The sequence below is a fragment of the Natator depressus genome, chromosome 4, assembly GCF_965152275.1.
Source record: "Natator depressus isolate rNatDep1 chromosome 4, rNatDep2.hap1, whole genome shotgun sequence".
Classification (NCBI taxonomy): domain Eukaryota; kingdom Metazoa; phylum Chordata; order Testudines; family Cheloniidae; genus Natator; species Natator depressus.
Window position 1 is genome coordinate 32406673 of NC_134237.1, and position 128129 is coordinate 32534801.

The 128129-nt window shown below is 43.0% G+C and overlaps 3 protein-coding genes and 1 long non-coding RNA gene across 4 annotated transcripts; 3 read left to right on the top strand and 1 right to left on the bottom strand.

The window, feature by feature from the left end:
* Window positions 1-56155: 56155 nt before the first annotated feature.
* LOC141986334 (uncharacterized) lies at window positions 56156-101749 on the bottom strand. Its single transcript, XR_012639252.1, has 3 exons — window positions 101300-101749; window positions 100455-100589; window positions 56156-56229 (listed from the first exon to the last, which is right to left on the bottom strand). It is a non-coding gene; the product is annotated as an uncharacterized LOC141986334 (long non-coding RNA).
* On the top strand, window positions 73360-79661 carry LOC141986049 (uncharacterized). Its single transcript, XM_074950216.1, has 3 exons — window positions 73360-73504; window positions 78310-78561; window positions 79141-79661. The coding sequence occupies exons 1-3, from the start codon at window positions 73360-73362 to the stop codon at window positions 79659-79661; spliced, it is 918 nt and encodes a 305-aa protein (XP_074806317.1).
* On the top strand, window positions 87403-93271 carry RPL34 (ribosomal protein L34). Its single transcript, XM_074950730.1, has 5 exons — window positions 87403-87461; window positions 88430-88503; window positions 88588-88687; window positions 90591-90694; window positions 93144-93271. Exons 2-5 carry the CDS (start codon window positions 88439-88441, stop codon window positions 93226-93228), a joined length of 354 nt encoding a protein of 117 aa, XP_074806831.1. The 5' UTR covers window positions 87403-87461; window positions 88430-88438; the 3' UTR covers window positions 93229-93271.
* A 292-nt stretch (window positions 101750-102041) lies between the features above and the next one.
* On the top strand, window positions 102042-114186 carry OSTC (oligosaccharyltransferase complex non-catalytic subunit). Its single transcript, XM_074949992.1, has 4 exons — window positions 102042-102292; window positions 106673-106766; window positions 109245-109442; window positions 113530-114186. The coding sequence occupies exons 1-4, from the start codon at window positions 102154-102156 to the stop codon at window positions 113546-113548; spliced, it is 450 nt and encodes a 149-aa protein (XP_074806093.1). The 5' UTR covers window positions 102042-102153; the 3' UTR covers window positions 113549-114186.
* The last annotated feature ends 13943 nt before the right edge of the window (window positions 114187-128129 follow it).

Consider the following 128129-nt stretch of genomic DNA (forward strand, 5'->3'; position numbering starts at 1 on the left):
GACATAAGCAGTGAGCAGCCAGTAACCTGCTGCTGAGCTTAAAAGCAGGTCTGCTGGCTCCCTTCATCAAATCAGGCAGGTCAGCCAATCAGGCAGTCCAACTGTAATCCAGCTAAGCTCATTAACTAGCCTGGAGCCCAGGCTGGCTAGTTCTCAGACTCAGCTCAAACAGCTCACTCCTGACATCACAAACTACACACACAGCTAGTCTATCCTGAAACATCTATTATTAGCGATAGCCCATTCCCCCTCCCCACCCTGCCTGTCTGTTTTTCCCTTTCCTGTCACATCTTGTGCTGTAGACTGTAAACTCTTTGGAGACTGGGACTATCATTTACTGTGTGTTTGTACAGCACCTAGCACAATGGGACCCTTCCCTGGCTGAGGCCTGTTGGTGCTACCACAGCGTAAATGTTGAATAATAATTAATTTAAACTGGGGGTCCACAGCACTACATCATTTTGTCAAGACAGTAAGTATGACTTTTTTTTGTTTCCTGGGTTACGGCTGAATGGGTTCTTTGGCACATCGTCTGATTTCACAAACAGTTGTACTTGTCTGAGTTCAGAAGAAAAACAAAAAGAACAGGAGTACTTGTAGCATCTTAGAGACTAACAAATGTATTAGAGCATAAGCTTTCGTGGGCTATAACCCACTTCATCGGATGCATAGAATGGAACATATAGTAAGAATATATATATATTTATATATACACATGCACACACATACAGAGAAGGTGGAAGTTGCCATACAAACTATAAGAGGATAATTAATTAAAATGAGCTGTTATCAGCAGGAGAAAAAAACTTTTGTAGTGATAGTCAAGATGGCCCATTTAGACAGTTGACAAGAAGGTGTGAGGATATTTAACTTAGGGAAATAGATTCAATATGTGTAATGACCCAGCCACTCCAAGTCTCTGTTCAAACCCAAGTTAATGGTATCTAGTTTGTATATTAATTCAAGCTCAGCAGTTTCTCGTTGGAGTCTGTTTTTGAAGCTTTTCTGTTGCAGAATTGCCACCCTTAAGTCTTTTACTGAGTGGCTAGAGAGGTTGAAGTGTTCTCCTACCGGTTTTTGAATGTTATGATTCCTGATGTCAGATTTGTGTCCATTTATTCTTTTGCGTAGAGACTGGCTGGTTTGGTCAATGTCGTGATTGGCCGAACCTACGGATGCGGCAGGTAAACAAACCGGTCAAGCGTGCCAGGGGCTTTCTCTGAACAAGCGGCGGACCGGCTTTGAGAATCACTGGTGTAGAGGGCTTCTATATCCATAGTGGCCAGGATGGTGTTTTCTGGAAGATCACTGATGGATTGTAGTTTCCTCAGGAAGTCAGTGGTGTCTTGAAGATAGCTGGGAGTGCTGGTAGCGTAGGGCCTGAGGAGAGAGTCCACATAGCCAGACAATCCTGCTGTTAGGGTGCCAATGCCTGAGATGATGGGGCATCCAGGATTTCCAGGTTTATGGATCGTGGGTAAGAAAAACAGTTCACACTGTTACTGGAAATACCGGTTAATTTTTTTCTTCATTTTTGTCTATCTGTGTGGCTGTTTGTTCTGGATGAAAGCAGATGCCCCAGTGTGAAGGGGTGGCCATTTAGAAATAAACATTAACCAAAGGTTAGCACCCAGAGGTATCTGAACTGCCACATTTAGTTTCCACTCCAAGTAGAGGGGAATAAACGCCTAACAAGGATCAATCCTAGGGCTAGCTGAGCTGCACTTAGTGCAGGACCTGATTGTGTGGGGGTGATGCAGGGGGCAAAAGTGGGCTGTATGCCACCTTTATTTCTCCCGTTCCTGACCTTGGGGCTCAGTAGTGGCTTTTCTAACTAATGCCCACTGCACCAGTCCCCCAGGGGCCATTGTAACAGCCAGGGCTAGCTGGAATGAAGCAGTATTTTAACTTTGCCCGCAACATGCCTCAAGCTAGAAACTGTCTAGGTGAGTGGCATAGAGCTAGTTATGCTGATATAGGCCAATTATTATTCTTATTTTATTATTTGTATTGCCATGGCCCTAGTCATGGACAAGGACTTCATTGTGCTAGATGTTGTATAAACACAGAACAAAAAGATGGTTCCTGTCCTAAAAAGCTAACAATCTCAGTGTAAGACAAGATGCAACAGATGGATACAGACCAACTAACCAGGGAGTACAAGGCAACAATGAGACTGTATTGGTCAGCATGTTAGGCAGTGGTCTCAGCACATAGAATCATAGAATCATAGAATATCAGGGTTGGAAGGGACCCCAGAAGGTCATCTAGTCCAACCCCCTGCTCGAAGCAGGACCAATTCCCAGTTAAATCATCCCAGCCAGGGCTTTGTCAAGCCTGACCTTAAAAACCTCTAAGGAAGGAGATTCTACCACCTCCCTAGGTAACGCATTCCAGTGTTTCACCACCCTCTTAGTGAAAAAGTTTTTCCTAATATCCAATCTAAACCTCCCCCATTGCAACTTGAGACCATTACTCCTCGTTCTGTCATCTGCTACCATTGAGAACAGTCTAGAGCCATCCTCTTTGGAACCCCCTTTCAGGTAGTTGAAAGCAGCTATCAAATCCCCCCTCATTCTTCTCTTCTGCAGACTAAACAATCCCAGCTCCCTCAGCCTCTCCTCATAAGTCATGTGCTCTAGACCCCTAATCATTTTTGTTGCCCTTCGCTGGACTCTCTCCAATTTATCCACATCCTTCTTGTAGTGTGGGGCCCAAAACTGGACACAGTACTCCAGATGAGGCCTCACCAGTGTCGAATAGAGGGGAACGATCACGTCCCTCGATCTGCTCGCTATGCCCCTACTTATACATCCCAAAATGCCATTGGCCTTCTTGGCAACAAGGGCACACTGCTGACTCATATCCAGCTTCTCGTCCACTGTCACCCCTAGGTCCTTTTCCGCAGAACTGCTGCCTAGCCATTCGGTCCCTAGTCTGTAGCGGTGCATTGGATTCTTCCTTCCTAAGTGTAGGACCCTGCACTTATCCTTATTGAACCTCATCAGATTTCTTTTGGCCCAATCCTCCAATTTGTCTAGGTCCTTCTGTATCCTATCCCTCCCCTCCAGCGTATCTACCACTCCTCCCAGTTTAGTATCATCCGCAAATTTGCTGAGAGTGCAATCCACACCATCCTCCAGATCATTTATGAAGATATTGAACAAAACCGGCCCCAGGACTGACCCCTGGGGCACTCCACTTGACACCGGCTGCCAACTAGACATGGAGCCATTGATCACTACCCGTTGAGCCCGACAATCTAGCCAGCTTTCTACCCACCTTATAGTGCATTCATCCAGCCCTTACTTCCTTAACTTGCTGACAAGAATACTGTGGGAGACCATGTCAAAAGCTTTGCTAAAGTCAAGAAACAATACATCCACTGCTTTCCCTTCATCCACAGAACCAGTAATCTCATCATAAAAGGCGATCAGATTAGTCAGGCATGACCTTCCCTTGGTGAATCCATGCTGACTGTTCCTGATCACTTTCCTCTCATGTAAGTGCTTCAGGATTGATTCTTTGAGGACCTGCTCCATGATTTTTCCAGGGACTGAGGTGAGGCTGACTGGCCTGTAGTTCCCAGGATCCTCCTTCTTCCCTTTTTTAAAGAGTGGCACTACATTAGCCTTTTTCCAGTCATCCGGGACTTCCCCCGTTCGCCACGAGTTTTCAAAGATAATGGCCAAGGGCTCTGCAATCACAGCCGCCAATTCCTTCAGCACTCTCGGATGCAACTCGTCCGGCCCCATGGACTTGTGCACGCCCAGCTTTTCTAAATAGTCCCTAACCACCTCTATCTCCACAGAGGGCTGGCCATCTCTTCCCCATTTTGTGGTGCCCAGCGCAGCAGCAGACTAAACGCTGTCATGTTTTTTGTAGGCATCATGGAAAAGTAGAGTTTTGAGAAGGATTTTGAAGGAGGATAGTGAGTTTGTTTTTCAGATGTTTATGGGGAGTGTGTGAGGCAGCATGGGAAAGAATGTGCTTGTTTGGAAATTTAACAAGTGGACGATGGAGGCTTCCATCATGGGCTGACTGGAGACGGAACTGACATTTCTACAGTGAATGAAAGATGATAGGTAAGGTGGAAGGGCCACGAAAGGCCTTGAAAGTGAAGACAAGTGGTTTATGTTGGATGAAAGACTGCATGTATTAAAGCCAGAGAGAAGGTTGTTGCAGTAATCAAAACACAAGATAAGAGCTTGGATGAGAGTTTTAGCATTGTGCCTGGGTAAGAAAGGCCATATCTTAGAGATGTTATGCAGAAAGAATATGCAAGACTTAGACAGAGCCCAGATGTGAGGACCTTGAAAGAGTCTGAGTCGAAGATGATGCGCAGGTTATGGGCATGAGTGACTGACTGGCAATATGGTGGTGTTGCCCACAGCACTTGAGAAAGGTGGTAACGAGGAGGATATGAGGTGAGGAGAATATTAGTAGCTCTGTTTTAGCCATGTTAAGTTTGAGCTGACAACTAACCATCCATGAGGAGATATCTGAGAGAGAGGCTGATATATTAGTTTGGACAGAAGAAGACAGGTTTGACGTGTAGAGGTGTATTTGTGAATCATCCTCATGAAGATGGTAGTTGAATTTCTGTTTGTGAATGAGATTACCCAGAGATAAATGTTAGAGGGAGAAGAGAAGGGGAACAAAAGCTGAGCCCTGTGGAACTGCTACAGAAAGTTGGAGTGAAACTTTCTTTGCACTAGGGGAACCCTTATCACATGGGCGACTCCTCCATTTGGGGAGGCTGTGTGCACCCAGACCATGGGCCTGCCCTGAGGCCTTCCCCTTCTCAGCTCCTCCCCCGAAAGATCCACCCGGGTTCCAACCCTGGCCCCATTCAGCTCCTTCTCTGAGGTCCCATCCCCGCCCACTCTTGTGCCTCTTTGCCTGCTTCGTTGGCCCCACCCGCTGGTCAACCAACCAGCTGGCTGGCCACTCACCCCTTGCGCGCACCTCTTCACCCTCTCTTGCGACGCCCCCATGTGGGCAAAGCGGGGATGGGAAGAGGTGGAGCCTTGGGGGAAGAGGATGAGCGGGACCTTGGGGTGGAGTGCAGGTGGGGTCACAGCCAGGGCACCCACTCTTTCAGCAACGGTGCACTCCAAAGGCAGCTGGCTGGCAGTCGGGGGAGGCTTAACCTCCCGTGGCCTCTTGTACCTTCCGCCTATACCTTATCAGACTGTTTAAGTCAGATTTCACTGCCACAAACCTGCTCACAAACCCTGTGAGAATGGAAATTGTTTTGTATAGAGATAGGTAAACTGAGGCAGATTGAGATTAAAGTGATTTGTCCAAGGTCCCTCTTAAAGTCAGTCACAACCTTCTCCAAATGCTAGAAAGCACTCTCTGATGTGCTGTTTGCATTGTGACACACAATGGAGGATTGCCTGCTGGCTCTGTTGGATGATGTCATTACTCCCCTATCTGAGGCAGGCCCAAAGGCCTGTTAGGGGATTTGAGGAGCTGCGTTTCTGCCTGTGACCAGCAAAATAAACAAAATCAGCTCTCTGCCTGTTGCAGATTTGCAAAGGTAAAAACTGTACGTGACTCTTCTATGATCCATAAAAGCAGAAAGGCTGCTATTTGAGCTCTCATCTAGCAACGCAAATCATATTGCCAGTTTGTTTGCCATCCTCCACCCAAATGAGTCACGTGGGAATGAGTCAGGATTAAACCAGGTGCTGACATTTATCTATTCTTGGTATCTTTTTATATACAAATACACACCAAAGGAGAGACTGCCTCAGTAACACTGGCAAAAGAACTAGCTTTGAAAATATTTGACAGGCCATTTCAAAGACATGTTGTTGGCAATATTGCTAAGGACATGTGTTTTCTGAGAACTTGATGCCGTCTGCTACACCCAGCACAGATGTGGATCTCTGGTAGGATATTCTCATAAACAATGGGCTGCGGGGTATGTCCTCTCCCAGGTGCAATTCTAAATTCCTCTCATGATGAAACATAGTGTTCACACATGCTTGGAACATCCCAGTGTGCGAAAAATAAGAAGCTAGCCAATACCTGAAAATGGCAGCAAAAAGTTAATTTGCCATCTACAGCACTAGTGCAAATATAGTGTGCTACAGACTTCCTGGAAATAACCCTAAAACCCACAACCACTAGAAAATTCTGAGTTTCGGCTAAATCTCCTTCCCAGGCTTACCCTGTGTGTGTGCATGTTCTGCACATTGTTCAGTGACAAGCATATTGTCTTGCAGTACCCAGGCAAAATGGCATGCATTAGGGCAGGAGTGGGCAAACTACAGCCCGTGGGCTGGATCGGGCCCGCCAGCCATTTTAAGCCAGCCCTCGAACACCTGCTGGGGAGCAGGGTTTGGGGCTTGCCCCGCTCCGGCACTCCTGCTGGGGAGCAGGGTCGGGGGCCACTCCATGCGGCTCCCAGAAGCAGCGGCATGGCCCTGCTCCGGCTCCTATGTGTAGGGGCAGCCCGGGGGCTCCGTAAGCTGCCCCCACCCCAAACGCCACCCCCCGCAGCTCAGGACCGGGACTTGATATGTATATTTTGGGACTATCCCGCCCAATTAGGAATGGGTCTCATCCTACCTCAAATAAATCATCTCTTGTATAGGTGATTTAGCAGCCTCAGAAATGGGGCAAACTCCAGCATGCTCAGTGTAATCCCTTCCCACTCTCCTTTTGGTAAAGTACATCAGTGCATTTTATATATTCTTTCCTATGTTTTCCACAGGAGGAACTGTTTTAACTCTGTTCCCTTGCTCATTTATTTGCAGCCTGTGCGTCCCTGCAGACCTGAATGCCTTCTCTGCATAGAAGACTGGAGTATGAATCTGAGAGAGAATTTTTGCCCACAAAATTGAAAAGGCTGTATTATTCCCTCCTTAGTGAGGTAAGCCATTGTTAATGCCTGAGGAAGCTTTCCATGCTAAATTCAGTTGTATGACTGTGAAGCAAATGTTTGCAACAGGACAAATTTCTTTAGCTTTCATCCGTCCGAGTGTGAGAGCAGTCAACAGGCTGCCCATATTTAATTATATTATCCTCCGCCTGCAATGGTCCCACAGGCCTCTGGAGACAATCCAGGGCCATGTTTATCTTGTTTATCTTTACTTGTAATTTTTTATGATTGATTGAAGTGTAAGGAAATCATAATGTTTAAACAGAAATGTTTTGGCTTTGGAAGTATCTGGGAAAACTGGGTCACTCTGGTTTGGCTGCAGGGGAAGGAATGGGTGAAAAGTATTCCTAAAACATGAAGGACCTAGTTCTCCTCTCACCTACTCCGGTTTTACATTGGTGTAACACCAGTGGAACTTGTCCTGGGTGTCACTGGTGTGAGAGGAGAATCGCACTGGTTTCTGTACTGCAAGAATGGAACTGGATGACTCAGGAGATTGGTAAATGGGGAAGGAGTCTTTCATTTTTAAATTACTGCCTTGAATTCAGCTCCAGTCATTAGTGATCAAAAGCCATTGCTTCTCTTGGCATTTTAGTAGTCCATGTGAAACGAGTTTGTTGGTCTTGCTCCAATACCTAATACTCAGGGGTCTACTTGACAAATGGCACAAATATGCATCCTTGGTGGCAGTCTTAGTAGAGAGGCTGAGGATTGGTCATGGAGACTGCGCTATCCTCTCTCTCCTATAGGTGGTCTCCAAAGGTGAAGGAATACTGATACAGGGTAGGTAGCCATGTATAACCTCTGATTAATGACAGCATTATGCCATGGCAGAATTTGCATACAATCAAAAATTGTGGAGCAGGTCCCTAGGTTACCTACTTAAGTCATGTACCTATTATTCTAATCAACCCAGTTCCTTTTCAGATGGTATAAATAGTAAGGTGTGGTTTTTGTTTGTTTGTTTGTTTTGTTTTTTAAATCTTCCTCATTATTTGATTCTTTGGGTAAAATTTTCCAGTATGGGGTCAGCGGGTGTGCCAGAAAAAATTGTTTCCTTTTTGCATGTGCAAATCCAGAAATTACTTCCCTAACTGCACATTTGTGTGCACAGCTCTCCAAAGTGCATGCACCAAAGAAGTGTTTTATATGGGTGCACCAATCTTTCTGCAAGTACATCCAGCGTGCCCACCTTTGAAAATGTGCCCCTGTTATATCTCACTGGATATGCTAACTGTACATCTATTCCTCTCAGAGGTTGTGTTGTCAAAGGGTTTGTGTGGTTTATTGGTGTCAACAAATTGAGAAAGGGTCATGGAAAAGAGGACTTCAATTATGGACACATATTTGTGCATATGGAGTTGTAGTTAGGGAGAAAACAGCTACAGGAAAGGTGGCCAAAAAGAGGGATTCTAAATTTTGAGGAGGAATTTCCCCTAATCTTGTTCTTAACTTTGTAAAATGAAAGTCTGCAGTGATTCTAAAATAAAGTTTTTCATGTTATACATCATTCTCTTTATGAGTAGCCTGGAGCAGAGAAATCAGCAGGAATCCCTTTCTAGCTTTCTCAGGTTACCTAAATATCATGATACACAATAAGGAAATTATCTTGTATTAAATATAAAAGGGATTTTTAGGAGTTGGAATTTGAGACAATTATAATATAAAAATTTTTATTGCCTACTTGTGAGTAAGAATTCCATACTTATTGCTTCCTGGGTGGAGGATTTTTTTGCATTATTTAATATTTCTATTACTGTAACACCAAGAGACCCCCAAGTCATAATCAGGGCCCTTTGTACTAGTGCTGTGCAAACACATAGGGAGACATAATCCCTGCCTCAAAAGGCATAGATGATATATGCCTCTCAGATTTTGTTTTTTACTCATCTTTGTTGTACACTGTGGATAAATTCACCCATGTGCTGTAGGCCAACATAAGGACTATGAATCATTTGACTCCCACTTTAGCCCTCAAAAGAAGGCTCAAGAAGAATTTAAATAGTGCATTGTCCATGGATTGACCCTCTGTAGAAGGGAGAATTTCACCCCTTGAGATTAAGCATATGCTCGATTTTCAGCAAGTGCTTCAGTCCCTTTGACTTCAATGGGACTTTGACGTCAATAGGATTGAAACATGTTTGAAGCACTGAAAAAGGTTGTGGTGGGTTCCCCGGGGTGCCACCTGGAACTGGGGTATCACTGAGCCCTGTGACTGACCAGCCTGGGCTCCCTTTCACACTGTGCTGCTATGACAAGCTCTAGACTGTTCCTGGTCTTACACTTCCACCAGCATTTACAGAGGCAGGGGGACACCCAGCTGCAGTTACATGCAGGCTTTGACCAGCCACTGCATGAACCAACAATAGAAAGGCTACAGCCAAGATTACCCGCAGCTTCCCAGCCGAGGACCCCAGAGCTATACTGTCCTGCCCTGCTCAAAACCCCCACCGGTATGAATTTATTACTTGGTTCGCCTCTCCCTCAATGTGGAGAGGAATATGTACACTTGTGGTACCCAAGCTGAGATTTTTCCCTTGACACTTTACTTAAAGGCACACCGGTTTACGTTAAAATGAAAAACAAGTTTATTAACTACAAAAAGATAGACTTTAAGTGATAGCAAACAGATCAAAGCAGATTACATAGAAAATAAACAACCACAAACTAAGCCTAAGATACTTGAAAGATATGATATGAGTTAGCAAATTCTTACTCTGGCTGATGACACAAGTAGGCTTTCAGATTCTTAAGGGACCAGCTGCACTTGCTTTGCAGCTTGGGATCCACACCCCTGTTCCCAGTCCTTTTCTTTCGGAGCTTCTCTCAGGTGTTGAGTTGTGGGGGAATGAAGAACAACAGATAAGGTCAATCCCTGCCTTATATAACCTTAGCATATGGCGGGAACCCTTTGTGCCAAAAACAGTTCCCAGCCCAGTTTGTGGAAAAATACAGGTACCCAACATGGAGTCCAGAGTCATGTGGTCTGGTCACATGCCCGTACAGAGTCATAGCAGCCATTACTTGGAGGCCGTCTGGAGTGTTCTCAGGAAGGCTCCCAGATGGGGGATAAGCTTTTCCTAAGGCCTATTGTTTTTCCTAATGGCCCATTACCCTGACTAGGCCCTTCACAACTAGCTATGTAGACTGGAAGCATCTTGCCTAGTGGGTGTCACCCGGGTGTGGCTACATGTGAAGTACAGATACATAGTCAATATTCACAACTTCAGATACAAAAATGATACATGCATACAAATAGGATAATCATATTCAGCAAATTATAACTTTTCCAATGACACCTTACATGACCCATCTTGTACAAAATGCCTCATAGTTATGCCATAATCATATCATAATAATATCACCATGAAGAATATGGGGTGCAGTGTCACACAGGTTACCTAGAGAGGCTGTTGAATCCCCATCATTGGAGGCTTTTAAGAATACATTAGACAAACACTTGTCTGGGATGATCTAGATATACTTGGTCCTGCCTCAGAATAGGGACTAGACTAGATGACCTCTCAAGGTCCTTTCCAGCTCTACATTTCTATGATTCTACGTGTTTGTGTGTGTGTTTTTTTCTGAATATTGATTTTAAACAGTAAACTTAACAGCAAATTACAGTAACAGTGTTTCATGTTTTTCATTTAGAAACAACCCAAACCTATACAGCTTGCACAGCTTGTACGTCCTTACTCTGGAGTGATTGGACTTGCAGAGTTTAAAGAGCTAGTGAGATTGTGGAGCTTACAAACTCCGGCCCTGCTCCTTTGATAAGCCCTGCTCAGACAGAAGGGTGGCCCCACATGGCGCTCATTGCAGGAATGAGACCTCTGATGACCCCACCAGCAGAGCTCGTAGACACCTTGAACTGCTTTTCTGTATCAAAAGCTTTATCTACTACAGAGCACAAAGAGTTCAAGACAGAAACTGTTCCTGTATTAAAACTTTCTACAGAGAAGGCTTTTTCCAAATATATATGTATCATAAACCTGAAATAAGTTAGAAAAGTCAGGACATTCAGAATAAAGGTTCGCACAGCAGTCCTTCACATATGTACTACAAAGGGCCTTTCAGTGTATGATCAATAAGTGACTAAGCAGATCAGTTACCACGCTTGGAATTGTTTCTTTAAGGTCCCAATTATTATTTGTTGTTGTTACTTTATATATCATGTATTGAGTGCTCTTGGTATGCTTGGAGCTACCAGAAAGGAAGATGTGGACTCTGCTTAACAACTTACATTATAAAGTGGACAGGCAATGGTGTAAAACCACAATATAGCAATGTCCATTTCAAAGCAGTAATTTTTTTCTTTTAAATTATCTTAAACCTAGGCTAGAACATAGTTTGCAAACTTGGTTCAAACATGGTTTTGTCCTGGTTTATACAGCCAAACTGTGCTTTGAACTGCTTTAATAAAACTGTTTGAGCTCTAGTATAAATGAGATCTAAAACTAGTGCCATTAATATAACCTTACTGTCATCCCCATTCTAGATGCAGTATTGCTAACTCGTCTAACTTTTATCACAAGTCTCACAATAGTTGATGTTTAACTTAAAGACCCAGCTTAGGGACCCAAGCAATTACGCAAGAATCTCAGCTTTCATTTGTAAAAAAGTACATTTCTAGCCCAAATGGTTGCAGAAAAAATCTTGAAAATGTGACCCAAGTGCAAAGTAAACACTCAAAAAACAGAAGGCAAATAAAAAGAACCCAGTGTTTATTATTTTTTAAAAATCTCATGCTTTCTAAGCCAATCTCCTGACACTGGGGGACATGATTCATGATTTTTGAAAATTAGGTGTAGGTAATTATGGAGACAAGGGCTAAAATTTTCAGAAGTTCTTAATGACATTTTAAAACGGTTCCTAAATGCCTACCTCACTTCTGAAAATGGAACTTAGGCTCCTAAGTCACATAGGCACATCTGAAAATGTTACCTGATGACTAAATTTTCCATAATGAAAATATTGTTTGTTTTTTCTTGTTTGTATTCTATTTCCCCTAGAATATTTGATTTTCAGCAAGGGCCTGGGTTTCACCTAGTTCTCCAGGTGGGGATGATGAAGACAAACATTGGTCAAGTAACTAATTCCAACTTAAACTGAATTGGCCTCTCAGCTAGGATTTTAGAATCTGAGGCCAGGTCTACACTACTGCGGTAAATTGATCTAAGCTACGCTGCTTCAGTTACATGAATAATGTAACTGAAGTTGACGTACCTAGACCCGCTTACCACGGTGTCTACACCACGCTGTGTTGACAGGAGACGCTCTCCTGCCGACTTACCTTATGCTTCTCAGGGACGTGGAGTACAGAAATTGATGGGAGAGCACTCTGCCATCAACTTAGCTTGTCTTCACCAGACCTGCTAAATTGATGCCACTGCATTGATTGCAGCATCGCCGATTTAGCTCTGTAGTGAAGACGTACTCTGAGATCCTTCTGGTTTTTAACCCTTTTGCTGTAACCACTGCTCTACAAGATTCTGAATAGGCTAGGTATAAAATCCATACAGAGGATTGATTGCGCATCCATATTTTTTTTCTTTTTACTGATTTTGAAGTTGTAGAGGAAAAACATATAACTGCAAGGAAAGTTTTTGTATGGGTGTGTGGACAATTATTATGTGTTCTTCTACACATGATACCAGTTAAATGGAAATTATGTCAGCAACAGTGTTCACCTCTAAGGAATATAGTACCAATGGTACTTTTCCGTTTGAAAAAGAAAATCTATGGTCATCCTGAAAGAACTGGAAGAAAAGTGTACATTTAGATCTTTTTCTTTTGTACTGAAGAATGCATAGTGAATTTAAACAGAACCTGGCATAAGCAGAAGAAAACTAAAGATATTGAATTATAAGATTTTTTTAAGGCCAAAAAAAGCCGGTAAAAGGAAAGAAAAAGAAAACTATGCAGCTATAAATGCTTGAAGGCTCAAAGAAGCAGACACTGCAGAAATGAGTGGTAGAAAAGACTTACTGAATGGGGAATCTAGTCTAATACATCCCCCATGCCAGTGCAGGATTTTCCCCTACAGTGTATTTTTATAGGGCTAGGTTCTGCCTCATCCACACACACGTGCATGCTGGGAGTGTGGAAAAGAGTAAGGAGCTTCCTCCTTGCTCGGGCTGTGGAAGAGATGTGCAGTGAATGGAATTGTTCAGTAGTCAGCACTTTTACAATCTGACTGGTGCTCAAATATGGATTTAGGAGCCTAAGTTTAGGCCCCTGTTTTTGAAAACTTTGACCTAAAAGTACAGTAACCATGAACAAAAATTAAGTGCCTAAAAAAAGCTTTAGGAAAATTTATCTGTGTCAGTTTTTTGAATATTATTGTGGGTGCTATGGTTTGTTACAAAATGATGTGACAGCAAGAATTGTTTGGCATCTGAGAGCCGGAGGGTGCGCCAGTCCCAAATATCCACAAAGTCGCAGTTGAATCTTTTGTCCCTGCCGTTAGGCAGCCTCCAATTTCATAGTGTGTGAATAAAGAACTGTACAGCAAATGATAGAAGGGATGGGATTTTGGGGGGCGGCGGTGGGGGGAATGACACAAATTGCAATTTGATCAGTTAGCAGACTTTCTCACACACAGCCATACAAGATATTTTTAAAGGAAGACTTTGCATGGAAGTCCTCATCGGTTTAGTTTAATGGTTTTATTCAATATCTAGTGCTGTTTGTGTACTTTTACAGTGTTACTTTTATCTTCCCAGAGAACAGAATAATAAACCCTTACAATTATTATTGGTGCTGAGCATCATGCTTGATTAAATCTGAGCAGACAGCTCTGCCCATAGTGATCTCTTCCTATCTCCCCCCCCCACACCCCGTGCAACATTAAATCAATAAAGCCACAAGAAATAACTCAAATTACTTAAGTAAGACGGTACTTTCCATTTTAGTTTACCTCAGGCAATTTAAACAGGCCCCCTTGAAACAGTGACAAGAAGAGTTATAGGAGCTTAGGCGCACCAGACACCAATTACAATTTGAGAAGTAAATGCCATAATTAACAAGACATTTACTTTAATCTAAATCAACTCAAATATGTGGCTGGATAAAGGAAAAAAAGGTAAAGGTAAAATCCATAATTATAATAAATCGGTGCACTGGGGAAATACGTACCTTTGAGGGATCTTCTTTTATTCTGCAATTAACTTTCAAGGGTTTCAATCAAGCCCCCCCACCACCACCACATTCACTGCCTCTCTCCCTTATAGCCCACAATCACTCTGACCAACTCCTCCAGTTTTGTGTGTGCATGCTAAGTGAATTGGGAGTAAGGCTATGTGAATAACTGAATATTTGGTTTAGGTGAAGGTCTGAAAATTTAAAAAAAAGTTTTGGATCAGCCTGAAACTGAAATGTTTCAAAATTTTTGGCAGACTAAAATGTTGGGGGGAAAAATTAATTTTGGGTCAACAAAAACAGTTTGGTCGACCTGAAAGTAAACATTTTGTTTTGATTTTGTGGTTTTTAAAATGTTTTCTTAAATAAAATGGAGGGAAATTCTGAAACAAAATCTTCTTCCAAAGTGAAATGTCAAAACTTTTCATATCAGAAATGCCAGAACGAATGGGTTTGACATTTCTGAATTTTTTTTCCTTTTTCTTTTTTCTGACTGAAACACTTTACCATAATTGACCCAAATTTGTAAATTGTTTTGGTTGACCCAAATTTGCATTTTCTGGGGGTGGGGGGGAAGGGTTTCCACAACAAATTTCACCCAGCTCTTGTTAAGAGTGCAAGGGGGCCAACATGGAGGTTATCACACCCAGATTTTCACACACAAGCGCTCAGCATTGGCAATTTTACCATTGACTTCAACTGGAACAGAATTAGACCATCCTAAGTGCTTGTGAAAATCTCAGCCCAGATTTTTCTAGTATGGAAGTTCTCAAACTGGAGGGGTGGGCCCCCTTGGGGAATGTGGAATGTATTCTGGGGAGGTGTGAGAAGCTGGGGCCGGGGAAGTACTGTGCACATTTTACCTACAGCAATGAATAACTAGGAAAGCTAATTCCTCCAGACGTATCAGGTCCTCAGATGGCGCTGTGGATTTCATGGATTTCTGTTAAGCCTGCATAATATTATACAAAGTCACTGCCATCTGTACATTAATCTGTTTGCTACGACGCAGTGCACATTTAATTGTAAGCATCGAACACAAGTGCAGTTTTGCTTTTGCTCTTATTACAATGGATTGTTGGCTCAGTTTGAATCAATGTCTTACCATTTTTAATATTTAGTCAGAGTTGCATGTTGATTTTTTTTATCAGTATATGTACTTGTATGTGGGGGGGGGCATAAACTACTACAGACACAAAGAAGGGGGGCGTGATCGAATACATTTTAGAACCACTGCTCTAGTATAACTGGACCTTCAAAGAGGCACCATTTCTTTCAGCTACATAAAGAGCATATATTTGTATGCTTTGCTTTACATTACAATCAAGTGAATAAAGACATGTGCCTTCTACTTTTGCTTGAATATGTTTAAATAACTGCCTAATACATTTATTCTGTGGAGAGAGCCCTATTTATATAAACCTCTGCTTAGACCATATTTTTGCCATCTGCGATAGTCTTTTAGAATATGTGTTGATGATGAACCATCTTGAATTCCCTGATGCTCTTGTTAACAAAGATAAGTGAGAAAAATCAATTTTTTGTTTTTTTAAAAAAAGAGAGACAGCACTATCCTCTTTTAATTTACAAAGGCATTTGCCAGAATCAGACAAGTATGAAAAGGTAAAGAGAAGGGACTGTTAAAAATGGAGCTTTATGAGTATAAGATGAATGTGTCAAGGTTAAAGCAGTCCGTTAATCCCAGGGTTGGAAAGAAAAACTGCAGTTAATAAAGTCTGTCCATGCAGTTTTATTCACTTCCATGCACTTCACTGAAGGAAGAAGAGCAGTCTGGAGACCAATTACAAAGCACTTGTCTGATTTGTTTAATCCCTTATTTCCTTTTTTGATCCAAATAACAATCTCCCCTCCTCCTTCTCCCCCCCCTCCCCCCGCGCAGAATAAAAATACCAAACTTGTGTACAACATATTGGGTTTGGGTACAGACCCGTTTCAGACCCATAATGTCGTATAACATTAAAAAGCCTTCTCACTCTTTGACTCTCGTATCTTGTGGAACACACGTGAGTCAGGCTTTTCAAAATCTCAGCACCCACAGCTGTGGATGAACTTTCAAAAAAGCTCAACATCTGTAGCTTTTTTGAAAGTCCAGTCTCTTGTTTTGGTGGGTTAATCTGGGAGCAGAAATCCTTAGAAAATCTGGCCATCAGAGCCAGATTTAGAGCCCTCAGGCACACAGGGCAGTTCCCATTGAATTCAGTGTCATTGAAGCCAACGCGACATGCATGCATGTAGCTGAGGGCAGAACTGAGCATATAATATACTTCTAATAATTCAGAGCAAATGTAGATAGCATACTGAGGTGGGGTGGTTTTTAAATTTCATAAGCCAAATTCCACGCATGGCTACTGACACACAACTTCAATTGTGGGCAATGGGAGTTCTGTGTGAGTAGCTGAGGGCAGAATTGGACCCTTTAACTGTTACAAATCAGGTCCTAAGGAGTTAATCATCTGCTTGGGTGAAGACAAAAGGCATCCAGGTTCCTCAGGTAAAGAAATATCAGAAAGGAAAGCGTTCATTATTACAGGTTTCAACGTAGAAAATAGAGTCAACTGTGAGATGATGGACAAACCAGTAATATAGTGCCTGAGGATTCAGCAGAGATTGTGCTATATTGTTTGAAGGCTTTGGACAATATTGCCCAAACAAAGAAACTCTTTTAATCCAAGGGCAATAGTTTACTGCTATGGCCCTCAAACCCAGTCAATATTTATTTTATTAACCTGGTGGATGGTTTTAGTTTAGAGTCTGTTTGTGGTTTGTTTGAAGCAGTTTGTACTTGGAATTTCTGTGAGATGTAAACAACACTGAGAGTCACAGCAACAGTGGACTATTGTGTTGAACTATTGCTTTTTATACAGAGACTGCTGATCACTTGGTTTGGTTTTGAGGGCATCAGCATATGCTGCTTTTCCTGACACAACCTCAAGCATTCAAAAATCAAAAAGATTAATAAATATTTATAAACAGGTGTTGGACAAAATATTTTCCTCACAAGTGCTTGCTGGCTTTGCAGTGCATTTTTTTTCCTTTGCTAATATTGTCGGACATACAGAAATATGTGAACAATATCATTATTAGCAAACTTCAATTATGTGCAATGCAGCTGCACTTAAAATTTTGTTAAGCCATGTGATAATACAGCATTTCTTGACATATGCAGATTTTCTTTATTGTAAATGAAGCTGTTAGGAATCTGTTTTCATTGTTTGGAACATTAGCGTTTTGTCTCTTTATGTTTTGGATTATTCAGAATCATCATAGTTGTTTCTTTACGAAAGATGTTTATTTACAAAATTAGCTCCATGTGCTTAACTACATTCAGCATATATTTGCAACTATAAGGAGCTGGTGTCTCTTTAAGAAGCTATCTTGCCCCTGGAGGCAAGCCTGGGAGATCCTGTATGGGAATTTTCATGGGCTTGAACACCCACCTACTGGGAAGCCTGACAGACCATGTGACTGCTTCTTCACGGACTTAAAATGTATCCTTTCTCTCCGGTCAGGATGGAAAAGGAAAAATGTCTTGAGCCACGTGACTTACATCCCTACGAGTGGTAATATTCACCAAGGAAAGGATATATTAAGAGTAGCCAATTTTTGAGACATCAAGGTACAATGAGCAAGACATCAGGATATACTGGTACTGTCCTGATTTGAAGGGACTTTTTTGGTGTACTGGTCCATTTTATTGAAACAATTATTTTGTCTTTTTCATTAAAATCTTGGGACATCTGCAGTGTAGCCAACCTCAAGCATTCAAAAATTGTGAACCAGGCCTCAGTGTAATCATGAGATTGGCATTAAAATAATGCAATTTTAAAAATAATAAACTTTGAGCTGCCTTCTGGTATTTGAGCCTTTCGGATGCACATTCTCAAGTTTCCTTTGCAACCATGAGGGCTAGAAACATCTTTTTAACTGAAAGCCTCAAATCTCACAAAATAACTAGAGTCCAGGAGCAGGGACTTTAAAAAAACCCCATCAAATACCATGAGACTTGTGATTAAAATTGCAGTTGGCAACACTGTATCTGGTCAGTCTGGTCTTTTCCATTAGTGCTGCAGTGTGAGCTTCATACAATGTCACTGTTCTCCCCCTGCCCCAACTGCTTCTGAGCTGATCAGCAAGAGAATGAAAGCCACCTCCACTCTTGGCAACCGTGGAAAGATGCAAAGAGGAGAGCTGAAGCAGCAGTGGGTTCTCAGCTTATCAGGAAGGAGATCTTCAGGCCTATGGCCAGCAAAGTGGTGGTGGTGGGAGAAAAACAGAAAGGGGAGTATGAGAGAGTTGGTGGGGAGGAATTGGGTTGGAGAAGAGAACAGGAGATGTGAAAGCATAGTAGGTAGAGTCTTGATGCTAAGTGAGGACCAGAGACCAGGATGGGATATTGCCCTGAAAGATATAATAAGGGGAGAAGAGTTCTGGAGGGGAAAAGAGGGAGACAGAGAAAAAGAGGAAACAAAAAACTAGAAATAGCAGGATGATGACAAAAGACACAGACAGAAGGAGTGAAACAAGAAGTAAAAGTTGCTTGGTGTTGGAGGGTAGAAAGAAGGCTATAGCTGTGGAAAAGCAATAAAGAATAAGACAGGAGGGGGAACAAGGTAAAAGTTTACACCATGTGTGAGGGAGAGACTGGAGAAAATACCAGTGCCACAGTTGGATAAACATACTAAATAGCAGGTGACAGGGGAGGGGAGTAGACCGGGATGAGAGAAAATATGAAAACATTTTGAGTAGACCGGGATGAGCGATAATTTTGAAAACATGGTTACCTTATTGTACATCAAGGTCACAGGTCAGATCTAAGGGTAATTCTCTCTCCAAGGGCATGTCTTTCATCTCTTTGTAATAATCTAGTAGGAGTCTGCATTGAACCTTTCATATATTCTGAATCCCCACACTGTACATGTGGCATCTCCTTGGAGTTTGCTGTCAGTATCCTTTGGATATGGATTACAGTCTACAAGAGGTGCATGGGGAGTATGTACCACATGTGATGGACATTGAATAACCCACATGATCTGTGCTGACAAGGGTGCACCAAGGATCAACTGTTTAAGTAGGGTCTATACCACTTGGCATCATGAAAAGTGTTGTGATGGATACCACCCTGTTGAGGCCTTTACTAGTTTTAACTTTCTTTCCAGCAAGCAGTGCTAAGCACCACTGCCCGGAACTGTGGTGTCCACAAAGTTTCCATGTACAGCCATGATGTGAATGGCAACACCCAAATGTTTGCAGTTCTTAAGCTGTCAGAGTGAGTTTAGAGGTTAAATATTGTCTGGGGGCCCAATTCAATAGCAAATGTTTGCAGAATAATGCTTCACTGTTTCAAAGGCGCTTCAGCTGTGATGCAGAAAGCTCCCATGTGGTTTCTTTTTTGCTCCTACTCCATATAGATACTAATTGTGAACAACATAGATCTGCCAAACTGTGATGTGCCTCTTCAGTAGTTATAGGATCTCAGCATTTAGGTAGTACCGTGCTAGATGTGTTAAAAATGCTGTCTGTCCTCCCTGTAGTACCCATGCACCTCACAGTCATACATGGATTTTATCCTCACAACACCTTTGTGAAGCGGGAAAGTATTAACTTCCATTTTACAGAAAGGAACCTGAGGCACATGATAGATTAAATGACTTGCCTATAGTCAGACTCCCTGTGTGAGAGAAATGAGCTCAGGTCTCTTGAATCCCAATCCAGTGTCCTGTCTGCTAGACCATCTTCTGATCCCATGCTGCATTAAGAGTAGATAAGAACAATGGGTCAAATTCATCCCTTTTTTAACAGTTGTGACCATTGGTATGGTGAAGTTACAACAGGGATGAATTTGGCTCTGGGACTTTATACATATCCTCTTATATTTCTTCTTTATCCTCCAGCTTCTTATTCTGCTTTCCTCTGCTCCCCAGAGTTTAGTTCTCTTGCACAGTTCTATTTGCTTGACTGATGCACTGCTACAGATTTTCTCAGAGAAGCACCCTGCATAAGACAGCTGTGATTCAAATTGCCCAAGTGAACCAACTCTAACAGCTATAAGCAATATGTAACAGGCTGAGCCACTCTTTCCTACAATGTTTGCTGTGGTCACTGGAGTGGTAAACCATACCAGGCATGATCTTTCCCTCTGGCACATAGATTGGCCAGCAGACTGGGCTGAGCTAATCGCTGCGGTCAGTCATGGGTCATACAGTGTCTGCTCACAGAGGAAACACCACAATGGACTGTAACATTAAGCCCTGGCACTGGCTATGTGATTATACAGTGTGCCATTCTGGACAATGCACTAGAGCAGTTTTGTTATTCATTACCAACTCCTCTGAGAACTGTCTTTTTTCCCCATCTTGCTTCTGGTGATTGTTTTAAAAATCATTAATTACAGTAAAAATTTGCTTTATTTCTCAACAGTCTCGACAATGAGGCATTTTGGATGACATATTCCCATTTCACAAACAATACACACACACACCTCTCCTCCCCCTCACAGATACTGACCCCCCTCATCTTACATGTACTACACCTCACACTCACTCCATCTCTTGTCGACTACATACAGCCACTCTCTGTTCTCTTCTCAGACTCCCACACACATTCTCTCTCACACACCCCTTCTCTTTCACAATCACCCCACAGAGTCTCCCTCCCACATGCCTCTTTTTCTGACCCGCAAAAACACACCCAGCACCAAGTTCCTTTCTTCCTGGATGGAATTGTAAGAGGACTTTAATTCTGACTGTCCTTGCATTCATACATGGAAGCACTTTTCCAATGGGTTTGAACTAAGAGTCAAGAAATGACATGAGTCAGTTGGGGAAAATAGTAATAATATGTTTTAAAAAACACGCAAGATATTTTCTTCTGGACATAGTTATTTCAGTAATTTTATATCATCTAATTATCTAGCATTTATAAAATATATAAGGCAGGCTGTTGTCTCCCACTGTGGATCACCCAGGGTGTTCTCCTGTGAACATATCAGGATTGCCCATTCATCAGGTTTCTCCCAAGCTAATGGACAGGAAAGGCTGACTTTAGTTCTGATGTCTCTGTTTTTTATTTTTATTTATTTATTTATTTTGCTTAGAACTGAAATGAGGGGATAGAGTATTTTTTTTAAAGTGATTTAAACAGGATACATTTCATGCTGCCAAGAGGACTCTGACAGAATTAAACATAAAGATCTTAATTGAAGAGGATAGTTGATTTCATATCTTGACATGGGCTTAATTATTTTATTTATTTTTACAAGGGACTATTTGCGTGTGTGTGAGAGAGAGAGAGAGCGAGACAGAGACTTCTCACTCTTACACTGACACGCTTTTTTTGCATCTATAAATATTCAGGTTAGTACATGCCCAGCACTGACTTTTGGGTGCTGGTGATCCTGAGCTGTCCATTGTGTTGTTAAAGGGCAAGTCCAATGCCTGCTTTAAATTAAAAAAAACCAACATGTAATCCCTGTGTTTCAAAAGCTAGTTTGTTATTGAGAAGATGGACAAAAAGCTCGCCAGCTTATATTTCATGCTATGAGGCTGTTCCCTCCTTAGTGTCAGACGAAAGGATGAGTCCACTAATGATGTTTACCCACCTTGGCCTTAAGTAGGAAAGGGATTCTGTTATCATTAGACATTCCAGAAGAAACACCTTTAGAACATCAGCCAAACTGGGAAAATGGGAGGAGGTGGAAAGGGAGGGAGGAAAATTGGTATAATTCCTATTCTACTGCCTCACCATCTGCTTACTATCTACGTTAGGGCTCTCTAATTATTCAGCACCATCTAGTGGTAGATGCTAATATAGCAACTCTAAACTCCGGCTATAGCCAAACAAGACCATTTGAAAATTGGTTAGTATCTGGCGTACACACACTGACTCTGTCCCTCCCTGTATATATTATTCACAATTTCCAATTGGTGAGGGAGTGCTGTCCCAATCGGTGAGGTTAGAGTAGGGAAACTAGGTTTCATGACGCTTGGATCCTATTCTGCCACCAGCACCAATTTATTGTGTGACCTTGGGCAAGTCACTTAACCTCTCTTCACTTCAGTTTAGCCATTTGTACAATGGATACAGTGATACTTCCCTGCTTCCTAAAGGTATTGTGAACCTTAAATAACCTCTGCAAAGTACTTTGAGGTCCTTTGATGGAAGGTGCAATATAATATATTATTGCAAAGTCACACCTTGCACAGGCTGTGCCTGCCAGTGGTGGGGAGTAGAATAGGGACACTTCCTTAACTCTACTGACATCCACTGGAGTAGGTGAGATTTTTGGAGGAACAGCTGGCATGTATTTTAGAACCAACAGGGGAGCTGAAATTCTGTGAAGATAACAGGTCAGATCCTCTGGTGCAGTGCAGCTGCTAAACATCACACCTGCTGACTGCTCTGAGTTATGCTGGAGGACTGTCCTTGCATAGAGTGGGCTAAGACTTAAGGGAGCACAAATGTCATCCCTCTGCTGTGCTGTGTGCTCCTTAGCCATAGCTGAGGATTGGGGCCTATGTGTCTATTTGGGATTAAAAATTAATTTAAGAAAGAATTTTTTGGGGAAGAAGTCTCCCCAGTGGCACTGAAATGAAATAGTCTTTGGTAATCATGGTGCAGGGGTGCTGTACAGTTACTGACCCATCACTAGAGGTGTACAAAATGTTCACAATGACATTTGAAATGCTCAGGGGTGAGTGCTTTTGATCTCAAAGAAAATAATTAAAATATCTATTTTTAAGTGATTGATTAGGGTCCTTTTGGCGTGTAATGATAGGAATGGCCTTTCCCTTGCACCCTATGACCAGCAGTCCACAATAGAGTACTGAATTTCAAAGTTCTATCTCAATGGGAGCATGTCAATGGATCATGTCAGTCAGTCAGTAATTTGCGGGAGCTCCCTGTTAATTTGGTAATAACTGTATCCTGGGTTAAATAAACTTGGAGGCCCTCAGGATATAATTCCTGCTTTGTAGAAAGGAACCCCCCCCAAGAAGTCACATAAATAATATTGCTATTTCTCTACCACACATCTCCTAAAGAACAAAACATCTGTGTAAGATTTTTTTTAAAAAAAGGTTGCAGTGAATTTAAGTCTTTAGTTTGTGTTGATAGCACTGGAAACTGAAGTTTGCTGTTTAGCCACAGAACATGAGCAGTATCAATGAAAGCTTCCCCATCATATCCCACAAAATGTGCCTTAACTCTGAGCTAGTGGAAGGAATGTTGCTTTTCATGGTACTTTCAATTCTTGACCTATTCTGATGAGCTGCCAACACGGGTACCTGTCAGTGCCATATGCAATCTGATGTGAACATCTGGGAACTGGCATGAGACCCTAAGTTCATTTCTCATAGACTGTCGAAGAGCCATCACATGATAACGGTGTTTGATCATTAGTATTACCTAAACTGTATTAGATCTGTACAAGGCACACTGATATATGCCCTGATTCAACAAGGTACTGCAGCACGAAATCATGCTCATTGTGAAGTTCCCTCACCCATCCATCTTGTTTTAGACCATGCCAAACATAAAAAAATTCCATAATCTATAAAATGTCACCAATCCCCAGAAGCAGTTCGGAGGATTGTACAGTATCCACAGATAACATCTTTCTTAATGTGGTGGTTTATGTTCTGTCACTTATTTGGCACTGATGGTGGCATTTCAGTGGTGGGGGCTATGGTTTGGGGAGCTTGTTTTGAGGAGAGAGTATTTCATTGCATTAAGAGTATAGATTTATAGATTCCAAGACCAGAAGGGGCCATTGGAACCAGCTTGGCTTAATGGTGAAATCCTAGCGGATCTTAAACATAAAAAAGAAGCTTACAAGAAGTGGAAGGTTGGACATATGACCAGGGAAGAGTATAAAAATATTGCTCGGGCATGTAGGAAAGATATAAGGAGGGCCAAATCGCACCTGGAGCTGCAGCTAGCAAGAGATGTCAAGAGTAACAAGAAGGGTTTCTTCAGGTATGTTGGCAACAAGAAGAAAGCCAAGGAAAGTGTGGGCCCCTTACTGAATGAGGGAGGCAACCTAGTGACAGAGGATGTGGAAAAAGCTAATGTACTCAATGCTTTTTTTGCCTCTGTTTTCACTAACAAGGTCAGCTCCCAGACTGCTGCGCTGGGCATCACAGAATGGGGAAGAGATGGCCAGCCCTCTGTGGAGATAGAGGTGGTTAGGGACTATTTAGAAAAGCTGGACGTGCACAAGTCCATGGGGCCGGACGAGTTACATCCGAGAGTGCTGAAGGAATTGGCGGCTGTGATTGCAGAGCCCTTGGCCATTATCTTTGAAAACTCGTGGCGAACGGGGGAAGTCCCGGATGACTGGAAAAAGGCTAATGTAGTGCCAATCTTTAAAAAAGGGAAGAAGGAGGATCCTGGGAACTACAGGCCGGTCAGCCTCACCTCAGTCCCTGGAAAAATCATGGAGCAGGTCCTCAAAGAATCAATCCTGAAGCACTTACATGAGAGGAAAGTGATCAGGAACAGTCAGCATGGATTCACCAAGGGAAGGTCATGCCTGACTAATCTAATCGCCTTTTATGATGAGATTACTGGTTCTGTGGATGAAGGGAAAGCAGTGGATGTATTGTTTCTTGACTTTAGCAAAGCTTTTGACACGGTCTCCCACAGTATTCTTGTCAGCAAGTTAAAGAAGTATGGGCTGGATGAATGCACTATAAGGTGGGTAGAAAGCTGGCTAGATTGTCGGGCTCAACGGGTAGTGATCAATGGCTCCATGTCTAGTTGGCAGCCGGTGTCAAGTGGAGTGCCCCAGGGGTCGGTCCTGGGGCCGGTTTTGTTCAATATCTTCATAAATGATCTGGAGGATGGTGTGGATTGCACTCTCAGCAAATTTGCAGATGATACTAAACTGGGAGGAGTGGTAGATACGCTGGAGGGGAGGGATAGGATACAGAAGGACCTAGACAAATTGGAGGATTGGGCCAAAAGAAATCTGATGAGGTTCAATAAGGATAAGTGCAGGGTCCTGCACTTAGGATGGAAGAATCCAATGCACCGCTACAGACTAGGGACCGAATGGCTAGGCAGCAGTTCTGCGGAAAAGGACCTAGGGGTGACAGTGGACGAGAAGCTGGATATGAGTCAACAGTGTGCCCTTGTTGCCAAGAAGGCCAATGGCATTTTGGGATGTATAAGTAGGGGCATAGCCAGCAGATCGAGGGATGTGATCGTTCCCCTCTATTCGACACTGGTGAGGCCTCATCTGGAGTACTGTGTCCAGTTTTGGGCCCCACACTACAAGAAGGATGTGGATAAATTGGAGAGAGTCCAGCGAAGGGCAACAAAAATGATTAGGGGTCTAGAGCACATGACTTATGAGGAGAGGCTGAGGGAGCTGGGATTGTTTAGTCTGCAGAAGAGAAGAATGAGGGGGGATTTGATAGCTGCTTTCAACTACCTGAAAGGGGGTTCCAAAGAGGATGGCTCTAGACTGTTCTCAATGGTAGCAGATGACAGAACGAGGAGTAATGGTCTCAAGTTGCAATGGGGGAGGTTTAGATTGGATATTAGGAAAAACTTTTTCACTAAGAGGGTGGTGAAACACTGGAATGCGTTACCTAGGGAGGTGGTAGAATCTCCTTCCTTAGAGGTTTTTAAGGTCAGGCTTGACAAAGCCCTGGCTGGGATGATTTAACTGGGAATTGGTCCTGCTTCGAGCAGGGGGTTGGACTAGATGACCTTCTGGGGTCCCTTCCAACCCTGATATTCTATGATTCTATGATTCTATGATTGTGATCCTCTTGACTGACCTGTGTAGCACAGGCCACAGAACTTCCCCCAAAATATTCTTAGAACAGATCTTTTAGAAAAACTTCCAATGTTGGTTTAAAAATTGTCTATGATGGAGAATCCACCATGATTCTTGGCAAATTGTTCCGATGATTAATTACCTTCAGTGTCAAAAATTTACGCCTTATTTCCAGTCTGAACATGTTTAGCTTCAGCTTCCAGCCACTGAGCTCTGTTATACCTTCCTCTGCTAGACTGAAAAGGCCATTATTAAATATTTGATCCCCATGTAAATATTTAGATGGTATTCAAATCACCCCTTAACCTTCTCTTTGTTAAGCAAAATAGATTGGGCTCTTTGAGGCTATCACTATAAGGTGCGTTTTCTCATCGTTTAATCATTCTCACAGCACTTCTCTGAATCCTCTCTATCCTTCTTCAATTGTGGGCACCAGAACTGGACATTAAATTCCAGCAGTGGTCCACCAATGCCAAATACAGAGGAAAAGTAACTTCTCTACTACCACTCGAGTTTATGCATGCCAGGATCACATTAGCTTTTTTGACCACAGCATGACATTGGGAGTCAGCTGATTATCCACCTCAACCCCCAAATGTTTTTCAGTCACTCCTTCCCAGGATAGAGTCCCCCATTCTGTAAGTATGCCCTACATTCTTTGTTTCTGTTTGTATACATTTATATATAGCCACATTAATAAGCATATTATTTGCTTGTGCCCAGTTTACCAGGTGATCCAGATTGCTCTGTATCAGTGACCTGTCTTCTTCATTATCTACAACCCCCCCCAATTTTTGTGTCATCTGAAAACTTTATCTCTGATGATTTTAAGTTTTCTTCCAGGGCATTGATTAAAAATGTTAAATAGCATAGGCCGAGGACCAATCCCTGCTGGACTCCATTGGAAACACACCCACGTGATGACGATTTCCTGTTTACAATTCTATTTTGAGGCCTATCAGATAGCCAGTTTTTAATATGTTTAATGTGTGAAATTAACCTCAAATTAAAAAGGAGGGGACTAGGTAGAAAGTTCTCCATGAGGGACTTCTCAGTCTGAAATTCTATTTCCCCCAGTCTGAAATAGTCCTGATTTGTTGGTCTTCAGGGCATGCTGCAGGTGCACCTATTTACGTGAGCTGCTGTGGAGGGTGGGTTTTGATGAGGTTCAAATCTGTGGGAAGGGAGGGGAGTTTTGTGTTCTGTTGGCTATTTAAGTTTATTTTTGAATCTTTGTAATTTATGGTAGGGACACCTACAACCTTGGATAAATGCTGCTAGTTATTTTTATAAAAATCTCCCCTTGAGCAAGACCTTTTACCTTTCCAGGCTATTATTAATTGATTTATACTTTCATAAGGTGTTTTATGTTTCAAAGGTTTCATTGTATTTTCCTTATCTTTCAGAGAAAAGGAAATCAATTCCTTAAACAAGTTGATTCTTTCAACAGCTTTTCTTTTAAGTGAGTCTCAGTGTAAATAAGCCAAAGAGTATCTGAACTGGATACAGCCTAGTTGCCAACATTTCCAGATATATTCTGTGGGTAGCTCAGCTCTCTAGATTAGCCAGGGGTGTTTGTGCATCCAGCTGAGTTATAGGTTATTTCTAATATGTCTGTCCTGTTTATCAGGGCCTCAGAAGGTTTGAGATTCAAATAAGCTTCCAGGAGTTTGGATGTTTATCCCAATCTATGAAAGCCCCATGAGCCTTCATCATCAAGTAAATCCTCTGCCCTGGAGTTGTCTTCTTGTGGAGAGGTGCAGTGACCTGCTGCCCTCTTTACAGGGGTGAAAATAAGTCGAGTGACTTACCGGTATTCTGGGACCAGCTCTGGGCCCCAGAAGGGGTGGGGCCTAGGGCGGAAGGGGCGGGGTTGAGGGGGTCAGAGCCAGCCCCAGCCCACCCTGTAAGGTAAGTGCCCCCCCCCTCCCCCGGGGTAGCAGCAGCAGCAGCCCAGGGCTCCGGGGGCTATGTAAAGGGCCCAGGGCTCCCCTCTTCTACAGCCTTGGCCCTTTAAATAGCCGCCGGAGCCCTGGAGTAGCGGCTGTGGGGTTTCAGTGGCTATTTAAAGGGCCCGGGCGGTAGAAGCAGGGGAGCCCCAGGCCCTTTAAATAGCTGCTGGAGCCCTGCAGCTGCTACCCCAGGGCTCCAGCAGCGGGGCTCTGGAGGCAATTTAAGGGGCCTAGGGCTCCAGCCACTGCTGGGAGCCCCAGGCCCTTTAAATTGCTCCCTGGGGAAGCTGGGCTGCCCCAGTACAGTGCACCGGCTCTTGCCAGTACGCCGTACCGGGGCGTACCGGCTTACTTTCACCTCTGCCTCTTTGCCTCACATCTTTCATCATCAGGGGAGAATGGCAGGTCTGAGTCTGGTGTCTTCAGGGAACATCTCCTTTCCTCTCCCTTAGCAGAGAATAGGGGCATGGGGTTCTCTCGTCTTTCCATCAAGAGCCTAATCCAAACCCCACTGAAATCAGTGGGAAACCTTCCACTGGCTGCAATGGGCATTGGACCAGGTCCCAAGCAGGTGTAGCCTCAGGGCTTCTCACCTCTGTTTATCTGATGGGGGTTTGGAAGTGGTTAAGGCTTTTCCTTTATTTCTAATTTCCATGTGGCCCACTTCCTGTCCCTGGGGTCTCCTTACTGAGGAACACACGCATCATATGAATGATAATGGCTGTAGGTCACAGGTTGAGAGAGCAAATAGGGTTAGGCCCTCTTAGTCATGCTGTGCACCCACAATTATTTTTAAAATACATCTGTGTGGGAATGAGGGAAGGGGCCAGAAGTTTCAGTAGACCAGTGATTAAGTATCCAAATGAGCCTCTCTCTTCCACTCATTTGATGACCACTACAAACTGGAGAGCATTTAAAATTCTTTCCTGGTTGTCTGACAATCAGTGTGCTGGGAAATACTCTGCCTCCAGATCTGACATCGACTGCATTTTGGGGACCAGCAATTGTTAGGGCTAATATTGCCTTCTTTGGGCCTCCCCTCAGTCTGGAGGAGGTTCAATGTGTAATGATGGATCTAAGTATTTTTAGAACATGATGATTTAGTACAGTCTTTTTCAGTCATTGGGCTCTCAGACAAGTTTATATCAGTTTACTACCTCTACACTCTAGGCTCCTTTTCATCTCTGTGCTCACTATAATTATTAATATCTGTAGCGTTTGTGCACATAGATATAAAGACCAAAATATTCAACAGATGTCAAAGGTAATTATGATATACTCATATGCATGTCCCCATTTGCACGGAAGTAGGGCTTCATAAATGTTTTGGTTGTAGTCCAATCCCAATTTACTTCACCAGCCTCAGGTACTTGCAGAACCACTTATCTCTAATCCTAGTATCTCAGTACAGGGATTTCCCATGTTACTTTCACAATGCCAGAAGCACTTGTCAAATGGAAGTAGAACCTAAGAGAGCCACATGGAACAGCACCACCTGGGGTCGCTTGTCTCTGCCTGTGAGCAACTCTTGCTTCACCTTTACAAGAAAATCCAGAGAGAGCAAAATTGTTAGAGTACTAGCAGTAGATTCAATACTGATTGTGAGCTGTTTCGTACCCAAAGCCCTGATGACAGATCCTCAGCTGGCGTAAACTGCCATATCCCCATTGCAGTCAATGACGCTATGACGATTTACACCAGCTGAGGATCTGCCCTAGGGATTTTGTGTGTGGACCTGCAAAATCAGTCTGAAGTTCTCCTCTAATTTTCAAAGCCAATCTAATTTATATAACACTCCAAATTTCAAATCGCCCGTTAACATAACATAAATTAGAGGAATGCTAGTATCTCTATCACTTTATTTGTTTTCCCTTTAGGAGATATCATTTTTAGCCTAATGATGGCTATGTGCTGTAGTTTCTTTTCCTTAAAGCCAATATTATACAAATCTATCAATAGAGAATAGAACTCTCTAAGTTGGACATCTCCAGATTGTTGGGAACTCTAAGATCCCCTTCCCACACCCAATGAATCAGTGGAATTTGTGTGTGTGTGTGTGTGTGTGTGTTTCCAAGAGCATGGATTTTGACACACAGTATTTCTTCTGATTAACTTCTGCATAACACAAGGCTAATTCTATGGCTGTCCGATTAAATGTAATGTTTTCTTTCCAGTGTATATGGTGTTTTATTTAGGGATAGGATATAAATTGGCAGTAGAATTCCTACCATGCGTTGTTCACACAGATTGTACTATGTTGGCCCATGATTTTTTCCAGCTCCTTGTCCCCTTCTTAAGTGTGTTTTCTTCAACACGCATCACTGATTTCTTTTCTTACTCCCTCTAAACACATTTGGGCTGTCCTTTACATAACCTGGCCATGGCCTACAAGTTCATTCAGAGAGGGTCTTTACTCCTTCATTCTGAGTCACCATTGACCCATAGTCAGAGCAACCATCCTTACTCATCCAGAGTCAACCAGTGGTCAGAAGTAGAGCTGGCTGGAACGTTTATGACTAAGTGAAATTTCATAAAAATCTGCAGTTGTGACAAAGACAAAACATTTCACAGAGATATCTGTTTCAACAAAGCTTTTGTCTGGAAGGTTTTTCAAGTTTTAGGACTCCCTGGTCACTTCTAAAGAGAGAGAGAAAGAGACCAGATTGAAAACTCAGGTTTTTTATTTGAAAACAGCCATTCTGACTAAATTCTGTTTCACAAAAATGTTTGAAAAGTTTTGTTTTTTTTCCAAGGTGGAAGAAAAACAAATTTTGAAATCTTGAAAGTTATCATAAAACAGAAGTGTTGTCTCTGCAGAGCTCTCTAGTAAGAAGCTACATCATGCTGTTATCAACTCGATTCCTGTCTGGCCCCACAGCTGTATCAGTTTGCACAGCAAACTCAACTAAACACCTAATTGTCCACCAAATGTCTTCCTTCCTTCAGAGCACCATTCATGGCACTCACCGTGCTGTCTTTTGCAGCTTCCTCAAAGGTGACCTCACACCAGTGTATAAATTGAGGGTGCTAATAAAGAAGGAGGCAAACTATACATCCTCAACTTTTCACCCTCCTACCCTAAGAGGCTTGGAGCATTTGGTCTTCAACACTTCTAGCTTACGTGGCCCTGGAAGCTGAAATCGATTGCTTGTGAGTCTGGGCATCCAGTACTCCTGTTCTTTTTGCAGATACAGACTAACACGGCTGTTACTCTGAAACCTGTCATTTGGCAGTGCTTCCCTTTGCTTGCCAAGACATTGGCTGACAGACAGTGTGGTTCTTGGTAATTATTACACAGTTCAAGTCTACTCTGAGACTACACTCACTTAGAAGGTGAAACAATAAGACCCCAGGAGAGCATCACCATGAATGTCTCTCTGCTGGCAGTATACAGAAATTATTTACATATAGAGACAGACCTCTATATTTCCTGGAAGTTGCAGGCATGGACAGGATTATTTATGCCCAGCATTTTGAAGCCATTGTCTAATTAATTTTAAGAAATCACCAACATGTTAGCATGTGTTAATGAAAATGCAAATGCATAGGTTACCTGGCGCTCAAAAGGGCAAGTAACTTAAACTTAAAAATATAAACATACACTCTCACAGAAATACATTACAGGTGTACTTTGTTATACTTTTGCAGTCAAAATCAATTTTAATTTACATTTACATTACCTTTAATTTAATATTCTGCCCCATTGTATAAGGACAGACTCTTTCTATTGATGATCATTATTAGAATATGATAGTTTCTATTTTTTTCTGCTGAATATATGAAAGAAGTACACAAACTTCCTCTTGAATTTCACAGGCGTGAGAATACTGAATCCTAAAGGGAAACAGACTACTTGAAAACCACATTTCTGTCCAAAAATGTTGTACCTACTGTAGTTGTAAGTAACCCCTAAAATGATTGTAATTGAAGGAAATTAGCGGGGAAAATGTTTTTCAATTTGTTTATTCTGTGCATTTTGCAGCACTTTGTGTTTAGTCAGTTTCACTCATCCTTTGGAGAGTTATTTTCTCACTCACTGAAAAGTCTCTTATAAACATCAACAGGAGAGCAGAGCAATCTTTATCTTATATAATATAATACGAAAATGGTGGCGCTTTTGCTCTGACTCATTTTTAAACAAATGCAGATGGTTTCATGCTATCCGAAGGCCCATTTTTCCTTTCTCTAAAATGCCTTTCTTTACACAGCTGCTACATGACTTTTTTTTTTTCTCCTGAAGTGACAAATGTGACCAAAAGGTTTTCAAGGCTCAGTAAATCCAGCAAGTCTGCTTTCAAGTGTTGGTGGACCTTCAACAGCATGTGTGTGTGGGGGAAAGGACATGTTGTTATCTTCCACAACACATACACAGCCAGTGTGGGTCTTGAAGTATGTAATGTAAAATTTAACACCTGCTTTCACCACACTGGGGACCTGTACAAGTCTTTCTCAATTCGCTTACACTTTGGTAGTATGTGGGAATTACTAATGCATTAAGCAATCAACCTTATTCTTAGAAGTGTGTGTCTCTCTCTAGCACACCCTCCCTGCCTGCCCCAAAGGCAGCTCCTTTATCTGTCTACAAGACCTGGTCAGAAAATGGTATGTATTTTCCATGTATAATTTCAAAAGAAATGAAAAAGTATAGTTTTTTTCCTAAATTTTTGTGGAAATTTTCCAGGTTTAATTTAGAAAAACATTTAAGTCTTCAAAAAAAAAAGAAAAGAAAAGAAAAGTTTTCCATTTTTGAATGAAAAAAATGGAAAATTTTGATCAAAATAAAATCTTGTGGGTGTCCTGGTAGACGAAAGTCTTTCTAACCCTTCTGCAAGGTTTAGGGTCTCCCTTGCCCAGAAAATGCTGCCCATCCTGCTTGACCAGGAAGACTAGCCTGAATCAGTTTAAAGCTAGCCTTTTTATATCAAAAGCTCTTTCTTTGTCTGGTGGGGTCAGGAAAAACCCCAGTTTGAACCAGGACACGCAAGCCTCCCCAGGGGATGGTACCTCTCTGGGGGCGTTTATAACCTATGCAATTCACCTCCATCACCCTGAGCTGTGGCAACCCTCTCCCTCCCCTCCCACTCCAAGTTACATACCACCCCTGGCCCACAATGAGACATAACCATTCATTAACTTAATGCACGAGGTTTCCCCAAAGACCCTGCATGCGGTTGCAATATCGATCACCTATCCCCATGATGAACTGGTTGTGGCTAGGGTGCTTGACCAGCATCCTAGTAGAACCCACAGGTTTATTCCCTGGGTGGCATGGCAGCCAATACCTTCCCTCATTTCAAATGACAGCAGTTTGTGTCATAAACATTCTTCCCCATAGCCTGGGTTCTGCGGCATAACCTCAGTTTGACCACCCCTGTCTGTTTTCCCCCACACTGAATCAAGGTGACTTCCCCACCTAGCGCAGGGTCCTTTACATTCTTACAGATTATGATACAGTCAGACTGGAGTAGGGTCAAGCAAACTTCCAGCTCTGCCTCCAGCCTATCAATCTCTCCTGCATAAGGTTCTTGCCATCACTGCTGGACTATGTGGACTATATGTGGTACTATATGTGGGACTATAAGTCCCCTGCATGCTCTGTAGGTGGAAAAGGGAGCTCCCCTCTCTGGAGGGGGTACCCCATCCTGCCTCAGGTCATCTGAGCGCAGCATGGCTCACCATCTCCAACTTCTTCAGCTCAATAGCTGCTCAGATGCTGTTTCTTCAGGGGTTCCTAATTTCTGCTGTACTTTTTTATTCTGTATCAAACAGTATCGCTTTCACTGCTGTTGCCACTTATGGTAATTCACCACTGTCATATAGATCACACACACACACACACACACACACAGCCACCGTAGTAGCATCAAGAGATGTATCAAATTCAACCCTTACTTAAATCCATTGGCTTTCATTGAGTCACACCATGGAAGAATTTGCCCATTAGGTTTTGCAAATTATATCTGCATCATTGTTAATCTAATAAATGACAAAAATTTGATTCAGTGCAAATATCAGTTAAATCAATGGGAGCTTTGGCTGGATTTCATTGGGAATTTTGCTCTGTGTTAGAACTTCAGGATTAGGAACAATTAAAAATTAGTAAAATCTATTTTTCTTTGTTTCCTATTCAAAAATTCTGCACTGTGATCTTGGAAAGTTAGGTCTAGAACAATTAATAAATTACCCAATAAGGATATCCATCTTCCAGCACCTCTGAAATATTGTTATATGTTGCAATAAACACCCCAAGAATAAAGGGCATGAGCCGCTGCTGCTACTGATCACAATGATAAAAAGGAAACCGGGCAGCAAATTCTCTCTTTGCTATCTTGAGTCGGCGGCTTCAAAATACTTCAATTAGTGGTTAACATAACTTCCCCCCATCTCTGTCCCTTTGACTGAGATCAAAAGACCATAGCACTGTGCCATTTGTATGCCTCTATTTGTGGGAGCAAAGCCCAGCACTTCATCCTCAACTTCGGTACTGAGCTATATGAGGCAGTCAGTCTCAGCAGATGAAAGTAGTGGTTTGGAGAAATTTTCCTATGCATCAGCTTAATGGTTTCTGAGCTGAAGTCTTGTCCTCTGCCCTGCCTCCTGGCTGAAACAGCTTTTGCTAGTCTACTACAGTGTCAAGAACCAAGAGCACAATCCATGTCTTCCGGCACAGCATGTGCAATACCTGCTACCTCCTTGTGCCAGACCCACAGGAAACATGTAATTCTCTACCAAACAAAATGCAGAACACTAGGACATTTAGGGCTAGATTCAGTCCTGCACTGTACTAGTTCACTGGAGAAGTGTAGGGGGTATAGGAAGAAGCCTCTTTCTCACTCTCATAATCCAAAGCAACAACATAGCAGGATCTATTCCGACTGCACAAAAGGTCCCTAGAAGAAAAGCTCACTATCACAGCCCAAAAGTGTTGTCTCAACCCCCAGCTGTTATGCTGTGGTCAGCAGCACATACAAGCTGGGACACCACTCCTCCTTATCAGAGCAGTATTAAAGGGTGTGCCACCAGATCCATCTTGTGGAATCCCATCCTGACCAGCAGGGAATTACTGGAATGGAGGATGCCTCTATCAAAGTCCCTGGTTAGGGCAAGATTTAGCCCTTAAAAAGAAAACGTTGATCGTATATGCACATTTACTTTGTGGATTACTTACTCTTGTTCCCATCAAAGTCTCAGCAGCAACCTTATTAACATGCACAGCTTTCTTTTTACCTGGCACAAGAAGTACAAGGCCCCCTAGGAACTATAGCCTAGACAAACCTACTATAAGGTGGGTGCACAACTGGTTAGAAAACCATTCCCAGAGAGTGGTTAACAATGGTTCATAGTCGAGCTGGAAGGGCATATCGAGTGGGGTGCCGTAGGGATCTGTGCTGCATCCAGTTCTATTCAATATCATCATAAATGATGTAGATAATGGCAAAGAGAGTACACTTCCGAAGTTTGCAGACAATACCAAGCTGGGAAGGGTTGCAAGCGCTTTGGAAGACAGAATTAGAATTCAAAATGATCTTGACAAACTGGAGAAATTATCTGAAATAAATAGGACAAAATTCAATAAGGACAATGTGAAGTACCACACTTTGGAAGGAATAATCAATTGCACACATACAAAATAGGAAATAACTGCCTAGGAAGGAGTTCTGCAGAAAAAGATCTGGGGGCTATAGTAGATCACAAACTAAATATGAGTCAAGAATGTAATACTGTTGTCAAAAAAAGTGAACATTGTTCTGGGATGTATTAGCAGGAGCGTTGTAACCAAGGCATGAGGTGTAATTCTTCCATTCTGCTCAGCACTGATAAGCCTCAGCTGAAGTACTGTGTCCAGTTCAGAGCACTACACTTTAGGAAAGATGTAGACAAACTGGAAAAAGTCCAGTGGAGAGCAACAAAGGTGTGTAAAGGTCTAGAAAACATACAGGGAAAGACTGAAAAAACTGCATTTGTTTAGTGTGGAGAAGACAAGACTTCAAGGACGTAAAAGGTTGTTATAAAGAAGAGGGTGAAAAATTGTTCTCCTTATGCACTGAGGAAGAGACAATAAATAATGAGCTTAAATTGCAGCAAGGAAGATTTAGATTAGACATAGGAAGTTTTTCCTTAACTGTCAGGGTGGTTAAGCACTGGAACAAATTACCTAGGGACGTTGTAGAATCTCCATCATTGGAGGTTTTTAAGAGCAGGTTAGACAAATCCTTTTCAGGGGTGGTTTAAGTAAAACTTAGTCCTGGATCAGTGCAGGATTCTCGACTACATAATCTATTGATGTCCCTTCCAGTCCTACATTTCTATGATTCTTGTTATAAATATGTCTACTAAGCTAAAGTCTGAACTGGTTCCACAGCTTTTCCTGTTGTAACACACCTTTCTGCAGCACAAGAAAAGCATAAGTACAATATAAGGTGCCGTAACTGACCCTCTTGGTGCATAACTTTTCCCCACTCGGTCACATGCTGGAGTTATGCTTCGGTTTGTGCTAGGAAACATTCTCCAGTGGGATTCTCCAAATTCTTGCTTAACTCAGCAGGAATGGGAGTGAGCTGGTTCCATTTGAAGAGAACATACAAAACTGGCTGCTGTTGCATTTTCCTACCACTGTTCTGTAAGCTCTTAAAAGTGGAGCATATTCAGTAAGTAAGAAAACTGCCCTAGGGGTTCTTGTATTTAGAGAAAAAAAAATATATTCTGAGATATGGTATCTGGTATTCGTTTTCTGCCTCAGACAGTTGTTTGAGGCAAGAACTCACAGAGCCAAGCCAACACAAAATAATTGACTTCTTGCTAAGGAGCTAAATCCAGTGTTATTTTGCAGCACTTCACATATAGAACCAGATTGTCCCCTTTGGAATAGAGGTGCACAGAGTGAAAACATACTTCAAAGACTGCTCCCATATACGGAAACTTGAAATGCCATTAAATCCTCATGAATGTTCAATATTATCAGCAATCAGTGGGTTTAGTTTCTTTGAGGCTTGATGGAAAGGATATAAAGAAGAGACTGTTTTTACCCATGGGATTATAAACGCCCCTTACTTCTGACTCCCAGAGATCCATGAACAAGCAGACTGTCCATAACTACAGCAAGCAGCTCAAGTGAGAGGTTTGTGCAGTGCAAATGGCAGGTATCAGATGGTCAGCAGATGGTATCAGCAAGAGTCTGCATCCAGTTGGTATGAGAGTAGATGAGTGGGGACTGGGAATGAAGTTATTTATGCTGGGAGTGAAAATAAGCAATAAGAATAGAAGTCAATCAGCCGGATTCAAGAAGATGTAGGTGTGCTTTACCGAAGTTGCAAATCTTTTTGGACTGCTTTCTACTATATGCCTGTACAATGCCTAGCACAATAGAGCCCTAACCTGGTTAGGGCTTCAAGGTGCTACTGTAATACAAATTATAACAAATGGTTACTTCAGTCAGATACAAATGTGCACACAGAAACTTCTGTTTGTGTCCCATGACTAATCATTATTCTTATATATTTGTATAGTGCTGTAGATGTACATGACTCTGTGTAGTCGGTTCATTATACTGAACAAATAGCAGTGTCCATGGTCAGGAGAGTTTACATTCTAAAAGTATGAGTTAGTACAATACAGGACAATACAAAAATGGAACAAACCAGATAGGAATATGGAGAGAGGTGTTGTGTTGCAGCTGGAAGGGGTGAGACACAGTAGATCCTCCACTGGCGAAGGATTCACTGAGGACCCTGTGTCTGTGGTACAAATTAGAACTGCCCAGAAGTAGCTCTAAGTTATGTGAGGAGTAGAAGTCTGGATCCATCCACACTACTGTGCCAAGCCGTACTTCAGAGGAGAATATAACTAAGCCCAGTGAGGATGATCAGCATTGCCAACCCCAAACATTCAAATATCATGAGTCAGGCCCCCGAAAAATCAAAAGGTTTTTTAAATGTTGGATTCTTTCTTGATTTTTGAGCCTTCGAGGTACACTTGGGTCACTGTTTCAAGCTTTTCTCTTGAGGGCTAGAAAGTTAGTTTTTTCTAATACAACCTGAGATTCTCATATAATCACCCAATATCACGAGATTGGCGATAAAATCTCAGGAGTTGGCAATCCTGGGTGATTCTCTTCCCACTTACATGAGTTTTACATAGGTTTAGCCCTGCTGACTTCAATAGAGTTATTTCCAATTTGCCTCAGTGTGAGGCAGAGGAGAATCAAATCCTTTACTGTTGAGGAATAGAGCAGGAAGACAGTAGAGACATTAAAGCTTTGGTTGTTTTTGTCATGTTGGTAGTGAAATGTGCTTGTAGTTCCCTAATTGACATTGGAAACAAAATCATCTGCAAAAACTATTTGGAGGGGGGTTATGAAGCTAAAAGAAAGAGCAGGGAAAGGGAAGATAAGAGCAGGGGATGGGTTTTGTAACTATACTCCATAAAACCCTATAGTCATTTAATCATTCTGATATGTCCATTGAAGTAAAACATCACGAGTGCAGGCCACAGACCACAACTTTAGTCTGTGTGATCATTGTGCACCCATGTGCTTCCTTTAAGCAGCTGTTACACAGGTGATTCTGATCTAATTGAAGTCAATGGCAAACATCAGGTCCTAAGTCTCCAATATGACATCTAATGTATTTTATTACTAGCATCTTAAGGGGTCAGTCACAGTTGTACCGTGGTGCACATGGAATTGCATTAGACCAGGGGCGGGCAAACTACGGCCACATCCAGCCCTTCAGACATTTTAATCCGGCCCTCGACCTCCTGCCGGAGAGCAGGGTCCTGGGCTTGCCCCGCTCCATGTGTGCCATGGCTCCGCATGGCTCCCAGAAGCAGAGGCATGTCCCCCCTCCAGCTCCTATGCGTAGGGGCAGCCAGGGGGTTCCACACGGTGCCCCTACCCCAAGTGCCACCCCCGCAGATCCTATTGGCTGGGAACTGTGGCCAATGGGAGCTGCAGGGGCGGTGCCTGTGGATGGGGCAGTGCGCAGAGCCACCTGGCCACCCCTCCACATAGGAGCCGGAGGGGCGACATGCCGCTGCTTCTGTGAGCTGCTTGAGGTAAGTGCCTCCTGGAGCCTGCACCCCTGACCCTCTCCTGCACCCCAACCCCCTGCCCTAGCCCTGATCCCCCTCCTGCCCTCTGAGACCCTCGGTCCCAGCCCAGAGCACCCTTCTGCACCCCCAGCCCCTCATCCTCAGCCCCACCCCAGAGCCCACACCCCCAGCCCCAATCCTGAGCCCCCTCCCACACCCTGAACTCCTCATTTCTGGCCCCACCCCAAGCCCTCACCCTCTCCCACACCCCAACCCCCAATTTTGTGAGCATTCATGGCCCGCCATACAATTTCCATACCCAGATGTGGCCCTTGGGCCAAAAAGTTTGCCGACCCCTGCATTAGACACAGCCACCTAGGGCTGCTTTACAGTATGGTCTCCTAATGTTTCTTTCCCCAAGCACAGTGGAGAGTAGTGTATAAACATACTGTACATGCTCTGCCTTTAGTCAAACCACAATTTTTATTAACTACCTTCATATTTTTCTGCCTCTTCTGTTCAGCGTGCACTGCTAGCATGCTCATTGATCTGAAGGCAGACACACAGGCACAGCATCACATTGCTTCTGTTTTGATGGACCTTTTCAGTTTTTCCTTGACACGCACTGCAGTTTTTTTGGTCTGGGGTGAGGGTGGGGTTTTATTTATTTATTTATTTATTTATTGTACTCTGCACAACAGAGCACAGAACAATTAAGCCTTTGATGTCAAATGTGCACCAGAAGAGACACTTAGGTCCCTCTTCTTGGGCCAGATCCTTTACCAGTGTAAACTCAGGTAGCTCCATTGACCTCCATGAAACTGTGCTGATTTTCATCAGCTGATGATCTGGCCCATCGTGGTTAGTCTCTTTTGCTTGATGTTACCATCCTGAACTAAAAAATAACAACCAAAATGAGGGAGAGAGGGAGAAATATTTTCCCACTGGAAGAATCTAAAATTAAATTAAAGTCACATGGCAAGATTTCAGTAACTTATGTTACTCAGAATTAATTTCTTCAAACAGACCCAACCCACTATAAGCTTTGGAAACAGAACATCTAGCGTCTCCGTGTTCTGGGCCACTGGAATTTACTCTCGTTCTAGTCAGGGTTTTAAACGGTCTTCTTCCTTCTCCCCCTTTCTCCTCCCTGCTGCAGATGTCACACCCAGGCTTCACTACCACAAAAGCTGGTTGCAATTTTTCAAATTTTGAAATTTCAAGAAAATTTGAAAAATAAATGGGAAAATTTTGGACAAAATGTTCGCAAATACTTCCCTCTCCCCCCCCCCCTTTTTTTTGATCTGGTCAACATTTTTTGAATTTTGAAATGTCAAATTTCAGAACATTTCAAATTTTGAAGTATCAAATTTCAGAAAAATGGGGCTGAGGGGAGAGAAATAATTTATTTCCCCCATTTATTCAACAAGCAAATGTTCAGACCTAGTTTCAGGGACTGAATTGCTTTTCAGTTCAATAAGATCTTTGCTGCTTAATTTTTTAGGTTTTTAATGTTTCTTACAAAATGTTGGCATTATTCTGAGCTCTCCAAAATGATGGACTGACTTGACCACAATCTAACACACCCAGGAATGTAACTGAGATGAAAGCTGATGAAGGGCACTCAGAGCAGTGTGTGTCTGTAACTGAAAACCTCTCTTCCTCTAGGACACTTAACTCACCACTCCCTCACAAAACAGTTTTTTGCTTATATAAAATAAAAATAACATGAACCTTGGTAGTTTCAGGACTCACATTGTCTCCAGCTGTAAAATCCAACCAAATGAACAAAGAGACCATTTTATTTCCTGCAGCTTCTGTATTTAAAATGGAGGGCTACTGTACAATAACCAAAAGAAAAAGAGTACTTGTGGCACCTTAGGGAATGCATCCGATGAAGTGAGCTGTAGCTCACGAAAGCTTATGCCCAAATAAATTTGTTAGTCTCTAAGGTGCCACAAGTCCTCCTTTTCTTTTTGCGGATACAGACTAACACGGCTGCTACTCTGAAACCTGGACAATAACAGTTAGCTCTTTGATCTCAGGGACACACCTTCATAAAGTAAACAGAGGTAAATAGAAAGCACAAGGGTGGAGATCTCAGTCTGATTTCTTTCTCAAGAGTTTAGTTGAGTCACACGATTGTAAAGCAGAGACATCCATTCTCACTATTCTAAATCTTAAAATCAAAGGAGAGTGAGAAATGCCCAAATAGTTTATTTTTCACTGGTGATGAACTCAAAACCTATAGGACAAAATCTGTCTTCCTATACACAGTTGTAAGTAATAGGAGTTGCAGGTTTGTGTCCAACAGCAGAATTTGGTTCCCAAAATGGAAATACAGCCCCGCAAATAGAGTAACCAGTAAATAAATAGCTGAAAGAATCTACTGTGTCCCTTTCTGCTTATTATATCCTCAGTGGTGCAAGAAAGCCGGTATGGTGAGGAACGCCGTAGCATGAAGACATTTATTGCGGTACACCGTACTGGAAAGAGACATTTTCAAGAATGAACTGAAGAGCCCTGGGCAGATACAAATTTATACCGGCGGATGCAGCCGTCCATGGATAGAAATGAGGATCTGCTGAACCGCAGGGCCCTCCCAGGAAACACAGCAGCGAAAGGAGCCGAACGTGGGGCCGCTGCTCCCAGGAGCCAGCGCCCCGCGCCGGCAGCTCGTCCGGCGCGGCTGTACAGTGCAGCTGCATGGAAGGGCTGGGGCGGTACAGCTGTGCCGAAGGAGCGGCCGGCGTGGGGTGCTGGCTCCGCGGAGCGGCAGCCCCTCGCTCTGCTCCTTTCGCCACTGCGGTTCCCAGGAGAGCCCTGCGGTTCAGCATTTCTATCCGCGGATATCCGCATCCGTGGGTCTCAATTTGTCTCCGCGCAGGGGTCTAGTTGTGGGACATTTTTTGTGCAGGGAGTCAGGGGGTAGGTACCGTACCAATAAGAGTTAAAATCTACTTGCAGCTCTGTATATTCTGTCTCGTCTCCTTCTTTTTGTCAGGGTATTTTAGATCTTAAATATCTTCATTTATCCGGCAAACTTAAAAAGGAGTTTGATATATAAGTTGGTGCTAAGACGAGGGGTGAGCTTCAGTGCTGCACCTATAAGAAATGCAGCCCAGAACTCACAGCGCCCCGGGGGGAGGAGAGGCTTTAAGCCAGATGTGACTGGGTGGGTTCTGAACTGAGCAGGGAGTTTCTAAGAGGAGAGGAAGGGGGGCTTTTCAGCCTAGCAGTGGTAAGTGTCAGTTATGAAGAGGAAGAGCTGTGCCCTGGAGGGGTGTGTGTGTGTCTGTTCTGAGACCAGGGGTGCCAGGCAGGGAGATGTCTCAGTTGAGGTGATCATTCTAAGCTGTGAAGAGGCTAAGTTGGAAAAGGAGGGGACCTCAGTCTGGAGGGATAGGTGTGCATGTTGGCAAGTGCTGGGAGTTAGGTTGGGAGTAGCTGAGAACGCTCGAGGTAGGGTCTGAGTGAGAAGGGGGATGTTTGGGTTGGCAGGTTGAGTCCAAAGTGGAATTGGAATCACATGGGAATGAGGGTGTGGGCAAATTGGTGGTGAGTTTGTGTGTGGGAGGTTAACAGAGAGACTGGAGGGGGAGAAGTTGAGAGGAGAGAACAGTGAAGGGATCACAGAGGGATGAATACTGTTCTCTCCCATGTTGCCCTTTACTGTGAAGTGTACCAGGTTTTCATTCTGAAAGGGAAAGAGGGGAGGGAGACCCTTTTTCTTCCCATCTCCCTCTAAAATACTTCCTTGTAACCGCCGCCCCTCCTCTCCCCGGCTAATATCCTTGTAGGTGTGAGGGTGACTTGTGACCCACAACCCCACCAATTCTTCTGAGCCTCAACTGCCACTGCTCCTCTCTGTTTCATAAATACTGTTTGTCTTGAAGTGTTTTCATAGAGTCAAAATACAAAAAGAAAATATCCCAGACTTCATTTTATAATGACAAACTTACTGAAGCTCTAAAATCTACAGACAATAGTTAATCATCACACTCTGAAAGAGATGAAGTCAATGAGGCTTTTGCTTGAGTAAGGGCCTCAGGAGACCTCAAGAATATTCTTCTCCATTCACTGCGTCTCTCTTTCTGAGTTTCTGAGCAGTGTTCTCATCTGATCTGGACGTAGTGTGAAACAAATGATAACGGAGCATTCTGCATTTGGTAGAGTATGTTTGTGTGGTAATCTTTAGTGGTTAATGGGAATGTGACACAGGTGTCACTTTAAACACTGCACAGATGCCCTCCATTACATTATTGTAACTGTAAATTTTTTTAAAGAAACTCAAATAGAAATAAAGAGACAAACATGTCACATCATGAAATTTTTACACTGGTGAATTTTGTGGGTTGGGGTGTTTTCAGAATGTTTTCAGGGTGTTTCCAGCCCTCAAGTGATCTGTCCCAATAACATAGATAACAGCTAGTGGGTGACTCGCCTGTCATGCAGTAATGAGTAGCAACTCTGTCACCTTCTGTTGTTGTACCCTGAGGCATGTTGGAATTCAGCTTCCTTGATAAAGAGATAAAAGAACAGAACAGAAAACTCAGGTAAAAGAAGAACGCTTATTAAACTGAATCTACCTCCTGGCCTCATCTTTCTCAGCTGCTTTTCAAAGTATTATTAATGGGAACAGATTGCTTTGATTAGTGAGCAAGTACTCACATGAGTAGTCCTATTGACTTGGATGGAACTACTCATGTCAGTAACTCCTCAGGGTTGTGAGTAAACAGCTCACAATTGGGCCCTTAAAAATTAGTCTGTCGTTAGTATATTTTTATGCCCAGAAATGGACAACTTGTATAATATTGATTGAATAATATAGACAAAATTCTGAGGTCCTCACTCTGTTTTTACTTGACTTTTACTCAGGTCAAGGGAAACTTGCCAGAATAAGGGCTGAGTAAGACCTCAGGTTTTGGCACTGTAAGAATATGTTCATTTTTCTAATGCCTTCCATCCGAGAATCTCAATGTTCATTAATAACATTAAGCCTCGGAGCACCCCTGTGAAGTAGGAAGATATTACTGACCGCATTTTACAGACAGAGAAACTCAGGCAGAGAGAGTTTACAAACAACTTTTCAAAGGAGGCCTCTAATTTATGGGGGGCCTCTAATTCTGGATACCCATCTTGAGACACCTAATATGTCTCAGCTGGGTATTCAGAAATGGAGGTAAGCAGAATTAGTGGAGAATTCTGAAAAGGTTGGCCACAGGGCCTGATTGCAAGGGGTGCTAGGCACGCACAATTCCCAATGGTTTGAGCCAGAGCTGTGGATTCCTAAAGCCAGATGGAATGCTGTTGTGAGGATTTGCCCAGAGAGCACTGGAAACAGTAGGCAGAGCAGTAGGGTTATAACGTAAGGGTGAGAGGATAGTGAACACATTTCTTAATAATAACAATAACCACATGAGAGTACTTCATGCTACCTCAGTAATAAGTGTATTATGGGCTATTAATCTCAGAGGTTTGATGGCCTCTTAAAAAGGAAGCCCCCTCAATTTATCACTGAAATAACCTTAATACATAATCTTAATAAACAATTTAATTAAAAAAAATGTTCTGACTGCAAAGTTGTGTGCCAGATTTCACTCTGGGATGCAGTTTATAATAGCTTTAAACCTCCGCAAATAGGGCTTTGTAGTGGAAGTGCTGACAGGTCCTTTGTTACATCCTTGACAAGTCATCACAATTCAGTGGGTATAGAAAACGATGATGCACTTTTGCATGACTGCTTGTGGGATCAGCCTTGAAATCCTTACTCAGGTTGTGTAGACACTCTGGAACAAATAATCTCTGACCTCGCATATCAGCTTCCTTAGAACGACTCTTAAGGGGAATTTTCATACAGAAAACTTGAGAAAAGAGACAAATTATATGAAAGGAAATGTTCTTGGCCAGTACTTTTCTGTGACTGGAGAGATTTGGGGCCTGACTGTGACCAGAATCTGTATGCATGGATGCCCAAGAGGGAGGGCTCAGAGAACTTCCACTCCTTACACAACATGGAATAGCAACCCTTGCACTACCTTGAGCACAAGGACTGTTTGAGTCTAACACAGAGGTGGGCAAACTACGGCCCACAGACCCGTTCTGCCCTGCCCTTGAGCTCCTGGCCGGGGAGGCTAGCCCCCAGCCTGTCCCCTGCTGTCCCCCCCTGCCCCGCAGCCTCAGCTTGCCATGCCGTCAGCGCTCTGAGCTCCTGCCGGGCAGCGTGGCAGCATGGCTGGCTCCAGCCGAGCGGTGCTGCTGCCAGACATGCTGCTCTGAGCAGCATGGTAAGAGGGCAGGGAGTGGGGGGTTAGATAAGGGGCAGGGAGTCCTGGGGGGCAGTCAGGGGACAGGGAGCAGGGGGTGGTTGGATGGGGCGGAGGTTCTGGGGTGGGTGGGGGCGGTTGGGGATGGGGAACAGTGGGGGTTGGATATGCCTGGGAGTCCAGGGGGGCCTGTCAGGGGCCGGGGGTGTGGATAGGGGTCAGGGCAGTCAGGGGACAGGGAGTGTGGGGGGGGCAATTAGGGGTGGGGAGTCCCGGGAGGGGGTGGTTAGGGGACAAGGAGCAGGGGGGGTTGGATGGGTCGGTGGTTCTGAGGGGGGCAGTTGGGGGCGGGAAGTGGGAGGGGGAGGTTAGGGGGCGGGGGCCAGGCTGTTTGGGGAGGCACAGCCTTCCCTACCCGGTCCTCCAAACAGTTTTGGAACCTCAATATGGCCCTCAGGCCAAAAAGTTTGCCCATCCCTGGTCTAACACAACTGTCAGCACTAATCTCCCAGAAGGGGGAAGAAGATGTTGGGAAAGAACCTGTTACCATGTGGTGATCAGACAGAGGAAGAAGACCTAGTGCTAGGGATATTCCCAGAGCAGGCCCACAGAGAGTGTACTACTTTTCACTTACTAGGATTAGCTAGGCCAGTGGTTCGGGTATACAGAGGTCTTCCAGGGGGGTACAACTCATCTAGATATTTGCCTAGTTTTACAATAGGCTACATAATAAGTACTAGCAAAGCCAGTACAAACTAAAATTTCCTACAATGAATTGTTTATACTGCTCTATATACTATACCTTGAAATGTAAGTATAATATTTATATTCCACATGATTTATTTTATAATCATATGGTAAAAATGAGAAAGTAAGCAATTTTTCAGTAATATTGTGCGGTGGCACTTTTCTATTTTTATGTCTGATTGTGTAAGCAAGTAGTTTCTAAGTGAGGTGTACCTTGGGGGTACGCAACACAATTTAGACTCCTGAAAGGGGTACAGTAGTCTGGAAAGGTTGAAAACCACTGAGCGAGGTGGTTACTGGTCATTGCATTTAGACAGTGGCTGATCCTACTGTGACACACACATCTGAAGACTGAAGGAGGGGTCTCCACAAATTAGCCTCCCTTTTGGATAGGGGCTCCATGCGTCTCAAACTGTGTCTTTGACATTGTAGGTTGCACGTACCGGCAAGTATCAAATGTTTAAATTCATTTTCCTTTCTTTGTATCTTTCATACAACATATTGGGCCAAATTGTGCTCACAGTTACACCAGTGTAAATCCAGAATAGCTTCACTGAGATAGACATGGTTGCTCTGGTTTGCAGTAGTGTGACTGAGAGCAAAATTTAACTCATAATGCACAGAGTTTTCATTTCATTTTTAGTATCTAGGTCTCACCATGAAATCTGATATTTTCACTTTGACAAACTCATCAAATGTATCAACTTTTGCCCTACGATGAACGCAGGACTCTCCTCACAGCAGAGTGACCGGCAGAAGGAAACTAACCAGACAGTCTGAATGATGACTGAGAGGGAATGAAATAAGCCTTCTCTGGGACAATGTTTTTTCCTGCTTCTGGAAGTTCCTCCTGTTTTCACATTGACTTCTGCATCCGGTACTCTACCAGGATCCTCTTTCACATCAAAGCCTCTCTCCCCAGGCTGCACATGCAGGGGCACAACCTTAATTTCCATGGGAAAGAATCTTATCCCAAAGGAAAGGGAAAGAAATGTTTGGTTTAGCTACATTTAACATTCCCCCTTCTGCATAAGGCTTTTTCTCTGTTATTACACTCTCTCTGGTCCCTTGAGGGTAACAGCACATTCTTTACAGCATTCAGGCCCGGCTCTCCGTTGAGGTGTTTGAAAGAGGCTATGAGGAATTTTTCTCCCATTCAGTTTCAATAATGCAAACACCTAGCAGAAAGCATGCTAAAGTCACTGGGCCAAATTCATTCTTGCTGGTGATCTTACACCCAGGATGAGTTTGGCCCATTTTTCAATCATTCAAAGGAACTCTGCAGCAGACAAAATGGAACTCGGTCCTCTCTCCCTGTGTCCGAAGCAGCCCAGAAAGAGCCAGTGGGTGGGAGATACCGTTGTTGTGACTTAGCCAAGTGACTGCAGACACTGGGGTCAATAAGTTCAAGTGAAGTACTGCAGTCAAGGAAGGTCCTGGGCAATAGGCTATAATCTGAGATGAGCTATGGTTGAGATTATGTTTCCTTGGGCAACTCACAGGACCTCAATCAGCCCACAGAAAGGCAAGAAATCTTTGGAAACTAGAGTCTGCATCCTGCTTGAGCTTTTCTGAGTAAATTACAAACAAAAATCACAAGTTTATTCATAGATTTCAAGGCCAGAAGTGACTATTTTGATCATCTAGTTCAGTGGTTCTCAAACTTTTGTACTGGTGACCCCTTTCACACAGCAAGCCTCTGAGTGCGACCCCCCCCATATAAATTAAAAACACTTTTTTATATATTTAACACCATTATAAATTCTGGATGCAAAGCGGGGTTTGGGGTGCAGACTGACAGCTCACAACCTCCCATATAATAACCTCGTGACCCCCTGAGGGGTCCCGACCCCCAGTTTGAGAACCCCTGATTTAGTTTGACCTCCTGTATAACACAGGCCATAAAACTCCCCACCACCACCAAAAAAAAATTCCTAGAGCATATTTTTTAGAAAAACATCCAATCTTGATTTTAAAAATGTCAGCAATGGAGAATCCACCATGACCAGTGTTCCCTCTAATTTTTGACAGGCCATGTGTGCAAAAAATTTCTTCTGTGCAAATTTTTGACAGGCCGTGTGCGCAAAAAATTGCTTCTGTGCAAATTGTTGTGCTTCTGTGCAAATTTTTGTGTGTGCGGTATTTCGCCGTGTGCGTGGGGTTTAGGATCTGTGTGCGCGTGCCCATGCGCACAGCTTAGAGGGAACAGTGACCATGACTCTTGGTAAATTGTTCCAATGGTTAAATTACTCTCACCATTAAAGATTTACGCCTTATTTCCAGTCTGAATTTGTCTAGCGCCGACTTCCAGCTATTGGATTGTTTTTTACCTTTCTCTGTTAAATTGAAGAGATGATTATTAAATACTTGTGCTCCGTGTAAGTACTTATAGACTGTAATTGTCACCCCTTAACTTTCTTTTTGTTAAGCTAAATAGACTCGGAGATGGTTCCCCATTTTCATTTCATTTTGAGACCTATCAGTTAGCCAGTCTTTAATCCATTTAATGTGTGCCACATTAATTTGATATAATTCTAATTTTTAATCAAAATATCATATGGTACCAAGTCAAATGCCTTACAGAAGTCTAAGTATATTACATCAACACTGTTACCTTTATCAGCTAAACTTGTAATCTCATTAAAAAATAAAAAAAAGATATCAGGTTAGTTTGACAGAACATAAACCCATTCTGATTTGCATTAATTATGTTACCCGCCTTTAATTCTTTATTAATCAAGTCCCATATCAGCTGCTCCATTATTTTGCCCAGGATCGATGTCAGGCTGACAGGCCTATAATCACCCAGGTCATCATTATTAATAGCAGAGGAGACCACTTCTGATTCAGATATCATAAAATCATAGAAATGTAGGTCTGGAAAGGTCCTCAAGAAGTCATCTGTTCCAGCCCCCTACACTGAGGTAGGATCAAGTATACTTAGACCATCCCTGACAGGTATTTGTCTAACTTGTTCTTAAAAGCCTCCAGTGACAGAGATTCCAAGACCCTCACTTGGAAGCCTATTTCAAAACTTAACTGTCCTTTACACTTAGAAAGTTTTTCCTAACATCTAATCTCAATCCCCCTTTGCCACAGACTGAGCCCATTACTTCTTGTCCTACTTTCAGTAGACATGGAGAACAATTGATCACCATCTTTTTATAACAGTCCTTAACATATTTGAAGACCGTTATCAGGTACTTCCTCCGTCTTTTATCAAGTCTAAACATGCCAAATTTTTCTAACCTTTCCTCATAGGTCAGGTTTTCTAAACTTTTTATAATTTTTGTTTCCTCTGCACCTTTCTCCAATTTCTCCACATCTTTCTTAAAGTTTGGTGCCCAGAACTGGACACAGTACTCCAGTTGAGGCCTTACCAGTGCCAAGTAGAGTGGGACAATTACCTCTCGTCTCATATACGACATCCTGTTAATATATCCTAGAATATTAGTCTTTTTTGCAAGTGCATCTCATTGTTGTTTCATATTCAGTTTGTGAGCCACTCTGCCCCCCAGATCCTCTTCAGCAGTACTACCACTTAGCCAGTTATTCCCCGTTTTGTAGTTGTGCATTTGATTTTTTCCTTCCTAAGTGTAGTACTTTGCACTTGTCTTTACTGAATTTCATCCTGTTGATTTCAGCTCAAGTCTCCAATTTGTCAAGGTTGTTTTGAATTCTACGGTTGTATGAATCTGGCTTTTGCAAAACTACGGGCAGGATGGGGTTTTCACAAACACTCACTGTCTGCTCTCACTGAAGTCAATAATAAAACTCCCATTTACTTTAATAGAAGCAGAGTAATGCCAAGACTGAGTGCTTTTGAAAATCCTATGAGCAGTGTGTTCTTGTCCTAACATGACCAGTCCACTCACCCCAGATGTCAATACAACATAGTTGGTCTGTTTGCCCAATCCTTAACTGCTTTTTGGTCCCCGGGCTTTTTTAATTCTGCATCTGCTGCCTTCCGTTTCCTTCTACCCCAGACTCTTTGATTCTATCTGGCTGTGTACGTGGGCTGGGTAAGTCTTTTTGATTATTGTTAAGGTTCTGTATTTTGGCTTTGATTGCAGTGTTTTGAGATGCATGCTCAGGTCCCATTGAAAACTTCATTAGGAATTCTGTCTGAGAAAAGGCCACAGCATCAGGCCATAAATAGTTAAATAAACAAATAAATAACAGGAAGTAAGAAAAGTTTAAAATTTGGTGCCTCAGTGATCTGACTGGAACATATATGTAAGCATTTTGTAAAGGGGACACCGCAATTAGTGAAGAGCAATTATGGGAAGCCACTTCCTTTGTGCCATTTGTCTTTGTCATTTTTTTTTCAAGAAGTACCACTGCAAAGTAAACTGACATTGTTAGGGACAGAGTGCCCAGCAGAGTTGAGTATGAGGGATATGAAAGATGCCCTTTGAGCAACCCTGTTCCTGAGGCTGTGCTGTTGTGCCAGTTCCTTGCCACAGTTTCCAATAGCCCCAAGGAACAGTTCTGAAAGCCAGGGGAAGAGGAGCTCTGGGAAGCCCCAGCCATGCCCTACTCTTATTCAGCCACATCCCATAGGTTTGAGCCATGAAGGGGGTGGCGTAAGAAATGTACAGTGGCTACATCCCCTGGAGATGCCTTTATCTACAGGAGATCCTCTGGGGTCTGGATCCACCAGAATTAGGGTGGCTTTTTGTGCCAATGGAGTGGTGCAATGTGGCTGAAGCTCCTGTTTAGGATGGTCTGCAGCTGAAAACTGCTTAAGGTAAGTGCAGCCATGTGAGTCGTTTACACATGGTTCTAAATGAGGGGATTTTGAGAGAGAAAGTGGCTGGGTAAATCAGTTGTCAGGATCCTACCCATCCAGTAGAGGTCACCAGGGTCCCATTTTAATGATGGAAAAAAATAAAATCTTTTCTGCAGAACACCTCTGCATAGAGTTGACTTTGAAGGAAATCATTTTGGGAATAGCACCCGTTTGACACAGCACAGAAAGTAGAATTGATGTTTCCTGTTTAGTACAAGCTTATGTTTCTTTTTGTAAAGTTCAGTCTCTTAGTTTTTCTCAACATGATCGATGCAAGAAAATCCTTTCCACAGGAGCTATCGTTTCAGACTTCCTCTTCCTGGACTTGGAAGAACCCACTGCAGCTTATACCATTGGTATTTTAGAAAGCCCAATTTGCAATCCAGTCTTTCCAACAAACATAGCCACATGAGCTATGTGATAGGGTGACCATGGTATCATGCATTGGACCGAATATTCTGTGCCCTGACTGCCACCTTCAGGATGCAGTGAAATCAAGTTAGCCTTGTGCCAATGTAGCAGACTCTTCAATTCATCTCAACAGCTGGTGTCATGGTTTGTTTTGCTGTTCTGCTTACAAAATGATAGCTGCTAGGATTTCAGAGATGGACTGAGGTTTTCACTGATAAACTTTGATGTAGGCAAGATGCCCATTGGTGCAGCCAGTTGATGGGTAAAGGTGAAAAGCTGGAAGTGCAGATAAAAACAGGAGCAGATTGAAAAAGCTGCTTAGACACTAGGATGTCCAGATGTTCCGATTTTATAGGGACAGTCCTGATTTTTGGGTGTTTTTCTTATATAGGCTCCTATTACCTCCTACCCCCTGTCCCGATTTTTCACCCTTGCTATCTGGTCACCCTATTAGACACCTAGCAAATTGCAAGAGTTAAACAGTCAAATGATACAGCAGATGAACAGGGAATGTTTGGAAAATTGATTTCCATATTGCTGTTATCTTGGAAAAAAATTTCATGGAGCCCTCATTAATTTATAATTAGTTATTAATGATTATCTCGACTGACTAGATGGGACAAAAGTTAACAGGTATGAGGTTGTACCTGTATATGTAAAACCTTGACGCACACTCGGGCCCTGATCCAAAGCCCACTGATGTCAATAGAAATTCTCTCATTGACTTCAGTGAGCCTTGGCTCAAGGCCCTCAAATCAGGCCCTCCCCGAATAATGCGCAGCCAGATTGTGGGTTGCAGTGTGCAGGTGAAAGTCCTCCTCAACTGGTCATTCTTTTATATTCTGGAATAACTGCAACCCATGGCTAATTTTCAAGGGTGGCCCAAATAAAGGCCAACTCATAAGTCTAGTCTAGGAGCCACTGAAGGAGTGGATTGCTGTAGCAGGGTCAACAGCCAGAAGAGAAAGGTTGCCAGCTGCACAATATGTCAAGAAGCCACTGCTTTGAATTTGGCCCAGGCTGGTAGTACCTGAAAGTCATTACCGTCTGAAGGCTGCTTGGTGGTCCATGTGAAATACATTTCGGTTCTTAGTTGACAGGTGTCCGTGTAATAAAGCTGCTAGTAGTATCACAGCTGCTGGCACTCGTTAGCCCCCTTGTTGGCAGTCTCAGAAGAGAGGCCAAGAGTCAAATGGGCCTGGAGACCTCTTCTGCATAGAGAATGCTAATCCAGATCAGAACTGAGAGGACTATGGGGAAGGTGGTACTGCCTAGTGGTCTGTGTCTAAATAGAGAATGCAAGTTTCTGCTGCTGTCAGTTCATTACCTTTCACCAGTATTTTAATTTTAAAAGAATTCGAGATACATTTAAAAAAAAAATTTGAATTAAAGAAAAAGTGAATTCTGCCAAACCATGAGCTCCCACTCAAAAATAACTTCCCAGGAGCTAATATTATCAACCTGCTTAGGGAATAATCCATTATCAGATAAAGCCAGAACTGAACAAGCAAGATTCTCCTTTATTATGAAATCCCCCTTTATCTTGACTTCCTCCCCAGCTCCAAATGCTCATTGACATGCCCCCTGATTTTAGCCCCCTTTGCACCTCTATGTTTTTCCACCAGCATGTCAACCTGCTCTAAGGGTATTTTCCTTCTCGGAGCTAAAGTCTGCAATGTGACTAGAAGAAGGCAAACAGAAATGGCTTCAATCACTCACAGTGCTTAAAAATTCATAATCATTTCTATAGCTAAAGGCAGAAAAGCTAATTATTTACTGTCCCAACCAGCCTCATCACCTCCCAGGAGAATGTGCTACTGAGAAGCTGTGCTGATACATCTGCAGGAGGGAACACTCATAGCTGGAACCCAAGTGTATCGGGCAGCGTCACTGGTGGGGATGTTTTCAGCTTTGAACAGAAGTGCTGTAGCAGGTTAACTGTAAAGTTGATGAGCTCAGCCACTAGGGAGAGGGGAGAAGGCAGCGCCTCGCATTGCTCTCTAGTGAGCCTTCTGGCCATTTTGGAAGTGGCATAAACTGTAGGGATGGATTATTAAAACTAAAGGGGGTATTAAACCACAACTTATGGGGGGTGGGAAGTAGACAGGCTGCTCTGGTGCAGAAGCTCCAGAGGAATTCCCTGATTCCCCTCATCCAGCCCCACAAACAAATTCTTTCCCCACCCTCTTCCCAGACAGACTCATGCTCTTTGTCTCTTGCCCCACAAACAATATTCTGAACTTGTCCATATCAGTGAAGATAAACATGAACATTCACAGAGGTAGCTTATACTGGTGGGTACATTTCTATCCTTGGGAAAGTCCTGTGCATTTGTTTTCACTGAGAGAATTTGGTGCTGCATCCAAAAAAGACTGATAGGAACTAATAATTAAATAAACTATTACAGAGATATAGTGTACCTGTCACTGAGAGTGACTGCAGGCAGGGAATAATGGCAGGACTCTTCCCTTGGAAATGAATGTGACTAGCGACTTTCTCCCGAAAGGAAGGCCTTTATTCCCCTGGTCCTCTGCCTCCTTCCTCCTTGGACAGCACACAAACATACACAAGGCACAACTTAAAAGTGCGTCGGTAACATGAGTGATGCAGGAGGAGGATGATATTTGAGTGGTGGCAGCATGTCACACATATGGCCAGCATTGCAGATTCCTTGTTTTTCAAGATGAAAGGGTCATTTTCAAAGTGTGTTAAAAGAGAATTGGTGCTGAAGGCAATGAACAGAATCGGTTGAGTTGTGAGTACTTTTTCATCCTGTACTGCCCTCTATTGATGATGACTTCAACTGCAGGGAAAAATCTGAGTTGCCCTTATCCACTATGATTAATAAGAATAATTTTATACTGCTATTTTCTACATTCAGCTATCTCACAATTTAACCCCTACCCTGCCTCCAAATCACAAACTGCAGTTGTTGTCAGAGATTTTCAGTTCAAAAAATATTTTTGACTTGTTAAGCTTAAAAGTATCAATGTCGATCTGATTAGACCCCTACTGTGTGCAAGTTCAGTAAGTGAAGGCAGAGTTTTGACGAAGAGAGGAGGAAAGTTCATATTTTTTTCAAACTGGTTTTCATATCCCTAGCTTGTTTCTTATTTGCCTATTGCTATTTCTAAATCATCCTGTTTCTGATGCAGCTAGAGTTTGGCAGGTTTCCCTGTGTATAGGTACATTATTTCTGCCTCGTTTACTAAACTGTTTCATTTTGGGGATGAGTCGGACTAGATTTTCATTCAGATCATACAAGCTATTCTGCATGAATGGAGAACAGGGAAGTGGCAAAAGCACCACATATGAAATTCCTGAGTTTGCTGGAATGATAGGTTTACATTCTGGCAATCTCAGGCCTTCTACCTTAAGGAGAAAAGTTGAGTTCCAGGCAGCTTATTAGGGGGTGATCTTTTCGAGTTAAAAGACAAGAGTCTGCTCCATGTGGACGTTAAAGGTCCTGTGGCACTTCAGAAAAGCAGGTGTTTGTCCTTTGCCAAAAAATTCGTCTCTCTCACTGTTGTTCCTTGCCGCAGAGTGTCTTTGTGATTGCTATATGTGCATAATTTCCAAACTGCTTTGGGATAAAAGCTACTAAATGAGTCAAATTGTGGCTGCTCCAGCACAGGCAAGTGCAGAGGATGCAGGCTGCTCTTGTCTCATAGTGCACCCATAGCAAGAGGAGAACAAAGTTAAGCTGCAGACCTTGGCAGATGCCAGTCAGGGCAGCTGAGTCAGGTTGCTAGCAGTGCTAGCAGCTCCAGAAAGAGTGGCACCTGCATGTGATGCATCTATTACCCATTCTCCTGAACACCAGCAGAACTGCACTACACCTTTTTGACAGATGTAGAAAGGCCAGCTGCCCAGCATGCTCCCCTATTAGGGATGTAAACTATTAACTGGCTAACATTAGTCTTACCTGTTAACCCGTCTTAACTGTTACCCCCCGGGCTGGTCGGCCCACCGACCCCAGCAGCCTCGGGCTGGCCAGCTCGCCAGCCCTAAAAGCCTCAGGTTGGCCGGCTGGCCAATCCCAGCTATGCTGGCCAGCCGGCCAAACCCGACCCCAGCCCCGGGCCAGCTGGAGCAGCCCCAGCCCCTCTCCCTTTAATTGGTTAAATACGTAAATGATTAAAATGATATCGTTTAAACGGTTAACTTTTTAAATGCTATTTTACATCCCTATCACCTTTGGAGGAACTGCTAGTTGGACAGTGCCCCTTCTTCCCTTCCGCACCCTGGCTCAGCCTCTGTGGAGGCATAGCTGAGCCCTGCAGATGTAAGATCTTGTTGCTGAAGATAATGTCTGAATAGATTTCACACATTTCGCATTTTTCTGAAAAATAAATCCCTCCATGATACCCCTGGGCTGCATCCTGGTGAGGTGATGCCAATGACATTTTTCAGTCACACAAGATTCTGTCATGGAGCCACCGTCATTAGACAAGAAGCCCAGAAACAGAAGACTTTACAGATTACAGGTGTGGGAATCTAAGGTGAAAAGTGAATGGAAAGGTTGCTCACCCTGGAACTCACAGTCCTATTTCAAGACTACTTCTGAAACCTCCAGAGGCCAGTGCAGAGAATAAAAGGGTTTGCTATGCTACTAAACTATACAATATGTGACATGCAGATAAGAAAGGCTTTGGACAGCTCATAATTGTGCTGGTTCTGGGGAGGCTTCTATTTGGGACCCCTATTATGACAGCTTCCTACATATGTTTAGGATCACAGCTTGAGTCTCAGCCACCTTAACATGAACACATCAAAAGCACATCCAGCCACTGGATGAGGGATGGTACTCACAGGACAAATCTACCCTAGTGTTCAGTCACTAGGCTCCAAGCAGTCAGGCACAAGCAATCAGGTAAAAAGACTGAATGAACTGTTTCTGAACTAGCAAAGTGGTTTGCAAAGCTGGGATCCATCATGATCCCCATGACAAATGGACTGACTGACCTCTTAGAAAAAAATTATAATTGGAAAAGCAAAGGAGTAAATTCATCCCTAGCATAAGCAGGTTCCATTCCATTGATTTCAATGCAGCAGAGGTTGCATCCCAGTTCACCAGATGGTGATCCAGAGCAGTTTACTAACAGTGTGTCTCCGGAACCAGAGGGGATTTTTATATTGGTCCCAAATAAAATCTCTTCACTGGCATGAAATGGGAGAAATTGGTTGAAGATCTGTCAAAAAAAAAAAAAAGGAAGAAGAAGAAATAGTAAGTTTAAAATTATGGTGAGAATGATCCATGCAGAATGATTACCACTATCATTAAAATATGCAACTCATTAATTTTAATTTAATGTAAATGTGTGTCTTTATGGACAAGAGGGCTGCAGCTGAATCCTATGTAACATTTCCCCATTGCTGTGGGGACTTTCCCGTCCTGTAGTTGGAGTCCCATCCTCTGTCTCTGTAATGCTGAAAGCCTCTAAAACAATGAAAGTAACTGAGATTGAATAGCAAACAACAAAAAGTTCAGAGTTGATCAGTGATGATGAGAGAACTCCAGCTGGGTTCTCTGGGGAGCAATAATCAAGAATTAAAGTCTTGATTTTTTTTAAGCTAACAAATGAAGCTTCTTTATTCTACTTAAATGGGATAAAAAAGGCCTATTAAATAGAGCTAACACTAGTACTAATCTTCAAGCCACATCCCTGCTGGCCCCTGAGAGAAAAAAAAGAGATTCTAAAAGGGTTTAACAAAACTCACATAAAAAGGGAAGAGCAGACGATAACTCATACAACTTTGAAAAGCTCAACATCAGAAATGGAAAGGAAGAGACAACCTGGTGCAGTGCAGCTTTCCTACCCTGTCCCCCAAATCCTTCAGAGTTCACACTCCGCAGAGAGCCTTGCAGGGTGTGGAAGGGGTCGTCCCTGCCTTTTACTTCCAGGGATTTGATCTCCTGTGCACCCTGCTTCGTTGGGGTTGTGTGTGTTTCTGGCAGGAGTGATCTGAGCAGTGGGGTGGAAAGGGGTGGTGTGCCCATTCCTGGGCAGGCCTGAATATTGGCTCACTTTACTGTCACATTGGCAGCATCTTCTGTATGCTCGTTTCCACCTAAATATTGCATAGGGCCTGATTTCGGCCCATAGTGTAAGTAGACCACCATCTACAATCTGTATGCTCTTCTGTGTTTCTGAGCTACTCAGTCAGGGGTGAGAAAGGAGGAGGAGCATGAGTGAAGTTATCTAAAAGATCCACCACTCTAGGGATCGTCCCAACCTTCTCCTGTGTGGATGCCAAGTAAATAATATATGTGTAGCTCTATGGTAGGGAGGGGATTATTATTAAAATGAAAATTGAGGGTAAAATGTCTTCATTAATCTAGAACAGTGGTTCTCAACCAGGGGTCTGGGGCCTCCTGGGGGGCCACGAGCAGGTTTCATGGTGGCTGCCAAGCAGGGACAGTGTTAGACTCACTGGGGCCCAGGGCAGAAAGCCTAACCCCTGCCATGCAGGGCTGAAGCCCGGAGCCCTGAGCCCCACCACCCAGGGCTGAGGCAGAAGCCTGAGCAACTTAGCTTCACAGGGGCCCCTGTGGCGTGGGGCCCCAGGCAATTGCCCGGCTTGCTACCCCCTAACAACGGCCCTGGCTTTTATATGGAGAAAACAGTTGTTGTGGCACAGGTGGACTGTGGCGTTTTTATAGCATGTTGGGGGGTCCTCAGAAAGAAAAAGATTGAGAACCCCTGATCTAGAACACTGAAATAATGACGAACTTGCTCCCGGGGCCATGTTGTGCAGTAGTTGTGCCATATTCTTATGCTATCCCTCCCGCTGGTGTATTGAGCCAAGCAGGAATCTAGCCCGCAGCTCAGGATGAGGAGTTTGGTTTTTTTTCCCCCTCTTCATTGTTTTTTTATTTTCATGCACCTCTGCATTTCCACCCAGGATCGGAAAGTGCTGACGTACCATGAGAGAGGCTGTTACCATAGCCTATCCATAAACAGGAAACAGTGGAAATTTTCCAAAGCACTCTGGATTCTCCACAGCCTTGCACCCTTGTGTAGACATTTGCACCTTGCACAATAGGTGTAAAATGTTACCATTCTGTTTTGGGAGCATTTTACACCCACTTTGCACTGGTGTGAGAGACTACACAAGGTGCAAAGCAGTGAATCTCAGCCAAGAAGTTTAAACCATCTGGATAAGCTTCAGACAAGTCTCTGAACCTTAGGGCTTGTCTACACTAGTGAGCTTACAGCGACACAGCTGTACTGATGCAGCTGAACCGCTGTAAGTTTGCTTGTGTAGCCTCTCTGTGCCGACAGAAGAGAGCTCTCCTGTTGACATAATAAAACCACCTCTATGAGCGGCGGTAGCTATGTCAGCGGGAGAAGCTCTCTCACCGACATAGTGCTGTCCACGCCGGCGCTTCTGTCAGTGTAACTTATGTCACTCATACTCCCGACTGACATAACTTGTACCAATAAAAGTGGTAGTGTAGATAAGCCCTTAGAATCTTCTAAGTTTCACCTTTTGCTACCAAAGCTGCTATTATTACAGAATAATGACATACAATCATCAAAGAAACCCTCCCCTAACTAAAGCCAGTAGGAGTTTTGATGCTGATTTCAGTAACAACAGAATCAGGACCTTTGTCTGTGGGTATCAGAGTATCCTTTTCAAAGACTCAAATCCAGTTCTTAATTTGTAGTGAAAGAGGTGTCGGGGCGCGAGCAATTAGGTGTCAGGGCTCAAGCAATTTTTTTACTTTCCTAACTGACGCAGCAAGCCCAGAGGTGCCAGGGCTCTGAACTGCCAAACCTAGAGGTGGCAGGGCTCAGCTCTGGCAAGCCCTGGCACAAATTAAGCACAGCCCAAACCTGATTTATATGATTAGAGATTGCACTCAACTAACATCACTGTATATTTTAAAAGAAAATTCCTCTTAATAGCCTGATTTTAAAGTTTTTTACAACATATTTATTATCTCATGCAGTGATGTTTTGTAACTTGGATTTTTTGGCTAACGAGTAGCTCATCTAATGAAAATAATGATTTTTTCATGCTGTACTACATGGTAATTTAAAGCATTTCAATTAAACAAACTGTCTCATTAGTGTGCCTTGATAAAACAGTTGAATTTTCTTTGATATGGTCAAAAATATCTATCATGCTTTTGGGATGCAATCAAACTCTCCAATAAACTTGTTGCTAAAGACGGCTGCCTTGTACCATATACTTTCAGAGCAGTCAAATGACCTAGTTTAGAAGTGTTTGAAGCTATTTTATAATGTGGAATAAGAACAAATTAACCTTGTTTAACAAGTAGTTTTCAATTTGTGTTTCAACATTCCTCTAAGCTCTATCATCTCAGAGGCAGGTTATATAATATATATTTAATAACACTGGAAAGCACCCCTTACATGATGTACAAGGCCCTTGGTGTGTGGCACTTCCATTGCCCTCAAAATGTATCTTATGCCACAGGGTTGGTTATTTGATTATTCTGTTGCTCTTTGTGTGTATTTAGGTGAGCAAGTCTAGGCACCATTCTTTTCCCCTTTGATTTGTTTGGCCATTTCTTCCAGGTTACAAAGGACTTATTTGAATTAATAAAAATGGCAAAGGAAATGTAGAAATGCTTGTAGCAGAAATAACTTTGTGTATCTGTAGCCAAGGTCAGTTGCACCTTCCTTGCAGTGGACTGCTATGATTGAGGCCAAATGTTTCTTTGTGTGTGAGGCCAGATCCTTCGCTGGTATAAATCAGTATAGCTCTGTTGAAGGCGATGAAACGATGATTATTTACACCAGCTGAGGATGTGGTTTTCATTCACCGTGCTGTCATTTCCCCCTAACAATGTGTTTCGCGTGCAAAACCCCAACACAGTGCCAGGCTGTGTTAAAGTGGTGACATGCAGGAAGATGCTATAGTATAGCCTTTTACTTTTGGAGTCTTTGGTTCAAATATAGTGTACATCACAGGGGGAAATGAATTGTGTGATCTCATGTTAGTGATAGGATATTTTATCCATGTCACAGCTTGATAGGTTTTAACTGCTGAAGAGAGATAATGGAGGGGTACAAGAGAACCATGGTTTGTGGTATCTTGCAAGTCAGAAGGGAGACATGCTGGCAGGACTCGAATGAGAAGTTTGCACAGACAAATAGACAATCTGCAATGTCTGCTATAATTAGTCTTTTCAGAAAACAGAACAAACAAACCCAAAGCTGAAAAGCCAATTCAAAGGGATCTGAATTTACATGTGTATTTATGATACTGGTAGATCAGGAGCCAGCTCATGTCAAGGTCCCCATGTCACAACTAAACACTGACAAATACATAGCTGGAATCAGTCTGGCTCACCTGTGTTACTAGGTTTCAGAGTAACAGCCGTGTTAGTCTGTATTCGCAAAAAGAAAAGGAGGACTTGTGGCACCTTAGAGACTAACCAATTTATTTGAGCATAAGCATAAGCTGTGTTACTAGTACCGTTAAAATAGGTATTAGGATTGTAAGAATGCATTTGGTGTTTAGACGTTATTGAATGCTTGTGAGTTGTTGCGTGCGTTAATCTCACTTATAATATCTGTATTCCACATTGTAAGATTATATTTAAGCATTTGTAGAGTAAGCCTCTGTGACTGTGTAACTCACCAGACATGAGAGAGACATTAACTAGTGTGAAATGCTGGTCTCCAACAGAAGGTGTTATGTCCTGTCGGACAAGGAAGGCTCATTGACACCAGATGGACTATTATTGAACATTACAGAGGACAAAAGACTTGGTTGTTTACACACACACCCAGGAAGATTAGTCATGCAAGTGAAAGGCTTTGTCTACACTAGGAACTGAACAAAACTTTTGTCATTCAGAGGTGTTAAAAAACACACACCCCCCAAAAGACAAAAGTTTTGTGGATGAAAAGCGCCTGTGGGAACAGCGCTTTGTCAGCAGGAGTGCTCTCCGCTCCCACAAAGCTACCTCTGCAGGTTGGGGCATCAGCGGGGACGATACGTTGCATTCCTGTGCTGTGATTGGCCTCTGAAAATGTACAGAACACACAACCAATTCGGGGTTTATGCCCTGGTTTTTAATAGTCTGCTCTTGAGCCATGGCAGGACAACTTGACAGGGTTAAAACTCGATCACTCCCTGCACTTTCAGCAAACAGACCAAAAAAAAAAAAAAAAGGCTGAGAAATCACAGGGACCTGGAGTGCCCTGCCCCTCCTCCCCCCTCCCCCCCAATATCTGAGCATGGAAGGCAGCATCCACACAGGGATCCCCTCCCTCTCACACAACGGGATGCTTGGTGGGGGGGAGACAATAAGTATCTTTAACACCATTTTACAGCTGGGGAAACTGAGGCACGGGGAGTGACATGACTTACCCAAGGTGACCCAGCAGGCTGGTTAGCCAAGCCAAGCATAGAATTCAGGTCTCCTGAGTCCTAGTCTAGCATGCTACCTGATAGGCCACCTAGCCTCCCCTAGAAGGTGGGAAAGGAAGGATGGCCCAGTGGTTAGGGCACTAACCTGGGCTCAACTGATCCACATTCAGTCCTCTGCTCCACCTTGGGCAAGTCACTTAGCCCCTCTGTGCCTCCGTTCCCCATCTGAAAATTGGAATAATAGCCATGCTCTACCTCACAGGAATGTTGTGAAGGGCTCAGGTACTACAGTGGTGGCTACCATATAGGTAGTCAGACACCTCCATGTCCCTTTCTCATTCTGTGGACCCCAGAGAGACCTCTCTATGGATCCAATATCTATGCTGGAGGAGGGGATGGAGACTAGGGTTTGATAAGATGCTGTAGAGAACTTGGGTGAACACTGAATTTTACTCCGGTATCTTTTCTTTTACAGACGTGTGTAACTGACTTAGGAGCCTAAGTCCCATTTTCAAAAGTGACTTAGGCACAGGAGCCTCTCATTGAAAGTCAGTAGGACTCACATTCCTCCCTTCTTGGAATCATTTTTGAAAACAGGACTTAGGTTCTTTTGGTCACTGTTAAATAAACACCATGTGTTTTTTAAAATCCTTGTCAGACTAATAACACCGTTGTTATTACATATGATGGAATGTTACAAGTCAAATAGTGTTTACTTTCTGCACTTGACTCCCCTTCAACAGTAGAACTAGACTGGACAATATCACTTTCTGTTTCTAATGGTTTTTGCTTGATGGTTCTCATGTACTAGCAGAATGATCATATATTTGGGTTCGAGTATTGCAAGGAAATATTTACATACAACACACAAGCCTCTCATTTACCCACCCCTGCTTTTTAAGAAGGCCTAAATTCTAAGCCTAAAATAAGCAGACAGTGTCCCTTTAATCAAAATTTAATGCTTGTTTTCTATCTCCTCCAAAGCACTTACAAATCTAAAGCCTTTGGAAAGAAACAAATCATTAGTGCTGCTGTTTTCTTCTGGTTTCCAGCGTGTGGGAAGTTTGACCCTGAGGTATCATGTTAATTTGTTTATTGTTTTGTTATACACAGAGCCCTTTTTGGAGCCATCTGTCACAGTATTGCTCGTTTTGTTGTTTAATGGGGGCCGTCTTGTGGGGAAAGTACAGAAAGAGCTAAAATCTGCTTGAGCACAAGATAAGGCCAAAACATTTCTTCAGCAGGGTACAAAAAGCATCTGCTTGCATCCTCCAGTTACAGAATAGAGAGGTCCACAGAAAAACACTTCCAAGCATGGCAGAAATATTCTGTACTGTTGTGTAAAGTCTTGTCACTGGTATGTCGGATGAAGCAGAAGTTGGCCATTAGGCCAGCGTTTTCAGAAAACGCTTAGTTCCCATTTAGACACCTAAAAAAGTGGCCACATTGAGTGCTGAGCTCTTCTGGAAATCTTTGGCTCTGAGGTTGAGAACTGAGCACAAGAAAATCTGGCCCTTTGTGTGTCCACATACATCTCGGAGTCCTGTACAAGGAGCAGCTCACCAAGGAGAAGCCTAACTGAGACAACCAGTTTGTCACAAACTCATGAAAAGGTAAAATCTCCAGGGGGTTTCTCTCCACAGAGTGAGGTATAATGTTGTAGAAATATTTTGTGTGTTCTGTGCCATATATGTAGCCAGCTGATCATAGGCATAGATGTCTAAGGCTGCCTTAGCGTATTGATCCAGGTTTTCTGTTACAGTGTGAGGTTTTGTGTTGCTAGCAAGCAGTGTGACTTGCTGTATTTTTCTTTACAAAGCAGAAAGGGAGAACCTTTTGAATTAGCCATTACCACCATGCAATCTGCTTAGTGCAGCTGGAGGCTGATGGGCACTGTATTGTATAGCATCATTTCCTTGTTGCACGCACAACATCTAATTTTTTTACAACAAATTTCCATGTGTGTTGCACATTGCATGGGTATAGATAGCCCTTAATTGTTTTATTTTCGGGTTGTAACACTATCTAGCTAGCTAGATTAAGTATTTATACCACATTCATTGCCCCATTCTTGACAGCTCCAAACTTTAGTAATTTTTAGTCCCTAGAGAAAAGTAATGTTCTGGAGTATGCTGTCTAAAGTCTTTCTGTTCTTCTCTTATCTATCAATGAGTAATGCCTTCCTTGGGGCTGCGCAGGTTTGTAACTACCCCACAGTGTGAGCATGGAGGTCAAATTCAGCCCTAAATGAATGTGCAACACACTGATGTAGGGAGGGCAGACAGCTGTTCTTCAAGTTTTGGATCACATAGTAGCGTGATATTCTTTGGTTCCCAGTGTGCCTGTGATGATGTTGCTGTCCTTTTCAGCATTTCCACCTTGGTACATATTAGAAACCAAACCTGAGGTTTATTTCGGTTGTATTGTGATCTAGAGGTACAAAGGCAGTTTTCTCTACATTAAGCAAAAAATCCTTACTTTGAAGAAAGAGGCATTATGGACCAACAACTAGGCCACTCAGCTGTGACTCCAGAGATCTGAGTTCCATTTCTGGGTCTTCTACTGACCTGCCCTGTGACCCTGGGCAAGTCACTTAGTCCCACATTTTTGAAGGTATTTAAGCATTGTTCTGCAGACTAAGTGCCTAAACCACTTTTAAAAATGAGCTTTGGGTTCCTAAATCACATAGGCTTTGCAGTGCTGAGCAGAGCAACACCAAAATACCTTTAAAAATCTGGGCCTTAATCTCTCTGTGCCTCTGTTTCCCCTCTCAGCCTTAATCTGTTTTGCCAATTTAGCTTGTAAGTTCTTTGGAGCAGGGACTGTTTCTTACTATGTGCTTATATAATGCCTCACATAGTGGGATCTGATCCCAGCTGAGACCTCCAGGCAGCACAAATAATATACAGTATTATTATTATTCAGGGAAATGACAGGTTGGCCTATTTGCCACTTTTGGTATTATCATTATTTTATTATTTATTTGGTGCACCTAGAGGCCCCACTATGCTAAACACTGTGCAAACACCTAGCAAGAGGTAGTTCATTCCCCACAGAGCATACTGTCTTAACAGACAAGACCAACAAAAGGTGGGTGAAAGGAAATATTATTATCCCCACGCTACAAATAGGGAACCCTGAGGCACAGATAGATTTAAGGACTTCCCCAAGGTCACACTGGGAGTCTGCCGTAGATTTGAGAATTAAATGTTGATCTTCAGAGTCTCAGTCCATAGATCATCCTTCAGTACAAGACAGCTAATTCTGCGTCGTTTTAACATTTACTTAGCTAAAAGCAAATGAAACAAAATGATCCTCTCACCCTCTTTTCCTCTTTAAAAAAAAGATGTGGTAATGGGGGAGGGGCAGTCTGTTTCATATTTTTAATTCAGTAATGTACATGATTAATGGGGTGATGCATTCTTCTCTCTTCAGATGATAATAAAAAGTGATCAAAATGGATTTTTGTTATCCTCTGGGCATTAAGAGCTTAAATGCAAAATGCATGACTTATTATATCTAGCCAACACTTAGGGGTAAATATTCAGCACGGGGAATTAGTTGTTGTTAATTGGAGTTGTGAGCTGAATTCCCAGGGCACTGTACCCCTTTGTTTTAATATTGAAATAGGGAGAAGCCAGCACTGTGATCTAGGAAAGCATGTGTATTATGCTCTGTAAGCTGCAGTGCATGCTAAAAATCTTCATCATCTAAATGCTTAATTGCAATTGTTTGAGACATACATTTAAGGGAGAACTTGCTAAATGCACCCTGGGAGGTGTTTAGGGTTTTTTTTTAATGGATTATGAACATCTCCTCCATACACTATTTTAAAAATTTGGGGCCAAATCCCTAGCTAGTATAATTACGCATAGCTCTATTGATTTCAACGGTGCTAGCTGATTTATACAGGCTGAAGATATGGCCCCACTGTTTTTCATCCATTGTCTAAATGGATAAAACATTGCATAGAAAATGCAGGGGGCTCAATTCTGGTCTCAATGACCCATGTGCAACCCAAACTGAATTCACTGGGGTTGCATGAGAACTGAACTTGGCCTTTATCTTTTCCTAATAGTAGTTCCAATTAGAAGGTTTCACTGCAACCAAAATGAGCAGTTTTGTAATGGGTCTGCTTTACAGTGGCATATTTGAGGTTGTTACAGAATCTACATCCTTATACAGTATTTCAGTTTTCTCATATGCATTCCCCGTCTCTCTCTGAATAGTTTTTAATTACTACAATAAAAAAATATCTCTAACACATTCAAGAGACCCAAGAACACCTTGAGTCTGCACTTCAGGTTTTTGTCCCCTGAGCCAATCCAGGCTGCACATGCTGAGAAAATGATAAAGTAGCAATCCCTGAAGTAGAGGCCACAGGTCAGACATCTCACATAACACCCTCTTTTAGCTGATCCTCCTTGCATGGTTAATTGCCAGTGGTATAATCCAAAAAGTAACAGATAAACCCAGACTAGCCTTGCCTGTTCCTGTCAGTAAAACATCACAAAGAAATGTTCACAGTGCTCCTGAACGGCTCAGAAAAATAAGCTGAGATGTTTAAATGACTTATAAACCCCTTAGACTATCTCACCTGCAAAGCCTTCCTGTACCTCTTCATTGATCTTTAACTTAAGAGCACAAATACATATTTTTAAAGAAAAATTGACTCATGATTGACATTTCATCATCCCTTGCCCAATATTTGGTGCATTTGCTAATGCTTCACTGTTCTATAGGCCTCAAAGTGGGACACCAGCTCCCTTGGGCTCTTGTCCTGCTGTCTGCTCAGGTTACAGCTCAGTCCTGTGCTCACTCACTGAAGTCAAAGGGAGTTTTGCTATTTATTTCAATGGGAACAGAGTCTAGCCCAGATCATTCTTCTCTGCCTTGGTGGGCTTTCTTTTACCATGTGGCCAAATTGTTTGAGTCAGATCTTATTCAGTGCTTGGCGTTTTCATAGCACATTTGGTCTCCTAACTGATTAATTATCCTCCTTGCAACATACCTCCAAGATAGGTAAGTAGAAATTATTACCCTGTTTTGCAACTGGAGAAACAGGAAGCAGAGATGTTAAGGGTGAAAATTTAATCAACTTTATTGCCTTGGGTTTTGAGTGCTCATCTTGAGACAGCTTAATGTGTCTTATGTTGGGCACTCAAAAATTGGGGCATCCAGAATCAGTAGCCACTTTTGAACATGTGGCCCTAAGTGATTTATCCAAGCCCACAGAAGGAAACTGTGTCAATATGAGGATTAGAATTCTGTAGATCTTGCCCTCCTGGCCCTGTGTTTAGGACACTGAAGCACACAGTTGCTCTATAATGTAGGTTAAAAATAAGTATGTTCCTCACTTTAAGACACATCCATCAATGAGACAAAACAGGAGATCCTGAAGAACTGTGGAGAGGTTTCCAGCACAAACCTCTCTGGAAACTGTGAGCATATCATATAGTAATGTGGCAAACAAGTAGCCTGCAGCACCTCCCAGCATCCTCTGTACATTATTGCAAGAGGGGTTTTATACAGAGTGACATGAGCTACAAACAAAATTAATTTGCATCTCACATGAAGGACAATATGTAGCTAATGCAAAGGGCCTGCACAATTATGAATGCCCCATTGCAGCCTCATAGTAGGGATCTCAGGGCAGAGTGGAGCGAATCCTGCACCGACTGCGTACTGAAGTGAAGGCATCTGCACTGATCACACATAGTCTGGTGTAGATAGGAGCGTGGGGGCTGGACCAAGGTTGATGCCACTGTATCAGCAATTACGTATCTTCGGTGGACTGAATCCCTGCATATGTGATGTGTGAGGCCAGTGGCCACTACAACAGCTTAGGTGGAAGAGGCTGTGCTGGCATCCAAGGAGGATCCGTGCTTTAACCCCATGCTCTGCCCACATGTTGGGTGTTGTATTCCATCCCATACAACTACTGTGTGGAGATTTACACAGAGCCCATTTAATTGAGTTTAGTGCAAGACAGGTTAAATTTCACCTCCAGAGAATAGGAGGATTGCAGGTCTCCTCCAGACGGTGAGACTTTTTTTTCAGGGTAAAGGAGGAACTAAGGAGGTACACAAATGGGGGCATACCTATGTTGGTTTTATTCAGCAACTTTAAGTAAACTCAGTGCTCTAATCAGCAAAAGAGAAAAATAAACAGCTGAGCACTATAATTCATTTACACTTCAAATATACTTTTGAGTTGGTTATTCCTCAATTAATCAAATAGCTGGTGTATCCCTAAAGTAGTATAAAGTGACACATTGTGTGAAATCAATTTTCCCTTCCAAAATCATTAAATTCAGTAGCCTGTGACTACATCCCTACTAATTCTGGTACTGGTCCTTTCATCCTCCATTAACTTTGGCGCGCCTAACAGGCTGTCAAAAATAATTTCCCAGAACGTAAATAATTCAGAAATTAAAAATTAATAAATAATAACAGAGAGCTACTGGGAGATAGACTGGGTCAATTAGTCGGCTCTGCATTCTGTTTCTTCGCAGCAGGGAGGTAGCCACATTCGTTACTAGAATCTTTCCTCCGATTCCTAGGTCTGATTTACGGCTCTTCATTACTGGATCCAGTCAGACACAATTACCTCCATCACCATCTCAGTTCCTAACTTCAAAGAAACACACATTTTCTTGTCTGCTTTTTTTCTCCTTGCAGCAGCCTCAGCTTGACGTCCTGGAATTTCTTCCACGCGGACTAATTAATAAGACTTTGACTTATCATATTCACTTCTCTTCTTTGATGTCCTACCTTAGTCAATCATCCTATTTAATTAGAATTTCAATGATAACTTTACTTATCTTGTGGCTAGATGTAAATTAAAATAACGGGATTTTAATTCTCTTTCTTATGAGGTTATGACATTTTTGACAGAAAAAGTTTCAACCCAAATACGACATTTATGAACTTCCTATGCTAGACGTGCATTCTGCTAAATTGTTTTCCCCATTGCTACAAAATAATTTTGCTTGTTTCACAAGCTCCACTGAAATGGAAATGAATCCGGTTACTTGTAATGTAATTTCTACAAGTCCATGTCATGAAAGGTTACATTAGCTTAGATGAATACAATTGAATCATGAAACACGTCACACAGTTAACAAGAAAAGATTATGTGATTTTGTTTTTTAGATGCAAGAGTTTCAAAGGGGCACCAGATTTTAGGACTTTTCCCTCTCTCTGCCCTTTTAGTCAATTTATAGCACATACCATAAAGATTTCTTGCTTTCTTTCCTTATGTAAACACCCAATCCTGCTGTTCTTATTCAACCAATACTCTGGGCCAGGTGTTCATAGACACTAAGGCAGTGTTTCCCCAACTTAGGACGCTGCTTGTTCAGGGAAAGCCCCTGGAGGGCCGGGCCGGTTTTTTTACCTGCCGCGACCACAGGTTCAGCCAATCGCGGCTCCCACTGGCCGCGGTTCGCTGCTGCAGGCCAATGGGGGCTGCAGGAAGCAGCGCGGGCCGAGGGACGTACCGGTCACCACTATCCACAGCCCCCATTGGCCTGGAGGGACGAACTGCGGCCAGTGGCAGCAGCGATTGGCTGAACCTGCGGACGCGGCAGGTAAACAAACCGGACCGGCAGGGGTTTTCCCTGAACAAGTGGCGTCCCAAGTCTGGGAAACACTGCACTAAGGGGTTTTAGTGTAAATGAGAGTAAGGAGAGTTGCAGTCAGTGAAAATATGGACTGAATGAGGACTACAAGTCAGGCCCTTAATGAGAAATGAGAGACTTTATAGAACATGCATATGAATAAATCACAGGATGACTGCAGTGCATTCAGCATCTTTTCATCCCCAAACACATAACTCAAGGACTGCTAGACTCTGAATAGTAAAGGTATCTGGTGGGGTGTTTTTTTTTAATCCAGAGGAAGAAGTTTCGAATCTATTGAAAAAGGTGCTTAAACGTCATGCTTTTCAGTATGGTATCATGAAGTCAAAGAGCTTCTCTGCACACACAAATTGTACTGCTTTAATTATACTGCTATAGCTACACCTTGGACACAGTTATACTAATACAAAGTTGTCTTAGACCAATATAGCTTATGTGTGGGTTGTACTGCTTTAATTATACTGGTATTATGCCCTCTATCACCTATATTGGTACAAGATAGTTTTAAAGTGGTATAGCTGCATCTACATGAGGGGTCGTTCTAGTAAGTAAAAGCTCACATCCTAAATGACACAGTTATATCAGCCACAAAAACTGTGTATAGACCAGTAAACTCAATAAATGCCACCTGTCTGTTATATATAGTACGTCATCTTACAGGTTTTCTTCCCCATTTATTTTCTTCCCCTTCTGTCTAGTCTATTGTACCCTTTACCTGCGTGCATCCTCTCCTGTCTAGTCTCTTGTACCCTCTACCTGTGTGCATGTATTCACCTCTGCTGGTGCAATGTGTAGCCACACTACCAGTGAGAGCTCCCACAGTTGAATGGGGATTCACTCTGGGAGAGAGCAGGTAGCGTTTGCACAGCAATCTTCCTCAGAGCTCTGCAAGTGGAGAACAGCTTCTGTAGCTGGGGCTCAATAGGTTCAACATATTCCCCAGTTGCATCTAGGCTTTTTTCTCTTCCATACTTATTTGCGTGCACATACAGTGCTTGCTTCCCCCACGTTTTTTAGAATTTTGGCAGACTAGGTGAGTAAATCAATGAATGAATAAAAGATTAAATAGTAGTTCGATCTTGAAACAAATTTTATGAACTAGAAGAGCCCATAGGACTGCAGAAGTCCACTAGCGAGCAACGTCACCACAGGGGCAGAGGACCAGCACAGTGGATTCACAGTGGAAGCCTGCAAGTACTAGACTACCAGAATGAGACAGGACAGCCAGGAAAAGGAAAGGAGGTGGTGAGAGGATACCTTCTGAAAGTCCAATTATGTAAGCCTTAGAGCTCTTACCCTGTGACTTCAAGGGAGCTACTAGTTTGAGTGAGTGTTCTCCAGTGTGAGCATGGAGTATGGGGTTGCACAACTGAGGATCTTGGGAAGGGAGACGATCATGGAGGAGGACTGTATAAGGAAGAAAAGAGCAGTAGCTAAGTATGGGGGCAGAGCTCAACAGCCTTTGGACTCTCTTCTGGTTTATGCCTGGTGTTCCGAAAAGGGTTTCAGCTGGTCTCCTCTAGGGATCAGGAAAGGAATTCCCTCCAGTGGGAGTGGAGGTAGTTTTGATCTCCTTCTGAAGAATCAGGTATAGCCACAGCTGGACATGAAACACTGGGGAGGTGGGCCAGGGCTATGAGGTGGCACTGAACATTCTCTCTTTCAGGTGTGTCATAAATATAAAGGGAAGGGTAAACACCTTTAAAATCCTTCCTGGCCAGAGGAAAAACCCTTTCACCTGTAAAGGGTTAAGAAGCTAGGATAACCTCGCTGGCACCTGACCAAAATGACCAATGAGGAGACAAGATACTTTCAAAGCGGGGGCGGGGGGAGAAACAAAGGCTCTTCCTGTCTGTGTGATGCTTTTGCCGGGGACAGAACAGGAATGGAGTTTTAGAACTTAGTAAGTAATCTAGCTAGATGTGCGTTAGATTCTGTTTTGTTTAAATGGCTGAGAAAATAAGCTGTGCTGAATGGAATGTAGACTCCTGTTTTTTGTAAATTAAGGTTTTGCCTAGGGGGGATTCTCTATGTTTTGAATCTGATTACCCTGGAAGGTATTTACCATCCTGATTTTACAGAGGTGATTCTTTTACTTTTTCTTCTATTAAAATTTTTCTTTTAAGAACCTGATTGCTTTTTCATTGTTCTTAAGATCCAAGGGTTTGGGTCTGTGTTCACCTATGCAAATTGGTGAGGATTTTTATCAAACCTTCCCCAGGAAAGGGGGTGTAGGATTTGGGAGGATTTTGGGGGGGAAAGACGTTTCCAAGCGGGCTCTTTCCCAGTTATACATCTGTTAGACATTTGGTGGTGGCAGCAATAAAGTACAAGGGCAAAAGTAAAATAGTTTGTACCTTGGGGAAGTTTTAACCTAAGCTGGTAAAAATAAGCTTAGGAGGTTTTCATGCAGGTCCCCACATCTGTACCCTAGAGTTCAGAGTGGGGAAGGAACCTTGACAAGGTGCTTGGCTGGTGGGTTCTTGCTCTCATGCTCAGGATCTAACTGATCGCTGTTTGTAAGGTCGGGAAGGAATTTTCCTCCAGGTCAGATTGGCAGTGACCTGGGGGGATTTTTGCCTTCCTCTGCATCATGTGGGTGTGGTTACTTGCCAGGATTAATCACTTCCCTGCCATTTCAGGGGCCTTGGGCACTGGTGCACCTCAGTCCCTTGTATTCTTTGCCTGTGATGCATAATAGTCTAGTCTCCTGTGAGCTGTAATACTTTGGCCTAATTTCAGATGTTGGGTTTAGTGTGCGGGGTGCTGGGTGACGTTGGTGGGATGTGATATACAGAAGGTCAGACCAGATGATGTGGTGGTCCCTTTTGGCATTAAACTCTATGATTCAAGATGTCATGAGATGATCTTAAAATATTTACAAAGCACTTAGAGGCCTAGTTCAGTCGAGAAGTTTGGTTATACTTTGCTGGCCAATGCTAAATGCTGTTGTTCATCTTTCTTCATATCCAGGACAAATGAATGAAGAACTTGGAATTTCTCTGGGGATGAAGCTTGGGAAAAAATTTGGTGCAACATAAAGTGCACTTCACCTAACTGTTACCTAACACAAAACAAAGTATTGAGTAGATTCTATTGGACAAGACCCTCATGTACGCAAATAAATAAAATATCTTTCTGAAAAAACTGTCATGATTTTTGCCTGTCTGTACGTCTCTCTCTATCCTATGCTCATCAAGAGGGTATCTCAGTGTATATGACTCCTGGCATGTAGCCAGATTGTCTCATCTTTGGAGGAGGGTAAAAAGTCCACTGGAACTTCTGTGAGGTTCTTTGTGCAGGGAATCTTCCCTATCCACCTCTGAAGAGGGAGGGGTTTTCAGTTTTGCAATGAGGACAAAAGAATGGTCTGGACACCATGCGAAGCAAAGGCTCTCTAGGGAAATAAGATTCTCTCCCCCCAGACCTATGCACCCAGGGACATCACCGAAGGAAATGATTCTTCAGTGATGCTCCACAGTGAAGCTGTGCTGCATTTGACTGTCATCCCTCACCAGTACACTATGCTTCATCCAAGGGGAGCAGCAGAAGTTAATGCCACATGTCAACCACAGTGCCTCCAGAAAGTCAGTTCAGCCCTGTGAAGTAGTGGGAGCAATAAAGGGAGGGTCAAATCACTTGACCATCACTAATCTGTACAACACTAGTTACATTCTACTCTAAGAACATAAGAATGGCTATACTGGGTTAGACCAAAGGTCCATCTAGCCCAGTATCCTGTCTTCCAACAGTGGCCAATGCCAGGTGGCCCAGAGGGAATGAACAGAAGAGGTAATCATCAAGTGATCCATCCCATCGCCCATTCCCAGCTTCTGGCAAACAGAGGCTAGGGACACCATCCCTGCCCATCCTGGCTAATAGCCATTGATGGACCTATCCTCCATGAATGTATCTAGTTCTTTTTTGAACCCTGTTATAGTCTTGGCCTTCACAACATCCTCTGGCAAAAAGTGCCCGGAGCAGGGGATGCCAGGCCCAGTTCAGAGCTAGCCAGGCCAGGACCACAGGGCCAAGTAGAAACAAGTCAGCGGCAGGCCCTGCCTTGCACCACCCGGAGGGAACCTGGCAGCAGCAGCGAGAACCAGACGAACAGAGCCCCGCTCTGCCTGAGAGACACCCAGCGCAAAGCATTAGCTAATCCAGAGCCCAGCCAAGCAGTATCTCCTGGGCTGCCAGGCTCAGCCACCGAGATCTCTCCCCTCTCTAGCACTCCTTGGCCACCCACCCCCCTGCACTCAGCCTTCTGGTCCCCGCAGGAGCCAGCTGCTCTCTGCCTGCAAGCCCAGGGACCCCTTGCTGATGCGCCATGGTCTCCTGGATAATCTGCCGCGTGGTAGTGCTGGTCTTTGGGATGCTCTATCCGGCCTATGCCTCCTACAAGGCAGTGAAAACCAAGAACATCCTGGAATACGTCCGCTGGATGATGTACTGGATTGTGTTCGCAGTTGACTGTGCATTGTGTGAAAAAAATACTGCCTTTTCTTTGTTTTAAACCTGCTGCCCATTAATTTCATTGGGTGACCCCGAGTTCTTGTGTTATGAAAAGGAGTAACTAACACGTCCTTATTTACTTTCTCTACACCAGTCATGATTTTATAGACCTCTATCATATCCCCCCTTAGTCGTCTCTTTTCCAAGCTGAAAAGTCCCAGTCTTATTAATCTCTCCTCATACGGCAGCCGTTCCATACCCCTAATTATTTTTGTTGCCCTTTTCTGAACCTTTTCCAAGTCCAATATATCTTTTTTTCAGATGGGGCGACCACATCTGCACGCAGTATTCAAGATGTGGGCATACCATGGATTTATATAGAGGCAATATGATATTTTCTGTCTTATTATCTACCCCTTTCTTAATAATTCCCAACATTCTGTTTGCTTTTTTGACTGCCACTTAACATTGAGTGAATGTTTTCAGAGAACTATTCACAATGACTCCAAGATCTCTTTCTTGAGTGGTAACAGCTAATTTAGATCTTGTCCTGAGGTGACATGTACCCAGTCAATATGGGGATAGTTGAAATTCCCCATTGCTATTGAGTTTTTTATTTTAATAGCCTCTCTAATCTCCCTGAGCATTTCACAGTCACTATCCCCATCCTGGTCAGGTGGTCAGTAATATATCCCTACTGCTATATTCTTATTACTATCCATAGAGATTCTATGGTACAGTTCGGTTCATTTAAGATTTTTACTTCATTTGATTCTACGCTTTCTTTCACATATAGTGCCACTCCCCAACCAGCACGACTTGGTCTGTCCTTCTGATATATTTTGTACCCTGGTATTATGTGTCCCATTGGTTATCCTCATTCCACCAAGTTTCTGTGATGCCTATTATGGCAATATCCTCATTTAAGACGAGGCACTCTAGTTCGCCCATCTTATTATTTAGACTTCAAGCATTGGTATATAAGCACTTTAAAAACTTGTCACTTTTTAGCTGCCTGCCATTACATGATGTAATTGAATGTGACTTTTTTCATTTGACTGTTTCTCATCAGATCCTACCTGTATGTTATCATCTTCCATCCTCTCCTCCTTATTAGGACATAGAGAATCTCCATTTATAGTTCCTCACTTAAGGGATATCCGAACCACGTGCTCCTCTGCACCTGTCGGCTTTCCCCCAGCCCTTAGTTTAAAAACTGCTCTACGACCTTTTTAATTTTAAGTGCCAGCAATCTGGCTCCCTTTTGGTTTAGGTGGAGCCCATCCTTCCTGTATAGGCTCCTCCTTTCCCCAAAGTTTTCCCAGTTCCTAATAAATCTAAACCCCTCCTACCTACACCATCATCTCATCCACGCATTGAGACTCTGCCGTTCTGCCTGTCTAACTGGCCCTGTGCGTGAAACTGGAAGCATTTCAGAGAACGCTGCCATGGAGGTCCTGGACTTCAATCTCTTACCTAGCAGCCTAAATTTGGCCTCCAGGATCTCTCTCCTATCCTTCTCTATTTCATTGATACCTACATGTACCATAACCACCAGCTTCTCCCCAGCACTACACATAAGCCTATCTAGATGTCTCAAGAGATCCGCAATGTTTGCACCAGGCAGACTCGTCACCATGCAGTTCTCCCTGTCATCGCAAACCCAGCTATCTATGTTTTTAATGATCAAATCGCCCATTACTAATACCTGTCTCTTCCTAATAACTGGAGTTCCCTCCCCTGGAGAGGTATCCTCAGTGCGAGAGGATACCACAACATCATCTAGAAGGAGGGTCTCAACTATGGGATCCTTTCCCTCTGCTCCAGTTGGATGTTCTCCTTCCCTGAGACTTTCATCCTTCTCAACAGCACAGAGGCTGTCAGACCAGGGGTGGGACCATTCTACTGTGTCCCGGAAAGTCTCATCTAGATACTTCTCTAGCTCCTTCAGCTCAGCCACCCTGGTCTCCAAAGCCTGTACATGGTCTCTGAGGGCCAGGAGCTCCTTGCACCAAATGCACACATACATTACCTGCTCATAGGGCAGGTAATCATACATGCTGCATTAGGTGCAATAGACTGGGTAGCCCCCACTCTGTTGCTGGACTTCTGCCTGCTTTCTCTTTTTACTGCTGCAGCTGGTTCCTTTCTTGTTGTTTTCTTTTTACCAGGGGATGTTTTTTAGCTTAAGTTTAAAGAAGTTCAAGGAATGTTAAGTATGCAGCACCCCCACCCCTCCGTAAACTTCCTCACAAAACTCCGCTGTTCGCTAGCTCCTCTGGTCGCTTAGGAGCGTGCTTTTTAAAGCCATGGTCTTCCTGAGTAGCCCCGCCCCCTGGTTCAGGGTTTATGGGTGCTAAAGGGCTTAGGGCCTCGTTAAGAAGCTCTCAGCCTTGCCTAGCAGGCCGCTTGGCTCAGCACCCACACAGTCAGCACACTGTCCCTCAAACAGACCACAAGCAAACACACCAACACAAACACAAACACACACACACACGACAACAAACTTACCCTAAGGGTCATGTAATCGCTCCTTCTTCACCTGGAGTAGTCCCTCGCAAAATTCCCCTGTTAGCTGCTCCTGTTCGCTAGCTCCTAGTAAGCTTCTTCTTCAGCTACGATCCACCAAACCAGATAGTATTAAAAAAAGGTTGCCATCAAACTAATATTTAAAGATGCATTTGTAAACTCGTTTGACAGTCCTGTTAATCGTACAAAATAAATTGCATGTGTTTTAAAACAACAGGCCAGACCCCCAGCCAGTGTAAATCAGTACAAGTTCATTTACTTCCATGCAGCTACTTTTATTTACACCAGGTGAGGTTGTGGCCCAAATTTGCTAAGTCTAGGTAGTATCGGTAACTATTCCTTGCTAATAAACTGTTGCATTTCCAAACTACTTCATCAGTAATTTAATAGTGTTGTTCTTTAACAATTGGGTTCTGTTACATTTTTATATTTAGAGCATGATTACTTAATGTAATTTAATTGGTTTCCTTACTCCCCATAGGGTTCTGGACCTAGAAAGTTCAAATTAAATACTCTAATTGCTCTGAAATTCACTTGTCTAAAATGTGCTTCTTTTTCAAATGTACTCTCATATCTAGTTCAGACATATTTTCTTTTTCTTTCACGAAGCAGGAAAATTCTGGTGCCCATAATTTGCATTTAAAAAGAGTCAATAATTAACCAAAATAATAATTATAGATATAAGACAGGGAGAATGCTGCACAACAAACTGTGAGCTAAAAATCTATAAATAAGGCTATGAACACACATCAAAGGTTTCTATATACATGCTACTTCCAAGAGCAAAGCTCAAGCGGCTAATGATTGCATCAGAACCTTGAGATGTGTGTAGAGGTCCTTTGAAAATGTATACAATAGATTTTATTTTTTGTAATATTGTTTAAACCAAAGTAGCAGAGAACACTTCATGGCTTCATTTCACTCATTTGGTGAAATCCTGCTCCTAATGAATGGGGAGTGGGGGCTTGCATTGAAGCCAATGTTAAGGCTCTGTCTTCAACCTTAGGCAGAATTTGGCCTTATAAATCAAATGCAAATAAACTGTGTCAATTACCACATCACCCACAATGCGTTCTCATGTGCTGTGTGAAGTAAAGAATGGAACCACCAAGAGCAACCACAGCTCAGGAGCAGAAGGAATGGAAACATATGTTTTAGAATATTTTGTTCTTTGATGCCTTGGCGTCCCATAGCGGGATGGGAGCAGCATCCATGAGGTAGAGAACAAAATGAAAAACACAGGCCTTCCTATGGCCAGCTAGTCACTAATTTCGAAGTGAAAAGGCCAGCCATGCTTGTCAACATACTCGTCAACCTGTCAAGGCCTCAATGCGTGGGATGTGATCTCTGACAAAGGTCCAATTGAAGAGACTTGAGAAACCTAATACAATGGGAATCTTTAAAGCTAGCATTCCTTTCTTCAGTGTAGGTAACAAACTCCACTGCCTAAAGGTAATTGAAAATTATTGATAGAAATCATTTTCCAAAATAAATAAGGAGATAACATCAGATTTCCATGGGCGGAGTTGGCACAGCTGGAGTACTCTCATTCGTTGTTGAGAGACCATCTGACTTCCTCTGTGCTCAACTCTTACTGTTTCCAGTCTTAGCCCTGGTCTACACTAGGACTTTAGGTCGAATTTAGCAGCATTAAATCGATGTAAACCTGCACCCGTCCACACGATGAAGCCCTTTATTTCGACTTAAAGGGCTCTTAAAATCGATTTCCTTACTCCACCCCTGACAAGTGGATTAGCGCTTAAATCGGCCTTGCCGGGTCGAATTTGGGGTACTGTGGACACAATTCGACGGTATTGGCCTCCGGGAGCTATCCCAGAGTGCTCCATTTTGACCGCTCTGGACAGCACTCTCAACTCAGATGCACTGGCCAGGTAGACAGGAAAAGAACCGCGAACTTTTGAATCTCATTTCCTGTTTGGCCAGCGTGGCAAGCTGCAGGTGACCATGCAGAGCTCATCAGCAGAGGTGACCATGATGGAGTCTCAGAATCGCAAAAGAGCTCCAGCATGGACCGAACGGGAGGTACGGGATCTGATCGCTGTATGGGGAGAGGAATCCGTGCTATCAGAACTCCGTTCCAGTTTTCGAAATGCCAAAACCTTTGTCAAGATCTCCCAGGGCATGAAGGACAGAGGCCATAACAGGGACCCGAAGCAGTGCCGCGTGAAACTGAAGGAGCTGAGGCAAGCCTACCAGAAAACCAGAGAGGCGAATGGCCGCTCCGGGTCAGAGCCCCAAACATGCCGCTTCTATGATGAGCTGCATGCCATTTTAGGGGGTTCAGCCACCACTACCCCAGCCGTGTTGTTTGACTCCTTCAATGGAGATGGAGGCAATACGGAAGCAGGTTTTGGGGACGAAGAAGATGATGATGATGACGAGGTTGTAGATAGCTCACAGCAAGCAAGCGGAGAAACCGGTTTTCCCGACAGCCAGGAACTGTTTCTCACCCTGGACCTGGAGCCAGTACCCCCTGAACCCACCCAAAGCTGCCTCCTGGACCCAGCAGGCGGAGAAGGGACCTCCGGTGAGTGTACCTTTTAAAATACTATACATGGTTTAAAAGCAAGCATGTGAAAGGATTACTCTGCCCTGGCATTCGCGGCTCTCCTGGATATACTCCCAAAGCCTTTGCAAAAGGTTTCTGGGGAGGGCAGACTTATTGCGTCCTTCATGGTAGGACACTTTACCACTCCAGGCCAGTAACACGTACTCGGGAATCATTGTACAACAAAGCATTGCAGTGTATGTTTGCTGGCGTTCAAGCAACATCCGTTCGTGTGTTATCCTCAGGAGAGTGAGATATAATCCATGGTCACCTGGTTGAAATAGGGTGCTTTTCTTCAGGGGACACTCAGAGGAGCCCATTCCTGCTGGGCTGTTTGCCTGCGGCTGAACAGAAATGTTCCCCGCTGTTAGCCACAGGGAGGGGGGAGGGTTGAGGGGGTAGCCACGCGGTGGGGGGAGGCAAAATGCGACCTTGTAACGACAGCACATGTGCTATGTATGTAATGTTAACAGCAAGGTTTACCCTGAAAGAGTGTAGCCAGTGTTTTATAAAATGTGTCTTTTTAAATACCGCTGTCCCTTTTCTTTTCTCCACCAGCTGCATGTGTTTCAATGATCACAGGATCTTCTCCTTCCCAGAGGCTAGTGAAGATTAGAAAGAAAAAAAAACGCACTCGAGATGAAATGTTCTCCGAGCTCATGCTGTCCTCCCACACTGACAGAGCACAGACGAATGTGTGGAGGCAAATAATGTCAGACTGCAGGAAAGCACAAGATGACCAGGAGGAGAGGTGGCGGGCTGAAGAGAGTAAGTGGCGGGCTGAAGAGAGGGCTGAAGCTCGAATGTGGCGGCAGCGTGATGAGAGGAGGCAGGATTCAATGCTGAGGCTGCTGGAGGACCAAACCAGTATGCTCCAGTGTATGGTTGAGCTGCAGCAAAGGCAGCTGGAGCACAGACTGCCACTACAGCCCCTGTGTAACCAACCGCCCTCCTCCCCAAGTTCCATAGCCTCCACACCCAGACGCCCAAGAACGCGGTGGGGTGGCCACCGGCCAACCAGCCACTCCACCACAGAGGATTGCCCAAAAAAAAGAAGGCTGTCATTCAATAAATTTTAAAGTTGTAAACTTTTAAAGTGCTGTGTGGCATTTTCCTTCCCTCCTCCACCACCCCTCCTGGGCTACCTTGGTAGTCATCCCCCTATTTGTGTGATGAATGAATAAAGAATGCATGAATGTGAAGCAACAATGACTTTATTGCCTCTGCAAGAGGTGATCAAAGGGAGGAGGGGAGGGTGGTTAGCTTACAAGGAAGTAGAGTGAACCAAGGGGCGGGGGGTTTCATCAAGGAGAAACAAACAGAACTTTCACACCGTAGCCTGGCCAGTTATGAAACTGGTTTTCAAAGCCTCTCTGATGCGTACCGCACCCTCCTGTGCTCTTCTAACCGCCCTGGTGTCTGGCTGCGCGTAACCAGCAGCCAGGCGATTTGCCTCAACCTCCCACCCCGCCATAAACGTCTCCCCCTTACTCTCACAGATATTGTGGAGCACACAGCAAGCAGTAATAACAGTGGGAATATTGGTTTCGCTGAGGTCTAAGCGAGTCAGTAAACTGCGCCAGCGCGCCTTTAAACATCCAAATGCACATTCTACCACCATTCTGCACTTGCTCAGCCTGTAGTTGAACAGCTCCTGACTGCTGTCCAGGCTGCCTGTGTACGGCTTCATGAGCCATGGCATTAAGGGGTAGGCTGGGTCCCCAAGGATACATATAGGCATTTCAACATCACCAACAGTTATTTTCTGGTCTGGGAATAAAGTCCCTTCTTGAAGCTTTTGAAACAGACCAGAGTTCCTGAAGATGCGAGCGTCATGTACCTTTCCCGGCCATCCCACGTTGATGTTGGTGAAACGTCCCTTGTGATCCACCAGAGCTTGCAGCACTATTGAAAAGTACCCCTTGCGGTTTATATACTCGCCGGCTTGGTGCTCCGGTGCCAAGATAGGGATATGGGTTCCGTCTATGGCCCCACCACAGTTAGGGAATCCCATTGCAGCAAAGCCATCCACTATGACCTGCACATTTCCCAGGGTCACTACCCTTGATATCAGCAGATCTTTGATTGCGTGGGCTACTTGCATCACAGCAGCCCCCACAGTAGATTTGCCCACTCCAAATTGATTCCCAACTGACCGGTAGCTGTCTGGCGTTGCAAGCTTCCACAGGGCTATCGCCACTCGCTTCTCAACTGTGAGGGCTGCTCTCATCTTGGTATTCATGCGCTTCAGGGCAGGGGAAAGCAAGTCACAAAGTTCCATGAAAGTGCCCTTATGCATGCGAAAGTTTCGCAGCCACTGGGAATCGTCCCAGACCTGCAACACTATGCGGTCCCACCAGTCTGTACTTGTTTCCCGAGCCCAGAATCGGCGTTCCACAGCATGAACCTGCCCCATTAGCACCATTATGCATGCATTGGCAGGGCCCATGCTTTCAGAGAAATCTGTGTCCATGTCCTGATCACTCACGTGACCGCGCTGACGTCGCCTCCTCGCCCGGTAGCGCTTTGCCAGGTTCTGGTGCTGCATATACTGCTGGATAATGCGTGTGGTGTTTAATGTGCTCCTAATTGCCAAAGTGAGCTGAGCGGCCTCCATGCTTGCCTTGGTATGGCGTCCGCACAGAAAAAAGGCGCGGAATGATTGTCTGCCGTTGCTCTGACAGAGGGAGGGGCGACTGACGACACGGCTTACAGGGTTGGCTTCAGGAGGCTAAAATCCACAAAGGGGGTGGCTTTACATCAAGGAGTAGTTCAGGCAGGACTTCACGGAGGGTTCCAATAAGAAATGGTGCACCTAAGTTATTGTTCTTATTGGAACAAGGAGGTTAGCCTGGCCTCTGATTGATACATGGCTAGATCTACCTCGCAGCACCTTCTCTGTGAGTGACTGCAGTGTGACCTAGAGGAATGAGTCCCCTAGACAGGGGAGGAGGCAAATGAGTACAAAACAAATCTGGTCTATTTCTTGTTTTGATCCACTCCATCTATCTTTTACATCTTTGGCTGGCAGCAGACGGTGCAGAAGGACTGCAAGCCATCCACATCTCATGGCTGCTCGGCAGAAGATGGTACAGTACGACTGCTAGCCATCCTCATCTCTTGCCTGCCTGGCAGAAGATGGCACAGTACGATTGCTAGCCATCGTCATCTCTTGCCTGCCCGGCAGAAGATGGTACAATACGATTGCTAGCCATCGTCATCTCTTGCCTGCCCGGCAGAAGATGGTACAATACGACTGCTAGCAATCCGTATTGCCTGCCTGCTCACCATTAGATGGTTCAATACGACTGACTGCAGGACTAAAGAGAATGACCTGGTCAAGTCACCAAAAATTTAGTCCCTGCGCCCATGTCTGCCCAGGCGCTCCCAGCCGACGTGGCCAGGAGCACCTCGGACATGACGAGGACGGCTATCAGTCATACTGCACCGTCTGCTGCCAGAAGGCAATGGGTTGCTGCTACTGTGTAGCAATGCCGTACCGCGTCTGCCAGCACCCAGGAGACATACGGTGACGGTTACCTGAGCGGGTTCCATGCTTGCGGTGGTATGGCGTCCGCACAGTTAACTCAGGAAAAAAGGCGCGAAACGATTGTCTGCCCTTGCCTTCACGGAGGGAGGGAGGGAACGGGGGCCGGACAATATGTACCCAGAACCACCCGCGACAATGTTTTAGCCCAATCAGAGTGCTCCATTGGGCTGCTCTGGACAGCACTCTCAACTCAGATGCACGATTGTTTGCCGTTGCTCTGACGCAGGGAGGGGCGACTGAGGACACGGCTTACAGGGTTGACTTCACGGAGGGTTCCAATAAGAAATGGTGCACCTAAGTTATTGTTCTTATTGGAACAAGGAGGTTAGCCTGGCCTCTGATTGATACATGGCTACATCTACCTCGCTGCACCTTCTCTGTGAGTGACTGCAGTGTGACCTAGAGGAATGAGTCCCCTAGACAGGGGAGGAGGCAAATGAGTACAAAACAGATCTGGTCTATTTCTTGTTTTGATCCACTCCATCTATCTTTTACATCTTTGGCTGGCAGCAGACGGTGCAGAAGGACATATTGCCTGCCTGCTCACCATAAGACGGTTCAATAGGACTGACTGCCGGACTAAAGAGAATGACCTGGTCAAGTCACTAAAAATTTAGTCCCTGCGCCCATGTCTGCCCAGGCGCTCCTGATTGACCTCACACAGGCGACCGGGAGTACCTCGGACATGACGAGGACGGCTACCAGTCGTATTGTACCGTCTGCTGCCACAAGGCAATGGGTTGCTGCTACTGTGTAGCAATGCCGTGCCGCGTCTGCCAGCACCCAGGAGACATACAGTGACGGTTACCTGAGCGGGCTCCATGCTTGCGGTGGTATGGCGTCCGCACAGGTAACTCAGGAAAAAAGGCGCGAAACAATTGTCTGCCCTTGCTTTCACGGAGGGAGGGAGGGAAGGGGGGGACTGACGATATGTACCCAGAACCACCCGCGACAATGTTTCAGCCCCATCAGGCATTGGGATCTCAACCCAGAATTCCAATGGGCAGCGGAGACTGCGGGAACTGTGGGATAGCTACCCACAGTGCAACGCTCCGGAAGTCGACTCTAGCCTCGGTACTGTGGAAGCACTCCGCCGAGTTAATGCACTTAATGCACTTCTGTGGGGACACACACACTCGAATATATAAAACCGATTTCTAAAAAACCAACTTCTATAAATTCGACCTTATTCCGTAGTATAGACATACCCTTAGCATCTGTCCCATGTTGTGCAGTGCAAGTGGGAGGCAGTACAAGTTCAGATAAGGGCATAGTTTGTTAGTGGACTATCCAGGCTCAGATGCACCAGATTATCCCCTATAAGAACCCTCCACTATTATGTTTATGAGCTAGCAGGATTACATGGGTGGGTGTTAACAGAGACTGCTGAAGATCCCCTGATGCCATACACCAGGGAAAAGAGGAGTCCCCATCCAGAACTCCCAGTTCAGCTGCAAGTAGAACAAGAAATATTGCAGACAGCTGTAACCTACATGATCACAACTCATGTCACTGCTGAGTTTTGGAGGGCAAAGGGGTGCGTGTTGAGGACTGAGTAAGACAGGAATAAAAAAAAGTAGAAGGGGACCGGACATGCACAGGAATCTGGTGCAGCCACAGGTTCAAGAAACAATTTTTGGGGGACAATTTTTCCTTGACCAGTGTAACTAGCTGTGACCTTCACATCTTTGTTCTTATTATAGGAAAGGGGAATGCATCTGTCAAGGCTGATTCCCCACTTTGGCACTTCAAGTGCAGAAGATGGGGGCCTGCAAGGATTCTAAAAAAATTAATACTGGCCACTCCAGGCAGGTATTAAACTTGGAGGGGTAGATGCTGCCACCACCCAAGTGCAAAAAAATACCCCCCTTTTGAGAACCTAAGAAGGAGCACTTGGGAATTCCTTCCTGTGGGGTACCCTCAAGCCCTTTCACCCCCTTTCCTGGGAAGAGCTGAGAAAAAAAACAAAGGAAATCAGCTGTTGCCACCAGCTAATTAAACAACATATGCACAAACCTCTTAGGGACACAAAAATCCAATCCTGTTCTTAAAAAAGGTAAATTTTATTAAACCCAAAAAGAAAGGAAATATATTTGGAACTTAGGCTTTTTGCTAGATCTTCAAAGAAACAATTACAAAAATTAAGCATTAAGATAGCTCTCTTAAGGTTTCAGCTTAAAGGTTACAAGCAAAACAAAAGCTTGGGGTTAGCACAGAGGAGTCCATAAGCCAATAAGAAATAAAAGAAATAACCCTAATTGCATCTTTCTAGATATTTCCTAATTTACTTACATATCTGAGGCTTCAGATAAGTAGGTTCAAGGTATGAACTGATGATCTGTGATCATACCTGGCTTAAAGCTGTTTACAGCATTGCTGCTATGTGTCTCCGCTCTTCTCCTGGAGAACAACACCACACAGACAAAGGGAAGTTTTTTCCCAATTTTAAAAAATTCTAGCCCTCCCATTGGCTCTTTTGGTTAGGTGCCCACTCCTTTTCCTTTACCTGGGGGACTTTGTTAACCCTTTACAGGTAAAGCAAGCAGAGAACAGCCACCAAGAGGGACTTTATAGCTAACTAGCCGTCTGGGTGTTCATAAAAGGGAGCTCCACCCGCCCTTCATTCATCACAGCATCTATGTGTAAACAAAGTCATTCTTTTTAAACCATGGTGTCTGTGCTTTTTCAACTGCACCACATGGGCATTCCTCAGAAAGGGCTTTCAAGACCAGGATTTCACCCATGGATTTCTTGTATAAAAAAACAGGATGTGTCCAAGATGCTTTGTCTGCCCTTGTTCCATTAGCAAAACCAAACAAAACCTATCAGGTCATTTATGGTTTAGATTTTTGAGTAGTAGATTTAAAACTTTCTTCCTGTGGGCATGAACCATAACTGCCACAGTATAAAACAATAAGGTGTTCAGGAAATAATCTGATGTTTAGAAAATAGGCTTGCATAAAAAAAATCAGGATTAGTGGAACCCTGGAAAAAACAGAAGGGTCTACCCAGATATACATTTTAAATAATTTACTTGACTTCAGCTGTTCCAGCTTCACTGATGTCAGAAAACCAGCTGTTGCAATACTACTTTTTAGACAAAATCCTGTGTTTAGCAATGGTGTCAAGCAGCATCCTGAAAACAGCTCATGAACTGAAAATTATAATGTACCAAACTGCAAGAATTAGCATCTGTGTAGACTATCCTGCTTCACTTCTGGAATGCAGAAGAGGATTAGAACCAGTCAGAAAAGAATGGGGAAAAAACAGGCATCCACAGTGCAGTTCTTTACCTTGAATGGATCACTTGTTGGGATAGGCATGTGTTTTTTATTTTCCATTGGACAATTTTATTGCAGCAAAGAAATAAAAAATAACAAAGGAAATGGAAGTAATCACTGGGGGTTAAAAAGGAACTGCCTGATTAGGGCTCTCTGTACTTTTTCTTTATTGGCTGTCCAAAACATTATCTCTTGGCAAAAAGAAAAGGAGTACTTGTGGCACCTTAGAGACTAACCAATTTATTTGAGCATAAGCTTTCGTGAGCTACAGCTCACTTCATCGGATGCATACAGCAGCGGAGCGCCGCGGCTAGGAGCTGGCAGACCGTGCTGCTGACTGAGCTGTCATGAGGCTTTGAGTTCACAGCTCAACTCAAAGCCTCATGACAGCTCAGTCAGCAGCACGGTCTCCCAGCTCCGCCAGCTCCTAGCCACGGCGCTCCGCTGCCTGCTGCTGTGTGCATCCGATGAAGTGAGCTGTAGCTCACGAAAGCTTATGCTCAAATAAATTGGTTAGTCTCTAAGGTGCCACAAGTCCTCCTTTTATTTTTGCGAATACAGACTAACACAGCTGTTACTCTGAAACCTGAAATTCTCTCTTGCGTTGTTTCCAGGTTTCTGAGGAAACAGCTAATAGGTGTTATATACCTCTAGCTCCGCATATTTTCAGGCTTTTGGTTTAAAACTCAAGATTCTAGATTTCTCAGGTCCTCAGGACTGCTTCCAAAATCTCAGGATTATTGGAGTGGTAAATATCGTCGATGCAGTAGATACTATGCCTGCAGCAGCCACAACCATGACAATGGCATCCACTAGATTAGAGGAGAAACAGAGAGATTGGTCCTGCAAAGGCAGGCTGCTAAGAAGATAACTCTTAGGTCCCACTGTTGTCAGAAAACATGTGAAGTCTTGAGTAGACTATTTTCCTGATTTAAAATTATATAAAAAGTTACCACATCATTTTTTTTTCCTTAAAGTGAGAATTAATCCCAGTGTGGCAACTCAGGGAGCAACCAAGGGGAAACTTTCAGGCTTGCCAATTGATTGGAATCCCTCTCTGTGGGCATAGGTAGTGTCTATACCGAAGCTAGTATTTAAGCCTAAGGCATATCCAGAGAGCCTTCCAGCAGTGCATCAGGCAAGGCAACCAAGATCTGCCACCTGTGATTCACTCCTTCTCCCCTCCATTCCCAGGGTGAGGAGGTGCGTTAAGCCCAGTGCTTGGCTCTGGCAGGGTTTGGGTTTGTAAGGTACACACAGTGCTGTGTGTGTTAGAGCCAGGGTGGCCGCAGCCAGTGTTATGGGTCCAATTTAACGTTGTCAACTCTCTCGGATTGGCCAAGAGTCTACTGGAATCGGCCTCAATCCCCTGGTGACTATTAAAAGCAATCTGGGAGATTACAATCGGCCAAAAGTCGGGTCAGCAGTGCAGCAGGGCTAAGGCAGGCTCCCTACCTGCCCTGGCTCCATGCGGCTCCCAGGCGTGGCCAGCATGTCCAGCGCTTAGGCGCAGGGGGTCTCCAGACACTGCCCCAATGCCCTGCCCCGACTCCACTGCTCCCATTGGCCCGGAGGCACAGCCAATGGGAGCTGCCGGGGCAGCACCTGCAGGCAGGGAAAGCGCACAGAGCCACCTGGCCACCTCTGAGCCTAGGCGCTGGACCTGCCAGTCACTGCCGGGGGCCGCCCGAGGTAAACCCTGCCCAGCCGAAGCCCGCACCCCAACCCCCTGCCCTGAGCCCCCTCCCGCACCCCGAACCCCTTCCCCGGCCGCGCTCCAGGCCGGGGAAAGGAGGGCGAGAGGCGGCCCAACGGTGGCGAACTGTGGGCTCCCGCCCGATCTTCTTCAACGCCCCCGCAGGCAGAAACTCACACCACGGCCAGTAGCCCCTAGGTTTCCGTACAACATGGCGATACCCATGCCCCGGTCGACTGCAATCAGGAAGCTTGACCTAGTAAACAGGAATACTACTTCCGGGCTTGCTCCGTCACTATTTGAACTTTGACCCGCGCCCTTCCCCTTCCTCTTCCGGTCCCGGCGAGACCAGGTATGGTGGCTTCCATGGCTTGGCCTATGTATGGGAGGTGGTTCGATCCGCTTCCATCCGCGGATTGGCGGGCTCGGGCGGCCTGGGGCTGAGTTCCGGGCGGGTACTGGAGTGTGGGGAGCCGCGGGAGGGCGGTATTAGGGAGCGGGGATTGGGTCAAGGCCCGGATGGAGCCTCGGGACCGGAGTGTCCCGGGCGGGGCCGCGGTTGGGCTCGCGCCTGCTGGTTGCAGCGCATGCCCCGCACTCCCTTCTGCGGCCTTGCGAGCCGCTGGGGCCATCGACAGGCCGCGGGGTTACGGGGATGGTTCGGAGCCGGGCCGGGCCGGGCCAGACCCGCTGGTGGGGGCGCCTCTCCTGCTTCTCGCGCGGCGGGGGCGCCAGGTAGGGAGATGGGGGAGCCCTGCTGCCTTCTAGTGACTCGTGCAGCTTGTGTCAGAACGACCGGGAGAGCGAACACGGGGCTTCTGGGATGGGCCTGGCGCAGTGGTGGTGACAGGACTGTCGTTCAGTGGGCAGGAGACGGGGAGCAGACAGTTCTGCGTGCTATGAAAGGTATAGGGGTTTTCAAGCGCTCAGTATGTAGGCGCTAGCTACACTGTGATTCCACAACATCTTAACATCTCAGAATAATTTGTTTGTAGATGCGGATACTTCCCCTCCTTTATAACGTGCTTTGAGATTTAGAGGAGAAAAATGCCAAGACTCAGAACTTATTATTCTTGTGTTTGTGGGATTAGTATTACATCTTTACTATTTTCAGGTGTGAAACCTGAAGCATTCTACTGCCCATGTCAAACTTCAGTGTATTGCTGTTGCCAGGGCCATTAAAAGTAATATGATTCACTGATGATGTCATCTACTTCTTGTTGTCCAAATTCCCCCCCTCCCCCCCCCAAACAAAAGTTTAAACGTAGTGGCAAAAGATCATTGTGAGTCTAATGCTCTTTCTCTCATTCCTTTATTTAGATATAAAAAATGGTTCAGCGTCTGACATACCGTCGTAGGTTGTCCTACAACACAGCCTCTAACAAGACCAGGCTGTAAGTAAGATCAGAGTTTCTGAGGGTTTTATCTGTTTGAATGTAGTTATTTACACTAATTGCATGTTTCTCTGATGCACACAGGTCCCGGACACCAGGTAACAGGATTGTTTACCTTTACACTAAGAAAGTTGGCAAGGCACCAAAGTCTGCATGTGGTGTGTGTCCAGGAAGACTTCGTGGTGTAAGTATTGCACTCATATAACTGGTTTCAGAGTAGCAACTGTGTTAGTCTGTATCCGCAAAAAGAAAAGGAGTTCTTTTGGCGCCTTAGAGACTAACAAATTTATTTGAGCATAAGCTTTTGTGAGCTCACAAAAGCTTATGCTCAAATAAATTTGTTAGTCTCTAAGGTGCCAAAAGTACTCCTTTTCTTTTTACTCATTTAACTGGTCATTTTCGGTACCATGATCAAATACTTCAACTCCCACTGTTGCTGACTTGCTGTGTGATTTTTCTTTTCTCTTTTCTTTTTTCAGTTAAGAATCTTGCCTAGTGCTTTCCAGTCTTTAATTGGAGATATGTGTTTGTTGTGAGGATTAGTTGTTAAAACTCTGAAAACGTAAAGCATTTATTGGATAGTGATGCTATTTTTTTTCCTTAATTTTTGTGCTTATAATCCACAGCATCTGAGCCCCTTTAGCTTAGGGGATAAGTAGCAAATGCCCATGCGATAAAAATTGGGCATGGGTAGACTTAGCAGAATTCACCTTTTTTTGGTGAATAGATGGATGATATTTATTTTAAGTGATTTTTTTAATGGATTTAAATTTTCAGTTGCACTAAATTCTGGGGGTGTCAGAGCATTATTTAATGACACCCCTAAGTTCTTAAACAGGATTTTTCTTACTTTTTTTGTAAATTTCAGTTATCAATGGAAATATTTTTTTCATTGGTTCGGATGGGGGGATGAAATTGCAGTTTACTGACATTTAGCCATAAAAGTCTAATCCTTGCTAGTCTAGACATAGATAATTATCAAAGGGATACTGTAGTACGAAACTGTAGTAGTTCTATGTGCAGATTGTACAATCAAAAGTGAGTTATAGTAACGGCTGTATTTTTTAAAAAAGGTATCATGTAGCAAAGGTATCATTTTATTTTTTACAGAAAGAAGGAAATTGATTTAATCTTTACTAGGATTGCTTCCAGTATATCACTAACTACCCTGCCTGCTGAAACACTTAAAAGGGTTTGCAGGTTCAGTGTGAAAAGTGACAATGTCTATTCTAAAACTCATATTGTCATCCTCTCTGACTCTACCATTTCCAAGTAATACCACTACCAACCTAGCTTGAACTGGCTGCTGTGTCCATTGTATTTGATAAAAGACTGATATATTTGTAAAGAGACTATTTGGGGCTTTATTTTAATTTTTTTGTAAAAGAGGTTCTTATTTGTTTGTAGTACATGGACTGCTTGCTGGTGATTGCCAGAGAGCTTGTTCGACCACATGATACATCGTCTTGTTTCTAGCACTAAATGTCTTTAAAAGATAGCTAGTACATAATATCCAAATGTCACTTTTCAGTAAAAGCAATTGCAGTAATATCTATTATGATGTAGTCTACAGTGTGATTAAGTTTGGTGTAGAATATGTACAATGACTTGAAGAGACACTGTAACACAAATTTCCTTAGTTATGTTACTAACAAGCCATGTTGGGTTATTTAAAAACTGATAGTCTTAGAATTTCTTTTTATAGTCTAGTTCTCAGCTTCACTTCCAGGTTGTCATGCAGTATTTTGGCCGAAGCAATCTACTGCCATTTAACTGCCAGTTTCCCACAATGCCGGTTGGGGGAGATCCTGGACCAATAAATTATCAATGTAGGGACTTTTTAGTAAGATATTTGTAGTAAAGAGATATTGCAAACAGCTGTATCTTGTAAAAGCATATCTTGCACATTCAGCAGCAGTTCTCTTTTTTTTTTCCCAAGAGAAACTGCTCAACATCCTTATGCTTAGTCTGAAGTGACACGCTTAAATGGTCTGCTTGATTTTTTTTTTAAATATGGCTAGTATATCCAGAAAGTATGCATGATTATGAATTACTCTGTATGACATTTCAATTTTTGCTTCACGTAGGTTCGTGCTGTGCGCCCTAAAGTCCTTATGAGGTTGTCAAAAACAAAGAAGCATGTTAGCAGAGCCTATGGCGGTTCCATGTGTGCTAAATGTGTCCGTGACAGGTAAATTTTTAAAAAGCTAAGCAACTTTATCATAAATATTGGTCAAAATGGGGGAGGGGGGAAGAATTACTGTTCATATATTAGCAATAACACATTTTTCTTCTTATAGGCCAAATTTTTCAGACCTGGGTGCTTAACATTCTTTTTAACAGAATATTTCTCTTGACTGACTTGGAATGGATAAACATGGGACTATGAAACTCAGCAGTGATGTAATAATCTAGATGCATTTATATGTTCAAAACCTTGTCCCCTGGATTCCAGCTGGTTCCTGTTTTACTATCTTTTTTTATATAAAGGTTTTAGAGTCTTCATTGTAATTTACCATCAAACATCATGACCTTTCTGTATAAACCTGAACTTTGAGTTACGTTCTGAATACTGATTGATACAGGAGAGAAGTGTAGTTATTTAAGGAAAGCATTAATGCCAAAGCTGACACTAGTTAATCTTCTACAGTTTACTGTCTGTCTTAGGGCTAAATTGGCACTGCTGCGATCAATGCAGCAGAGTCGATTTAGTGAGTCTGGTTAAGACATGCTAAATTGATGGGAGAGCGCTCTCCCATCCACTTCTGTAATCCACCTGAAGGAGAGGCAGAAGCTATGTAACTTACATGGACTTAACGCCTTAGTGAAGACAAGCCCTTACTCTGCATACATAGCACATATTCTTACAACTCGGGTATTTTAAATAGTTCTGCCTGTCTTGTGTGAACAGTGACTAAGAATAGATATAAGTTAAAGTGTTAACTTTTTCATGCTGTTCACTGAACCCAAGTCCTGACAATTATTGTCCCTGTTACCTGCATGCTGAGCATCTCAGCGTTGATGTAATGGCTTTGCTATATGGATAAATTTTACACTGCACACTAAACTAAGGCCATCTTAATTAATTTTATAGCAAAGTGCCAATGTGTATTAGCCATGTCATAGCCAGAGATAACAAAAAGGTCCCTGGTGCAATGAGCTTCGTCTATGCGCGTATTAGACCAATTTGAGTCCAGATCTCCAAAGTTAAAAGGTTAATATACTATTCCCTGCCTGATCTGTACTATAACCATTGCTAGCAATTTTTCTACCTTTAAGTACTTTAAAAACCGAATTGCACAGATATGTGGAAGACATCAGGTGTGTGACTGCCATAACGCGTAGTTCAAAATTTTCCATGCTAAATGCGCCACCGCCCCCCCCCCCCCCCCAGCTTGTTGAGGATGCTAGCCCGTACACTTGTGTTTAATTCATCTATATAAAAGTTTTATTTTGTGACTAAGACAGCCTACTACAGGTGTGAATGATGTGAAAAGCAGCTTTATCACATGAAACGTGTATCATTAAGAATAAAGATAGTTCTGCACAGTTCAAAAAGGTGTTTTTTGTACTAAGTGTGAAGCACTAATATTCACGACAGCTTGAAGGTAAATTGGGTGTTTGGATACAACTCCAGGAGGGGAAGGAAGTTTCTAACTGTGAGACGCTTGAGCACTACTGTGTAATATACTACAGAAAAGGCAATCTAGGGTTCAGTTAAACTATTGATTAACTAGGAAGGTGACAATTCCAGGGTTCTTTTGCTATTGGGTTACAAAATGATTCTCTGTATCACGCAAATAAATCTGCATATGGCACTAGAGGGAGTTGGTGCTGCTAGTGGAGGGAGAAAAGATCCTGACTATCATGCAGGAGGGGAGCAGGGGTTCTGGGCAACAGGAAGGAGCCACAGACTGGGCGTCAGTGTAACAAATGTCTGCTGCCATGTGGCAAGGCACACTTCTAGTATTCTTTATTTTTGGGGTGGGTCTTATATGTGTATAATTAAGGATGGGAGGAGTATTTGTAGAGACATGGATTTGAGAATCAGATTAATCCCATCACTAGTATTTGAATTTGCTTAGGCTAACAGCAGCTTTTTTTAATGAGATTATTAAACTACTCTTCCATGTCACTTAACCACCTTTGTATTAAATGGTAACTAGAAATGTTCATATGGTATATTTGTGTTTGGGTATGGCAAACCATCAAGCAAGCTGTCTGGTGAGTTAAGTGTTCAGTCTTTTTAGGCTTGAGATCCTCTACATAATGACCATGTCTAACCTACAAAAATAACCATGTTTAAACATGACTATGGCCTCTGTGTGCATGAAGGGTGCGGGGGGGAAGAGAGAACTGTTTTAATCCTGAAATACCTAGGCCTTTGCAGTTTTCTGAGTGTTTTTTCTGCCCACTTTGCCAAGAAAATACTATGTGAGGCCAAAAGCATCTTTAAATTCAGATGGTATGCATGTCTTATTTCAGTAGTGCTGGCAGTGGTGAAGAGTGCAAGTAGAAAAGTTAAAAATTGGGTTTTAGGTATCATTTTGTGCTTAATAGCTGGGCTTGGAGAAATGTGTGTAATATCAAAGCACAGTTTATATATAAAAGAGCTAATGAAGGCTTTTTCTCTTCCCTAGAATCAAACGAGCTTTCCTTATTGAGGAGCAGAAGATCGTAGTGAAAGTGTTGAAGGCACAAGCACAGAGTCAGAAATCTAAGTGAATCTCTTTGTATTGTCTGCCTAATAAATAAAAATTCAACTTTTCTTGTGTCCTCTACCATTCTACACATCTTTGCCATAAGTATGGTCGAAGCTAGAAAGCATCTTCATCAGAAGATTTGCTAAATGCAAAAATAACCTTTTAGTTCAGTGTTCTAGTGCAGTCTTCACTCACAAGTCAAGATGTTCTTCTTTGTTGTAGTTTTCACAGCCACTGTAACTACTCTGTGAAGAGCTTTAAAGTCACTGCACAGACTCGTTATGCAACTTTTTAATGATCACTCAAATCTCTCTGTGCATATGCGAAGAAAGAGCTTTCATTTTGCCCCCACTCAGCCTCCCCTTCATGGCCCTGGCCTGCCACAGTACAAAAGGGTTAGTGAGCTTCAGAACTCCTCTGCAACCTGAATGTAGTTGAGATGGGACGGAGTGTTGCTGAACAGGGATCTCCCACTAGGCCAGCCGGTGGGGAGAAGAGTTTTGTAGCACTGGTGGAGGAGCTGCTTAAGTGGCTGGGGTATGTCCTCAAATGTAACTTGTTAGGCATCTCCTCACTCAGTAAGTTGGAACGTGTCATTGATCCTCCACTCGGAATAAAATGTTGTGATTTTACTGCTACTGTTAAATTCAGGACTAACATTTCCCAAAGGGTGGTGTCTGGAGAGATGACTGGTTGCAGGATGCTGGCTCTGTCTGTTTTGTAATTGATTCTACAGGCAGCCCAGAGATAAAGAAAAAAGGTGAAGCCTCACTCTGTACTGGCTGCTACAGAGGGAAATCAAGATTTACTCTGAACCAGTAAGATGGGAGCTGTTGACCAGCTGACTGGGTAATATGTCCAAGGAAGCACGCAAGTGGCAGGGAAGCAGCAGCAGGTCCAACCGTGTTCAGATATCACACAGTGCAATATAAAAATCTACCTAAGAGCAGGCAACAGAAGTATGAGGGAGATTAAGGACATGTGTGCACTCTGAGCGCTATAGCAGCACACAATGGTGTGTAGCTATGCCATGAAACACATTGTGTAGATGTGCACTACAGTGATGAAAGTTTTTTCTAATGCTGTAGTAACTCCACCTCCCTAAGTGACAGTAGCTAGGTTGCTGGAAGCAGTCTTCCATCAACGCAGGTTCATCTAGCTTGGGGGTTAGGTCAGCATACCTGTGGTGCTCAAGAGTGTGAGGTTTTCATACCCAAGTGCTGTAGCTACGTATACTTAGGTTTTAAGTGTAGACCAGGCCTGATTTTTAAAGGTTTTTAAGTATTGCTCTGCTCAGTGTTGCAAGGCCCAAGTAACATGTCCAAGTCTCATTTTCAAAAGCGACTTGGGGTACATGTATGTTGCAAAAAACACTAAACAAAACGGCAGCAAGTCTCAGAGCCCAGCTCTACTGACTCAGGCTCATACTGCAAGGCTAAAAGTAGCAACCTAGATGTTCCTCCTTGGGCTTGAGACAGGGTTCTGAAACCCAGTGAGGGAGAAAAGTCTTAGAGCCCAGGCTCCAGCCCAAGCAAGAATGTCTATACTGCTATTTTTAGCCCTATAGTGTAGGCCTGTGTCAGTTGGCCTGGGGTTCTGAGAGTCATTGCTACAAGATTTTTTTCAGTATAGATGTACACTGAGGTGCCTGTCATTGGAACGTAGGACTTAGCCATTTAAATCACTTGCACTGTTCCAGTGACACCCAGGGGACTAAGTCCTTTTTTAAAATGGGACTTGGCCACGTAATACTTACTTAGGCCTTGCAACACTGAGTAGAGCAATGCCTGAATACCTTTAAAAATCTAGACTTAAGTAACTAGTCTCCAGAGGTATGCAATATTCTGTTTGGACAAGTAAAATATACTAAATCTGCTAATACTGATTTTTACAGTGAGACTTGTAGTTGCCATAATGTAACAAAGTAGGAACGGTGGAGAAATGGGTTCCACATTATGAAAACAAACTAGAGAAACTCCTGCTCGTGGTCACAAGCCGATGCATAACCATCAGCTAGGAAGAGATGTCTCACTAGCTGCAGTTTATCTAGTAGTAAAGTATACAACTTTTCTCTTAAAGGTGATCTCTAAAGGGAAAAATGGGCTTGTGCATTTTTGCTTTTTTTCTGTTAAAATATCCTTAAATAATACCTAGCTTTTACACAGTGCTGTTCAGCAGTAGATCACAAAGGAGGTGAGCATTATTATTCCAATTTTCTAGTGTTTTTTTTCCCCTTCTAGCTTTTACCTTAGTAATTCTAGTTCTGTCTATGCTAGAAGACTATGATTTACCAAAAAAAAAAGTCAAAAGGGCAAAAGCCCAATTTTATTCTGCTGCAAGCTGCCTTTAACATCTCTTCCCTAAGAGCAAAGAACCCTTAATTCGGCCTATACTGTAACCAGCCAATATTCAAATATGGAAGGGGAAGAATAATTTGATATTAAAAAACTGACCAATGGTGGTAGTCTTCTGTTTTGAAGAGGTCCTCAGTATCATTCATTGCTCATTTTTCTCCCAATATTATGGACCTCAGCCATGGTCACTTTTCATGGAGAAACAAAGGTAGGTCTCCATTTAAAACTCCTGAATAGTTTGGTGGGGTATTAACAGAAGAGGTGAAACAGTCTCTGTCCCCCAAGAGAACTGCCCTTCCGGTCTGCCAAGGCAATGAAGACAGTTTTGTTAACGTTCTCAAATGGAATGAACATACAGCTATTTAGACTGTAAGCTCTTCAGGGCAGGATGCTTTATTATATGTTAGTACCTAGCAATGATTGAGAACCAAAGACCATTCAAAACCTAGGGAGGTGGTGGAATCTCCTTCCTTAGAGGTTTTTAAGGTCAGGCGTGACGAAGCCCTGGCTGGGATGATTTAGTTAAGGACTGGTACTGCTCTGAGCAGCAGGTTGGACTAGATGACCTCCAGAGGTCCCTTCCAACCCTGATATTCTATGATTCAGAGCAATAGCTCTACCATTGCCAATCCAGCTTGGAATGTGTTTTTAAAGGCTATAAACTAGTAGAAAGATCTTGCCCTGGGATTGTAACATTCACTAAATTGTCTGAGCTGCAGTGTCTTAATATAAAGTTCAGTTTTCAAAGTTGAAGTTTATATTCACTGTCTTAATGTAATACAACTGTATGCGCTCTGCAATATGCTGAAAAGTATGGATTTCAGACAGGAAAGGGAAATGAAGACAGGTGTTTAATCTTCCCCATAAGTGGTTTTTCAATTAAATATGATTCAACATGCATGATTTACATTAATGTCTGTTAGATTAGATTTCCTTTAGGGCTCTTGGGGGTGGGGGAAGAATGGTGGGAAAGGAGTTGATATTCGCTGTGAGCTTCCATTTTGGTTTGTATAACATCTCCAATTTAATCATTGCTAAATAATGAACAGGCAGAAAGCAGTGGAATTAGGCAATTTGCTCTGAACTGGGGTGTGTGAGGGTGCGGAGGAATTGCAAGGAAAGAAAAGAAACCAATTATAAAAATGAAATTTGAGTGAAGAACAAGGGCAACTAAAATCTTAGTTTCCATGTATGATAGCTTGGCTAGCAGCAAAAATAAAAATGCAGTCATTAGACAAAGTATCAGGGAAATGATAATAAGGCTGTTAGATCTGTGTGTGCGTGGGTTTTTTGTTTTTTGTTTTTTTTTACATTGATGACAGACTCTCAGCAGACAGCTGCAATTTAGATATCAAGGCAGTTTTTACAGGTGGGATGTGCCTCTTAACTAGCAATGTCTTCAAGGTAGTCACTAGATTAAATTATTTAGAGGCAAGGTATGTTTTCTTGTAGAGCAAGCCTGCTAAACACTGACAAATAACCAAAAATTTTCATGGTTGACAGTGGGGCTTAGGTTTCATGTACAAGTTTTATTGCTTCACCTATGGAGTCAAATTATGCCTATTGAATGGTAGCAATATTCCTATTTAGAGGACTCTTTACAGATGTATAAGACGACATGATCCTTACCATTATGCTGCTGTCAATTAGAGTTTTGACACTAACTTCAGTATGAGTTGGAGCAGGTTGTAATTTACATAAAATTGAATACTGACATCAGTGGCGGGTTGGGCAGGTAATGCTGCTTTGGGGAGAGATGTGGAATACTCATGGTGATGGTAGAAAATTGATTTTTGTATGTGTGGAATTCCTGCTTAATGGACCTACAATCTGGACTTTAAGGGATTTGTCGCTGCATCAGTTTCCCTTGAAAAACACGGGGTCGTCTTCAATGTAATGGGGTTGCAAATACATCTCAATGAAGTAGAGATTATTTTTTTCTCTTCATGCTGATGATTAAAGGATAGTGATAATACTGGAAATGAATCAAAATCAGAATTAGTTTCAATTGCAGTATTGAAAATTGTATCCTTTATTTCACCTTAAATATTACCTGCTCTTCTTTTCCCACAATTTAAAAGTTAAGATCACCTGCACGTGCCAAACTGCATTTGATTAATTGTCAGCAGAAGCATGTCAGCATGCTATAAATATTCAGATGGGCTTAATGCACTAGATATTTCCCTCCATCCAAATTTGAGAAATCTTTTTGATGAAATGTATATTTTTCTGGCACCGCTGACAGTGCCATCATCCTTCCTCTCAAACAGGGCAGTAACCTGGAAGTTATTTTTGACTACTTCCTCCCTTTTGGTCCACGGATCCAGCCTACCTCCAAATCCGCTGATGTTTCCTCCATAACAGTTCCAAGCCAGGACACCTTTTTCTCTCCGGATAGCTAAAACACTTGTCCAGGCCCTTATCATCTCACATTCTGTCTACTACAATCACCTCCTCTCTGGCCCACCTTGCTCCCATCTAGTCCTTATGAAACATAGTTATTAAGATCATCTTCCTTGCCTGTTGCCCCAGTCATCTCACCTCACTCTTTGAATTGTCCATTGGCTCTCCTTTCACAGTCTCAAATTCAAGCTGTTTAATCACAAGGTCCTTCACAGCGCCCGCTGGGGCTTGGGGCTTCAGCCCTGCGGGAGGTGCCGGGGCTCTGGGAAATAATCTTTGAGAATTTAAGCCCTGATGGTAACACATACTCTTGACTGAGGCTCCATTATACTGGGAGCTGTACAGAGAAAAGAGAGGGTAATAACTTTTGATCTCATCTGACCTGGGCCAGATTTGAATGAATGACCTAAAGGTGAAAGGCTTTAGAACTAACCTCCAGTCCTCTGAAGAATCCTGTTTCCCCACAGTTCCCAAAAATGTCTTTCAGTATATTGCTATCCTCCTCTGATACTCAAGTGAGTCCTCATTCCTTCATTGGCCTAAGTAGTCTTTTACTGTGATAGCTGCCAGTATTTTCCTTTTCTTAAGATCTGCATCTTATTTTTCTGAGCAAATGCTACAACAATCTCTCCTGGGCACATTCAGAGTATGATATGCGTTTTTCCATCTGTTAAGATTAAATTACTGTGGACACAATTGCTTTAAAAGAGTACTCCTACCACGCTGTGGCCACCTCAGTCAACTACAGTTTAAAATATATCAATTTACAATAATATTATATCAAAGTAGTCAGTGATGAAACAAAACAAAGACTTTCAACTAAGCAGATCAGGACTAGTTTCATCTCAGTTATGTTCTATTATTTAAATCTATTCAGAGACAGCACAAAATTCAGCTTATTAGGACTGGAATTTCCATTGTATGGGGTTTACTGCTCTGGATGTGTACCTGTCCTTACCTGATACGAGAAACTGCTGGGCACAAGTCTCCAGCTCTGTGCTCTCTTCCCAGCCCCACTGAACAGTGCACACATTTGTGTACTCTCTGTAACATAGTACGGTGTCAAACATGGGGAAGAGAGAGACCACAGCAGTAAGGAACGGGGAGAAAAACAAAGGAAAGCTATGTGGGGAGAATTGCAGAGAAGAATGAAAACTGAGAAAAAAGCAAGAAATAATTGAAGTTGAGTAGGGAGGAGAGGGATGAATAAAGCTGTAAGGTAAAGGGCAGTAAGAAAGAAAAAACAGAAGGGTGCGGGGGGAACACCATAAGAAGGAAAAATGAGAGGACAGAAAAAAAAGGACAGGAGAAAGAAAACAAATGTGACCTCAGGTATGCTAGAAGGACCAGGCACAGTTCCACTGATCCAACCATAAAATGTTGGGAAGCACAATTTTAATGTAAATGTGAGATCTCATGATCTAGCTGAATGTGATGGTTCACTGATTTCTTTCTAAACTCCACAGTCGGGAGCAACTTTTTCTAGAATATCTTTATTTAATAGTTTTACATATGGCTTTGATCTGCACTGTTTGCAACACACAAAAGTAGCTTGAATTATTTATTTATAAATTTGTGACTGTGTGTGATGGTTCTTGGGGTACCCAGGAGCCTAATCACCTTGTTACCTCCCGCCTTCAGCTGAGCGAATCTTGCCTATGCCTGGCTGGGTATCAATTCCCTAATAGCACGAGCTTTCAGCTACTCAAGCACTCTCCTCTGGGCTATGCCAGACTTGTCTTCGCTGGAGATTAACAATAGATGCATCCCAGTTCCCAAGTTCCTTTGCATCATTCCCCTGTGATATCCTGACACCGGCTATTCACAGAAATCCCAGATCTTCTGCCAATGTAAAATCACATAGCACTTATGATCACTTATAATAAAACAAATGTAGGTTTCTTTAAGAAAGAATAGAGATTCTACTAGAAACAAGAGGGAGTGCTGTAAACAACCAGATGCAATACAAAACAAAATATGCTCCTATAAAATGTCACAGATGCCCAGAGACATGGCAAATGCAAATCAAATTAAGTCTGTAGTCAATTACAACCTATAGCAGGGGTGGGCAAACTTTTTGGCCAGAGGGCCACATCTGGGTATAGAACTTGTATGGTGGGCCATGAATGCTCATGAAATTGCGGTTGGGTTGTAGGTGGGGGTGAAGACTCTGATTGGCAGTGCGGGCTCCGGGGTGGGGCCAAAAATGAGGAGTTCAGGGTCTGGGAGGGGGCTCCAGGCCCCTAAAATTACTTGTATTCAAGCGAGTTCATCGGCAATCAGTCAGAACTATGTAATACAAACATTCAAATTAACATCAAGTTGACTGAGCCCCTGTTAAAAAGAAATGCTGCATCTAAAATTCTTTATATTTACCTTCTTATCTTTAAGGCTTTAGGGTTCACATGGGGAGGGGTGACACACACATCCCTACCCCTCCCACACACACTCCCTATACACCTCTCTCACACAGGGGAGGTGACCGACTTACCTGACCCTCCCTGCCTGGCGCTCTCCACCCACCATGCTGGACTGGGCCCCCGGGACAAACCCATCCCTCCTGGTACTTGGCACCACATCTTCTCGAGGCAATACATGGGGGGCATTCAGGGTCACATGCCCATTTCTGTGAGGATACACAACAGAATATGGTCAGTAGCAGCCTTTCAGCACTGTGCGAGAAGGAAGGGATGGGAGCTGCTTCCAACCGCGGAGGAGGAGGGGGGGAAAGGGATGGCCTGGCCCATGACTTTGCAGAGCTCAGGCCAGCAGCAGGACCCACCAGTAGGGCTGTCCTTAGGATTTTTGGAGTCCTACACAGTATTATTAAACTGGTGCTCGCGGACACCCAGAAGAACCCCTCCGCACTGCTGACACACCGAGCTTTGTATGCAGCAGACGCTGCAGCAGCCTGGGGCAATGGAGGGAAAGGGGAAGCAGAAAAGGATACCAAGCCGCCTGGTGGCGGAGAGTCAGAGTTCCCCGCAGAGACCCCCGTACCCTTTCCCTCACGCAGAATGCGCCACACTGGCGCATCCGGCTCTGTGAATGTGGCCCCTGCCTAAGGAGACTGCCACACGTGCCGGGTGTGTGGGAGCCGACCTGTTCTTACCTGCTGTCCCAGCAGTACACCAAATTTTTGGGTGCCCTATGCAGCCACATATGCTGCGTATGCCTAAGGTTGGCCCTGCCCGCCAGTACAGATGGGGGGGGGGGGGTGGTAGAAGACAGAAAATATGGGACAATTTGCCCATTTTTAAGAAAAAGTCAGGACACCTGCAGGAGGGCTTAAATACGGGACTGTCCCTTTAAAAACGGGATGTCTGGTCACAGTACCTAAAAAAAGCATGCTTCACCAAAACTTCTTAGAGTGCCACACCAGCTTGGCAGTTGGCATCCAGCTTTTCTGTGGTCTAGCGATAAGAAGGACCCACACAGATTTTGCACCTTGGGAAGTTCACACGCTCTTCGACAGAGGCGACGCACCTGGGCGTGCAATGGCTACGCTCGGGAGAGGACGGGCGGGTAGAAGGGAGATCGTGCTGCCCTGTCACCGACGCAAGACTAGCTGCGGGTTCCACTTTTTGCTGGACTGGCCGATCCGAGGCCGAACCCAGAGGCACTGCCCTGCGCTCTGTTGCTGGGGGAAGGCACACGCTGGACAGACTTAACGCACCGCCCCCCACGTGCTTCCCGGCCGGTGCCGCAACGGTAACGGGCGATTACGAGCTATAGTCCGGCGACGGCGCCCCCCCGGCCAGGTTCCGCATTGTGGGCGGGGCCTCCTGCTCTGTGGGCGGGGCTTCGGGTGGGCCAGTCCCGCCCGAGACTCTCTCCGTTGCCGTGTCTAGACCACGTCAGGTGCTGCTAGGATCTGGCAGGTGTGTAGTACTGATATTCCCCAGACACGTATAGGCTTGAAACTCCAGAGTTTGGCGGTGTTTTAACGAAGTGAGATTTCGTAGCTCGAGTTTTTCTCCAGGTGACCTTTACCATGCTCAATTTTGCACTTTTTCGCCCTATTCTTATTACCTTCCAGGACCCCGCCGTTGCCCTGCGTCCCTCTCTAGCTGGCTTCCGCTTCCGCATTCGTGTAGAGTGACGGTGGCCGCGGCGGGTCAAGGCGGGTCAGACGGCCGCGGTGGTGCTGGGTCTGATTAGCCTTCCGTGGAGGTGGCTGGGTTGCCATCATGGAGACGCTCTACCGGGTGCCGTTCGCGGTGCTCCAGTGCCCCAACATCAAGCTGAAGCGGCCGAGCTGGGTGCACACGCCCTCGGCTATGACCGTCTACGCGCTGGTGGTGGTGTCCTACTTCCTCATCACCGGAGGTAACGGGCTCGGGCGGGTGGAGGGCTGGGGGGCCGGGAGCGGGCGCCGGGCGGAGGGCTGGTGGGCCGGGAGGGGGAGCAGGATTAGGCCTGTTCTCTCCGCTCCTAGGGCGCCTGTTGGGGGCGGCGGGCAGTGGGGTTACCCCTACCTCTCTGGTGGGAGCCTGGCTGCGGGCGAGTGCCTCCCCCCGATCCCCGCACTCCCGGGGCTGGAGCCTGCTGCCGGGGCTCCCTGAGGTGGTGGCCGAGGGAGACCCCAGGTGAGGGGAGCGGCGGTGTGTGACAACCCCCCCCCCCCCATATAGGTGATCCCGTCACAGCCGCACGGTGGCGGGGGGGGGGGCAAATTGCTCTGCACCCCCTCCTGGGGCATCGCGGTTCCCCGGATTCCGCCTGCGGCCCTGGGAAGCCCTGCCTGAGCCTGCCCGGAGGGGGCCCTTGTGAGGACAAAAACAGCAGCCGGCACAATTTTCCCACCCGTGAGCAATTTGTGTCACTACGCCCCGCCTCACACAGTGCAGGGACGCCCTCCGGTGGGGTTCTCAGAGAGGGGTCGTCTTTGCCCGTGGTGTAAAGCCCCACATCCGCGCTGAGGGTGGTACGCAAATCCCCGTCCCCGCTGGGGTGATTGGCCCAGCTCTGTGACCAGCGGGCAGGGCGGTGGAGAAGGTTTTGGTTGTCTGGTTCAAAAATAGGCCTTGGTGAGGATCTTAGTTCAGGTGCAGTAACCGAAGAGATCTGTGGGACCATATCCATCTCCAGACCAGGACACACGTGCTCAGTATAGGCAATATCGGCAATCAAACTGATACTGTGTCTGAGTCAGGAGATGAGTGTCCCAGGGGGAGAAACCTTTGTTCCTATAGACAGACCTACTTTCCATTCTTGGCTTTTGGAACAGATAATTTTAAGACCGCTCTTATAACATCTTCCTCTAGTGGTGTAGGATTTTGCTCTGTGTGTTTCAAAGACATTCAGAAGTTCCCTCTTTTAAATTGATATGCAGCCTGAGAAGAGCAGCCCCTTCTGTGAGGTGTCAGTGAGGTGTATTATGTGCTTCCCCCAAAACTCCCACCCTTCTCTGTCCACTATGGAAATTTTGCCTTAATCCTGATGCTGGAATGGGACTTTCTAGTGTGTGATATGTAGAATTTAATCAGTGATCAAATTAGAGATTTTGGTGCATATCTGAAAACCTTATTTTAGCTTTGATTACCTGGTTTTTGGGGAGTGTTGATTAAGGAATGAGAATGGTACTGTTGAGTAGTGACTTGGCAGGTGGCTGTTTTGCTTTCCTATGCCAACCTTGTAGCAGTTTTTGGGTTATTCATCACTACTGCTGCTTAATAGCAAAAGGTATGTGGATCACAATCTCTTCCTCTAGTTATCAAAGGAAACTCCAGTCAGGTGACACAATGTAGTTTGGGTTGATGCACCAAAGAAACATAATTCTGCATTTATTACAATTATCCCTAAATGGCATGAGAAGTCTGTTGCACTAGTCTGCAGAGCTGCTCCCATTCAAATCCTTCATGAAGATCCTCTATTTGTCACCTGCAAGAAATGTAGGTAGAGGGGCATGTAGAATAGTTTATATTAGGGCTGTCAATTAGTCAGTTAACTCATGCGATCAACTCAAAAAAATGAATTGCGATTAATTGCACTGTTAAACAATAGAATACCAATTGAAATTTTTAAAACATTTTTGGATGTTTTTCTACATTTTCAAATATATTGATTTGTATCACAACACCAAATACAAAGTGTACAGTGCTCGCTTTATATTATTTTTATTACAAATATTTGTACTGTAAAAATGATAAAAGAAATAGTATTTTTCAATTCACCTCTTACAAATACTATAGTGCAATCTCCTTATTATGAAAGTGTAATTTACAAATGCAGATTTTTTTGTAATATAACTGCACTCAAAAACAAAACAGTGTAAAACTTTAGAGCCTACAAGTCCACTCGGTCCTACTTCCTCTTCAGCCACCTGCTAAGACAAATAAGTTTGTTTACATTCATGGGAGATAATGCTGCCTGCTTCTTATTTACACTATCACCTGAAAATGAGAACAGGCGTTCTCATGGCACTTTTGTAGCCGGCATTACAAGGTATTTACGTGCCAGATATACTAAATTTTCATATGCCCCTTCATGCTTCAGCCACCATTCCAGAGGACATACTGATGATGCTCATTAAAAAAATGTGCGTTAATTAAATTTGGGACTGAACTCCTTGGGGGAGAACTGTATCTCCTGTTCTGTTTTACCCACATTCTGCCATATATTTCATGTTATAGCGGTCTCGGATGATGACCCAACACATGTTCATTTTAAGAACACTTTCACAGCAGATTTGACAAAAGGCAAAGAAGGTACGATGTGAGACTTCTAAAAATAGATAAAGCACTCAACCCAAGGTTTAAGAATCTGAAGTGCCTTCCTAAATCTGATTGGGACGGAGTGTGGAGCATGCTTTCAGAAGTCTTAAAAGAGCAGCACTCTGATGCAGAAACTACAGTACCCGAGCCACAAAAAAAAAAAGAATCAATCTGCTGGTGGCATCTGACTCAGATGATGAAAATGAGCATACGTCGGTCCGCTCTGCTTTGGATCGTTATTGAGCAGAACCAGTCATCAGCATGGACGCATGGCCTCTGGGATGGTGGTTGAAGAATGAATGGACATATGAATCTTTAGCGCATCTGGCAAATTGATATCTTGTGACGCCGGCTACAACAGTGCCATGCAAACTCCTGTTCTCACTTTCAGGTGACTTTGTAAACAAGAAACGGGCAATATTATTTCCTGCAAATTGAAACCAAACTTGTTTGTCTGAGCCATCGGCTGAGGTAGGACTGAGTGGACTTGTGGGCGCTAAAGTTTTACATTGTTTTATTTCTGAATGCAGGTTTTTTTGTACATAATTCTACATTTGTAAGTTCAACTTTCACGATAAAGAGATTGCACTGCAGCTCTTGTATTAGATGAATTGAAAAATACTATTTCTTTTGTTTTTTAATGTGAAAATATTTGTAATAAAAATATAAAGTGAGCACTGTACACTTCGTATTGTGTTGTAATTGAAAACAATATATTTGAAAATGTAGAGAACATCCAAAAATACTTAAATAAACGGTATTCTAGTATTCTTTAATCGCCCGATTAATCACGATTAATTTTTTTTTAATTTTCTAATTACGATTAATTTTTTAATCGGTTGACAGCCCTAATGTATATTAATTAAAAATACCATATGAAGACATGGCTAATTTATCCTCCTGACCACTTTCCTTGTATGTTGTATTTTCTGCTCCCTCTCCTTTTCTTTCCCCCTGCTTCTCTTTCTGGGGCTGAGAATGTGCGTCCTGTGAGTTTATACAGTGCCTCATATGCTGTAGTCACCCAGAAACAAATAAGGAATGTGAAGTCCAACCACAAGAGGCAGTAGCTCAAGTAAATTTGCTGGAATAAATTTAGAGTTTCATGTAAGTAACTCCTAAAATTCTAGATTAAATTCAAAATTATAGCTAAAGTTTACAGGGTCTCTGTTAGGCTCAATGACATTGCAACATGAATCTTCCCATGATATTCTATGGTGTCTGTACCTATACAGTAAGAAAGAATGGTCCCTAAATAGAACACTACTGTACATTTTGGGTCTTTTCAGCCAAAAGTGGTTTTTATTTTTGTTGTCCTTATAAAGGTAAATAGAATTAATCAAGTTAACAATCGCAGATTAAACTCGATTAAGTAGGAAAACAAGGTCTAGTGTCCTAGGCTCTGATATGAAGAACACTTAAGACTGTGAATGTGAAAAGTCATTGGAGCACTAATCATGTATAAGCCACTTACCGTTAATGGTAGTCTACACAGCAGCTGGGGTGGTGATTCTCCGCTCTGGTAGACATACCCACGCTAGGAGTGGTTGAACTAGTGTTCTAATAGCAGTGGTGGTGTGGCAGCTCAGCTGCCTGAGTACCTACCCTGGGGGTCGGTCTGGTAACTAGCCTGAGCCACTGTGGCCATGCTGCTACTTTTTGCATGCTAGCTTGAGCAGAACTAGCATGTGTATTTCTACCCAACCTGGGAACGACCCTCCCAGCTGCTGTATAGGTGTACCCTAATGTAAAAAAATGGCTTTCTGAAATGTCTGGTATCCATCCCATTATAATTTAAGGTTATAACTTACTTAATTATGTGTTTCTTAGCATTTGAACAGGAGATGTAAAATGGCAAGTAATTTACTAAACTGTTCCCTTTCTATTCATACTGTCTGTAGAAGGAAATCATTCTTAATATTTAGAGATGGATGATGCTGGCCCATCATTCAAAACTAATGTCCTTTTTTTCTTTTTCTTTCTTTTTTTATAGGAATAATCTATGATGTGATTGTAGAACCTCCCAGTGTTGGGTCTATGACAGATGAACATGGACATCAGAGACCAGTGGCCTTCTTGGCATACAGGTAGAAATTATCCTTTGTCATAATAGAACGGTCTCTCCCTGACCTGCAAACAGACGAATGCAAGTGAACTGCAGTGCTCTTGGAGAGCTCCATTGACTTCAGCTGTGCTCTCTGAGGGCCCCAGGATCCACAAATATGCATCTGATTGCACTGATTGGAGCCTTCTTTTGCAAATGAATTGTTTAAATATTCACAGTATATTTCATATATAGGCTTGGAAGGGTTTGAGGTTTTAGTAGATATGTAATTGATAAAAATACAAAGATTTTTACATTACAGGAAATGAAATTTGAGGTAGATGATACAAATTAATTTTCATGAGTAGAAGTCAAGATTTATAACAAACAAGCTATATTTGATCATATTTCATAACTATGATATCTTTTTAATTACTTGTCAGAGTTGACATAATACACCAGTTTTGTAATGTGTTTTTTATACATTTCCTTTCTGTTAAACTTTGTTTAATAATGGGTGAAATATTTTTGTGTGCTTGTTTGCGAAAGGAAAAGTGGGTGGTTGCAAATATGTAACAATTAAAACTGAATACCCCAGTCTAGTTCTGTGTATTAATATAACCTGTCTTTAGTTGGCTTTCACTTTCTTTTCCCTCCCCAACTCTTTTCTAATATTTTGAATGACCATTTTTCTGTTCTACATCCAGTTCTACTGTAAGAGGAAACCACAAATCTTATTCTAATTACGCTCAACAGCAATAAACTGTAGAACTCATATCCGTAATTTGCATTCAGTTTTTGAACCCAAAATAAAATGATTTGCAAGATCAAGGTCTTAGTTACTTTGCATAAATGCAGGGGATCACCCATATGGAGTAACTTGCAGTTTAGGGACAGATTTTATTCAGTTTGAAACCTAAATCTACAGTGTCTGTCCTTCAAAATTAGTTCAGCAGATTCTTCTTGCTTAGAATCTAAAATTTTATTAGAGGTAAACTAATTTAGTCAGAAGTTAGTTGAGAAAATTAAGGAGTAAGTTTACAGAGCTCTGGATTTTGTCTGTCTGGATTGGGTATCCTTAATTCCTGCAGAAAATGTTGGGCTTTTTTTTTTTTTTTTTAAACTAAAAGTACCTCATTGTAAAAAAGAGCTGACACTGTATTTAAAAAAAAAAAAAAAAAAGATTATAAAATACATAGTAGTTTCTCATTGTTACTCTTGACTCTAGGAATCTTTTGCATAGAGTTTGTGCTCAGATTAACACCTTCCAATATATGCTTCAGATTTCTTTGGGCTACTGCAATATACATGAATCACATTGCTCTAGGAAGTTGGGAGCACTTTAGTGAAAGTCATGGGGAAGAACAGTGTAAAAGATTCAACTACTATTTATCAAGATTAGACACTAATGAAATGCTCTGCACCCTTGTAGATCCTTCCAGCAAAGTGCTTTACCAAGGTGGTGGTGTATACCTGTATTACAAATTGGAAAACTGAGGCACGGATGTGTTAAGGGACTTATCCAAAATCATGCAGTGACAGAAATGAGAATGCAGTCTAGTGCCAGGGTTCTCAACCTTTTTCTTTCTGAGGCCTCCCCAACATGCTGTAAAAACTCTGTGGCCCATCTGTGCCACAACAACTGTTTTTCTGCATATAAAAGCCAGGGCCAGTATTAGGAGGTATCAAGCAGGGTAATTGTCTGGGGCACCACACTGCAGGGGGCCCTGTGAAGCTGAGTTGCTCAGGCTTTGGTTTCAGCCCTGGGTGGCGAGGCTCAGAGCCCCGTGCTTCTGCCCCATTAGGTGGGGCTTTGGGTTTCTGCCCTGGGCTCCAGAAAGTCTAATGCTGGTCCTGCTTGGTGGACTCCGTGAAATCTGCTTGTGACCCCCAAGGGGACTCCGGACCTCTGTTTGAGAACCACTGGTCTAGCACATCTTACTCCTAATGCTGTGCTGAAACAAGGAGACACAATTCCTCCCTTGATATGGATTTGAATAACGCTTCTCTTCTTGCAGTGACTGGAATTTGGGGTTTGTCTTCTAAGAAATGGTTTGGGAAACAAACTTGAAAGCTCAACAGTCTAGAAGTTTTGGGTCCCTACTTACATTCATTTGTTAACTTATTTTTGCTTTCAACCAAGACACATTTGAAATTACCATTCATATCTAAAATTCTAAATAAGTAATGTATAAAATGTGGTGGTTTTGCATACAGTCACGTTACCGTTTTATGAATACTCATGATTAAAAGCATTAGTACATTTCTGTCACCTTGCAAAGTACTGATCCAGGAGCTAAATTATATATTAATCCCTTATCGCATCAGGAGACAGTGGAACATAACACACGTTGCTGGAGCTAAGTGTGTAAACATCAAAATGAACTGTCCTGGGTTTTTGTAAAACAGGAGCAGATCAAAATATTACACTAAATAGCTGGCTCTTGAAGTGAAAATAATACCTTGAGGGGCTGGTGTTCTATTGAAATATCTTTTATTCCTGTTTTTTCCCTCCCCCCAGAGTAAATGGACAGTATATTATGGAAGGACTCGCATCCAGCTTCCTCTTCACAATGGGAGGCTTAGGCTTCATAATTCTGGACCGATCCAATGCACCAAATATCCCAAAGCTCAATAGATTTCTGTTGCTTTTTATTGGATTTGTCAGCGTCCTGTTGAGCTTCTTCATGGCAAGAGTTTTCATGCGGATGAAATTGCCGTAAGTTGTTTAGGACATTTCATGCTGTTCTCCCCTCCCTTTCTGTTACTGATGAGCAGGGATCCTAGTTTTGTGATAAATCACAGATTTGTATGGTTTTTTCCCACGATTAAAGTGGAATGCTGAACTTCAGTTTCCCTAGCCACTATAAATATAGGTATCAGTTGAACACAATGTTTTATTGGTATATTAACATTTTTGGAGCAAGTTCAAAGCCTTCCAGTGACATCAATCATTATAATAAAATAAAATTAATAGAATTACAATTTGTATTTCTTACAAATACCAAATATTTGTCTGCTTTCTATATTTTCAGAAAAAAAATTTTTAACGCACAAAATAAAAAGCAAAAATTGCTTTTCTATTAACTTTACTCACTTTCTGAGTTAGTCCTGGAGGCTGAAATTTGAGATGCATTAAAATATAAACCCCTGTAAGTCACTTAGTAACCTCTATATGCCAAAGCAGTGTATTGGAGTGTGTTTAGCTATGTACAGTTTATCCGAGCCTCCATTATCTGGCTGTCTGTACTAACTGAACCTCCAGCCACCCAGGGGTGACTGTGGTAAGGGCTTGGGCAGTCAGCGCATTCAAAAATCAACCACAAGAGGGAGAGGTTGCGCCCATTGAATAAGTGGCAATGGTACTTTCATCAGTAAAATTTAGTTAATACATTTTTATTTTTTCACAAAATGTAAAAACTAAAGAATCTCTGTAAAAATGCAAATTCCGTGTTTTTCTGTGGCAAACTGATTTCTAGGATCCCAGCTAAGTTTACAAAGTACTACATATGAAGCAAGGATAAGTTATATTTAAAAAAAAAAAATTGGTGTAGATTAAACACTCACAGCTTTGCTTTAAGGTGTTTTAGTTAAAATTGGAATGTGCCCTCTTTAGTGAGGTGTAAATGTTTTTGGGTCTGCCCATTCTGAGACATCAAGTTGTTGTGCAGGGAGGTGACAAGCTCCCTGTCAGAAATCATAGCTACAATACAGTTTGATTCTAGACTGGATGGGTTGGATTTTGAGGAAAGATTAAAAGACTTAATCTATACAGGTTGGCTAAAATCCAGCACAGGCTTTAGAGAGAAGCATAAATAGGTAAGCATTGGGAGGATGGGAGATGAATTAAGGGTATAACAAGATGAAAATTAAGAAGGAAAACTGAGGCTATCTGGAAAATTGTTCTACAGCCTGTGAAAAATCTTCCAAGGAAGGTAGAGTAGTCTTAGTTCTTGCATGTACTGACAGGGCTTTCGAGCTTCTTGATTCTGTGTTTTCCAGTCTGTTCAGTAGCTTATAATGAATTTATTTTATTTTTGCTGCCTGCCTGCCTCTTCTCCTTCCCTCCCACTTCTCAACCCCACTATGACCTCTAGAGCTGCCAACAGCAGCAGTTTCTTTGAGGGCCACTGCTAAAACCACTCCATGAATTAACTGGCAGGGGATGTTTCTGGTTTGTTTTTGTTTTTTTTTAAAATAATGATATGGTCATTTTCCATTTCTTGGAGAGTCACTAAATCTCCTCTGCAATATAATTACTGGCCCATAAAATGCAAGTGTTGGGTTTCCTGGCAGTGTGTAGCAATTCAGCATAAAGCACCAGCATACAATAGATTTATTTTTTTAATCAAATGTGGCTGGTCTCAAGAGTTCGTGGTCATGTTAGAGAAACTCTAAAGAATAGGAAGGAAATCTTATAAGAATCATTTGCGGCTTGGACAGATGTTCTAACAATAACAAAGGTTTTACATGGTGTACTGACTTTGTATCATTTCAGTTAATTTCCTAGCACGCTTTTGTTCACTGATTATTTAATATTCAGGAATATCTTGCCTAAGGGAGAGTTTGTCACATATGAGTGCCCAATAACTTGCTAAATCCTCATTAATGAAAATACAACACTTATCGGATACAGGACACGACACTGAATTTTACTTTTATTGAAAGGCAGGCAGTTCCTAAGTTACTCAAGGCACAGAAAAGCCTTTGTATTCTGGTGGTATTCAGTACATTGTTTTTGATTAATGTGGACATTATTCTTGTTTTTGTATCTGAGAACACAGGTTTAAGATCTAAATCATAATTCCCATTGTTGTTGTAGTTATACTCACAACAATAGACTTATGCTGTCCCTTCTGTTTTTGCTCTGATTTTCAAACACCCAAAATTGTTCTAGATGCCGTACAGAAACAAGTAAAGACAGTCATTGCTCTGAAATGTTGTGGTTCAGACATGATTCAAGAAGTGAGAGCCATAGACCGACAAGGGGAAATTAGGGAAAGGAAGGACAAAGGTTGCAATAATATACAGCGACTCTGTAAGACGTGTGTCTTGGCCATTACTTCACCTTAGTTCATTGAAGAAGTGGAGGTTAGAGGAGACAGGAAAGGAGAAAAGTTGGGGCTCAGTTGTACCAGTTTGGGCTGAATGATGTAGGATCTTGAAATTGATAGTCTGTTTGAGCAGCGCAAATGCAGAACCTTTCACAAAATATAATAAAGGCTTCCAGAGTTCATGATAAAGACTAGGTTGAGAATAATAGACTAAATGTGTTCCAGTGATTATATCAAAGTAAAATGGGGGTGGAGGGTGGAGTGCTCAAGCTAGTCAGCAGAGCAGGTTCCTGTTTGAGCCAGTCTCACCCTTGAATTTCTCAGCAAGTTTCTCTGCAGTTAATGGCACAAACACTAAGGCTAGGAAATGCTGGTATATGAAGGTGCCCCTTGGATTTGCTAGTATAGAAGTCCCTTGCCAGCCTGCTGGGATATCTTCTCAGGGCTACCTGGCTATAACTACCTACACCCAAGCACAGCTGCCATGATTCTCTTCATGTAGATCCCTATCTACAGTAGGTAATAGTGTGCCAGTAAAGGAGAAACTTCCCAGACTACTACAAGTTGGTAAAAAGGAATGGAAGAAATTTCTTCCAAGGAATGTTTTACCAGATTCTTTATAAAATCCTTGTTAAAAACATTAACCCAATGTGATGGTTATTTGATGGACTTGAGAGGACTATAGTCCTCTCCAGATTACACTTCTGAAAGTTTTTGATCTTTAATATTCATCAAATGAAAATTTCCTTTTTGGTTAGAGAGGGTTTTGGTTTTTGGTTTTTTTTGCTTGATAAACATAGAGTAGAACCCTCCATGGACATGAATGTGATGAAAGATCAGAAATAAAGACAGGATTTTAAGACCTATTTCAAATGACCAAAGATGCAGCCTTTTTTTAAGGACACAGAGTAGGTGTTTCCAATGTTCCAGCAGTGCCCAAAGTGTTTCCCACCATTACAGAGCTTGTTTGCATATGTTACCAGAACAACACCACAAAGATGCCAGTTTGAGAACTGTAAACTGAATTTGCATTTCTTTAAATTTCAGACAATTGCAGGGAGTAGCTATCTTAATTTTATACAGACCAACTCGAAACTTGTATTTAGAGAAGTTGATCTAGGGGCAACTGCAACTAGTTTCAACCACAAGCCAATGTTTGGAGTTCACATTGGTGAATAATCTGGTTGTCAGCTAGTAAAACCAGATTTTTGGACCTGAGACCTAATTATAACTAGACTCCAGTTAATTAACCTAGAACAGGGAGAACAGAGAGAATCCTTGGATCCATACTTTATTGTATGGTTATTTCTGAACAGCTTTATCTCTTGGTCTTCTGTTTTTGAAAATTATATTCTTAAAAGAGGCTCTGGAATTGTGGAACTAAACTTCCATTAATATATCACGTTCACCACAGGAATAGGTTGTGTGTTCTGGTGAAAATTTTGAATATGGAATAGACTCATTAAGTTTTAACTGAGTGGAAAGTTTCATAAGTATCCATTGACCATATTTCTAGTGAAGGTCTATACCATAACATTATTTAAGGCTTGAACTGTCCATTTTAGCTAGCAAGTTGTTGTTCCTGTTTGCTCATTAAGATTTTTTAATATATATAACTTTTTCAATTGTTTAAGTGTGACAAATTGGTACACTGGTAACCTGGTATAGCTTTATTTTGAAAATTGTAATCTGTTCAGTTTAGGTGTGCTGTGCTCCTAACTTCTCTCTCTCAACTTTTATTTTGTCCTGCAGGGGATACTTGATGGGTTAGTGCCTTGTGTGATATATGCAAGCACAAAATGGATTTGCTTCTCTTCATGAAGAGCTTAAAAACAAGCAATCTATAAAAAAAAAAAAAAAAAATACTGTCCACCACAAGAAGACACAAGAAAGGTCTAGTTATGCGAATCAGCAAGTGCAAGAAGTGCTTCCAACTGTCTCCTTTCATTAATAAAAACCGTCATTACCCGTGGTTGGTGTATTTTTAAAACAGGGTTTTATCACTTGTTTATTTCTATCTTTAAAAAAGAAAAAGTTACTGAACTGTTACTTAGCTTTAGGTATGAATTTGTATCTTGAAACAATTCACTATAAAATGTAAAGCTGTTATTTTTCCCCTCTGCATTTTTTCCCTTAACCTGACTGAGGTATTGGGCAGATGTTTTACAATTCCTGATTTTAAAGTGTGCAGCACTCTGGCCTTTTTTCTGTGGCCTGCGCCGTACCACGTTTATACCTGGAGAGAAGTCTTTTGGTGATACTTTACTATCAAACACACTGTGTCTAGTGAAGTTGTTTCTAAGGCACCTGTTGCCTTGATATTCATGGCAACGCATTAACAAATCCAGATGTACACTGGATACAACACTGTGTGAGTGCATTTCTTTTTGGAACAGTGTATGAAAGGAGCCAAATTAAACATGTTTTCTACTAAACCACTTGCATTTTGTGTGATTTCTAAAACAGTAATTTTTGCAAATTGTACACAGTCTATTCTATAGGTTCTGCGGTAACAATGCTACTACACAATGGTTGTTTACTTAATGTATCTTTTATTGGATAGTGATATTGTAAACTGCAGGGGGCAACTGTAGCTGTCTCTCCTAAGCTCACCAGAGCCTGCGGTTCTTCTCAAGCATGCATTGTACCAAAATGGTGCACCATTGAATTACTTTGGAAGCTTCTGCTTCTGTTTTAAATTGGCTAGGGACAGACACTAACTTATTTTTTTTTATTAGTGTGTATACACATGAGAGGAAATATTAACAATTAGAGCAATGAGATTATTTGTGCAGATCATGCATTGCTTCTCTGTGTGGGAAGAAACAGTCTTTGTCAAAAATCAAGCAAGGTCCTTTACTTAGTCACAAGTGTTCAAAGTACTATGTTATCCTCTGGATTCAGAAGTTAATTCTGTCACTGGGAGCCATAGTTCTGTACCTCAGTATGCCTATGTTTTTTGAGATCTTGCTGTTTTGACATCTACTACCTGACATGCCATCCTGAGAAGCAGACTTTCCACGCGTTCCTTCTCTTATGTTTATGTAATCATTGCTACATTCATTTGTTTTGCTACACCTTTGTCTATAAGGAGAGTTGGTGTAGTTAGTGGGGTTTTTTTTTTTAAAAGCTATGAGTGAGTTCTGATGGAAGCTTATGATCACAGGAATCTTGCATTTTCCCAAGTGTGTTGTTTGTATCCCTCCTGGTACTGACAGTCTTAGTGGGGAAAGTACTATTTACAGGACCACTACAGACCAGCTATTATCCTCTGCTGTAAGGAGAGAGCAGAAAGAAACAGATGAGGGGAATAATAAGAGAGCGAGCCCAGAGGTGCAGTACACCATGCAGAAACGGGAGTAGTTTGGTTCGTAAAGCCTCAGTACAGGACTGAACCTGGTTCAATTCTGGCATGGTCTTGAGAGGTTTCTTCTGTGAGGTAGTGTACCAAACAAACTGTAAAAGGGCAGCATTGCTGGATCTCATCTGACTCTTCAATTATGTGAATGGGTGTGTGTTGTAAAACTGTATGCTGTTTACTGTACACACCACCAGATGGCTTCATGTGCCTGGTTTTGGGTTATTCAAGAAAATGTATGAATGAGTGGAAGAGAATTATACAAAAAAAATTTGGCTTTACCTTTTGTCTAGACTACCCCATCCTAAAGCATATGATGGGAGAGAACCTGTCAAGCGGACTGAAAAGCTGCATGAAGGTAAAGATATTGATAACGGGAAAACATCTCTCCATAGTGGGGAAATAAAGATACGGCTATTTACTAGCTTGGTAAACACAGCACTTTCAATCTGCTTTGTCATAGAAACTTCGTGGCAGTCAAATTAAGAACTCCTATGTTCAGATATATTAAAAAAAAAAAAAATGTCCCTCCTAGGCTGGTGTGCTAGAAATAGACTTGAATTTGGAATTCTTGCATGTCAGCACTCCAAGCAAGGTGAGAGGTATTAGACTGGTAATAGTGCTGAGAATTAAACATACACTGCCTAGAAGTGGGGTTATCAAGTTTGGGCACTGTCCTGACTTCCTTTTTTCTACTACCCCAGCCTTCTGAGAATTAAATAGCAGAAGTAGGATATGGTGTATTTGTGGCATTGAATCAACCCTCTGAAGAACAAGTTTGTGGTTTGAAAGATATGCTGATAAAGACATTACTCTTTGAAAAAAATATGCCTAGTGAGGTATCGTTTTAAAACAAATAACTCGCTGCTCAACAATACCATGGGAAAATGTATGGAGTAATGTTATATGTAAAATTCTGAATCCCCCCATATGATGTTACTAGAATATGTTCAAGACCAGATGGCTTTGCCTATGTAAAGCTGTTAAATAGGTCTGTCCTAAACAAAGTAATGGGGCTTTGCCTCAGTTTTCGTACAAGCAGTAAACCTGACCATCAAGACAGCAGGGGGAGGAGATGGCAGGAAAGAGAACAATTTGCATTTTAGCCAATGCCAGTGAGGGAAGAATGAGGGTGGTGGTGGTGAAGGAAGCTCCGTGCTCTGTCACCTTGCTCACAGCTTGAATAAAGTTTACACGGAAGGGTAACCTGCAGAAGAATGTTTCAAAAGGTTTACTGGTCTATAAAGCTACGTTGCTATTTTTTTGTATATTAGCTTGAGCAGAGCTAGAGCAGGTATGTCTGTCAGCTGGGCATCACCCCTCAGCACCAAGTGCAGACATAACCTCAGTTCCTCCTGGCTCTTCTAATCTTATTTCAGGCTCCCCAGCCGCTTTGCCGTTCTCTGTTCCCTTGACTACTCCTGTCTTCTCTCTTAGTTACCTGGTATCAATATGTTTTTATAGCTCCACTCTCCTCATTATCTCTGTAGTGCTTCTTGCTTGAATCATTCTGAAAACAACAGAAATCCAAGTGCATCGTACAATAATACACTGGAGATCTAACAAAGACACTGCAGTGTCCAAACTCCTTTCCTGTAGCACTGTCTCTTAAAAAGTAGACTTTCCTTTCCTGGTCTTGGACTTAAAACACCTTTTAACTGATAAGCTGAAAGTTCTTAAATTTCTTTGCAATGTAATTTAGTTGTTTTAAAAAAAATCAACTGAACATTTAATGGGCATGGATAGCATATTACTGTACAAAATGGAACAAACAGAGAAAACTCATAAAAGAATAGAGTAGCATACATAGCACATAAAGCATAGCCAGGAAATGCACACATTCAGAAACACAGGAAAAGGAAACTTCCTTCAGGCTTCCTTCTTAAAGATATCAAAACATAAGAACTGCCACCGTAGGTCGTATCCCTGGTCCATCTAGCCTAGTATCCTGTTTTAGTCAGTGGTTGTTAGAACTACAGGGGGTGTACAGATCAGAGCTATTTTGGAGAGATCCAACCCTGTCTTCCACTCCTGGTTTCTGACAGAAGTTTAGGGACAGCCAGAGTACAGGGTTGCACCCCTGACCATCTTGGCTAATAGCCATTGGTGGACCTATCCTCCATGAACTTATCTAGTTCTTTTTTGAACCCAGTTATACTTTTGGCCTTCACAACATCCCCTGGCAATGAGTTCCACAGGTTAATTGTGTGTCAGGTGCCCACCTAACCATTGAAATCACTGTTTCTTGCACAGGTAAAACAGAATGATTATGGTAAACTAGATTAAATCAATATTTGGGTTTGTAACCTAGTCAGGAGAAATTTAAATAAACATCAGCTCCCGCCAACTTAGATCTTTTCTTCTTTTGGTACTTGTTGAAGTCATAGCTCATATCATTGATGGCCCTAAACAGATTCTCCTCTCGCCTAGCACTAGTGTAATTCCAGAGTAAACTCTATTCAAATCAATGGAGATGTGCCAGTGTAAGAGGAGAATAAGCCCTGTAATTTTTCAAATGAATTTAACAGCCATGCTTAATTATGGTTTAAATTAGGTTGTGGCTGAAACAGCCTCATCTGACATGCTGTGGATCAGCAGTATGGACAAAGCCAATTGTAGAAATTGTCTCAAAACTCATGCTGTAGTTAAGGTATCCCACTTAGGTAAATCAGAGATGGCCACATTGCCTCAGCAAACCATGGCTTCAGCCATGACAGCTCAAACTGTGCTTAAGCATTGTTGTTAAATTTTGTTGAAAGCTCTGTGTAGATTGAACCAGAGAAAGACTGAAACCCAAAACACCCACTACTAAAAACATTAAGACATTATTCAGCGACTGGCAGAGTTAATCCTGTTGAAAATAACATTTTTTGTTTTACTTCAAAATTATGAGTGTGTCTGCAGTTGGCCAAATAAAAATATTTTTTCTACCTTCCAGTAACTCTGGCACTACCATCAACCCCACCTCTGCTATTTTTCCAGCCGTAACTTTTCAGCTTTATATAATGTGTATATCTGCAATATGAAGTGTCAGTCCAAATCCTCCTTGACCACTGGATGGTGCTCACTACAATGCTATTCCCCTGTCTCTGAGAATACAGAGGTGCTGGAGAGAAGAAACTCCTTTAAAAAGATGTAGAAAAGTACTGAAGGGCAATGAAACAAACACTCAAATACACGAACAATGCTGATATTTTGTCGGATTTTGTAAAACAAATACAAAAGTATTAAACACACCATCTTTCTGCTTCTTAAGAGTACAAACATGAGAACAAATTTTTTCTTTGAACAACTTGTGGCTGAGTTTTCAAACATAATTGAGCTGTAGAGATCTTTCTGACTGAGAATTCATACTGACCACCTTGCCCTTCTATCCAAGGATGTCAAAGTTGTTTCCAAAGACTGATTTAAATTAATACATCGGTGAGCAGGTAAGTAGTATTACACATATTCTGTAGACTAGAAAGCTGAAGTGCAGTGATGTTATTTGGCTTGCTCAAGGTCATAGAACATTTGGGAATGAGCTGGGCATAGAATCCCTGTCTCCTAGTCCTGGATTTTAACCATAAAACCATCCTCCTGCCACTAAGAGGCAATGAAATTACCGAAAAGGAACACCACAAATGAATTTTCCATTTACAATGGGTCAGATTTTTTCTAAATCTGTACTTGCATGTTTTCGAGTGTCTAAAAACTTGGCCCTGTAGCTATCAAATTTGCATATGCAAATCTGAGATGTACGACCCACAGACTTTGATTTTAGTACACAACAAATACAAATTATCAGGCAGATTAACACTTATTTGAAAATTCAGCCCTGTGTATTGAAAGTCATAGCCAACATCTGTCTCTATAATTGCCAAACTAAAATGCTAGATCTAACACAATCAGGTTTTGAAAAAGTTCACACTAAGACCTGAGCCTCACACTTTGCAGATCAGGCCCTTCTCTAGGAGTAATATGAAAACCTCCTTTTTGATATCCCAGCTCACTAAAGGCCAAATTCTGAGGTGCTTTGTTCAAGACACTAAGGGCTTCATCCAGCTACCCGTCAAAGTCAATGGGAGCCTTTCCACTGAGTTGAATGGAGAACTAAATGACAGCCTATGATGAGTATGTCTTATAGACACACAGTAAACAGAAACTGGGAGAGAAAAAGGCAGTCTGCAAAGGAATGCGTGTGTACATCCTACACTTTGGAACGTGTGCTACAGTGCCTGTGAGCTAGATCTGGCCTCCCTCCTAATATCTGCATTTCACAAACAAAAGTGAATTAAGCCTCACACTGTGCCTGTGAGGTAAGCAACTGTTGTTATGGCCCTTTTACAGATGGGGAAGCTGAAGACTTGCCCAAAGTCATGTACTAGCTCAGTGGCAGAGTAAGGAATAAAATGCTGATCCTTCTAATTCCCACTCCTTTGCTTTAATGAGAAGACTAGTGGCTTTCATATGCTATGGCTAGGAATTAATGTCAGCAGTAAATATTTACTAGAGCTGGTCAAAAATTTTAATAGTCTGATTGCTGAAATGTTATTCAGTGTAAAATGGCTTTTTTGTCAAAATAGAATTTTCTATTGGAAATGTCCTTTGTGACAAAAAATTGAAAAACAAAACAAAAAGATTTATTATTTCTTTTGGTAACCAAAACATGAAAATATTTGGCTGGTTGGGTGAAAGTTTTCAGTAAAACCAAACATTTTTGCCCAAACAAGTGAAATATTTTGGGTGGGGTTGTTTGTTCGTTTGCTTGGTTTTTTGGGGTTTGTTTGTTTCTTTTTTCTTTTTTCTCTCCTTTGTAATACTAAAAAAAACCTGTAGCAGAATTTTGGGAAAATGAATAAATGTTCACATTTCTTGAACTGTTTAATGGGGAATCGTAATAAGAACATAAGAATGGCCACACTGGGTCAGACCAAAGGTCCATCTAGCCCAGTATCCTGTCTTCCGACAGTGGCCAATGCCAGGTGCCCCAGAGGGAATGGATAGATCAGGTAAACATCAAGTGACCCATCCCCTGTCACCCATTCCCAGAGGCTAATAGCCATTGATGGACCTATCCTCCATGAATTTATCTAGTTCTTTTTTGAACCCTGTTATAGTCTTGGCCTTCACAACATCTTCTGGCAAGAGATTCCACAGGTTGACTGTGTGTTGTGTGAAAAAATACTTTCTTTTGTTTGTTTTAAACCTGCTGCCTATTAATTTCATTTGGTGACCCTAGTTCTTGTGTTATTAGGAGTAAATAACACTTCCTTATTTACTTTCTCTACACCAGTCATGATTTTGTAGACCTCTATCATAGCCACCCTTAGTCGCCTCTTTTCCAAGCTGAAAAGTCCCAGTCTTACTAATATCTTCTCATACGGCAGCTGTCCCATACCCCTAATCATTTTTGTTGCCATTTTCTGAACCTTTTCCAAGTCCAATATATCTTTTTTCAGACGGGGCAACCACATCTGCACACAGTATTCAAGGTGTGGGCATACCATTGATTCATATAGAGGCAATATGATATTTTCTGTCTTATTATCTATCCCTTTCCTAATGATTCCCAACATTCTGTTTGCTTTTTGACTGCTGCTGTTCATTGAGTGGATGGTTTCAGAGAACTATCCACAATGACTCCAAGATCTCTTTCTTGAGTGGTAACAGCTAATTTAGACCCCATCATTGTATATGTATAGTTGAGATTATGTTTTCCAATGTGCATTTATCAACATTGAATTTAATCTTCCATTTTGTTGCCAGTCACCCAGTTCTGAGAGATCCTTTTGTAGCTCTTCGCAGTCTGCCTGGGACTGAACTATCTTGAGTAGTTTTGTATCTGCAAATTTTGCCACCTCACTGTTTACTCCTTTTTCCAGATCATTTATGAATATGTTGAATTAGAACTGGGCTCAGTACAAACCCCCTGGGGGACACCGCTATTTACCTCTCTCCATTCTGAATACTCCTTGTATCTCCTCACCTGTTCTAATCTCTACATCAAATAGGCTGAGGTTTCATATTAGTTTTAAAAGTTCCTTTTGGAACTCCCCAGCGCCGGCCCCCCTTACCCCCACTTTACTCTCTCTCTAGTTTTTCTCCCTTTCTCTCACCCTCCTCCCTGGAGATCTATTTGCTGAAAAGTGCTGACACACTAATTAGATTGTCTGTGCTTTCTAACCCCCTAGGTCTTTATTCAAATTGCTGGTCAGTAACTTTCTCCCTATTTTGGTTATGAGCCTTTTTCTGCCTAGGAACAAATCATGACACACCCTCCACTGCTGTCCTATCCATTTTCCTGCTGATGCTACGTGTTTGTGTTATGCTGCTTGTCCCAAGCTAACCTCTCACTGTGTCTGTGTGTTGTTGATCAGATGTACTTCTATGAACACACAGAATATGGACAGACAGTCTGCGAGACTGAGCATGTTAACTCATAGTGTGCTTCATTTAGCTACCACTCAAAATGATAAACATAACAGATCAGGTTCGGCACTGGGAGTGGTTTTACAGGAAGAAAGTTACAGGAGATTTTAGGTGTAGAATTTTTCTGTTCACCTTTTCTAGGAGATACTGACATTCTCTTAGAGATGGTGCTTAGTAGCAAACCCTGTAATGATGGAAAAGTTTCCCTTACATTAGCCCTTTGTTTTCTCTTCTGAGCTGACCTATTGTCCACTGTAAGAAATTGTTGCCACATTTTTTATTTACACACTTCACACTTAGGTCCTGATCCTGCACTGAGCTCTGTGCAGGCACAGAGGTCCACCCATGCAGAATACCTTGTAGGATCTGGCCCTGACTCAGTGACCCCGTCTTTTACATAGAATATAGAATGGGGAAGTCATTGAGTAAAGCGTACACTCACGAGAAAAGGGCCTGATTTTGATGTAACTGAGTGCCTGATTTTGATCACTGAGTGCCTGATTTTGATGTAACGCTACTGAAATCAATGGAATTACACCAATGTAAAAGTACAGAATCAGGCCCTGAATGCAGATCTTGTGCAAGGGAGAACATTGCACTGATGTCTAGCAACCAACATAACTGATTCCTGTTCACCAGCATTACAGTTCTGTGCACTGGCTTGGCTTAGGGATTTTGAGGTTCAGTGATATTATTTTTTGAGGTACACCCCCAAGCTTACCTGATTCATTTTCAATCACAGTCTGTAAGTGGTGGGGGATCTTTAGGTTCTCCCCCCTGCCCCCGCCTCCTACTGCAGAAATGGACCCCAGCAGCATATTCCTATTCACCTTTGCTATTAGTTTTTATTGCTTTATATTTTCAAGGCTTTTGCACAGTGAAAAGGGTTAGAGATTAACTTTTGTTTATTTAAATGAAAACTGAGATTCTTCATGGGGTCAAAAGGCTGGAGCTGCTAATAAGGGGCTCATGTGAGCTCACTCTAGCTCATCAGTATAGTGTGGAGCTGTTAAGAAGGCCTCTTTCTGGAGAGTCTTTCCAAGACAATCTTCTGGGGAAAATCTGTCTTCTGGACTTGAGAAGGACGTGTATGCTGATGTCAGGGGAAGAAAATCCTAGAGAAGCTGCAGTGTCCCCTCGGGTTAGAAAGACCAATGGCAGTTCCAGAGTTCATTGATATTTGATTCACCAAAGGAAGCTGTACATGGACAAACCTAAGCCAAGATTCTGATTGAGAGTCAAGCTCCCCTACTGTATGTTGTCTTTGACTCTAGGATTTTGGTTTGGCCCATTACAGAAAACAGTCATGGCCAGCAATGAATCTGGATCCAATCTAATCAAACTTGCTCAAAGTTTGGAGGTTTGGATCTAGGGTTCCCTCCTCTGTGTAACTGAAATGTGGGGCTGTGCCTCCTGGCGCACAGAATGAAGTCACCTGTGGGCAGTCAGGATTCTGGGCTGTTGTGGTGCCCTAAAATGTGACTCCAAAAATATAGGGAGAGATTCTGGCCCCTAATCAGATGCCCCTATCCCACTCTGGCAGTGTGTAAGGCCTAGAGTTGTGCCCTAGAGTCCTGTCTTGATAGGCAAAAAGGGTCTGCTTTTCAATACTGTTTGTTCAAGTGTAGCTTCACATGACTGAAGAATACTCTTAACCCTTGTTAAGATGCTGGCTAACACATCAGAAGCCATGTTCATTGACTATGTGGTTGCTTAGGCTCTCATCTTACAACACACCCTGCTGCATGCCTAATGTGCCCCCTGCACAAGGGCTTGCAAATAGCCCATCATAGGGCTTATTATAGAGGTCTTCCACTAAGCTAGTAGTGGGGAAATTCTCCTATGACCCTTAGGGCACAGTTCTGGCCCATATACACTACTGCAGTAGCACACTGAATCCAGATTAAAGGACAGAATCTATCTATAACAGGGTGAATTACCCCTCAGTTAGGTAGGCAGTTCAGAGCAGCAAGGAAAGCTCTCCAGACAGGGAGGCCTGGGAGAGACCCTGATTAAGCAGGGAAAAGACAGTGAAACCCGGAAGGGAACTTAAGCAGTCTTGTGAGAGAGGCAGTGGCATAGGGAGAATGGCAGTGCAGATAAAGAAGATGACCTTGTGGTTTTAGTACAGGGCCCTGGGCTAGAACCCTGAGTAGAGGGTGAGACAGGATTCCTCTTCCATTGCAAGGGTTATTGAGCCTAGAAGGAGGGCTGCTGGCTAAGCCCTGGAGATGCTCTGAGGAAAAGCTCCAGAGCGAGGGTGGAAGGACTTTGTGTTAAAGACATTCTGGGACTCAGCTTGGACAACTGTGACCCTTAAAGGGGTAGACTTAAAATGGTGACTCTGAGCTTGTTACTGTAGTGACTGTTGGCAGGGGAATGCTAGAGAAGCGAGAGAGCTGCTATGCTATGCCTGGCCATGAGGGCGTACCTAGCAGTGAGTAGACTCATTTACACTATCCTATTTTTTTATTAATATTTTTAGGGCAACAAAGCTGAACAGATCAGCGATCAAGCACCCAGATTCTTGAGGTAGGCAATAAGTAGTTAATTAAAATATCAGACACTTGGGATGGCTGTTTGATTTTATTTATAAGTAGGATTTAGGAGTAGGATCTAACTCTGTCCTGTTCAAGTCCATAGTAAAACTCCTGGTGGCTTCAATGGAAGCAGAATTGGGCCAATACTGAATGCTTCTAACAATCCCAGCTTCAGGTTTTGATATTTTTGTTGTTTACATGAAATGCTCTTATAATTACCAGTTGTAAATTCCATGTGTGTAGGATGTGTTAATTATGTGCACTTACTATTATTTGTAGTGTGGTAACAGAGGTACCAGGCCAGACTGGGGCTCTCAGCCCGTCTTCCTATCAGTGCACAGCACAGTGAGGCCCCAAAGAGCTTACAATAGTCTTTCCTTTGTGAGCTTTTTTTTTTTTTTTTTTTAAAGGACACTTTGCCGTACCCCATGTTAAAAGCTCCCTGAGTGGAGGTACAAATATAATAGTATTGACCCTTGTGGTCGCACTATTGGGGCAAGACCAAATGGAAGACTCAATTTCTTCATCTTTGCTGCTTATTAAGCCATTACTTGGCCCATACACAGGGCCATCTGCGGGGGGGCAGGGCTGGCTTGGGGTGGAGGGAAAACCACCCCACAGCACTCACCAGCAGTTTGTGCTGGGGCCGGGTCACTGCACTTCCCACCGCCTATGAGTGCGGGCCCGGCCCTGCTGCAGAGCTCAGGGCAGTGGGGGCAAAGCGGGGCGGGGAGAAGGGGGGGCAGAGCGGAGCAGGGGCGGGGGCCTTGGGGAAGAGCTGGAGCAGGGTCTGGAGCAGCACGTAGCTGTGCAGGGCATCAGGAAATTTGATGCCCCACGCAGCTGTGTATTTTGTATATGGGTAAGGATGGCTCTGCCCATACACTTGACATATGTTGTCATCTTTGAAGGCGTTTGCCAAGTTTCATTTATTTCCTTTATTATAGTTTTTTTTGTGGGGGGTCTCCCTTATGCCACATAGTATTATGTTCATTGGTTTTCTCCTGTAGACCAGTTATTCTGTGCTTGATTTCACTGAAAATGTGCACTCGGTGTGAACTAAAAATGTCCCATGATCTCATGAAAAGAAAAGTCCATTCTTAATAATGTTGAAAGATTATATAACACTTCAGGGACATGGAATCACACAATGAGTTGATAACACAATGTCTAAAAAATATTTAACCACCTCTGCCTGGCTCTGCCAGTACTCTTACGTTACAAATGAGGAAATTTTGGTCAAACAAATCCACATGAGGTTGCTTAAGAATCAAGATTCCTGGACTTTGCGATTCCCAGTGGATTAAACAAGTTTCAGGAAGATTAAAAAACACATGCAGTAAACTAGCATGAGGGTGTCATTAAGTGCTATAGAATTTAAGCTTTTCTCCCAAAGTATCCCTAAATGCTTTATAAACTGCATCTTGTACACAAAAGGAATCCCTTCTTCTGTCACTGGAATGTAGCCATTTCTAGGGTGGAACAAAGCAGCTGTTAGCACAAGTTTAGGACAAGAAGTTTATCCACAAGAATATTGTGTCCAACTGGGCTTACCTATGTTGTTACTAGAGATTCAATGTGCCTACCTCTGGTAAATTGGAAATTGGCCAGGGAAATAAGGCTAGACTCCGCAATGCTTGTGGAAAGTCCAAGGCTTGCGTGTATGTTTGTGCTGTGTGTGTTTTGTTTCAAGTAATCAGGACCATGGCTTTTATGTTTTATACAAAATAGGGTAGCACAGTGTCCCAATACTTAGTTCAGCACTGCTTACTGAATCTCTGGCTCTCCTGCCTATTTTACTTCTTGAATACTTATTCAACTGCTGATTAGACCCCCCCAAAGCCTTGCTTATCTTATGAGTTCTAGAAGATTCTTACAGCCCTGGTGCCATAGATAGATAACTCCATTCCTCAGGTTTCAGGGTAGCAGCCGTGTTAGTCTGTATCTGCAAAAAGAAAATGAGTACTTGTGGCAGTCTCTAAGGCGCCACAAGTACTCTCTTTCCATTCCTCAGGCACACTGGGACTGCCCACTGCAACGGTAATGCTGTGTGGCACATTGCTTTAGGAATTAAGTACCACCACAGACTTCACCACTTTCCACTTCTTTGATTGCCTTGCCTTGCCTAATACACATACAGCATATTGTACCTATAACTTATTTTTACAAAACCCAATGAAACAATAATCTTCACACGCTATTTTGCCTCTGAGGAGATGTGGAGAGAGAGAAATATGTTACTCATCTCACATAATGGACTTCTGGAAGGTGTTCAGATGCAGTTGTGATGAGTCATAAGAACCTGAATAGCCTAGCCCTAGTCTAGACTGAATAAAAAATTGTGGGTATATGGGAATCACCTTCCGAGATGCAGGTAGTAGATAAATGAGGGGCAGGGTTAGTTGTATATTGGATGATAATGATCTGTGTTAAATAACTTTATTTTCAGTATATCTCCAAGAGCAAGTGGATGACTCAGGAATTGGTAATAAGATGTACCATTTTTCACGTCTAGGTTGCCAGTTAGAGTCTGTGAGTAGGGCTGAGAGTTGCAGTCTAATGACCCTTCAGAGGCTTATGTGGAATGAATTTGGTGCCCTCTGTGGACATGGCAAAACCAAAATCCATTGCCACACTTGGCACTAGCTGGCAGTCTCAGCAGAGTCCAAGGACTGACTGGGAGCAGACTGAGCCATGCTCTCACCCGCAGAGATGGTCCATGAGAAAGTGTAGGGAAGTTACCATGCATTACCACAGGATCTTTACTCTAAAGTAGCAATGCCGGTTTATTAACAATGTAGAGAATAGGTAATAAGTTATCCATCTTGTATAGCCAGGCTGCCATTTATCATCCTTTTATATGGAATGATAGCTTGAGCTTTAAGTTCCCTGGGTGTGTGAGAAGCTTGAGACTTGTACAACAGCATTGTTTCCCCTCTTTGGAGCATGAAAAGTTGATAGAGCTTTACAATTGCTTAAAAAGGGAGAGTTAGACTTTAGCTGATGGTGCGAACACGTACAAACAAGTGTACATATTATGAAACCATGGACAAGTTTCTTTATCACAAAGCACCATCCAGAATGGCATTAACTGTTAGCCATCATGTTGGCAGTTTCAGCAGACAGGCAATGGATTCAATGGGCTGTGGAAGCTGCATTACCCTCTTGCCCCTGGGAGTGGCTGCTTCAGTTCAACATTGAAATAAATTGCCAAGGCATCAGGGAGACAGTTACAAAATAGGCAGCAGCAATGCATCTGTTTGGGATAAACAGAATATTTTGGTCTCCAGGGCTGTCACAATGGTGAGCCATTACTCCCTCATATTTCCATGGAGCCAGTGAGTCTAATCACATGAGTAAATACTCCCTGCTGTGAGTAAGGGCTCTACATCTGGCCTTTAAAAAAGGGAGAATTTTTAAAACTAAACAATCTACTATTAAGCAGAAGCATCACACATGGAGAAGACAGAAATCTTTAAGTAGATGCTAATAGCTGATACATGCCAAACTTACAAAACACTTGTGTTCTGTATTTAAACTATTTTGAAAAAGGAATATAATTCCACCCCAGTAATAGGTGATTCAGCCATGTAAAATGTGTAAAACAGAGAGTTTATTGGCGAGAGTGCTATTATCAGTTTTATTAAAGGTGACCTAAAAGGAAAAACCATTGGCTCTGTGCCCTGTTTTGCCTCTTAATAATGTATGAAGAAAACCTAAAGTTTGTGTTGGTATTTTAAATTATTGTACAGAGGGGAGTAGGGAAGAGAGGAGATTACCTAAGAAATTCAGATCTTATCATTGCTAGAAGCCTTGATAGACAACTGGGGAACTAGTGGATGTAACGAGGCAGAAAACTCAACAATTGGGAAGGGGTTAGTAAGACTGACTAAAACTTTCTGGTGCTTGGTGCTAACATCCATTTAACTCTAACACCAAATAAATGGTTGGAAGAAAGATTCAAGCCCCAGATTCTGAGATTCCCCAACAAAAAGGGAATAAAAGTCTTAACATCCCTGATACCTGAGGCTAAACAAAAAGAA

Coding starts and splice junctions, on each gene's coding strand:
- OSTC (XM_074949992.1), top strand. CDS start 102,154: ATGGAGACGCTCTACCGGGTGCCGTTCGCGGTGCTCCAGTGCCCCAAC. Junction 102,293..106,672: donor CTACTTCCTCATCACCGGAG/GTAACGGGCTCG, acceptor CTTTTTTTATAG/GAATAATCTATGATGTGATT. Junction 106,767..109,244: donor GTGGCCTTCTTGGCATACAG/GTAGAAATTATC, acceptor CCCTCCCCCCAG/AGTAAATGGACAGTATATTA.
- RPL34 (XM_074950730.1), top strand. CDS start 88,439: ATGGTTCAGCGTCTGACATACCGTCGTAGGTTGTCCTACAACACAGCC. Junction 88,504..88,587: donor GCCTCTAACAAGACCAGGCT/GTAAGTAAGATC, acceptor TGATGCACACAG/GTCCCGGACACCAGGTAACA. Junction 90,695..93,143: donor GCTAAATGTGTCCGTGACAG/GTAAATTTTTAA, acceptor TCTCTTCCCTAG/AATCAAACGAGCTTTCCTTA.
- LOC141986049 (XM_074950216.1), top strand. CDS start 73,360: ATGGTCTCCTGGATAATCTGCCGCGTGGTAGTGCTGGTCTTTGGGATG. Junction 73,505..78,309: donor GATTGTGTTCGCAGTTGACT/GTGCATTGTGTG, acceptor ATGCCATTTTAG/GGGGTTCAGCCACCACTACC. Junction 78,562..79,140: donor AGGCGGAGAAGGGACCTCCG/GTGAGTGTACCT, acceptor TTTCTCCACCAG/CTGCATGTGTTTCAATGATC.